At 46.3% G+C, this 144,179-nt stretch overlaps 1 protein-coding gene across 1 annotated transcript; it reads right to left on the reverse strand.

Moving 5' to 3' along the window:
* Positions 1–470: 470 nt before the first annotated feature.
* Positions 471–104,855, reverse strand: PRIMA1 (proline rich membrane anchor 1). Its single transcript, XM_077474760.1, has 5 exons — positions 104,173–104,855; positions 80,648–80,769; positions 65,884–66,031; positions 25,751–25,862; positions 471–2,195 (listed from the first exon to the last, which is right to left on the reverse strand). Exons 2-5 carry the CDS (start codon positions 80,735–80,737, stop codon positions 2,126–2,128), a joined length of 420 nt encoding a protein of 139 aa, XP_077330886.1. The 5' UTR covers positions 80,738–80,769; positions 104,173–104,855; the 3' UTR covers positions 471–2,125.
* Between the last annotated feature and the right edge of the window lie 39,324 nt (positions 104,856–144,179).

Here is a 144,179-nt window from a genome sequence, read left to right on the forward strand (position 1 = left end):
TCTCAGACCTGCATCTACTCTTGGACATAGGTCTCCAGCCTGCATCTACTACTGCAATTAGGTCTTAAACCAAGGGCCCCGGGTCTCAAACCTGTGTCTACTCCTGGACATAGGTCTTTAGCCAAGTGCCCCAGGTCTCAAACCTGCATCTACTACTGGGCCTAGGTCTAAAGCAAAGTGCACCGAGTTTCAGACCTGCGTCTACTCCTGGACATAGGTCTTCAGCCTGCATCTACTACTGCAAATAGGTCTTTAGCCAAGTGCCCCAGGTCTCAAACTTGCATCTACTACTGTACCTAGGTCTTCAGCCATGTACACCGAGTCTAAGACCTGCGTCTACTCCTGCACATAGATCTTTAGCTAAGTTCCTCAGGTCACCAACCTGCTTCTACTGCTGGACATAGGTCTTCAGCCAAGTTCTCCACCCTGCGCCTACTACTGGACATAGGTCTTTAGCCAAGTGCCCCAGGTCTCAAACCTGCATCTACTACTGGGCTTAGCTCTAAAGCCAAGTGCACCGAGTATCAGACCTGCACCTACTCCTGGACATGGGTCTTCAGCCAACTTCCCCAAGTCTCCAACCTGCATCCAATCCTGGACATAAGTCTTAAGCCAAGCGTCCCAGGTCTCAAACTTGCATCTACTTCTGGGCCTAGGTCTACAGCCAAGTGCCCCAGGTCTCAGACCTGCATCTACTACTGAGCCTACATCTTCAGCCAAGTCCCCCAGGTCTCAAACCTGCATCTACTACATGGTCCTAGGTCCTCAGCCATGTGCCCCAGGTCTTCAACATGCATCTACTACCTAGTTGGACTTGGTTTGGGTGGAGTATCTGCAAAGGCAGAATTTGTGCTGCCTCTATTGTTGGTCAGAAATTGTATTGGATGTTTTGGGCCTGGTACTATAGACCAAACAACAGACAGGAAGATTGTCTTTCTACCTGGGGAAGTAATCCATGTGCTGCAACGAGTCTGAAACAGCTGTGCACAGTTTGGAATAAAAGACGCTATAATATTAGGCTGTGTATATAGTTATCCAAAGAACATAAAGAAATGATTTACGTACTATTTTATAATGAGGGTTAGTCCTCATATTTTTGGGATATGCAAATGGCCATATAAATATCTTTTATTCTAAGAAGGTTCTACTGCAGCACACACTGTTTCAGTGGAAACTTTTTGGTTCCTTTTGGCTTATTTCACTAGAAGCTGTTGAGCAATGCCTTCTACCTAGAGCAGTGGTCTTCAAACTGCGGCCCTTTGCTTGACTTTACCCACCCGTTAGAGGAACCCTAACAATGGCCCTTGCTCAGGGTAAATTTGGGGTTTAGTCACCATTGACACTCAGTCTGTACAAAAGATCTCATTGCCTGCTTTGAGATTTGTTCTTGCTTTTGAGGTGCACAAGATCTCATGTGGGCCCGGATGCTGCTGTAAATGCCCTTTGGCATGGCCTCCACTAAGGTTTACGGTTTTGGCCATGCAGAAGAAAGCATGGGCTATATTCTGTGAACCAAGTAGACTTGTTTTTTTTTTTTTTTTTTAATTCGGCAGCTCTGTCTTTTTTGGAAATACATTTTGTAGTTTCTTCCGTAACAGTCAGCCTAGAGGTATTGCATAGTAGTTATACCACTGCTGTGTTTTCTTTGATAAAGTATTAAGTGCATGCAATTCTGTTGGTATTCATGAACAATAAAGGCGCGGTCCCATAGAAAATAACATAGGGTTTGTATCTCGGGTACTAAAACTCTTGCGCATGCGGGCGTTCCTGTCCACGTCCTTCGTCCTTTTTAAATTGCGGGTTTACCACCTTCCTCGTGCCAGCGTCACAGTACTTTTGCGGGCAGTCAATAATGGCCGTAGGCTCATCCGCTGGCCGTTGGGAGCTCTCACTGGCCTTTCCACAAATACAGAGGGAATTCTCCAGCCCAACTGCACGTGTATTCTTTCCAGAATGACGGGTGCATGACCAAGTCTCCAGCCAATGGCCCATGCCATCTACATTGCAAGCCATCTTTTGGGCAGGGCTTGTCTTTTGCCCCCCCAAAGAAAAAGTTCAATGGCTCTTCTACCACGAAGGGTTTTGTGGGGGGGGGCGGCTTGACCATGACACTGGTACCTTGGATTTAGGCTGTTTCAAGGGTCATTGCATATTCAGCTCGGGTGGTGCCGTTTTCTTCCTTGTGGAGTGGTTTCCTGCAAGAATCAAGGAGACAAACCGGTCAGTTTTATACACGGCAAAGAGTCATGTGCTTGTGAAGAAAAGAAAAGTCAATTTTTGCTTTTTTTCTGTACTGCGGTTGCCTTTAAGACTTGGAAGTCCCCGGTCCCCCTTCTAAGGGGGCGTCGTAAAATAACAATGACAATGATTTAGCTGTTCCACTCTTTCCACAGAAAATTCACAATTTATTGGTATCCACACACCCCATCATGAAACACTCACTTTTGGTGCTCCTCCTCCTGCTGCTGCTGCCCTGTGCCTCGATGTGGCCCTACCTGTGTAGCCTTAGCTCCGGGGGGAGGCTCTGTTTCCCTTAGTTCGTCCTCCATTTTGAATTATAGTATACTTTTATGTAATTATAGGTAAGAACGTTGAGTACACTCTTGCCTCTCCTTCCTTTTTGTCCAGCAAATGTTCACTTTGTGACTTTCTACCTTTTTATTATAGATCCTTGTACTTGTTTTCTGCTCCTGATGAGTGGGAGTCCCCACGAAACGCGTAGAGCCTTAGCCTTATGCTACATCTTCAACATCATGTGATCTTGAGACTCTGCAATTAGTGATATTAATTTCATTATCACTTTTTATTATTATTTATTTTTTATTTATTTATTTTTATACTTTATTTACTACTTTCACTGTTTACATGATTGTTGCTTATGAATTAATATAATTACATTATCGTGTACCAACGTTTCTATTACCTATAGACTGATTTTATATTTTACTATTATCAACTAAATCATGTTGTCCATGAATTGTATATTACGATAATTACCATTTTGTATTATTATTTATATTTTTTGCTACGCACAATGTCATTATTATGTATAATTAAATTATTCAGATTCTATTGAACTATACTACTATGTTATTATTATACATTTTTTTGACGTAATGTTTACATGTTTGGAGCCCATGATCACGTGATTTTAACCTTTATCTTCTTAGCTGCGCTTCATATAAAGTCCCAACATTCCTTTTGCCAATGTTGCAAATTCCTTGCATATAACAGGGATGGAGGTAGATGAAGTTACCCATTCGTTAACCTCATATAAAGTCCCACTAACCCCGCCCCTTCTCTTTTTTTTGCCAATGTTTTAGCTGTGACTTCATTTATACACCTTGATAGGAGAGAAAGGCGAAAAAAAAGAGGAGAGGGATGAAAGACGAAATAGAAAGAAGAAAAGGAGAGTGAGAACAAGAGGGAGAGTGTGAGGGTGACCTTCACATTCCGTCACCAACAGGAAGAGGTCTACAAGACAGCCTGGCAGTGCTGGAGAAATTCAGTTTGGCATGGGCACTACATATACAAATCTTAGGATTTCTTTTGATTGATGCAGTACTCACTGGGGCTTATAATTTTTTATTAAATAGTTTTTTCCCTTTTTTTTGATATTTTTTTTTAATTTGTCTTCATATGGTGGTCTCAACTCCATTTCCCCTGATGAAGCCGTTTGTACGACGAAACATGTAGGGAGGATTTTGACCCATCCGCACACCCAGACCTATATCATCTTGGCCCTACCTCATTGGGTGTGCTTTTGTTTATTTATGATTGTACAAATCCTTTTGATACCGTTGTGACTTTTGTATTTTGTTTTGTTATGTATTAAAATTGTTCTTTTTAAATATATTTCTTTGTCTTTGATGAATCTAGGCACCGTAATAATCCCCCTTCCCCTCCAACTACCTTTTTTGTCTCATACAAATCTTACAGTGGTCCAAGGAAATAACACCAATCAAATAAGAGTTCTTCCTTTTTATATGAAGCACCTGCACTCTTGGGGGCGTGTCTGTGGGTGGAGCTGGCTGAAGCTGCTTTCACCTGTTTACAAACCCTTGGTTCACACCTATGCGTTTTTTAGTGCATTTTTGCAGAAACAAACTACAGACCATTTAACATGCTGTCCTATGGATCTAGTAGATATCTGTGCATTTTGAGCCGGTGCGTTTTTTTTTTTTTTTTTGGAAAGTGTCAAGGACTTTTTTCCACAGAAGAATGCGCTTTTTGCGTGTAATAGACATCAATGGACTCGCACCAAAAATGCATGTGTTGCATTTTTTGATGAGTTTTGCATTTTATTTTGGCTAATAGGAAAGTATGATAGTTCTGTTTATGCAATGTGACTTTGCGGCTTTTATACTCTCTGGCACTAAGGTAGCATCAAAGAAGTACAGGAACCTTTATGTGTCCAAATGTGCATGTTAGGGTAAAGGGCTAGGGTTAAGGTTAAATGTTAGGTTTAGAGTTAGGGTTATAGAGTTAGGGCTAGGACTAGGGTTAGGGATAGAGTTGGGGTTACAACTGAGGTTAGGGATAGAGTTATGGTTAGGACTAGAGATAGAGGTAGGGCTAGGACTAGGGTTAGGGATAGAGTTAGGGTTAGGGATAGAGTTAGGGTTAGGGATAGAGTTAGGGTTAGGGTTAGGGATAGGGTTAGCATTAGGACTAGAGTTAGAGATAGAGGTAGGGCTAGGGTTAGGACTAGAGTTAGAGATAGAGGTAGGGCTAGGACTATGGTTAGGACTAGAGTTAGAGATAGAGGTAGGGCTAGGACTATGGTTAGGACTAGAGTTAGAGATAGAGGTAGGGCTAGGACTAGAGTTAGAGATAGAGGTAGGGTTAGGGATAGAGTTAGGGTTAGGACTGAGGTTAGGGATAGAGTTATGGTTAGGACTTGGGTTAGGGATAGAGTTATGGTTAGGACTTGGGTTAGGGATAGAGTTATGGTTAGGACTTGGGTTAGGGATAGAGTTATGGTTAGGACTATGGTTAGGGATAGAGTTAGGACTATGGTTAGGGATAGAGTTAGGACTATGGTTAGGGATATAATTATGGTTAAGACTAGGGTTAAAAATCGAGTTAGAGCTCTGCCTTGGGTTAGGGATAGAATTAGGGTTAGGACTAAGGTTAGGGATAGAATTAGGGTTAGGACTAAGGTTAGGGATAGAGTTAGGGTTAGGACTAAGGTTAGGGATAGAGTTAGGGTTAGGACTAAGGTTAGGGATAGAGTTAAGGTTAGGAGTAGGACCAAGTTTAGGGATAGAGTTAGGGCTAGGACTAGGGTTAGGGATAGAGTTAGGGCTAGGACTAGTGTTAGGGATAGAGTTAGGGCTAGGACTAGGGTTAGGGATAGAGTTAGGGCTAGGACTAGGGTTAGGGATAGTTAGGGCTAGGACTAGGGTTAGGGATAGAGAGAGGTTCCATGCACACTGGCAAAAAAAAAGAAAGGCGTTTGACAAGGTTAGAGGTAGGGTTAGGGTTAAGGATAGAGTTAGGGTTAGGATTAAGGGCTAGGGTTAGGGTTAAATGTTAGCATTAGGGTTAGAGATAGTTAGGGATAGAGATAGAGTTGGGGTTAGGACTAAGGTTAGAGATAGAGTTGGGGTTAGGGATAGTGATAGAGTTAGGGTTTGCGATAGGGTTGGGGTTAGAGTTAAGGTTAGGGATAAGGTTAGGGTTAGGGACAGAGACAGAGTAAGGGTTAAAGATAGGGTTAGTGTTAGAGCTAGAGTTAGGGATAGTGATAGATAGAGTTAGGGTTAGAGATAAAATTGGGGTTAGAGATAGTTAGGGTTAGGGATAGAGTTGGGGTCAGGGATTGAGTTAGGGTTAGGACAAGGGTAAGAGATAGAGTATGGGTTAGGGTTAGAGGTAGGGTTAGGGTTAAAGATAGAGTTAGGGTTAGGATTAAGGACTAGGGTTAGGGTTAAATGTTAGCATTACGGTTAGAGATAGTTAGGGTTAGAGATAGTTTGGGTTAACAGCAAAAAGTGTGCAAAGCAGTTGGTCCTGGCCTCGGAAAGGGAGGAAGGAATGAAAATGGGGATGAAGGAGGGAAGCGTGGAAGGAAAAAAAGGGATGGAGGGAGGAAGGGTGGAAGGGAGGAATGAAGGGAGGAAAAAAGGAAGGAAGCAAGAAAGGAAGGAAAGAGGAATGAAGGGAGGAAAGCGGGAGAAAGGAAGGAAGAAAGGAGGTATGGAGGGAGGAAGAAAGCAATGAAGGAGGGAGGGAGGGAGGAAAAGAGGGATGGAGGAAGGAAGGGAGAGATGAAGGACAGAAGGAAGGAATGAAAGGAGGGAGGCGGGGGGGGGGGGACTGACTAATAAAAGCGGAGAAAGAAAGACCTGCAATGTAATGAGAATATCATTCCATAACTGTCAGTAGAAGACAAAAAGTTTCCGCTCTGACCTGTGACATGACAGCCTCCTCTCCTACTAATGGGCTGATTTGATAATCAGCCGGCTCTTAAGCGCCTCCCGCAGAGAGAGGCAGCAATTAGCGCGGTGTAGTGGCTGTAAACAATCAATTCTGTTCAGCTGCTGTTCTCCGCAATTATATCACTACGGGAGGAATCTGAGGCTTCCAACACACAATCGTGTCTCATCCAGACGTGTTGGGGGGCCTCCGCAGTGAGACACCCGAGGGGCCACATCATTTAGTTGGCCTACAATTGGATGCAGGAAAAACTAAAGACAAACAATGTATTTTACTGCAATTGTAAGAGAAACTTTCCCCCTAATTCAGTCAGGTATCTATATTCCCATATTCCCCCTTAGTCGGGTATCTATATTCCCATATTCCCCCTTAGTCGGGTATCTATATTCCCATATTACCCCTTAGTCAGGTATCTATATTCCCATATTCCCCCTTAGTCGGGTATCTATATTCCCATATTCCCCCTTAGTCGGGTATCTATATTCCCCCATAGTCGGGTATCTATATTCCCATATTCCCCCTTAGTCGGGTATCTATATTCCCCCGTAGTCGGGTATCTATATTTCCATATTCCCCCTTAGTCGGGTATCTATATTTCCATATTCTCCCTTAGTCGGGTATCTATATTCCCATATTCTCCCTTAGTCGGGTATCTATATTCCCATATTCCCCCGTAGTCGGGTATCTATATTCCCATATTCCCCCTTAGTCGGGTATCTATATTCCCATATTCCCCCTTAGTCGGGTATCTATATTCCCAGCAATGGTTTCCATACTAGAACTTCACCGAGTCTTAGTGACTAGCAGTGCTCAGGCAGCTTCTGAATTCCTCTTGAGAGAGGACCAGTCAGGTGGGCTGTATGGGGCCCCGATGATAACAGCAGCCCTGGCGCCTGGCACCCCCACACGTTGGCAAAATGCCTGTTTTCACATGCGCAGCATGCCATATCACCATGCGATTCCATGCAGCGCAATTTTAAAACAGCCTGGGACTTTTTTACCTGCATTTCTGCATGAATTTCTGACATGAATGGGCTGCCCTACCCTCAGAACCAGGGGCGACACGTCCATTAGGGGCGCCCAGGCGATACCCCCTCTCTCCAGGCCACCCCCTATATGTAATGGATATCCGCGGCCCCCCCCCATTTCAGGACACCGGGTGCATGAATTACAGAGGCTGTGGTTTTTTTGAAGCACGAAGCGAGGAGGAGAAGAGCCGCTGGCCAATGCCTGGATGCCCCATCCCAGTCAATGCCCGACCCCACCGCCACTCCTTGGATGCCCGATCCCATTCGATGCCCGATCCCCACCACCACTCCTTGGATACCCATTCCCAGTCGATGCCCGATCTCCACCGCCAATCCTTGGATGCCCGATCCCAGTCAATGCCCGATCCCCACCACCACTCCTTGGATGCCCGATCCCAGTCAATGCCCGATCCCCACCACCACTCCTTGGATGCCCGATCCCAGTCAATGCCCGATCCCCACCGCCACTCCTTGGATGCCCGATCCCAGTCAATGCCCGATTCCCACCGCCACTCCTTGGATGCCCGATCCCAGGCGATGCCTGGATGCTCGATCCCCGCCACTGCTCCTCGGATGCCCGATCCCACCGCCACTCCTCGGATGCCTGATCCCCACCACTGCTCCTCGGATGCCCGCTGTCTAGATGGGGGTAAGTGCCGCTGAACCGACCAGCAGACAGCAAGGGAGATTTGAGTTGCCACGGGGGGCGGGGGTTGGGTTGATTGCCGCCCCCCCAATCAAAAAACCACCAACCGCCACAGCTATAGGTACAAGTATGAACCTAAATGGTGGCGGTTGGTGGTTTTTGTTTGGGGGGGGGGCAAACAACCACTCCCTTCCCCCGTGGCACCTCAAATCCTCACCCCGCTGCCTGCCGGTCCACCGGCACTTACCCCATCAGCGGCGGGGATTGTGGGCACATTAGGGATCGGCAGGCTCAAAGCGGCAGGGATCGGCTGGCAAACCAGGCAGGGGATCAGGTAGCGGCGGGCATCTGGATAGAGGGGGGGTGGCGCCCTTAAAGGACGGGCCTCCCCTGAACCTAACCTATTGCTGGCTGCAATAAACAAGCAATAGATCTTTAGCAGTGATCTGTTGCTGCAAATGAAAGCTGCACAGAGCTACAGCATAACTGTCCCTGGCATCCCTGCCAGTTCCACCTGCTTTCCCATTAAAATCTGACCACACTAAGCAGGAGAGCACACAGTGGTCAGTTCTCTAGCTGTGCTAAGAACTCAGTCTGCTGTCCTCCAATGATCAGACTTGTCCTGACACACCCCTCCTGCACAGCTTTTCATCGGGAAGTTTAGTGCACTGCAGTTGCTTCTCCCCCAGCTCTTATGCAGCTGAGAACAGAGGAAATGTGATCACTTATATAAACGGGGAAAAGGGGTATTTAAAATTGTTTTTTTTTTATTGTTTTTTTTAACTATCTATACACAAATGTTTTGCATTCCATGTCTATTTTACACCGAATGGGTTGTTTTGCAAGGTGAGGGTTTTCAATCACTTTAACAAAAGGGGTGCGATTGGTCCCTGGTCTATGCTGGGTCTGTCAGGGACACTGCACAGGACCAGTTCCTCTGAAGCTGCAAGCTCTTTATTACGCTAATTGCCCCCCTCCCCCCCATCAGCCTCTACTGGAAGGTAAAAGAGAGGGTGGTAATCTTGCAGGCTCTGCTCGTGTATAGTGTTATCACTGCATGAGCAGAGGGAGGAGTATGTGATGTCTGCTGACAGTTCATACCTCATATGCCAGGTCTGACCTAGCAGGGATCTGCAGCAGTTTTCTATATTGAAACCAGCCGCAGTCTCTTTGTTCCCCTCAGAGTGAAATAGAAACTTGCAAGGGGGGTGAAGAGAGCACTGGAAGTCTGCTTAGCTAATGTGGCGCATACCACTCCCGCCAGTTTCCTGTGCCATCATAATGGTAACGCTGGTTCAGCAGATTCCTTGCTCAGCATTACCCCCAGCTTTGCTGATCCCCCGCTCAGGGGAACCCTCCACTGATCCCCCGCTCAGTAGTAATCCCCAGCTCTGCTGATCCCCTGCTTAGTAGAAATCCCCAGCTCTGCTGATCCCTAAAGCTCTGCTGATCCCCTACTCAGTAGTAATCCCCAGCTCTGCTGATCCCCTGCTTAGTAGAAATCCCCAGCTCTGCTGATTCCCAAAGCTCTGCTGATCCCTCACTCAGTAGTAACCCCCAGCTATGCTGATTCCCCTGCTCAGTAGTAATCCCCAGCTCTGCTGATCCCCAAAGCTCTGATTGCCTACCCAGTAGTAACACCCAGCTATGCTGATCCCCCCACTCAGTAGTAACCCCCAGCTCTGCCGATCCCCTGCTTAGTAGTAATGCCCAGCTCTGCTGATCCCCTACTCAGTAGTAACCCCCAGCTATGCTGACCCCCCACTCAGTAGTAACCCCCCGCTCAGTAGTAACCCCCAACTATGCTGATCCCTCACTCAGTAGTAACCCCCAGCTATGCCGATTCCCCAGCTTAGTAGTAATCCCCAGCTCTGTTGATCCCCTACTCAGTAGTAACCCCCATTCAATAGTAATGCCCAGCTCTTCTGATCCCCCGCTCAGTAGCAATCCCCAGCTCTGCTGATCCCCCTACCCAGTAGTAATCCCCAGGTATACCGATTTCCCCGCTCAGTAGTAACCCCCAGCTCTGCTGATCCCCAAAGCTCTGCTGATCCTTCACTCAGTAATAACGCCCAGCTCTTCTGATCCCCCCCGCTCAGTAGTAATCCCCAGCTCTGCTGATCCCCAAAGCTCAACTCATCCCCCACTCAGTAATAACGGCCAGCTCTTCTGATCCCACCCGCTCAGTAGTAATCCCCAGCTCTGCTGATCCCCGGCTCAGTAGTAATCCCCAGCTCTGTTGATCTCCAAAGCTCTGCCTATCCCTCCGTCAGTAGTACCCCCCATAGTATCCTCTGGTTTACTGATCCTCCTCTCTCTCTGGTCCCCACTCAGCTTACACTATAGCATTCCCATTTTGCACACCATGTGTGCCGTCTGCTAGTTGCTCTGCTCCAGTCCAGACCCAGCTCACCTTCCCGCTGCTCCTCGGTGCACCCCAGATGTGACGCCTGCACCAGACACTCCCAGGATATAAACACCTGAACCCGGAAGTGACTGACGTCTTTCTGGTTTGCTTGTTGGTCTCCCAGTGCATCCTGGGATATCTCATACCTGCAGCACCCCCCAAAACAAAGCCAAGCCGACTCTGAATAAAAGCCCTTCAGAAGCTGCAGGTAGCTGTCAGCGAGCGTTGTCACAGACTTCTATGGAGGCTTTGAAGACGCTCTAAATCACCAAGAAAGGGACAAGGGGGTATACGTGTCCAATGCCACATTTTGAAGCAAGTGTGCGTGAGCCCTTAACTGAAAAAATGTATTCCTGACTTTAGAAAGGAACACAATTCTCAATGCTAACAAGCCAAGAAAAAGATTCCCATTTTCCAAAAAAAAAAGTGACAGTTATTTCCAGCCCAGTGCAGTGAGATTCGAGAAATAAAGCCACAAAATACTGAAGGTCGCATAGCGGGAACCCGCGCTCCCACTCGCAATTTTGTGTGGCCGATTTTCACGCATATGGCAGCCCATTCACTTCAATAGACCGCCCCACGCACGTTCGTCACCAGCGGCGGCCCGCCCATTAGGCCCCCCCCTCCTTATATGCAATGGATAGATTCATGCATAGCCCGAATCTATCCACGGCTGCCGTGGCCACCCCCTATTCATGCGTCTGGCCCCTTTCAGGGCGCATAAATTACAGCGACCAAGGTTTTTTTTTTTTAAGCACCTGATTAGAGCCAGAGGCTCTAATAGGCATTAAAATAGGGTGGGGCTCGGGTCACAGAGAATGCCACCGGAGCCCACGCAGGTGTGTTACGACAGTGAATGAACACTGAACACTGATCCTCAATCCGGCCGGTCCGAAGCGGGTGCGAGACCCCTTTTCCAATTGGCCAAAAAAAAAAAGAGAAGACTCCCGATTGGCTGTGGAGGAGGGAGGGAGGAAACGGAAGCCTCCGCCGCTGTCGCTGCGATGACCCGTGGAGAACGGGAGGCCACCGCCGCCACCGAGCAGGGTGTAGCTGCCGGTGATGGGGTAAGTGACGCTGACTGTGGGGGGGGGGGTGTTTATACTGTTTAATATGTCTTTGTGTTTTGTTTATACTGTTTGCCGCCCCCCCCCCAAAAAAAAAAAATTCCACTGGCGAGCGAACGGGTACCATTCGTCGTAAGTGGCACCCCAATCTTTCTGCAATTGTCACGTTTTTTTTCCGCAACACAATAATGCTGCAATCGTGGGAAAACGCGCTTTTAAAAATCATGTGAATTTTGTTGCCCCAAAAAAGGGGGAGGAGCTTCTTTTGGGTGAAAAACTGTGGCGGGCACTGTTTTTCACCCAAAAGAAGCTCCTCCTCCTTTTTTGGGGCAACAAAATTCACATGATTTTTAAAGGCGCGTTTTCCCACGATTGCAGCATTATTGTGTTGCGTAAAAAAAAAATCGTGACAATTGCGGGAAAAATCTGGGTGCCACTTACGCTGAATGGTGCCCGTTCGCTCGCCAGCAGAATATTTTTTTTTTTTTGGGGGGTGGGGCGACAAATAGTATAAACAAAACACAAAAAACATATTAAAACAGCATAAAAATTGGGGTGCTACTTACGCTGAATGATGCCCGTGCACTCGCCACGTGTCTTGCGGCGAATGCCGTTGCAAATTGGAATCGCAGGGAGAATCACAACGTTTTTTTTTTTTTTGCCTGCGATTCTCCATTGCCAAGTGTGAATGGGGCCCAAAGCTTTGCGAATCGAGCCGCGTGTATTTTAACTAAATAAATGTGTCCGGATGCGAGCCTGTAGCTGTTCTTTTAAATCGGCGCTTGTTTACTGACCGCCCCTCGCTGAAAAAAAAAAAAACATCTCTCGACCAAAATTCTCTGGAGGACGTCCATTAAATTTTCCCCACAAATGATGTTTTTCAGATGTGGTTTCTGGACGGCTTCTTCTCATTAGATCCATTATGATGAGGACGGATCGCTTACAATGAGAATCATTTCTGTGTAGTAATATTGTGGGGACAGGCTCAGAAATAATAAAATACAGAATACTTAAGTGCAGGTGCAGCAAAAAAAATACTCAAAAACAATTCCCCGAAATTAATAAAAAATATATAGGAAAATGAATAATAAAAGCTGCACCAAAAAACAGTGATCCCTCACTTGTGCCAATATAAACAAACGATTTAAATTATTAGTGCGCTAATATCAATACTCAATGATACGAATACCATAAAAAATAAATAAATAAATAACAATAAATAATTGTGTAAGTAAATAGATAATAAATAAATATTATTTATTTGTTATCTATTTACTTACATGATTATTTATTAATTGTTATTTATTCATTTATTATTGTTTTTTTATGGTATTTGTATCATTGAGTAACAAACTATTTAAATTATTAGTGCGCTAATATCAATACTCAATAATACGAATACCATAAAAAAAAAAATAACAATAAATAATCGTGTAAGTAAATAGATAACAAATAAATAAATGAATAAATAACAATTAATAAATAATCGTGTAACTAAATAGATAATAAATAAATGAATGAATAAATAACAATGAATAAATAATTGTGTAAGTAAATAGATAACAAATAAATAAATGAATAAATAACAATTAATAAATAATCGTGTAACTAAATAGATAATAAATAAATAAATGAATGAATAAATAACAATGAATAAATAATTGTGTAAGTAAATAGATAACAAATAAATATTATTTATTTGTTATCTATTTACTTACACGATTATTTATTGTTATTTATTCATTTATTATTGTTTTTTTATGGTATTCGTATCATTGAGTAACAAACTATTTAAATTATTAGTGCGCTCTTATATCAATACTCAATGCTCAATGATACGAATACCATAAAAAATAATAAATGAATAAATAACAATTAATAAACGTGTAAGTAAATAGATAACAAATAAATAGATAACAATTAATAAATAATCGTGTAAGTAAATAGATAACAAACAAATAAATAAATATTTATTTATTTGTTATCTATTTACTTACACGATTATTCATTAATTGTTGTTTTTTTTTTTATGGTGTTCGTATCATTGAGTAACAAGCTATTTAAATTATTAGTGCGCTAATATCAATACTCAATGCTCAATGATACGAATACCATAAAAAACAATAATAAATGAATAAATAACAATTAATAAATAATCGTGTAAGTAAATAGATAACAAATAAATAAATAAATAACAATAAATGACCATGTAAGTAAATAGATAACAAATAAATAAATGAATAAATAACAATAAATAATCGTATAAGTTAATAGATAACAAATAAATAAATGAATAAATAACAATTAATAAATAATCGTGTAATTCAATAGATAACAAATAAGTAAATAAATGAATAAATAACAATTAATAAATAATCGTGCAAGTAAATAAATTAATATTTATTTATTTACTTACACGATTATTTATTAATTGTTCATTTATTGTTTTTTATGGTAGTAGTATCATTGAGTATTGATATTTGCACACTAATAAGTTAAATTGTTTATACAGGCTGACAAATACTGCTAAAAAATAACTATGGAGGTCACCAATCCACAAACTGCGCAGACACAAGAACACAACGCTACAAAGAATACTTTCCTATTGTAACAAATGTATCTAAATCCAAAAACAAAAAGGAAATATGTTGCAACTTTAAGTAGAACTTAGAGGCTGTAAATCTTTGTGTTTTTTCACCTTCCCGACCGCCTCACGCCGCTATATGTCAGCAGAAGGACACGTACAGACAGAATCACGTACCTGTACGTTGCCCTTTTAAGAGGCGGCGGGGGCGCGCGCCTACGGGAAGTTACGTGAGTCCGGTCAATTTTTTGGGGGGGCCACGTCGCACAACCGCGCAATTGTCAGTTAAAGCGACGCAGTGCCAAATCACAAAAGGTGCTCTGGTCAGGAAGGGGGTAAATTCTGCTGAGGCTGAAGTGGTTAATGCATCCTATGCGTTAAAGCGGAGTTCCACCCAAAAATCGAACTTCCGCTTTTTGGAATCCCCCCCCCTCCGGTGTCACATTTGGCACCTTTCGGGGGCAGGGGGGAGCGGATACCTGTCTAATCCAGGTATTTGCTCCCACTTCTGGGCATAGAGCATCGCAGGCTCCGCGCCGATCTACGCCATGTCCTACATTCGGCGTCTATGGACTCGGTGCGCGCCAGCAAGGTAACCCCCCCGGGAGAGCGCTTCTCCTAGGGGGTTATACGATGCAGGGAAGAGCTGATATCGCCGCCGGGGGGAACCCCAGAAGAGGAGGATCGGGGCCACTCTGTGCAAAACCAACTGCACAGTGGATTTTTGTTTAGGAGCCTCGTTATGGGGCTTTGGTGAAATATCAAGGGTGTAAATAGACCCCTGATGTCTCACTTCTGAGACAGAGAAAGAAATGGAGGACAGAGATTCCCCCAGTCCCTTTCTCTGCAGCCTGCAGTAAACAGTTTACTATGCTTCAATTAACCACTTCAGCCCCAGAAGATTTGGCTGCTCAATGACCAGGTCATTTTTTTCCATACGGCACTGCGTTGCTTTAACTGACAATTGCGCGGTCATGCAAACAAAATTGACGTCCTTTTTTTCCTCACAAATAGAGCTTTCTTTTGGTGGTATTTTATCATCTCTGCGCTTTTTATTTTTTGCACTATAAACAAAAAAAGAGCGGCAATTTTGAAAAAAAAACCAAAATATTTTGTACTTTTTGTTGTAATAAATATCCCAATTTTTTTTAAGTTAATTTTTTCCTCATTTTAGGCCAATTATATATTCTTCTACATATTTTTATTCTTTATATTTTTATCGCAAAAAAAAGCATATTGATTGGTTTGCGCAAAAGTTATAGCGTCTACAAAATAGGGGATAGATTTATGGCATTTTTTTTTTTTACTAGTAATGGCGGCGATCTGTGATTTTTATCGAGACCGCGACATTATGGAGGACACGTCAGAACATTTTTGACAAATTTTTGGGACCACTGACATCTATACAGCGATCAGTGCTATAAAAATGCACTGATTACTGTAGAAATGTCACTGGCAGGGAAGGGGTTAACACTGGGGGGGATCAAGGGGTTAACTGTGTTCCCTGTGTGTGTTCTAACTGTGGGGGAGGGGATTGACTTTAGGAGATGAGAGATCGTGCTTCCTAGCTATTAGGAACTCACGATCTGTCTCTCCTCAGCTCACAGAACAGGGACGTGTGTGTGTTTACACACACGCGTCCCTGTTCTGCCTCTCGAGCCCGCATTGCTCGTGGCCGGCGGTCATCGCGACCGCCGGTCACGAGCATCGGCACCCCCCGCGGTGCACCTGCTATCACACTTAAAGGGACTGACATACAGCTACGACGGTTCGCGGGATCGTGCCGACCTACCGTGGTATAATGACGGCGGCTGGTCAGCAAGTGGTTGAGAATGAAGACGGGCCGATCGGCACAGATCACTCACTGTGTTCAGTTAGAAAAAGCAAGCCAGTTAATTAAATATTTACCAGCCCCTTCCTTGCTCCTGAGAGGCAGCATTGCAGGGGTGAGACGGGAAGCAGAGGGAATCGGCACCGTATGGGGTGATTAGGGTGTCCCCTATGTGCATGCCTATGCCCGCCGGAGGCAGTGTAATGCTTTGGCCAATTTTCCCCTGGGAAACCTTGGCTCCTGCCATTCATGTGGATGGTACTGCACATGTACCACCTACCTGATCTACCTGGACATTGCTGGTGGCTAAGTCCACCCCTTCACGGAAATGGTATTCCCTAATGGCAGCGACCTCTTTCAGCGGGACAGTGCGCCCTGCCACACTGCAGAAATGGTTTCCCAACTTACAGCGTACCTTCAGAGGTCTAGTGGAGCCCATGCCACCATGGGTCAGGACAAGGTGACCTACTCAATGGGTGGTCATAAAATGATGGACCCTTTACAGAAATGGTATTCCCTAATGGCAGCGACCTCTTTCAGCGGGACAGTGCGCCCTGCCACACTGCAGAAATGGTTTCCCAACTTACAGCGTACCTTCAGAGGTCTAGTGGAGCCCATGCCACCATGGGTCAGGACAAGGTGACCTACTCAATGGGTGGTCATAAAATGATGGACCCTTTACAGAAATGGTATTCCCTAATGGCAGCGACCTCTTTCAGCTGGACAGTGCGCCCTGCCACACTTGCAATGGTTTCCCAACTTACAGCGTACCTTCAGAGGTCTAGTGGAGTCCATGCCACCATGGGTCAGGACAGGGGGACCTACTCAATGGGTGGTCATAAAATGATGGACCCTTTACGGACATGGTATTCCCTAATGGCAGCGACCTCTTTCAGCTGGACAGTGCGCCCTGCCACTGCAAAAATGGTTTCCCAACTTACAGCGTACCTTCAGAGGTCTTAGTGCACTCCATGCCACCATGGGTCAGGACAAGGGGACCTACTCAATGGGTGGTCATAAAATGATGGACCCTTTACAGAAATGGTATTCCCTAATGGCAGCGACCTCTTTCAGCTGGACAGTGCGCCCTGCCACACTTGCAATGGTTTCCCAACTTACAGCGTACCTTCAGAGGTCTAGTGGAGTCCATGCCACCATGGGTCAGGACAGGGGAACCTACTTAATGGGTGGTCATAAAATGATGGACCCTTTACAGAAATGGTATTCCCTAATGGGATTGACCTCTTTCAGCTGGACAGTGCACCCTGCCACTGCAAAAATGGTTTCCCAACTTACAGCGTACCTTCAGAGGTCTTAGTGGACTCCATGCCACCATGGGTCAGGACAGGGGGACCTACTCAATGGGTGGTCATAAAATGATGGCTGTTCCGGTGTATTTGGATGAAAGTGTTTGTGCCCAAAGTTCCGATTGTAATAAAAAGTCGAACTCAGGAGGAAATGCGGCACAGGGGACAGGAGAATGCCCCGAGAACCCCCGGACGTGCGCTCCTCATCCGCGGGCTTGTATCTCCTGCCTCCCGTCATCTCCATTCTTTCCCCTCCCCGCCCGGGAAAGATTTATTATTCATATTTAAGCAAACTTCTGGGCTCCTACCATCTGCCTTGTCATCAATCACAATAAAAGCCGGGGTGCCATCACGGCAATGTTCTTCCCCTTCTCCTCACTCCAATTCCCAGCGCTGCAATAAATGTGAGGATTTAGTGCGCTGGAGCGTGCGGGGCGGGAAAGCCTGTCACACTTTCCAATGAATATTCATAAACCCTTTCAGGGTCGGAGGACACCTTTATGCTCGGAGCGTTATAGCGGTGGAAGAGAAGAGCGCGCAGTTGTTTTTTTTTTTTTTTTTTTAACGGCCGGTTGCCGGAGTTCTAACATGACCTGACAGATGGCGGTGATCACCAGAGAAATCCATCATGGTGGCCACATACCGGGAGATCGTGTCAGATCCGTAAAGTGTATCTAATACCAAAATGGCTCATAATGCTTAACAGTCCTTAGATGAGGCGGCTGCATTTTCTTTTTTTCAAGCTAAGAGCACTTTCACCATGAACAGAAAATACCTGTTGATCCTGCCAGAAATGCAGTGTTCTTTCTTTTCAGCTGAAAGCACCAACGACCTTCTCTTTCTACCAACGAATTCCATCAATCCACTGTGTAACAGACGCATAGAACACTACGCCCCCCAACATGACCCTCCACTGAACACCATCATAATACAATTCTATTACACTCTATACATGGAACACTACACCCCCCAACATGACCCTCCACTGAACACCATCATCATACAATTCTATTACACTCTATACATGGAACACTACACCCCCCAACATGTCCTCCACTGATCACCATTATCATACAATTCTATTACACTCTATACATAGAACACTACACCCCCCAACATGTCCTCCACTGATCACCATCATTATACAATTATATTACACTCTATACATAGAACACTACACCCCCCAACATGTCCTCCACTGATCACCATTATCATACAATTCTATTACACTCTATACATAGAACACTACACCCCCCAACATGTCCCACCACTGATCACCACCATAATACAATTATATTACACTCTATACATAGAACACTACACCCCCCAACATGTCCTCCACCCATCACCATCATCATACAATTCTATTACACTCTATACATAGAACACTACACCCCCCAACATGTCCTCCACCGATCACCATCATCATACAATTCTATTACACTCTATACATAGAACACTACACCCCCCAACATGTCCTCCACCGATCACCATCATCATACAATTCTATTACACTCCATACATAGAACACTACACCTCCCAACATGTCCTCCACTGATCACCATCATCATACAATTCTATTACATTCTATACATAGAACACTACACCTCCCAACATGTCCTCCACCGATCACCATCATCATACAATTCTATTACACTCTATACATAGAACACTACACCCCCCAACATGTCCTCCACTGATCACCATCATCATACAATTCTATTACACTCTATACATAGAACACTACACCCCCCAACATGTCCTCCACCCATCACCATCATCATACAATTCTATTACACTCTATACATAGAACACTACACCCCCCAACATGTCCTCCACTGATCACCATCATCATACAATTCTATTACACTCTATACATAGAACACTACACCCCCCAACATGTCCTCCACCGATCACCATTATCATACAATTCTATTACACTCTATACATAGAACACTACACCCCCCAACATGTCCTCCACCCATCACCATCATCATACAATTCTATTACACTCTATACATAGAACACTACACCCCCCAACATGTCCTCCACCGATCACCATCATAATACAATTCTATTACACTCTATACATAGAACACTACACCCCCCAACATGTCCTCCACCGATCACCATCATCATACAATTATATTACACTCTATACATAGAACACTACACCCCCCAACATGTCCACCACTGATCACCACCATAATACAATTATATTACACTCTATACATAGAACACTACACCCCCCAACATGTCCTCCACTGATCACCATCATAATACAATTCTATTACACTCTATACATAGAACACTACACCCCCCAACATGTCCTCCACCGATCACCATCATAATACAATTCTATTACACTCTATACATAGAACACTACACCTCCCAACATGTCCTCCACTGATCACCACCATAATACAATTATATTACACTCTATACATAGAACACTACACCCACCAACATTACCCACCACTGGTCACCATCATCATACAATTCTATTACACTCTATACATAGTACACTACGCCCCCCAACATGTCCCACCACTGATCACCACCATAATACAATTATATTACACTCTATACATAGAACACTACACCCCCCAACATGTCCTCCACCGATCACCATCATCATACAATTCTATTACACTCTATACATAGAACACTACACCCCCCAACATGACCCTCCACTGGACACCATCATCATACAATTATATTACACTCTATACATAGTACACTACACCCACCAACATTACCCACCACTGATCACCATCATAATACAATTCTATTACACTCTATACATAGAACACTACACCCCCCCAACATGACCTTCCACTGGACACCACCATAATACAATTCTATTACACTCTATACATAGAACACTACACCCAGCAACATGACCCTCCACTGGTCACCATCATAATACAATTCTATTACACTCTATACGTAGAACACTACACCCCCCAACATGACCCACCACTGGTCACCATCATAATACAATTCTATTACACTCTATACATGGAACACTACACCCCCCCAACATGTCCCACCACTGGTCACCATCATCATACAATTCTATTACACTCTATACATAGAACACTACACCCCCCAACATGACCCTCCACTGGACACCATCATAATACAATTATATTACACTCTATACGTAGAACACTACACCCCCCAACATGACCCACCACTGGTCACCATCATCATACAATTCTATTACACTCTATACGTAGAACACTACACCCCCCCAACATGACCCACCACTGGTCACCATTATAATACAATTCTATTACACTCTATACATAGAACACTACACCCCCCAACATGTCCCACCACTGGTCACCATCATCATACAATTCTATTACACTCTATACATAGAACACTACACCCCCCAACATGTCCCACCACTGATCACCATCATCATACAATTCTATTACACTCTATACATAGAACACTACACCCCCCCAACATGACCTTCCACTGGACACCATCATAATACAATTCTATTACACTCTATACATGGAACACTACACCCCCCCAACATGTCCCACCACTGGTCACCATCATCATACAATTCTATTACACTCTATACATAGAACACTACACCCCCCAACATGTCCCACCACTGGTCACCATCATCATACAATTCTATTACACTCTATACATAGAACACTACACCCCCCAACATGTCCCACCACTGATCACCATCATCATACAATTCTATTACACTCTATACATAGAACACTACACCCCCCCAACATGACCTTCCACTGGACACCATCATAATACAATTCTATTACACTCTATACATGGAACACTACACCCCCCCAACATGTCCCACCACTGGTCACCATCATCATACAATTCTATTACACTCTATACATAGAACACTACACCCCCCAACATGACCGACCACCGGACACCATCATAATACAATTCTATTACACTCTATACATGGAACACTACACCCCCCAACATGTCCCACCACTGGTCACCATCATCATACAATTCTATTACACTCTATACATAGAACACTACACCCCCCAACATGACCGACCACCGGACACCATCATAATACAATTCTATTACACTCTATACATAGAACACTACACCCCCCAACATGTCCACCACTGATCACCATCATCATACAATTCTATTACACTCTATACATAGAACACTACACCCCCCAACATGACCCATCACTGGTCACCATCATCATACAATTCTATTACACTCTATACATAGAACACTACACCCCCCAACATGACCCATCACTGGTCACCATCATCATACAATTCTATTACACTCTATACATAGAACACTACACCCCCCAACATGTCCACCACTGATCACCATCATCATACAATTCTATTACACTCTATACATAGAACACTACACCCCCCCAACATGTCCCACCACTGGTCACCATCATCATACAATTCTATTACACTCTATACATAGAACACTACACCCCCCAACATGTCCACCACTGATCACCATCATAATACAATTCTATTACACTCTATACATGGAACACTACACCCCCCCAACATGTCCCACCACTGGTCACCATCATCATACAATTCTATTACACTCTATACATAGAACACTACACCCCCCAACATGTCCCACCACCGATCACCATCATCATACAATTCTATTACACTCCATACATAGAACACTACACCCCCCAACATGACCCACCACTGATCACCATCATCATACAATTCTATTACACTCTATACATAGAACACTACACCCCCCAACATGTCCCACCACTGATCACCATCATCATACAATTCTATTACACTCTATACATAGAACACTACACCCCCCAACATGTCCACCACTGGTCACCACCATAATACAATTATATTACACTCTATACATAGAACACTACACCTCCCAACATGTCCACCACTGATCACCATCATCATACAATTCTATTACACTCCATACATAGAACACTACACCCCCCAACATGTCCACCACTGATCACCATCATTCCACTCTATAAATACTGTAGAAACATCATGACTTTTGCCACGTTGTAGACTTACAACAAAGCAATGTATCGGGATGTCACCTGGAGAGAATAATTGTTTATAGCAGAGATCAGAGAGCTGGGTTTGCCTGACGTCAGCCGGCCCTGTTTGTAATCCATCCTTGAATGTCAGTTTCCTGGATCTGATGCTAAATCTAAATAAACACGGCTTAATTTTCCCATCTGTGATTTTCTCCGGTTTAAAAATATCCTCGGCCATTCGTGAACTTTTCTCACTGCGGAGAGAAGCTGGCTTTTGTTACACGCTGTCAAACTCATTTCTGTGTCACCAAAACAAAACAGGAAATCGCATGAAACGAAGGACAAACTTCAGGCGCTCGGCATGTGAAAGGGGTTTAGAGAACTTCTGCAGCCGTGCTAAAGTCAGAAAGTCCCATCAGTTTACCCGTTTGGCCCAAATGACACCAATGCATTTCACCAGAATGGAGACATTTTTGATGAAAACTTCTCATTTTGGGGAAAATAAAAGCTGTCAAATCAGAGGTATCAACTGGTATTGAATATGGGGGTGCGGCCATCCAGACTTTCAACTATATGCTTCCTGATGCATGCAGGGTGAGCACCAACGGCGGCCTGTCAATTAGGGGCGCCCAAGCGCCACCCCCTCTATCCAGGCCACCCCCTATATGGGGGACACTAGGAATCTTCTCCACTGGAAATCATGTGGGGGGGGGGGTGCACTATGAACCTTCTCCACTGGAAATCATGGGGGAGGGGGGGGGCACTAAGAACCTTCTCCACTGGAAATCACAAGAGGAACTAGGAATCTATTCCACTGGAAATCATGGGGAACCTTAGGAACCTTCTTCACTGGAAATTACAAGGGACCCTAGGAAGCTTCTCTGCAGGAAATCGTGGGGGGACACTAGGAACCTTCTTCACTGGAAATCACAGGGGACACTGGAAACCTTTTTATACTGGAAATCATGGGGGTCACTAGGAGACTTCTTCACTGGAAATCATGGGGGTCACTAGAAACCTTTTCCACTGGACATCATAGGGAATTCTAGTTATCTTCTCTACTGGAAATCACTAGGGGACACTAGGAACCTTACTGCCCCGGAAATCATGGAGGAAACTAGGAACCTTCTCCACTGGAAATACCAAGGAACAGTAGGAACCTTCTCCAGGGGAAATCACAGGGAATACTAGAAACCTTCTCCATGGAAAATCACAGGGAACACTAAACCTTCACCACTGGAAATTTCAAGGAATACTAGGAACCTTCTCCATGGGAAATCACAGGGGACACTAGGAGCCTTCTCCATGGGAAATCACAGGGAACACTAGGAGCCTTCTCCACTGAAAATTACAAGAGAAACTAGGAATCTCTTCCACTGGAAATCATAGGGAACATTAGGAACCTTCTCCACTGGAAATTTACAAGGTACACTAGGAAGCTTCACTGCAGGAAATCATGGGGGGACACTAGGAACCTTCTCCACTGGAAATCACAGGGGACACTGAAAACCTTTTCCACTGGACATCATAGGGAATTCTAGCAATCTACTCTACTGGAAATCACCAGGGGACACTAGGAACCTTCTCCCCTGGAAATCGTGAAGGAAACTAGGAACTTTCTCCACTGGAAATAATGGGGGGCACTGAGAACCTTCTACACTAGAAATCACAAGAGACACTAGGAATCTCTTCCACTGGAAATCTTGGAGGAAACTAGGAACCTTCTCCACTGAAAATCATGGGGACCATTAGGAACCTTCTCCAGTGGAAATTACAAGGGACCTTAGGAAGCTTCTCCACAGAAAATCATGGGGGGACACTAGGAACCTTCTCCACTGGAAATCAAAGGGGACACTGGAAACAATTTTCACTGGAAATCATGGGGGTCACTAGAAACCTTTTCCACTGGACATCATAGGGAATTCTAGCAATCTTCTCTACTGGAAATCACTAGGGGACACTAGGAACCGTCTCCACTGGAAATCATGGAGGAAACTAGGAACCTTCTCCACTGGAAATTCCAAGGAACACTAGGAACCTTCTCCAGGGGAAATCACAGGGAACACTAGAACCTTCTCCACAGGAAATCACAGGGAACACTAGGAACCTTCTCCATGGGAAATCACAGGGAACACTAGAACCTTCTCCACAGGAAATCACAGGGAACACTAGGAACCTTCTCCGTGGGAAATCACAGGGAACACTAGGAACCTTCTCCGTGGGAAATCACAGGGAACACTAGGAACCTTCTCCGTGGGAAATCACAGGGAACACTAGGAACCTTCTCCACAGGAAATAATGGGGGGCACTGAGAACCTTCTACACTAGAAATCACAAGGGACACTAGGAATCTCTTCCACTGGAAATCATGGGAAACGCTAGGAACCTTCTCCACTGTAAATCACAAACTTCTTTGAAGTTCACGGAAACCCAGGGCAGTCCGGCACATCCCTAACAGTTATTGGTGTTTCAACGTTAAAATAAGACCGGAAGATCCATACTAGGGTCTTCGGGTCTGGTGTGAATTTTCAAGGGAACCCCATGCCAAAAAAGTAAAAAAAAAAGGCAGTTCCCACCAAAATCCATACCAGACCCTTATCTGAGCATGCAGCCCAGCAGTTAAGGAAAGGGAGGGGACAAGTAAGTGCCCCACTCCCCCCCCCGAACCATACTAGGCCACATACCCTCAATATGGTGAGGGGGGGGGTGATTTGGGGCAGAGAGAGCTCTGCCACCTCCCCAAAACACCTTGTCTGGTGGTTATGGGGGTCTGCAGGCGGGGGGCTTATTGGAATCTGGAGACCCCCAGATTCCAGTCCCCCCCCTGTGAATGACTATTGGGTACTAATTCACATGGGTGGGGGGGCGGGATCTGGGGGCCCACTTGTTAAAGACCCGAAGATCCAAAGGGCCTGGGTATGGATGGGGGTGGGGGACCCCATGCTGTTTTTTTTTTTCTTTATTTTCTTTTTTTTTTTCACAAGTCGCAGACAAGTCACACGTTTATCATGCAGAAGCAATTTTATGTGACTTTTGAGGGTCAACTTTGAAGTCTATGGCGTCCAAGTTGCATGAAAGTCGGACCAAAGTAGTGCAGGAACTACGTTAGAGCCGCTCCGACTTTTAAGTCGCACAGATTTGACCGGTACTCTTTGGGAAGCGTGGGTTGAGACTTGTCCAAAGTCGCATGACAAGTCACACAAAATGGGAATGGGGTTAAAAATCAGTTTTTTTTTTTTCCATTAAAGTGCCTGTCTTCTATTACCAAGTCTTTGTCATGACTTTGTTTTATTATACATACAGAATTACAAGAATAAAGAATAATAAAAGATACAATAACAATGCAATAAAGAACAATACAAATAATGAAGGCTCCGTTGCGATGATCCAGAAAGCGGACTCACCTTTTTATTGCTTTGTAGCAGAGAATAACCACTATAAAGAGGACTACAGCCGCCAGGACGATGAGCAGGAAATGCCACCACGTCTCCTCTACGCAGCATGCCGGGATTGTAACTGCAAAAAAAAAAAAAAAAAAAAAAATTGACCAATCAGTAAGAGGGCTCTGAGTTGCCCCACCCCCAAGGAATCAGCAGCTAGCATGCATCAGTTCTTCTGACCCCTGATGACTGCGATCTGCATAACCTGGGCATGGAGGAATCGCATACAGATCACCTTGAGCTTTAATCAACCATCCTTTATACGCTTCCTAAAATATATCTCTAGTTTTAAAAAAGGCCCCGTTCATACCACATGGGTGCAACTGAACGCACTTCCTACATGTCACCTGTAGGGTGGCTTATTAATTTCCATAGGGTGCCCTACATGTGAGAAACATGGAAAAGAAGTTGACCCTGATCCAGCCAAAGACGTTTCCAGATACTATAGTGAGGTGGGACCTGGGAACCCTGGATGGATTGCCAGGACCAGGTCTCGTTGGGTGGCTGTAGGACCGGAGTTGTCTTGAGGAGCTGTGACAGGAAGCTCTGGATACCTATCTTGTGTCTGTCATCTCTTCCACGGATAAGATGATTCGGCTGAGATGCCTCCACCAGATGTACTACACACCGGCGAGACTGTTTTGAATGCACAAGAGAGACTCTGCAGTGTGTCACGAATGTATGGGGGGGGAGGAAGGAACTTTTATCCACATGGTATGGGAATGCCCTAGGATACCCCATGCCCCAGTAGATGACTTTGAGGTCGAAACGCGTAGGGCCTGCATTTTTCTGCTCCCCGCATTGCTATTTTTGTTTTTATTTATCACGTGGTTTTTATGGATTATTAATTCCAATTTTTAAATTTGATTATTTTCAATAAACCGTTACTGGTTGTATTTTACCATGCAAGGTGTTTTTTTTAATGCTTTGTCCTCCCCATGGTGAATCCCTACGAGATACCTGGTGTCAACTTCCACAGCTATCCACGGCTCAGAAAGTCCATCTACTTCTTCCAAATTGGAGACTACTAGGAATTCTGAGGGGAACCACCATCCATCCGACTGGTTGCATCTGGGTGTGCCATTGTAGCCCCCCCCCCCACAAGCCCTTATGACACACTACTATAGGGTGGATGTGTCCAACTCATCTGGTAAGAGTATCCACCTTCTTTAAATTGTCTTACAATCCGTTCTCAAGAGGTTTTGAGGTCTGAGGAGGTTGAGTCATTTTTCCAGGAATGCCATCTGACAACTTCAGAAGTCCCAAACACACCACTTTGAAGTCCTTGGAGATTGACTTTGAGATTGTCTATACCCCACTTTTGACTAGGCTTGGTATTATGATGCTATGGACTGGTGGTGGGGCTAGGCTTGGTATTATGATGCTATGGACTGGTGGTGGGACTAGGCTTGGTATTATGATGCTATGGACTGGCGGTGGGACTAGGCTTGGTATTATGATGCTATGGACTGGCGGTGGGACTAGGCTTGGTATTATGATGCTATGGACTGGCGGTGGGACTAGGCTTGGTATTATGATGCTATGGACTGGTGGTGGGACTAGGCTTGGTATTATGATGCTATGGACTGGTGGTGGGACTAGGCTTGGTATTATGATGCTATGGACTCGCGGTGGGACTAGATTTGGTATTATGATGCTATGGACTGGCGGTGGGACTAGGCTTGGTATTATGATGCTATGGACTGGCGGTGGGACTAGGCTTGGTATTATGATGCTATGGACTGGCGGTGGGACTAGGCTTGGTATTATGATGCTATGGACTGGTGGTGGGACTAGGCTTGGTATTATGATGCTATGGACTCGCGGTGGGACTAGATTTGGTATTATGATGCTATGGACTGGTGGTGGGACTAGGCTTGGTATTATGCGGCTATGGACTGGTGGGGTGACTAGGTTTGGTATTATGCTGCTATGGACTGGCGGTGGGACTAGGCTTGGTATTATGATGCTATGGACTGGCGGTGGGACTAGGCTTGGTATTATGATGCTATGGACTGGCGGTGGGACTAGGCTTGGTATTATGATGCTATGGACTGGCGGTGGGACTAGGCTTGGTATTATGATGCTATGGACTGGCGGTGGGACTAGACTTGGTATTATGATTCTATGGACTGGTGGTGGGACTAGGCTTGGTATTATGATGCTATGGACTGGCGGTGGGACTAGGCTTGGTATTATGATGCTATGGACTGGTGGTGGGACTAGGCTTGGTATTATGATGCTATGGACTGGCGGTGGGACTAGGCTTGGTATTATGATGCTATGGACTGGCAGTGGGACTAGGCTTGGTATTATGATGCTATGGACTGGTGGTGGGACTAGGCTTGGTATTATGATGCTATGGACTGGTGGTGGGACTAGATTTGGTATTATGATGCTATGGACTGGCGGTGGGACTAGGCTTGGTATTATGTGGCTATGGACTGGTGGGGTGACTAGGTTTGGTATTATGATTCTATGGACTGGTTATTTACATAGGTGCCTTTAAGCGCTGCACTTATATATGTTCCTTAAACAATGACCAATTTTTGACTCTCAGATAAGTTCCCAGGGACACCACTGATCTTTTTGGCTATCTGTAGGGGGGGAAATTCTTCCCCAAGACCACAGATGTAAGAAGCACTCTTCCACTGACCATCCCACTGATGTATCGTGAGTTGTAGATATAGAAATTTTCAACAGGGGTTCCCTGAGACCGAAAAAGGTTATTTCAAGGGTTCCTCCGTGTTGAAGAGGTTGAGGAAGTCTGGTCTAGGGTAACCGAATTTATATCCAGATAACTTTGACCTTCCTAATATAGACTCTCCCTTACGTTGCCTCCTGGGTGTCTTTGACCAAGAGAAGGTAGACGTATATCTACTAAGTTGTTCCTCAGGATTTTATATTTTGGAGTGCGAAAACGTATAGCTGGTCGATGGATCTGTGCAGAAGAGCTGACAGTGGGGGTAAAGGTAGTGAATGCGGATGGACTTTCATACCGGATGACGTATGAGGCCAGGGGAGTTCCCAAGAAGTTCAGGAACGGTATGGTTTAGGTGGGTTGACTCAAAGAATAGACTGGAGGAAGATGGGGCTCAGCCAACCTTAGGAGCAAGCTCCAGCTGGCGAGGTTTCACCAGAGGGTGAGGGTATGGGTACAATGCACTGACAATGATGAGGATGAAGGGTGCTTTACACTATATCCCATTGCCCATGGTTCAAAGTTACAACGTTGAGTAGCCTGAAGGGGGTCCTGACCCTTATCGGACTTAAGAGGTCCTGTCATGCTTTATTTTTCTATTACAAGGGATATAATATATAATATAAGGATATATACACTTGCAAGGGGAATAAAAGTGAATTTTTTTTAAAAACAGTGTAAAAATAAAATCTAAAAAGGTCAAATTAATAAGTAAAGAAAAAAATATATATTTTTTTTAAAATGCGCATGCTCAGATTCAAAAATTCTAAATTCAAAACTCGCGCATGCTCAGATTCAACTTTGAGACGGAAGCTATTGGCTACTGGGTATTGAACTTGCTTTTTCTAGTCCCGTCGTAGGCGTTGTACGTCATCGCGTGGTCGAAATTTGGTGTGACCGTGTGTAGGCAAGAGGGCTTGAGCGAAATCCCGTCGGAATTCTGTCGGGAAAACCATCAGAGCTTTTTCCGAACCAAAACTCCGCTCGTGTGTACGCGGCATTAGAGTCTGCAAAAGACTTGAGACCGGGGCGGAGGTTCACCTTCCAGCAGGACAACGACCCGAAACATCCAGCCAGAGCTACAATGGAATGGTTTAGATCAAAGCATATTCATGTGTTAGAATGGCCCAGTCACAGTCCAGACCTAAATCCCATTGAGAATCTGTGGCAAGACTTGAAAATTGCTGATCACAGACGCTCTCCATCCAATCTGACAGAGCTTGAGATATTTTACAAAGAAGAAGAATGGGCAGAAATGTCCCTCTCTAGATGGGCAAAGCTGTTAGAGACACCCCCAAAAAGACTTGTAGAGAAAGGGGGTTCTACAAAGTATTGACTCCGGGGGGCGCCATACAAATGCCCCTCCACTTCACAATTATGTGACACTTTGTGTTTGTCCATCACATAAAATCCCAATAGAATACATTTACGTTTTTGGTTGTAACAGGAAAGGATTTTTTTTTAAATTTTTTCCGACAATCCGAGCGCGATCTGGGAAAAGTTGGCGTTTTAGGGTGGGGGAGTCGTAAAGTGGAGATACACTTAGAGTTAGGGTTAAAGTTCATAGGTCAAAGGTTAGTTGGGGTTAGGGTAATGCCACGTACACACGATCAGACAATCCGCCGGACTTTGCAACAGAGGTCCGTCGGACTTTACGAATGAGCGGACTGACTTGCCCACACACGCCCGGACTTTTCCGGCGCCCCGGGGAATGCTGGGAATGTGGCATCATAAGGGGCGGGGTCACCATGTGACATCACCCCTTATGCCTATAGAAGTCACCACGCAACGCGTCCCTGGCATTATGGCCGGAGAGAGCGTCGTGTCAACATCGGAAAAATAAGGAAGAAGAAGGCGGGGGCGACAGCGACAGCAGACCGGGCCACCGCTAGTAGAGCTGGAAGAAGATAGCGGAGGCCCGGCAGAAGAACCATAGAGCGGGACAAGACCCCCGAAGTCTGAAGAAGACCCCCGGATGGAAGCGACGACAATGGAGAAAGCTGGGCTCCTGCGCTAGTAAAAGAGCTGTAAAAGAGCAGAAGATAGCTGAGGAGCCCGGCGAGAAGACCCCCAAAGTCGGAAGAAGACCCCCGGAGCTGTCTAATAAACCACTTTAAGAACCTGTTAACACTTTTTTCCCCAGGTGAATGGCATAGGGGTACCATGTACCCCATACTCATTCACATAGGGTGGGGGGCCGGGATCTGGGGGGGCCCCCTTATTAAAGGGGGCTCCCGGATTCCGATAAGCCCCCCCCCCCGCCCGCAGACCCCGGCAACCAATGGCCAGGGTTGTCGGGAAGAGGCCCTTGTCCTCATCAACATGGGGACAACGTGCTTTGGGGTGGGGGGGAGCCTAAAGAACCCACCCCCCATGTTGAGGGCACGCGGCCTAGAATGGTTCAGGAGGGGCGCTCGCTCGTCCCCACCCCCTTTCCTGACCGGCCGGGCTGCGTGCTCGGATAAGGGTCTGGTATGGACTTCGGGGGGAACCCCAAGTCATTTTGAGGAGTTCCTTGTTTATCCCATGGGGGGGTAGGGGGGAGGTTGGGGGGTCCTGAGTTGTGTTTTATTTTTTATTCTCGCTGATCGTTTTCAGGTGTGCAATCGCTCACAGACCCGCCACCAATCACGGACTTGGCGGTCATGTCTCATTGCTTCTACTACTTGCAGATGTCTAATCCCTTCCAGACCTTCAATAAAATTCTAGTTTAGTGTTATTAACCGCTTCAGCCCCCCCGGGGAAGGATTTTACCCCCCCCTTCCTGACCAGAGCACTTTTTTTCGGCGCTGCTTTGCTGTAACCACTTAAGCCTCTTTTTCAGACTCAGGTTTTTTTTTTTTTTTTTGCTGGAAAATTACTTAGAACCCCCCAAACATTATATATTGTTTTTTTTTTTTTCCCCCTAACACCCTAGAGAATAAAATGGCGGTCGTTGCAATTACTTTTTTTTCACGCCGTATTTGCGCAGCGGTCTTACAAGCGCATTCACTTTTTTTAATTAAAAAAATAAGAAGACAGTAAAATTTAACCCATATTGTGAAAGATAATGTTACGCCAAGTAAATTGATACCCGACACGTCACGCTTCAAAATTGCGCCCCCCCCCCCGCTCGTGGAATGGTGTCAAAGCGTTTACCCTCAAAAAACTCCATAGGCGACGTTTAAAAAAAAAAAGAAATCTACAGGTTGCATGTTTTGCGTTACAGAGGTGGTCTGGGGCTAGAAGTATCGCACTCGCTCCACCGATCGCGGCGATACCTCACATGGGAGGTTTGACCGCCGTTTTCATACGCGGGAAGTGCTCACGTATGCGTTCACTTCTGCGCACGAGCGCGTCGGGACTCACTGTTTTAAAAAAAAAAAAAAACAGTTTTTTTCTTATTTATTTGTACACTGTTTAAAAAATAAAAAATATAGCTTTTTTTTTTTCTTTTCAAAAGACTAAAAATAAAATAAAAAAAAAATTTCTTCTACAAGGGATGTTTACATTCCTCAAGGAATGTAAACATCCCTTGTAGAAGAAAAAAAAATTCTTATTTTATTTTATTTTTACACTGTCTTTTGAAAAGAAAAAAAAAAAAAAAAAGCAATATTTTTTATTTTTTGATATAAAAAATATCCCCCCAAAAATATATAAAAAAAACAAATTTCTTTCCGTTTAGGTCGATATGTATTCTTGTACGTATTTTTTGTTACAAAAATGAATCTCAATAAGCGTACATTGATGATTGGTTTTGCGCAAAAGTTATCGCGTGTACAAAATAGGGGATAGGTTTATGGCGTTTTTATACATTTTTTTTTAATGGCGGCGATTTTTATCGGGACTGCGACATTGCGGCAGACAGATCGGACACTTTTCACACTACAGGGGGTCCCCGGGTTACGAACCCCCCGTTAGGGGCTTTCCTCCTGTTTGTAATCCGGAAATGTTCGCAAGTCGGCCGAGCATGCGCAGAATGGCAATTACGGACATTTACGATGGCGTTTGGCGAATTGCACGGCAAATTACGGACATTTTTCGGCGTTTTCCGAGGCTCCGTTTGGCTACGACAATTACGGACATCGCCGACGTTCCTACGAATGGCGTTTGGTGCATGCGCGGCAAATGAAGGACATTTCCGACATTTTCTGAGGCTGCGTCTTGCCGCGCATGCGCAGAACGACACTTACGGACATTTCCGATGTTCTGTCGAAATGCTGTACAGTGAATTACGGACATTTCCGACACTTTCCGAGGCTTTTTTTTTATTTATTTTTTTGTGATATAAATTTATTAATTAAATTATTAAATTAAAAGTCAGAAATCTTTTTAAAAAAAAAAACAATATTTTTTACTTGTTGCTATAAAACATATCCAATTCAAAAAAAAAAATTCTTTATAAATTTTGTCCAAAATTTATTCTTTGATTAAAAAAAAAAAATCCCTTTTATCCCCCCGAACTGGAAAAACCGGCAACCCCCAACTATTAGTTGCCGACTCCATGAAGTAGAAGAAATCAATAAGATGGAAGCTGATACTTTTTTTATTTTATTTTTTCACCCCCCTCCCCCTCCATTCCATTTTCTTTCTCTTTCTAACTTTTTCTATTCTCTCTTTCACTCTCATTTTCTTTCTACCTTAAAAAAAAAATAGTTGGGAATGGACGGCTCCGGAATTTTCGCTGTAAAGTTTACTTATTCGTCTCGATGCCAAAAGCAAATACTTACTTGATTTTTTTTTTTTTTCCAACACTGAAATTGGCAGTTGTTTTGCCATTCCCTGGCATTAACTAAACAAAATATTTAAAAAATATATATAAAAAATCCCAATAAGTGTATAATGATGTTTTGGATCTGCCATTTCCTGGCATTAAATAAAACAAAATATTTGTAAAAAATAAATAAATAAAACTCCCAATAAGTGTATATTGATGTTTTGGATCTGCCATTCTCTGGCATTAACTAAACAAAATATAGGGATTTTTTTTTTTTTTTTTTTTAGTATTTTGTTTAGTTAATGCCAGAGAATGGCAGATCCAAAACATCAATATACACTTATTGGGATTTTTATGTATTTCTTTTTTACAAATATTTTATTTATTTAATGGCAGGGAATGGCAGATATCCAAAACACCAATATACACTTATAGGGATTTTATTTTATTTTTTTAATAAGTGTATATTGATGTTTTGGATATCTGCCATTCCCTGCCATTAAATAAATAAAATATTTGTAAAAAAGAAATACATAAAAATCCCAATAAGTGTATATTGATGTTTTGGATCTGCCATTCCCTGGCATTAAATAAACAAAATATTTGAAAAAAAAAAATCCCAATAAGTGTATATTGATGTTTTTGGATCTGCCATTCTCTGGCATTAAATAAACAAAATATTTGAAAAAATAAATAAATAAATAAAAATCTCAATAGGTGTATATTGATGTTTTTGGATCTGCCATTCTCTGGCATTAAATAAACAAAATATTTGAAAAAATAAATAAATAAATAAAAATCTCAATAGGTGTATATTGATGTTTTGGATCTGCCATTCCCTGGCGTTAAATAAACCAAATATTTGAAAAAAAAATATCCCAATAAGTGTATATTGTTGTTTTTGGATCTGCCAATCCCTGGCATTAAATGAAAAAAAATGAAAAAAAATAAATAAATAAAAATCTCAATAGGTGTGTATTGATGTTTTGGATCTGCCATTCCCTGGCTTTAAATAAAACATATATTTGAAAAAATCCCGATAAATATATAGTGATGTTTTGGATCTGCCATTCTCTGGCATTAAGTAAACTAAATATTTGAAAAAATAAATAAATAAAAATCCCAATAAGTGTATATTGATGTTTTTGGATCTGCCATTCCCTGGCATTAAATAAACAAAATATTTGAAAAAATCAAAAAAATCACAATAAGTGTCTACTGATGACTTGGACCTGCCTCTCCCTGGCGTTAAACAAAATAAATAAAAACAACCCCTCACCCCCCTTTAGAAAATGGGTAGACTCGATGGACCACTCAGTCTTTTTCTGCCATCACTTCTCTATGTTTCAAATTTTTTTTTTCATACAACTAATAGAGGCAAACAGTGACTAATAAAGGGACTGCAATAGTGCGGTGAGCAATCTGACACTAAGGCTCCATTCACACCTGAGCGTAGCGCAGCGACAGATGCTGCACTGCGTTTTAGTTTTAGCTTTTTTTTGTGTTTTTAAAAAAAAAAAAAAAAATTTGTGGAGCATTTTTGGAGCAGCACCATTCATTATTTGAACGGGCCTCCCTCCGCTCCAAAAAGGCTCCAAAGAAGCTCCTATACCAAACCTTGGCACAGAGCCAAGAGCGTTTGGCATTGCGATTTTTGCCTCGATTTTAGGGGCGTTTTGTCGCTCGACCATCGCGGGGAAAAATTGCCATTAAGTGTCAGTTAGTGTCAGATTTTCAGACGCAATGTCGTAAGACCAGCTTTAAGTCGCTGACCGCCACCATTACTAGTATAAAAAAAAAAAAATGTCAGTTCTATACTTGAATTGTAGTGTAACTGTACTGTCTGCCCTCTTGCTGAGCAAACTTTTGGCGCTATATAAATCCTGTGTAGTAGTAATAATAATAATAATAATAATAATATATGCTGTGACGGGAGTCACTTTGGATGGGGGGGTCCCGTGGAACCCAGAATCCGTTGGAGAGGTTGGGAAACTCTTGTTTCAGCTCCCCATGCACTTCCTATGTCTTAGTTACCCTGTGTCTATTAGGGGCACAGGGTGACCGAGAACCCCAGTCTGTGATCTGTACTGACTCACTGTACAACCGCACTGGAATATGGTGTGTGTGTGTGTGTCTGTGTATATATATGTGTGTGTATGTGTGTATATATATATATATATATATATATATATATATATATATATATATATATATATATATATATATATATATATGTATATGTATGTATGTTTGTTTGTATGTATGTGTGTGTGTATATATATATATATATATATATATATATATATATATATATATATATATATATATATATATATACACATACAGGGCAGGACTTACCATTGGGCTTGACTGGGCTCAAGCCCATGGGCCCCGCCCAATAGGGGGCCCCGCCGAGATACATAGCCGAGTGTACTCCGCTCAGCTCCGCTCACAGTCTCACCCAGTCCCAACCTGACTGTGAGCTGAGCTGAGTACACTACTCTCGGCTCCACTCGGGACTGCGAGAGGACACCAGAGCGCCGGGAGGACCTGAGAGGCGACGAGAGGACCCGAGAGCCGCCGAGAGGATCCGGAGAGCCGCCGAGATACACAGGACTCTGTATCTCGGTGGCGCCATTTTTAAACTTCAAGACTGCAATGACAAGGCTGTAAATGACAAGGCTACATTGACAAGGCTGCAAATGGCACTGCCAGGCTGCATTGATGGGCATTTAAATGTACGTTTTTTTTCCCTTAAAATTCCCTCCTAAACTTGGGGTGCATGTTATACGCCCGCGCGAGTTGTACGTCGATAAATACGATAATGTATAGAAGGTAGGGCCCAAAAGTGACTGAAGCCCAGGGGCCCCCACCACCCTAAGTCCTGCCCTGTATGTGTATATATATATATATATATATATATATATATATATATATATATATATATATATATATATATATTGTATATTGTATATTGCCTTATACTATGGTATGCTCTCTGATGGTTTATTTGGGGTGTGGCTGTATTCCATTGTTCTAGTGTGTCTGTCTGGCTTTTGAGAAAAGTATTATGGGATGTGTATGTGTATTTGCTGTGAGGAGAGAGGGGGGAATTCCTCCAACAGCTCTCCCTGCTGACTGGACAGTCTACTCCGGTCTGAAAGCGAAGGGAGGGAGGTGGGGGGGGGGGGGGTTGTCCTGAGTGTTACCTCCTGTGTACCTGTGTTTCAATAAACCGTTCATGTTCAGCAGCCAAAACGAGTACTGCCTAGTTTGTGGTTGCATGCGGTTGGAAGATCTGATATCTGTATTCACTGGAAGGAAGCCGTATTTGCCGAAAGCACTCACGCGGAGTGTGGGACATTTCGTTACATAAACTATAACCAATCCCTATACGCTTATTGGGATTTTTTTCCCCCCCAAAAAAATATGTTGCAGAATACATATTGGTGTAAATTGATGAAGAAATTAGCTTTTTTACATTTTTTTTTATTGGATGTGTATTATAGCAGAAAGTAAAAATTATTATTTTTTTTCTTTCAAAATTGTCGCTCTTTTTTTGTTTATAGCACAAAATAAAAACCGCAGAGGTGATCAAATAACCAACAAAATAAATCTCTATTAGTGGGAAAAAAAATGACATCAATTTTATTTGGGTACAGCGTCGCATGACCACGCAATTGTCGGTTCAAGTGGCGCAGTGCCGTGTCGCAAAAAATGGCCGGGTCATGAATGGGGGGGCAAGTCTTCCGAAGGTCAAGTGGTTATAATGGGGGAAGAAAAAACCCAACACCCCCGCCACCCCCCCCCCCCACACCAAGATTACACAGCACATTAAAGTCACAATTTTTGACATCCCGATGACAGGGAAAAAATGACAAAGGTGTTTTTTTTTTTCTGTCTTTACTCGGTGGCGGGTGCATAGGAATTTATCAATGGAGTGCAAGGATAAGGGGGGGTGGGGGGTGGGGGGACGGTGACCTCTGTCACATCAGCAGATTTATGACGCTCTGATAGTTGCCGCATTACGGAAGATATCGATCGGGTGTTCTGGGCGAAGACAGATTTCATCATGAGTTCCCCCTGCAGAAAATCCCTTCAGCTGCACTGAATCTAATTATTATAAATCACACAGCTACATGCAACAAGCACGCAGACCGCATGAGCCGAGCCGAAACAGCAGGAACCCTCGGGATCAGACCTGTGAGAATGGCGCTTCCCGCCTCTGATATCAAATTGCCACTTTCATAGTATTCCAGGATATATATATATATATATATATATATATATATATATATATATATATATATATATATATATATATATATATAATTTTTTTTTTTTTTTTTTTTTTTACTTGCGTGTATTCTTAGGCGCACGTCTGATAAAGAAAAAGAATTATTATATGTTTTATTAATGATTAAATAAATAAAGTGCTTATATGCTAATGTCGGGTTCTTTAACCACTTTTCCAGGGCAATTTAAATTTTTTACGCACATGTGAAAATCAGCATTTTTATTTTTTTAAACAAATTGATGGCTGTTGCATCTTTTTGTGTCACGAGATCTGTGCACAGACGTTTACTGACCACTAATTTTCAGTCTCGGGTCTCTAACATCCACCAGCTCTGTGATGTCATCATGGAGGAGGGGAAGAGGACTCCAGTGACAACCTGTGAAGGTCTGGTGACCTCCATGCCCAAGAGGGTTAAAGGCAGTGCTGGAAAATAACGGCGGCCACACAGAATATTGACACTTTGGGCCCAGTTTGGACATTTTCACTTAGGGGTGTACTGACTTTTGTTTCCAGCGGTTTCCACATTAATGGCTGTGTGTTGAGTTTTTTTTTTTTTACACTTTGAAATCTTTTTTTCATTGAACTATCACAATGGGCCCGGGTACCCCCTATCATCATGGATGAGGGCAGAAGGCGGGGCTTCCCTTTTTGGTACTGTAAAAGTGATTGAGTGGCCGTAGAGCCACCCGGATCACTTTAAAGATGAGCTCCTGGCTCCACCAGAAAAAAAAAAGTCAGAAGCTACAAATTGTGTCTGCTGACTTTTAATATTAGGGCACTTACCTGTCTATGAATCCAGTGGTATCTTCACTATTGGCGACCCGTCCATAAGGGTTGCCTGGGCGCCCCCTCTATCCCCTGCACCCCCTATATGAATAATGGATAGATTCTTGCTTGCCATGAATCTATCCATGGCTGCCCCGGCCACCCCCTATTCATATGTCCGGCCCCTTTTGGGACGCAGGGCGCTTGAATTACAGCGGGGAGGGGGCAGGGTTTTTTTTTTGAAGCACCTGATAAGAGCCATAGACTCTAATAAGCTTCAAAATAGGGTGGTCTCGGAGCACAGAGAATTGCGTCATGAGCCCACCCAGGTGTTACAACAGCGAATGAACATTCGCTGTTGTAACACGGATCCTCAATCCGGACAATCAGAAGTGGGTCCGAGACCTGTTTTCCAATTGGTCGAAAAGAGAAGACCCCCGATTGGCCGCCGAGGAGGAGGGAGGAAGCGGAAGTCGCCGATGCCCATGGACAGCAGAGGAAGGGAAAGCTGTCGCCGCCACCAAACAAGGGAAGCCACCGGTGAAGCGCTGCATAAATGGGCTAAGTGCAACAGACCCGCTGGCCGACCGACCGACCAACCGTCACTGGTCTTCACCCAAGCTGATTTTTTTTAATCGCCTCTCGGGTGCTGCCGCCGCCATTTTGGATAATGGAAACAGGCAGTGATGCCTTGCGGATCCACAGGATCCTACTGCGCATGCGCGAAGCGTGCTGCTCCTTGTGAACGGCGCTACAGCAGGGGGGAGGAAGAGAGGGGCAGAACTTCTCTCTGTGTTCACCATGGCAAGCTCAGCCGGAAGTGGGAGCGGGTACCTGTCAAAAGCAGGTACCCACTCCACCCTCCCCCCCGAAAGGTGCCAAATGTGGCAGCGGAGGGGGGGGGGGATAGGAAAACAATTGCTCCTCTTTAACAAGACAGCCGCTTGCCTGCTGTAAAAAAAGAGAAAAAGAAGTTGCACGTTGTAATAACCACTTGCGGACAAGACATATTTATAGGTACAGAGGTCAGCAATTGGTTAAATGATAATAACGGGTTTCTTTGCAGAATTGTGTTATCAGAACAAATATTTTGTTCTCCAGATCCTTCAAAAATCTTGCTGTGGAACATAAAGACAGATAGTCTCCTTGTACTGCGGTGGGGTATTTGGAGGTCTTGAGGTTGGTGAAGCAGATGAGGAAAAAGCAGAAATGAACGTCTCTCGTTATTAATGATGTGTTGCTTGTGCAAATTCTTATTTCGTTTGGAAAATGTTGATAGTTTGGCGGATCCTACATGGGAACAAGAGGTCAGATGCTTGGAAATTGCTGCCATTATTAGCAATCTCTGTCCATGAGCTTGAGTTCAGTCCAAACCCAAGTTCATCTAAAGCCAGAAGTTATCCTTCATTGCTGGGCCAATAAACGGTGGACTGGAGATTCCCCCTTCCCGCAGCTGATGTACACTAATGGGTGGGGAAGCTTTGACATCATTGACTTATTATGGGCACATGGCCATGACCCAATAATCATTGACCTAATATGGGCACATGAACATAATCCAATTATCCCCAACCTAATATGGACAAATGGCCATGATGCAATGTTCACTGACCTAATATGGGCACATGGCCATGACCCAATTATCACTGACCTAATATGGGCACATGGCCATGACCCAATTATCACTGACCTAATATGGACACATGGCCATGACCCAATTATCACTGACCTAATATGGACACCTGGCTATGACCCAGAGATTATTGACCTAATATGGGCACATGGCCATAATCCAAATATCACTGACCTACATGAGCACATGGCCATGACACATTGATCACTGACCTAATATGGGCACATGGCCATGACCCAATGATCACTGATATATTATGGGCACATGGCCACGACCCAATGATCACTGACCTAATATGGGCACATGGCCACGACCCAATGATCACTGATCTAATATTGGCACATGGCCACAACCCAATGATCACTGACCTAATATGGGCACATGGCCACGACCCAATGATCACTGATCTAATATGGGCACATGGCCACAACCCAATGATCACTGACCTAATATGGGCACATGGCCATGACCCAATGATCACTGACCTAATATGGACACCTGGCTATGACCCAGTGATTATTGACCTAATATGGGCACATGGCCATAATCCAAAGATCACTGACCTACATGAGCACATGGCCATGACACAATGATCACTGATATAATATGGGCATGACCCAATGATCACTGACCTAATATGGGTACATGGCCATGGCCATGACCCAATGATCACTGACCTAATATGGGCACATGGCCACGACCCAATGATCACTGACCTAATATGGGCACATGGCCGCGACCCAATGATAACTGACCTAATATGGGCACATGGCCATGGCCATGTCCCAATGATCACTGACCTAATATGGGCACATGGCCACGACCCAATGATCACTGACCTAATATGGACACATGGCCACAACCCAATGATCACTGACCTAATATGGACACATGGCCACAACCCAATGATCACTGACCTAATATGGACACATGGCCATGACCCAATGATCACTGACCTAATATGGACACATGGCCATGACCCAATTATCATTGACCTAATATGGGCACATGGCCATGACCCAATGATCCCTGACCTAATATGGACACCTGGCTATGACCCAGCGACTATTGACCTAATATGGGCACATGGCCATAATCCAAAGATCACTAATTTACATGAGCACATGGCCATGACACAATGATCACTGACCTAATATGGGCGCATGGCCATGACCCAGTGATTATTGACCTAACATAGGCACGACCATAATTCTAAGATCACCAACCTACATGGGCACATGGCCATGACCCAATGATCACTGACCTAATATGGACACCTGGCCATGACCGAGAGATTATTAACCTAATATGGGCATATGACCATAATTCTAAGATCACTGACCTACATGGCCACATGGTCATGACCCAATGATGACTGATATAATATGGGCACATGGCCATGACCCAATGATCACTTACCTAATATGGGCACCCAATGATTACTGACATAGGACCCAATGATCACATGGCCATATTAGGTCAATGCCACTCACATAATATGGCCATGTGGCCATATTAAAAAAGTTATGTGATGAGCATCCTTGCTCTTTGTATAGAGTATATCCAGCTGTGGGGCTTAAATTCTCCTTCTGTACATAGCTTCCCAAAAACATCCCAGCACCCGGCCTCAGCACTCCTCTCAAGAGCCCTCAGCCCTGATGTAAGCAGTGGGCTGGCTCTTGGGAGGAGTTATGTAACATTTAAAATGCCTTGATGGCTACGTGTCATTCTGGAGGGGTGGGTGTTTCTAGGCAGGCTGCATTTGCACGCAGACCACCCTAGGTGATGCCCACAGGTGATTCCCGAGCCTCCATGATTAAAGGAACTGAAATCCAATGAATGAAAGCATGGGGGGAGGGGGGGTGGGTCACACACAGCCAGGATGGGGAGGAAAGGTCTAGATCAGGGGTATGCAACCTGGGGCCCTCCAGCTGTTGTGGAACTACATTTCCCATGAGGCATTGCAAGATTGATAATTACTACCAGAGGCATGATGGGACTAGTAGTTCTGCAACAGCTGGAGGACCCCAGGTTGCCTACCCCTGGTCTAGATGATGCTCTATTTGACTCATTATAGCTCCTACTGCACCTTGTGAGAAGCTCGCAGTGTGCAGTGAAGTCAGAGTAAGAAGTTTCAGTCCAGGAGAGGAGCTGGTACACCTGTGTAAGGAAAGTCCGGAGTTCTGCTTTAAAACAAACGTGAGGGTTTTTTTTTTTTTTTCAGTACAATTTCACTTTAATTTCCACAAGGTTATTGTGGTGTTTATTGTGCTTCGGATTTATCCGCCGAATCTAATACCTGGGCCTCTATGCCCTATGTACACAAGAGATAAAAGAAGCAATCTTCCTTGAAATGAAGTACAGACGTCGCCTGCGGGCAGGAGATAGCGTCTTCGCCGACTTAATTACATCCATATCTAAAGACAATCTCTTGTTACTTTATTTATTCGTTATCTTCCTTATACTATCTATGGCTGTGTCATGCTGCCTTACAGAAAGTTTTTTTTGCGATTGTGAACTGTTTCAAAGATTCGGGGGGCAAATTTAAAAACATTCTCCCTCGGTAGGCCGGGGCACTCGCCCAGAGCGTTTCCGAGAACTTAGAAACATCCAACTGCAAATGTTAAAGGGGATCCTAAAGTTTAGATCCTCAAACCTGGATGTCAGTTGTGCGTTGGTGGTGTGGCAGTCAGCCAATGGAGGCGAGGGCGTGAAATCCTCCACTGGAAGGTCTTTGATAGAGACGGTTATTGGCAAAACCATGGTGAATGGTTGGTGGTACGATAATTTGGCCTCCTAATAAATGTAGATGCTACATGGCGGCTCTGTCATGCCTCCGGGTGTTTTGTAGCTGGAGTCTCACAGGTTGAGTCACCCGCTGGCCACTTTTATCTTTTTTAAACCTGGATAAACATGCAACCTGATTGTGAAATCTCACAGTATGTAAATGCAAGGGTCTGTGTTACCGCAAAGCCCCCTTAAGAGTGATGGGACCTCATTGGAGGCACGAAGTCTAAGCAGCAGCTGGTCTGCGCCAGAGCTTCTGATGGTGGAGATGGGCCAAATTGTTCCTGGAGCTCTAAGATGCAGGTTGGGACCAGATTGTGATGCTTAGGATCACCCCGGCGGTTGACCGAGTATAGGAATGCTACGGTATGGAGCTGGCAAACCAGGGATTGGCAAGAGAATAGACAGGTCCAGGCAGTGGTACAGTCAGGTGGCAAACAAAAGAGTAGTCAGGTCCAGGCAGGGGTCAAGGCAAGTGGCAATTAAAAGAGCATTCAGATCCAGGATGGGGGTCAAGACAGGTGGCAATTAAGAGAGCAGTCAGTCTGTCAAGAAGGTCAGCTTGGTCATCCGACTGCCCCCGGAGGTTCGGGCCGTAAAGCGGGAGCGCGCGCGGGCGCGTGGCGTGACAGCTCTTGGCGCCAAAGGGGTTATTTAAAGGGACCTGTTACCTTGCCTCCTTGCTGTCCGGTCTACAGCGTTCCTGTCTGATTCTCGTTTACTCCTGTGACCCGGCTTACCCTGACGACTACTTGCTTGCTGCCTGCCCACGACCTCGGCTTGTCTGACGATTCTTCTGCCTGCTGATTCGGTACCTATCTGCCTGCCCGTTCCTGACCCAGCCTGTCCACGACTTCGTCCTGCCTGCTGTTCTTCTGCGGTTCCAGCCTTTCAGTATCCTGCTCTACCTGCTTGTGGGCCTGCTGTGAGAGCCGTACTACAGGACACCTTCCCCGCTGCCTCAGCGTGTGCATCTTCCGCAGTTCCCACTTCCTGCTGATCCCTGTTCCTGTCACATCTGCTCCTCTTCAGTACCCGGACCCGGATCAGCCCCGTCACCAGTGTCCTGCTTGGCACTTGTGCCCCTTCCGCGCTCTCGAGCCTCTGTCTCCTCTACCAGGAGTTCCTAAGCCGGAGGAATACGAGTTGGCGCTCCCAGAATCCGTGGGCTCAACCACCAGGTACGTGGCACAGTCCAGGAAGGAGTCAAGGCAGGTGTCAGTCAAGAGAGTAGTCAGTTCAGGGATGGGTTTGAGGTAAGTGACAATTAAATAAGTAGTCAGGTCCCGGCAGCTGGCAATCAAGAGAGCACTCAAGTCCAGGTAGAAGTTAAGGCAGGCAGCAATCAAGGGAGTACTCAGGTTTAGGTAGGCAGCAAACAAGGCAGTAGCCAGGTCCAGGCAGGGGTTGAGCCAGGGGGCCATCAAGAGAGTAATCAGGTCAAGACATAGGTTAAGGCATGTGGCAAATGAAACAGCAGCCAGGTCCAGGGAGGGGTTGAACCAGGTGGCAAAGAAAACGGTAGTCAGGTCCAGCCAGGGGTCAAAGCAGGTGGCAATCAAGGGAGCAGTCAGGCCCAGGCAGAAGTCAAGGCAAGCAGCAATAAAGAAAGTACTCAGGTCCAGGCAAGGGGTTGAGACAAGCAGAAAACAAGGCAGTGGTCAGGTTGAGGCAGGAGTTGAGCCAAGTGGCAATCAAGAGAGTAGTCAGGTCCAGACAGAGGTTTAGGCAGGTGGCAAACAAAACAGTAGTCAGGCCCAGGGAGAGGTTGAACCAGGTGGCAAACAAAAGAGTAGTCAGGTCCAGCCAGGGGTCAAGGCAAGTGGCAAACAAGAAAGCAGTCAGGTCCAGGAAAGGGCTGAACCAGGTCACAAACACAAACGTAGTCAGGTGCAGCCAGGGGTCAAGGCAGGTGGCAATCAAGGTAGTAGTCAATTGGGATGGGCCGAATGGGGGGTCCCCTCAGTCTACCTGTAAAGTGGCAGATCTGTACCATGTCTAGAATCTGCTGCAGCAATAATTGCATTTATAAAGTCAAAACAATGAAATTTTCCCTGCAAAGCTGCCTTTATTTTGCTCAGCAACAGCTGAGGAACCGGTGTGTATGATGAGGCCACAATGTAGTCCACCGGGAACAAGATTCAAGATTTTTTGGATACATTCCGGTGTCACTTTGACTTTGTATAGAAGTAGCGGGTGTGTAAAAATTGGTCTTTGTGTGTCGGTGGAGCCTTCCCACCATAACCCTATAGAGGTAATCTTGATGAAAGCAAGAATTGGCCTTGCTGGAAAAAATTGCAATGATATGCATCTATCAAACAGGTGCAGAAAAATGACTCTTTGGGTGTCGGGGGCGCCGTAACCCTATAGACGTGTTCTTGAAGGCAAAAAATTGCAATGATATGCATATGGTTGGCGTTTTTGCCATGTTTGATGTGCCCGAGACACAGTTTGCAGATAGCGACAGTGCGATCTGCTGCAGATGTGCTGAAAAGGGCCCAGACAGCTGAGCTTTGGGGAGTGGGCCAGGAGATAACAGCTGCAGAATGTGGGGAGGCTGCTCTCTACTCTTTCTTGATGTCGGCCTCCTTGGGGTTGTGCCGCCTCACCTTCAGTTTCCTCCTCTGCTCTATCTGGCACCCAAGTCGCATCAGTGACCTCATCATCATCATCTCCATCTCCTCCATCTTCATCATCACCACTGGAGAAAACCTGGCAATACGCTGCGGCTTGGGGAACATGAATGCCAATTTTGTCTACCAGTGTTCTCCTCTCTCTCTAGGCCCATGTTCCTGTCATCCTCATCCTCGGAACCAACATCTGAATCCAGTAATGGCTGGGCATCATCAAGGAGCAAGTGCCTGATGCTGTGGTCAAATAACTCCTTAATGGCTGACGTTGGGGCTATGGCAGGAATAGATGTAGACAAGGAGGCAGGTTTATCCACTCTGGCAACTGCAGGGGACTGCATACTTGTCTCTGCTTGCGTAACAGAGGATGAGGATGAGGAGGAGGATGAGGAAGGTTTAGTAAGCCAGTCCACCACCTCCTCTGCATGCTGTAGCTGTATAGCATGGGCAAACTCACTAAACAGAGGAAATGATGCCCTGCCTGAGGACTGACCACCACGTCCACATTTGCCTGTGGATAGAACTATATTGCGTTGAACTGGCAGTAACGCACACAAAACAGTATGGTGTTTAACTGGCAGTAATGCACACAGAAGTAAATGGCGTTAAATGGGCAGTAACACACAAAATTATATGGCGTTAAAAACTGTCAGTAAAACACACAGAAGTAAATGGCGTTGAACTGGCAGTAACGCACACACAGAACTATATGACGTTAAACTGAACTCTCACAAAACGATATGGCGTTGAACTGGCAGTAATGCACACAGAAGTAAATGACGTTAAACTGGCAGTAACGGACACAAAACAATATGGTGTTGAACTGGCAGTAACGCACACAGAACTATATGGCGTTAAACTGGCAGTAACACACACAGAACTATATGGTGTTAAACTGTCAGTAATGCACACAAAACGATATGGCGTTAAACTGGCAGTAACTCACACAGAAGTAAATGGCGTTAAACTGGCAGTAACACACACAGAACTATATGACGGTAACCTGGCAGTAACGCACGCAATGCGATATGGCGTTAAACTAGCAGTAACGCAATCCAATAGACGGTGTTCAACCGTCACTACACAGACGCTGTCTGAACTGTCCGTACTCTAGCTATATACTAATGTCAAGATTACTGACAGTCTCACTACACTACAGTGAAACTATCTGAGCTGTCCCTACTCTAGCTGCACACTATGCAAAGCTGAATGATGGTCCTCCTCACTACACTCACACTATTCCTAGACTGACACTAAACTAATATTCTACACTGACAATTGAAGCAAAATAGCACACTATAGCACACTAACTATTAGCACTGAACAGAGCCCCGTTCTATCTCTCTCCATGCCGAAATCACACTGAAAATAGCTGCCATTGAAAGAATACTTTTATACTGTGGGGCGGGAATGAGCCATGATTGGATAAAGTCATGATGACAGTGTCCAATCATGACTCTGACAGTGCTCTGTGCCCTGATTGGCTGAAGCTTTCACTGCTTCAGCCAATCAGGGCATGCAATGCACTGTTCAGCACCGCAATGCATTGTGGTCGGTTCCGGGGGTCGAACAAACGGTCGAACTACCCATTTGTTCGGCTTTTCGCCGAATGTCCAAACAGCGAAAGTTCGGCTTGAACTTATGTTCAGGCCAAACCGTTCGCCCATCCCTAGTAGTCAAGTTCGACAGAGGTTGGGGTTAGGGTTGCCACCTTTTCTTCAAGCCAAACCCGAACACTTAGCCACCTAGCCACCTTAGACATCTTTGGATGCCCCAAGGAGAGTAGTAATACGGTGTGCATAGGGCGCCGCAGAAAAATGTGGGTGTGGCCAAATTGTTCTTGCTGACATCATCACCCTGCACCACAGTGATGCTGAACATGCCCCCAGACAGGCGCCAGCAGTTCCTGGGTGGCAACAGATTTGTTTGTGACTATCTTGCTTACTTGGGGAGCCACAGCTCAGTCTGAATAATGTGTCCGGGTTTCAGTCTGCATGAAACCCGGACACATGATTCAAAACCTGGACTGTCCAGAGGAATTCTGGACAGGTGGCAACCCTAGTCAAGGTAGGTGACAAACAAGTAAGCAGCCAGGCCCAGGGAGGGGGCTGAACCAGGTGGCAAACAAAAGAGTAGTCAGGCCCAGCCAGAGTTCAAGACTGCTGGCAAGCAGGGGAGCAGTCAGGCCCTGCCATAGGTTAAGGCAAGTGGCAGTCAAGGGAGTAGTCAGGGCCAGCCATAGGTTAAGGTAGGTGGCAGTCAAGGGAGTAGTCAGGGCCAGCCATAGGTTAAGGCAGGTGGCAGTCAAGGGAGTAGTCAGGGCCAGCCATAGGTTAAGGCAGGTGGCAGTCAAGGGAGTAGTCAGCGCCAGTCATTGGTTAAGGCAGGTGGCAGTCAAGGGAGTAGTCAGGGCCAGCCATAGGTAAAGGCAGGTGGCAGTTAAAGAGGGATTCCACCTACAAAAAAAATATTAAAAGCCAGCAGCTATAAATAATACAGCTGCTGACTTTTAATAAATGGACACTCACCTGTCCCGGGTTCCAGTGATGCCGGCAGCCAAGGCCGATCGATCGCTCGGCCCTCGGCTGCTGCCGCCACCATTTTAGGTGAGGGAATCAGGAAGTGAAGCGAATCGGCTTCACTTCCCGGTTCCCTACTGCGCATGCGCGAGTCGCGCAGCGCAATAGGAATTGTCCGCGCTGTCTCTGAGACCCGTGTGTGTCCCAGCAGACAGCGCGGCAGGGCAGGAAATGGCGTAGACTCCCACGGGAGTCTATGCCCGGAAGTGGGTGTAAATACCTGTCTTTGACAGGTATCTCCACCCCCCTCCCCCCTGAAAGGTGCCAATTGTGACACCAGAGGGGGGGGAGGGTTCCGATCAGCGGAGGTTCCACTTTAGGGTGGAACCCTGCTTTAAGGGAGTAGTCAGGGCCAGCTATAGATTAAGGCAGGTGGCAGTCAAGGGAGTAGTCAGGTTCAGCCATGGGTTAAGGCAGGTGGCAGTCAAGGGAGTAGTCAGGGCCAGCCATAGGTTAAGGCAGGTGGCAGTCAAGGGAGTAGTCAGGGCCAGCCATAGGTTAAGGCAGGTGGCAGTTAAGGGAGTAGTCAGGGCCAGCTATAGATTAAGGCAGGTGGCAGTCAAGGGAGTAGTCAGGGCCAGCCATGGTTAAGGCAGGTGGCAGTCAAGGGAGTAGTCAGCGCCAGTCATTGGTTAAGGCAGGTGGCAGTCAAGGGAGTAGTCAGGGCCAGCCATAGGTTAAGGCAGGTGGCAGTTAAGGGGAGTAGTCAGGGCCAGCTATAGATTAAGGCAGGTGGCAGTTAAGGGAGTAGTCAGGTCCAGCCATAGGTTAAGGCAGGTGGCAGTCAAGGGAGTAGTCAGGGCCAGCCATAGGTTAAGGCAGGTGGCAGTCAAGGGAGTAGTCAGGGCCAGCCATGGGTTAAGGCAGGTGGCAGTCAAGGGAGTAGTCAGCGCCAGTCATTGGTTAAGGCAGGTGGCAGTCAAGGGAGTAGTCAGGGCCAGCTATAGGTTAAGGCAGGTGGCAGTTAAGGGAGTAGTCAGGGCCAGCCATAGGTTAAGGCAGGTGGCAGTTAAGGGAGTAGTCAGGGCCAGCTATAGATTAAGGCAGGTGGCAGTCAAGGGAGTAGTCAGGTCCAGCCATGGGTTAAGGCAGGTGGCAGTCAAGGGAGTAGTCAGGTTAAGCCCAGGGGCGTAACTAGAAATCACAGGGCCCCATAGCAAAATGTTGTATGGGCCCCCCCCCCCAAAAAAAAAATTAACTAATACCATTGAACAACAGATTACCTACCCATGTGGCACAGTACCCAGGCAACAGCTTATTCATTTCGAACAACAAAGTATGCAGTATACTGTATGCAGCCCTGAAGGACACGCATTGCTGACCTCCATCAGTACAGTGCAGACCCCCCAGCAGTACAGACACCCTCAGTACAGACCCCCCAGCAGTAAAGACACCCTCTTAGTACAGACACCCCCTACCTCAGTGCAGGACCCCCCTTAGTACAGACCCCCCCAGTGCAGACACCCCTTAGTACAGACCCCCCAGTGCAGACACCCCCCTTCAGTGCAGGACCCCCAGCAGTACAGACCCCCCTCAGTAGTACAGACCCCCCAGCAGTGCAGACACCCCCTTAGTACAGTTCCCCCCAAGTACAGACACCCCACTTAGTACAGACACCACCCCATTACAGACCCCCCTCAGTGCAGGACCACCCCAGCAGTACAAATACCTCCCAGTGCAGACACCCCCCCCAGTCCAGACCACCCCTCAGTACAGACCGACCTCAGTGCAGGACCCCCCTCAGTAGTGCAGACTCCCCCCTCAGTAGTGCAGACACCCTCCATTACAGACCCCCACTCAGTGCAGGACCCCCAGCAGTACAGACACCCCCCTTATTACAGACATCCCCCAGCATTGCAGACACTCCCCAGCATTGCAGACACCTCCCCCTAAGTAGTGCAGACCCCCCCGAGTAGTGCAGACGCCCACCCCTCAGTGCAAACACCCCTCAGTAGTGCAGACACCCCCCATTACAGACCCCACTCTGTGCAGACACCCCCCTCAGTGCAGACACCCCCCCAGCGGTGCAGACTCCCCCCTCAGTAGTGCAGACTCCCCCCTCAGTAGTGCAGACTCCCCCCTCAGTAGTGCAGACTCCCCTCAGTAGTGCAGACCTCCCCTCAGTAATGCAGACCCCCCTCAGTAGGCAGCCCCCCTAGTAGTGCAGGCTCCCCCTCAGTAGTGCAGGCTCCCCCTCAGTAGTGCAGACTCCCCCTCAGTAGTGCAGACTCCCCCCTCAGTAGTGCAGACTCCCCTCAGTAGTGCAGACCTCTGCCCCTCAGTAATGCAGACCCCCCTCAGTAGTGCAGCCCCCCTAGTAGTGCAGGCTCCCCCTCAGTAGTGCAGGCTCCCCCTCAGTAGTGCAGGCTCCCCCTCAGTAGTGCAGACTTCCCCTACAGTAGTGCAGGCTCCCCCCACAGTAGTGCAGACCCCCCCACAGTAATGTAGACTCCCCCTCAGTGCAGACCCCTCAGTAGTGTAGACCCCCCTAGTAGTGCAGACCCCGTCAGTGCAGACCCCCCTCAGTGCAGACCCCCGAGTAGTGTAGACCCCCTCAGTGCAGGACCCCCTCAGTAGTGCAGGACCCCCCCTCAGTAGTGCAGACCCCCTCTCAGTACAGACTCCCTCAGTAGTGCAGACCCCCTCCTCAGTAGTGCAGACCCCTCCTCAGTAGTGCAGACCCCTCCTCAGTAGTGCAGACCCCCCCTCAGTAGTGCAGACCCCCCCTCAGTAGTGCAGACCCCCTAGTAGTGCAGGCTCCCCCTCAGTAGTGCAGACTTCCTCTCAGTAGTGCAGGCTCCCCCCACAGTAGTGCAGACCCCCCCCCCCCCCCCCACCAGTAATGTAGACTCCCCCTCAGTGCAGACCCCCTCAGTATTGCAGACCCCCTCAGTAGTGTAGACCCCCCTAGTAGTGCAGGACCCCGTCAGTGCAGACCCCCGAGTAGTGTAGACCCCCCTCAGTAGAGACTCCCCTCAGTAGTGCAGCAGACCCGAACTCAGTGCAGACCCCCCCCCCCCCCCATACCTCAGAACAGCGCTCAGCGCTGATACACAGTGCCGCGTGTGTGTCCCTCCAGCGTAAGCTCCTCCTCCTCTGTGGATGTAAACAGAGAGGAGGGGGAGGCGGCTACGGTCCGTGCTGCTGTGTCCTGCACCCGCACTACAGAGAGCAGTGTTAGTGATGCGGGCGGCTGCCGCTACTCCAGCGTGTCACCCAGAGAGGCAGCACCCCCCCACTAACACCACTCACCAGGCCCCCAACTCGGCTGCGGGCCCCATAGCGCCCGCGTGGGTCGCTATGGCGGTAGTTCCGCCACTGGTTAAGCCATAGGTTAAGGTAGGTGGCAGTCAAGGGAGTAGTCAGGGCAGCCATAGGTTAAGGTAGGTGGCAGTCAAGGGAGTAGTCAGGGCCAGCCATAGTTAAGGTAGGTGGCAGTCAAGGGAGTAGTCAGGGCCAGCCTCAAGGGAGTAGTCAGGGCCAGCCATAGGTTAAGGTAGGTGGCAGTCAAGGGAGTAGTCAGGGCCAGCCATAGGTTAAGGCAGGTGGCAGTCAAGGGAGTAGTCAGGTCCAGACAAAGGTTAAGGCAGATGGCAAACGATACAGTAGTCAGGTCAATCTGGGTCAGCAATGGTCAGACCACCTCAGGGGGTACTAGCAGAGTTCTTTGTAACATGGGATAACTGCTGAGAAGGCTCAGCACCAGTCACTTGCAGTACTGAAGCTCAAATAGCCCTTGAGTTAGAAGATGCGCCCGGCATCGTTTTAGGGAATTCTTTAAGTCCTTGTGGGATTCTTGGAGCACCATTTGAAGTTTTGCAGAGCTTCTGCAATTATCTCTGGAAGTCCTGGCACAGGTCCTAGTAGTCCTAAAGGTAATGTACCAATTTGCCAGATTGAATGAGTAGTTTATGGAGGCCCTCACATGGAAAAAAAAAGATGCCATTAAATCCAAAGGAGATTGTATACAGATTGTGCAATCGGATTGTAACGCTATGATTAACTGCTATGATTTCCAATAATCAATAGGATCAATCAAGTATGTTTGACTGCAGTGCCCATCGATTTAGCAGTAGTTCTAGCGGAAAAACAAGAGCAGCACAGGATCATCTCAAGTCCAGCATGCCTTGCTGATCGCTGGGTAGCCAACGTGTTTCAGGGGTCATCAGACTCCCTTCATCGTGGGCTTACAATGATGGGAAACTATTATGCCAACCGAACCAAAACAGGTACTCTTTCGGGAAAATGAAGAGTTGGTAGACTGGCTACCAAAATTATACCTTCTACTAATATCCATAAAGACACCTTCTCATGTCCAGGGGCAACTCTCCACCAACATTATCGCACGTAAAGTCCAATCAATTTAGATAGCTCCTTTAGAGTTTGACCATCAAGGTGGTCAGGTGATTGATCCTCAAGCGATTGTGATTAGTTGTGAATTAAAATCGATTGATTTTGTGAGCAAAATATGCTCAACAATGCAAGCAGGAGTAGACTTTGGTGGATAACATGAGATCTCTCAAGCTAAACCAACCTATCAATGAAGGTTACGTCTGTAGCACTAACCCCCGAAGGAGCTGCTGGTTTGATTGGGCTTACCGTTACCTTCTTCTCCTCGATTTGTGTCTAGGGGTTTCCCATTGGTAGATACCCAGTAACTCTAGAGACTGACGACAGATCCGCATAAAGGGATTTTTATTGCAAAAACTTAGACAACGAACAGTCTCTTTAAAATAGGATCAGAGGGTTAGGAAAGAAGTTCAGGTACTCTTAGCCCTTGTACACACGGTCGGAGATTCCGACGGAATGTGTCCTATCGGACCGTTTTGTTGGATATTCCGACTGTGTGTGGTCTCCATTGGACTTATTCAGTCGGAGTATCCAACGGACCAAGTTTTCCAACTTGTCCGTAAAATTTTCCGACAAAATGCTCCGATCGGACATACTCCGATCATGTGTAGCCTACTCCGACGGACAAAGTGCCACGCATGCTCAGATCAAATTCCTAGACCAAAGCTATTGGCTACTAGCCTGAACGTAGTCCCGTCCTAACGAAATAACGTCATCACGTTATGTACAATCGGATTTTCTGACAACTTTGTCCGACCGTGTGCATGCAACAGTTTTGGACAAAACCCGTCGGACAAAATCCAACGGATTTGGTTGTCAGAATGTCCGACCCGTGTGTACAAGGGCTAAGTGTCAAAGTCAATAATGAAGGACTTGCTTACTTTGACTAGATCCAGAGAATATCCATTCACAGCTGGAGGGTCACTCAGGTTGGACAGTCCCTCTCTCACAAGGTCTCGCAGCCAACGAGGTGCTTTACTCAGGAACAAGTCTCTGCCACAGACGTTGTTGTAGAACATGTAGGAAACTAGAACTTGTAGAACACTCGTGTGATACCTGGATCTTTCAGCCAGTTTGGCGATACCCACGAGACTGGATTCACTCAGATACTTCAGCCCCACCAGGCTCTTGCTAAGAAGCCAACCCGTAAGTGGCCTTCTTCTGAAGAGTCCTCCCCTGGATAGCTACGAAGTTATTGGGCCTCTCCACAACCAGAGACGGCACCGGACCACCTCAGAATCCTTTCCTTAGTTTCTTGCCTCTGGCAGCTCTGCCACAGACGTTGTTGTAGAACTTCAGGAAACTAGAACTTGTGGAACACTTGTGTGATACCTGGATCTTTCAGCCAGCTTGGCGATACCCACGAGACCGGATTCACTCAGATACTTCAGCCCCACCAGGCTCTTGCTAAGAAGCCAACCCGTAAGTGGCCTTCTTCTGAAGAGTCCTCCCCTGGATAGCTATGAAGTTACTAGGCCTCTCCGACTACCGGAGACGGCACCGGACCACCTTGGAATCCTTCTTTGGTTTCCTTGCCTCGGGCTAGCCAGCCCCGAGAGAACAAATCGGGTGGCCATAGACCAGGACCATGGAGTCAGAACCTACTTCTGGACCGGAAACCCCGAACCACGTGCCGTCCACATCTTAAGTACCAATTTTTCAGGACAAGCTGTTGGGGGGATGTTCTTTTCTTCAAGGTCCAAGCAGTACTCCTTGAAGGATGGGGGACCTTGAAGAAGGGGACACCCTCCCCCCCCCCCCCCCCCCCCCCGAAAGCTCGTCCTGAAAAATTGTATGTTAGTGCAAATAAAAAAAGTAGAGAAATGAAGCAATTTCCGTTCTAGAGGCGATTCAGTTCGCATTGTGCGCTATACAAGAATTTCATTCATTCATTCAGGAGAGGACCCTGTACAACTGTGCAAGACTGAAGGCAAGGCCGGAGTTCCACTTTACATTCGTTTTCTAATTTTTTTGCGATGACAAAAGCGTAGACAGGCTCCCTTTAATCGCAGATGACCGCATCATCTTCCTTTTTTCCTTCGTGATATAATAAGTATCAGCAGACGACTGTTCCTGATCATGTCATATAAAAACAACGCTGATCTGTGCGCCTCCATAATCAGCGCTCTCTCTCGCTCTCTCGCTCTCTCTCTCTCTCGCTCCCATTTTCACACAATTACCAATTATTACGAAGATTAAACGCGGCACAATTTAATAACGAGCGGGGCCTGGCAACGTCTAATGAGCTTTGGAACTGCGCAGGCCGGTGCAGAGAATTAATTACAGCTCCGGCATAATCAGGTTGACTTTTTTTTTGTCACGGCTCAGCATCCATAACGCGGGGACGACGGATTATTTTTATTGAGGAAATGGGACAAACGCGGAATCGTTAAGAAGCGCGCTATTTATAGCCCGGCTTAAAAAACAGTTTCCACTTTATTAAATAAACTGTTTAACGAGGATGATCGTACATCTCCCAGAATAACAACAAGACCCGCTCTCTCTCTCTCTCCGACGACCCGTCTGAGGGACAAGACCGCCCATGGCTGGTTGGCGCGGCGGTAAAAATAGAATCGCGCTATTCTGGATTGTTTGTAGCGTGAGCCATAGGAGACGGCACCAGGGCACATACACTATTGTACAGGATCGGATGAGGATAGACCCCACTGCATCATAGGAAATGAAATGTTTTATTTTTCTTTCTTTCTTTTTGCACCTAGAACACATTGGTCAGTAAAACATGCAGTATATACGAAAATGTAAAAAAATAATAATAATAATATAAGAAAGAATGAATAAAAAAAATAAATAAATAAATATATATATATATATATATATATATATATATATATATATATATATGTGTGTGTGTGTGTGTGTGTGTGTGTGTATATATAATATATATATATATATATATATATATATATATATATATATATATATATGTATAAAAAATAAATAAATAAAAATGCCAGTTCTATACTTGAATTGTATTGTAACTGTACAATATTTTAATATTTAATAATATTTTAATAAAAAAATATTTTGCCCTCGTGTTGTAAAGCGCTGCGCAAACTTTTGGCGCTATATAAATCCTGTATAGTAGTAATAATAATAATAATATACGCTGTGACGGGAGTCACTTTGGGTGGGGGGTCCCGTGGAACTCAGAATCCCTTGGAGAGGTTGGGGAAACTCTTGTTTCAGCTCCCCATGCACTTCCTATGTCTTAGTTAACCTGTGGTCATTAGGGGCACAGGGTGACCGAGAACCCCAGTCTGATCTGTACTGATCGGACTCACTGTAAAACCACACTGGAATGTAGTGTGTTTGTGTGTGTGTGTGTGTATGTGTGTATTTATTCTTATATATATATATATATATTATTTATTCATTCTTTCTTATATTATTATTTTTTTATTTATTCTTTCGTATATGTTTATTTTTTATATTTATATTTATTTATATATATATATATATATATATATATATATATATATATATATATATATATAAGAATAAATAAATACATTTAAAAACATATATTTATCCTTTCATATAATATATATATTTTGTTATTATTTTTTTATTCACTCTTTCTTATATTATAATTTTTTAAATTTATTTATTCTTTCATATATATATATATATATATATATATATATATATATATATATATATATATATATATATATATATATATATATATATATATAAAGAATAAATAAATGCATTTAAAAAATAATAATATAAGAAAGAATGAATAAAAATAAATAAGTATTATATATACATATATATATATTATTATTTTTTTATTCATTCTTTCTTATATTATTTAAAAAAAATATGTATTTATTTATTCTTTTTTATAATATATATATATATACACACACACACACACTATATTATCAAAATTATTGGGACGCCTGCCTTTACACGCACGTGAACTTTAATGGCATCCCAGTCTTAGTCCGTAGGGTTCAATATTGAGTTGGCTCCGCCCTTTGCAGCTATAACAGCTTCAACTGTTCTGGGAAGGCCGTCCACAAGGTTTAGTAGGGTGTCTATGGGAATGTTTGACCATTCTTCCAGAAGTACATTTGTGAGGTCAGGCACTGATGTTGGATGAGAAGGCCTGGCTCGCAGTCTCCACTCTGATTCATCCGTAAGGTGTTCTATCGGGTTGGGGTCAGGACAGCCAAGTTCCTCCACCCCAAACTCACTCATCCCTGTCTTTATGGACCTTGCTTTGTGCATTGGTCCAAATCATTTGGTGGGGGGGGGGGGGGATTATGGTGTGGGGTTGTTTTTCAGGGGTTTGTTTGGCCCCCTTGGTTCAAGTGAAGGGAACAGTTTTGGACAATTTCATGCTCCCAACTTTGTGGGAACAGTTTGGGGACGGCCCCTTCCTGTTCCAACATGACTGCCCACCCAGTGCACAAAGCAAGGTCTAAAAAGACATGGATGAGAAAATAAATAAATAAAAATAAATTTTATATATATATAATTTATTTATTTTTTCTCCTATATATTTTTATTGATTTATTTATAATGTTTGGGGTGGAGGAATTTGACTCTTTTAACTCTTTCCTACTCTCCACAATTGAAAAATAATTGTAATATTTATAAAGCTACAACTTTGTAGGTTTCATGAGTGTAGAGAAGCGTTAGAACCTCTGTGCGGTTTTTAGTTCTGAGACTGAAGGGCCACACCACAGGTTAGTCCAGATACAAATCTATTCCATTGTAAAAGCAGATGGCCGACTCTACAAGGAATCCAATGCATTTTCTCGTCTCGCGTTCTTGCCGCTTCAGTAGGAGATCAATAATAATCATCACAGTGAAGGACTTTAAAGACATTCCTTGCAGAAAAAGACCACCGCCACGGCATAGTAAGATGATATCTCTGCCATCCGATGTACCAGAGACAAGCTTTATGCTGATACAGATGCCATATACTTTGTATCATTGATACATACAGTGCTTTGGAAAAAGTATTCATACCCCTTGAAATTTTCCACATTTTGACGTCAAAAAACATAAATGTATTTTATTGGGATTTTTTTGTGATGGACCCACACAAAGTGTCACATAATTGTGAAGTTTTTTTTGGTTTGTAAAATATCTCAAGCTCTGTCAGATTGGATGGAGAGCGTCTGTGATCAGCAATTTTCAAGTCTTGCCACAGATTCTCAATGGGATTTAGGTCTGGACTGTGACTGGGCCATTCTAACACATGAATATGCTTTGATGTAAACCATTCCATTGTAGCTCTGGCTGGATGTTTTGGGTCGTTGTCCTGCTGGAAGGGGAACCTCCGCCCCGGTCTCAAGTCTTTTGTAGACTCTAACAGGTTTTCTTCTAAGATTGTCCTGTATTTGTCTAAATCCATCTTCCCATCAACTCTGACCAGCTTCCCTGTCCCTGCTGAAGAAAACCATCCCCACCACATGATGCTGCCACCACCATGTCTCACGGTGGGGATGGTGTGTTCGGGGGATGGGCGGTGTTAGTTTCCCCCACACATAGCGTTTTGCTTTTAGGCCATAAAGTTGAATTTTGGTCTCCTCTGACCAGATCACCTTCTTCCACATGTTTGCTGCCCCCTCCCCCACATGGCTTCTCACAAACTACAAACAGGACTTCTTATGACTTTCTTTCTCCAATGTCTTTCTTCTTGTCACTCTTCCATAAAGGGCAGATTTGTGGAGAGACGACTAATAGTTGTCCTGTGGACAGATTCTCCCCCCTGAGCTGTGGATCTCTGCAGCTCCTCCAGAGTTACCATGGACCTCTTGGCTGCTTCTCTGATGAATGCTCTCCTTGCCCGGCCCGGTCAGTTTAGGTGGACGGCCATGTCTTGGTAGGTTTGCAGTTGTGCCATACTCTTTCATTTTCCGATGATGGATTGAACAGAGCTCTGTGAGATGTTCAAAGCTTGGGAGATTTTATTATAACCCAACCCTGCTTTATACTTCTCCACAACTTTATCCCTGACCTGTCTGGTGTGTTCCTTGGCCTTCATCGTGCTCTTTGTTCACTATGGTTCTCTAACCAACCTCTGAGGGCTTCACAGAACAGCTGTATTTATACTGATTCTGCAGAAAAGAAAGGCAGATAATAGAAATTGTGGAGTTGTCTAACATTGGTGGTCAGTGTAGAAGTAACCCTTTGCTTTGGTGGCCAAGGTGAATGGGATATTATTCCACCATTGCTCACTACTCTAGGAACCCAAGGGAACCACATGAGGAACTCTAGGATGCACGGGATCCCTCATTGAGAAAAACTGGTATACATAAGCCCTGATGAAGGGGGTGAGTTTTGGCCCCCAAACGCATTGGATTTCTCATAAGGTCTTCAACCTGATTTTACATTGGAATACATTTTATATCAGACTATCAACTTGTGGTGTAACTCTTCGATCTCCGAGCCTTTTATTTGCATTACAAACCAAGGAAAATGTGGGATTCCTTTGGAGTGTAGAAGCGACCAACCCAGAATTTAGACACTTTGAAAAAAGAAAAAAGTCTGTGGTTGTCCATTCCCAATGGGGCAAACCTGGCCAAGAAAAACAGACAGGGCTTCCAACCCTTCCCAACAAAAAACAAAACAATATAGCAATAAGACACCACAATTTCCACACTACCTATCCATTCCCCCAGGTTTTTATTGACGTCTCACCATATGGTCATATTAAGCCAATGATGTCACACGCATTCTTGACACTTTGTACTGTCCCATTTGTCCAAGAATGACGGCTGGCTTCTGGGTTCGGACCCGGACATGGGTCTAAACAAACACAAGCTCATCCTTAGTTATGGGATATCCAAAATTCTAGAGTTGTCACCAGAAAAGGAGTTCATGGGAAATCTTCCAAAGGGGATACCTGCTCAGATCTTCCAAAGGGGATACCTACTCAGATCTTCCAAAGGGGATACCTGCTCCGGTGACAGCCGTCTGGAATGGGATTTCTCCTTGCTCTCTGTTGTGTCTCTGGTGCAGGTAGTGAAGGTAAATCACCCCATTTGGGCAAATACTGCAAAAAAAAAAAACTGCCAGATCTTCCAACTCTTCCCGTAAAAGAGTAATACCAATAAGATGCTCCATGGTTCCAACACTACCTATACATGCCTCCGGGTTTTTATTGCTGCCTGACCACAAGGCCATATTAGATTGATAAAGTTATGAGCATTAAGGCCCTTCGTAACGTCTTTTGTGTGGCAGGGAATCTCCCACCTGCAGTTTGGACCAAGAATCATTGGACCATTGGTTATGGGGTAAAGAATGATTTAACATGGATCTGAAAAAATGCAAGCTCATCTTTAGTTATGGAAGAACCAAAATTCTACAGTTATCAGCAGAAAAAGAGGCAAAAAAGGGAAATCTTCCCATGGGGATTACCGGTCCAGGTGGCGACTTCCTAGGATTGCATTTCCCTTCATTTTCCATTGTGTCTCTGGGACAGGAAGTGAAGGGAAATCACCCAAATTGGCAGGGCTTTCAACCCTTCCCCCAAAAAACATGAACTCCAATAAGACATACCATGGTTCCAGAGCTACCTATCCATTTCCTGCCTCTCTTTTTTATTGCTGCCTGACTACATGGCCATATTATGTTCCCATATTATGTCAATGATTGTTGGGTCATGTGCCCATATTAGGTCGGTGCTCATTAGGTAATGGCCATGCATCCATATTAGATCAATGATTGTTGGGTAATGACCATGTGTCCATATTAGTTCAGTAATCATTGGGTCATGTGCCCATATAAGGTCAATAATTGTTGGGTCATGACCATGTGCCAATATTAGGTCAATGATTGTTGGGTCATGACCACGTGCCCATATGAGGTCAATGATTGTTGGGTCATATTAGGTCAATATTCATCGGGTCATGGCCATGTGCCCATATTAGGCCAATGATTGTTGGGTCATGGTCATGTGTCCATATTAGGACAGTAATCATTGGGTCATGTGCCCATATTAGGTCAATATTCATTGGGTCATGGCAATGTGCCCATATTAAGCCAATGATTGTTGGGTCATGGCCATGTGTCCATATTAGGTCAGTAATCATTGGGTCATGTGCCCATATTAGGTCAATGATTGTTGGGACATGACCATGTGCCCATATTAGGTTAATTGTTGTGTCATGACCATGTGCCCATATTAGGTCAATATTCATTGGGTCATGGCAATGTGCCCATATTAAGCCAATGATTGTTGGGTCATGGCCATGTGTCCATATTAGGTCAGTAACCATTGGGTCATGTGCCCATATTAGGTCAATGATTGTTGGGTCATGACCATGTGCCCATATTAGGTCAATATTCATTGGGTCATGGCCATGTGCCCATATTAGGCCAATGACTGTTGGGTCATGGTCATGTGTCCATATTAGGTCAGTGATTGTTGGGTCATGGCCATGTGTCCATATTAGGTCAGGGTCATGTGCCCATATTAGGTCAGTGATTGTTGGGTCATGGCCATGTGTCCATATTAGGTCAATATTCATTGGGTCATGGCCATGTGCCAATATTAGGGCAATGATTGTTGGGTCATGGTCATGTGTTCATATTAGGTCAGTGATTGTTGGGTCATGGTCATGTGTCCATATTAGGTCAGGGTCATGTGCCCATATTAGGTCAGTGATTGTTGGGTCATGGTCATGTGTCCATATTAGGTCAGGGTCATGTGCCCATATTAGGTCAATGATTCTTGGGTCATGGCCATGTGTCCATATTAGGTCAATATTCATTGGGTCATGGCCATGTGCCAATATTAGGGCAATGATTGTTGGGTCATGGTCATGTGTTCATATTAGGTCAGTGATTGTTGGGTCATGGTCATGTGTCCATATTAGGTCAGTGATTGTTGGGTCATGGCCATGTGCCCATATTAGGTCAATATTCATTGGGTCATGGCCATGTGCCGATATTAGGCCAATGATTGTTGGGTCATGGTCATGTGCCCATATTAGGTCAATGGTTGCTGGGTCGTGGCCATAGATCAAGGACGTCATGAGCTTCTCAAACCTCTTTGTGACATCAGCTGTGGAGCAGAGAATCCCTGCCTGCAGCTCATTGGACCAGGAATGATATCTAGGCATACAGGTTTTCGAGCCAAACATGGGTCGGAGAAAACGCAAGCCCCACCCTTGTTGTGAATATCATTAATTCTACATCTGTCCCCGGAAAAGGAGACAAGGGGGAATCTTCCAATGGGGACATTCCCCTTTATTTTCTGTTGTGTCTCCAGGACAGGAAGCGAACCCCCCCCCCCCCCATTTGGACCTTCCACCCCTTCCCCAAAAATAGTTTGGGCTGTAGATTGACTTTAAGCAGCTCATGTTCTTGGCAGGAGTTGCAATGTTTTTCGAACGTTCTGAGTTGAGTCGGGTCAGGGAGGCTTTCTTTGGTTTTCTGCTCCGTCTTTCCTCCGGGAACATTCTATTGTTCTGCTCTTGAATTCTTTGATACAAATTAGCGGCTTCTCAGGACTTATCAGGTGTTCCCCGGGGGGGGGGGGGGGGGCGGGGCAACGTTTGCTTTTCACAAGCTGCGCCCTTTTTCCGGAGCTTTAATAGACGGCTCCTGACCTGCGCTGGCAGCGTGCTCACCGGGGAAGGAGGAGAGAGCCTTTTGTTAGCGGTAATCCAAACCACATCTGAAAGCTTTCACAGATATTGGGCTCTCTGCCGGGAAAATTCTCTCCTGCAAACCGATAACCCCCGCAGCTCACCGCCCGGGAACATTTCCCGCGCCCGGACTGAACCCCTCGTGTCAGCTGTCTGGGATCCCGGTGTCAGGGGTCCTGGAAATATGAGGAACTCATAAACCCTAGTCTTATTATTTATGTATGCAGGTCTGGGGGCGGGGGGGGGGGGGTAAATTAGATTTAATGAATGGCCTTTAGTTTGTTAAAGCACCCTGGATCATCAACAACTTATAAATACACCCTAATGTTGCTGATTTCCTGCCAACTCTTTGCAGCCACTTCCTGCACCTGCATTCACTCAAGCAATGGCTGCCTCCCTCGCTTCCATACAATCATATGGCCCCCTATCAGAGCGCTCCAAATAAGCTTTGTGCATGGATCTTCCTCCGCTCAAACCGCAGCAACCCCCCTCCCCCTTCTGATTTTAGCTTTACGTCCCACTGCCCAATTGCTTTTTTAGCGATTTTTGACCAGAAATAATTGGAAATGATTACACTTAGTCCTTATTGACAGCACCTAAGCATTTTGAAATTGCGGGCAGAATCGCGCGTTTTTGGCCTCACGATTCCAGAATCTCGGCAAAACGTGGGATGCATTTGCAATGCCATTATTTCTTATTTATGGCACTCTGAATGAGGAGCGATTTTGCTGCAATTGCAGTGCATCAAAACGCAAAAAAAAACCCCGACCCCAATACTAGGTAACCGGTCCATCAGTTCACATGGAATATGATGTACGTAAAACGATAGGCTTGACCTTTGAACAGCTCCTCGGCAGATAGAAAATATATCTGTTATATTGGTAAAGAGACACAAGAGGGCGCATCTAAGTGCAGCAGATTGATCATTTATTATGAAGAAAGTGGAACCTCCTCTTAACGGAACCCTCCCCCCTCTCTCCGGTGTCACATTTGCCACCTTTTGGGGGGGAGGGGGTGTGCAGATACCTGTATAATACAGGTATTTGCACCCACTTCCGGGTATAGACTCCCGCGGAAGTCACGCCCCTACCCGCCCCCCCCCCCCCACCCCGCCCCCCGCTGCTAGTGGCAACCAGTTAAGACGCGCAGCAGGACTCACGCATGCGCAGTAGGGAACCGGGAAGTGAAGCTGCCTCACCGAGGATGGCTTCGGCTGCCGACATCGCTGGACCCTGGAACAGGTAAGTGTCCATTTATTAAAAGTATTTGTAGCTGCTGATATATATATATTTTTTTAGGTGGACCTCCTCTTTAAGCTTTAAAAAAGAGGCCTCAAAACCTTGAAGGAGAGACAGGGACGATTGTAATTTGGCTTCGAGGACCCTGAGGTCCTTTTCGGTTTCAAGTTTGGTGGCCCTAGCATACTTCATGGCTGAAGAAAGGGCAAGACATCGGCCCCGGATGACCGCCCAATGGAATGACTGCCCAATGGAATGACTGCCCTATGGGATGACCACCTTATGGGATGACCGCCCTATGGGATGACCACCTTATGGGATGACCGCCCTATGGGATGACCACCTTATGGGATGAGCGCCCTATGGGATGAGCGCCCTATGGGATGACCACCTTATGGGATGACCGCCCTATGGGGTGACCGCCCTATGGGATGAGCGCCTTATGGGATGACCGCCCTATGGGATGACCGCCCTATGGGATGACCGCTCTATGGGATGACCGCTCTATGGGATGACCGCTCTATGGGATGACCGCCCTATGGGATCACCACCCTATGGGATGACCGCCCTATGGGATGACCTCCTTATGGGATGACCGCCCTATGGGATGGCCGCCCTATGGGATGACCGCCCTATGGGATGACCGCCTTATGGGATGACCGCCTTATGGGATGACCGCCTTATGGGATGACCGCCCAATGGGATGACCGCCCAATGGGATGACCGCCCAATGGAATGACTGCCCTATGGGATGACCACCTTATGGGATGACCGCCCTATGGGATGACCACCTTATGGGATGAGCGCCCTATGGGATGAGCGCCCTATGGGATGACCACCTTATGGGATGACCGCCCTATGGGGTGACCGCCCTATGGGATGAGCGCCTTATGGGATGACCGCCCTATGGGATGACCGCCCTATGGGATGACCGCTCTATGGGATGACCACCTTATGGGATGACCACCTTATGGGATGACCGCCCTATGGGATCACCGCCCTATGGGATGACCTCCTTATGGGATGACCGCCCTATGGGATGGCCGCCCTATGGGATGACCGCCCTATGGGATGACCGCCCTATGGGATGACCGCCTTATGGGATGACCGCCTTATGGGATGACCGCCCAATGGGATGACCGCCCAATGGGATGACCGCCCAATGGGATGACCGCCCAATGGGATGACCGCCTTATGGGATGACCGCCCTATGGGTTTACTGCCTTATCGGATGACCGCCCAATTGGATGACCGCCTTATGGGATGACCGCCTTATGGGATGACCGCCCTATGGGTTTACTGCCTTATCGGATGACCGCCCAATTGGATGACCACCCAATTGGATGACCGCCTTATGGGATGACCGCCCAATAGGATGACCGCCCAATAGGATGACCGCCCAATGGGATGACCGCCCAATGGGATAACCGCCCAATGGGATGACTGCCCTATGGGATGACCGCCTTATGGCCTGCCCAAAGTGTGGGGATGGAGATATCTGGGGTGTCATTCTCGGCAAAGTAATGTTTATGGGGATTTTCCAGTTCCACTCTGGAGGGGAGGTGCTGCAGGAGAAAGTAGTTCAGCCGTCAGTTGCACGGCCTATGGGAGGGGGTGCCCAGGTCAGGCGTTCGTAGGACGGGAGCATGATTGGACCAGGAGATTGGAAGTACTTGTTGCAGAGCGGAAGTTACAGTGCATTTTGTTATTAATGAAGAAATAGTCTATATGTGAATGGGTATGGTGAGGTCTGATCAATATTCCTATCACACACGTTCCTGGTATGTATGGCTCAAAAAATGGTGGGTGCTGCAGCGATAGCCAGTCGGGTCCTGGAAACCTCAAACAAGCGTAGATATTCGCCAGCACACCATGGATCTGCAAGTTTCGTCCAAAAAGTTTTAATGAAAAAGATCACATCACAAAGGAAGGTGCAAGGTTTCGGAGCCACACAGGATCCCTTTGTCAGGCATGTGACATGCCTGACGAAGGGGTCCTGCGCGGCTCTGAAACGTTGCACCTTCCTTTGTGATGTGATCTTTTTCATTTAAAGCTTTTTGGACAATAATTGCTGATCCATGGTGTGCTGGCGAATATGTACACTTGGGTATGGTGAGGGGCAGAATAAAACTTGCAACTTGGAGAAACCCGCCAGGCGTCAAAAAGAGCATGTCTCCTAGTGAGCTGACGGAAGAGTTCGGAGTCCCTATGGGCTCGGGTCTGTGGAGCCTGGGGATTCGCCACAGGGCGAATCGAAAGTCGCGGCGTGGGACAGGTTAAAATCTCCCCCAATTAGCCCGTGGGGTGACCGAAAGAGACGGGCGAATGCCTTGGAGCTGACAGACATTTGGGGCATAGAGGGGCGCAGAAGGTAACTGTCTGTGTCTGCCACAGGCCTCGTATTTTGACGAAATGTCCCTGCGGGTCTAGGTAGGAGGCAGAGCAGGTGAACGGGGATCCTCTTTTGAAGAGTATAGCGACGCCTGCTCGTTTACGCAGGTTAAGATCGGTCTTTTTTTTTATATCACAACATGTGAGTGACCATTTTGCTTTCTTATTGATAAATTATCAATATGCTGCACTTGGATGCGCCCTCTTGTGTCTCTTTATCAAGCTAGCCTCAAACCTATTGCAGAACCGCAGAAGAAGGATCCAACAACACAGTACAGGCTTTGGTTCCGCAAACCCTTGGCAGGTTAGGATACAGCAGCACCAGCTGCCCCTAATGCTGGCCTGTGAGTGCCAATATGTGCAGATACAAAAGCTGAGAGTTGCAGGGTACTCACTAGGTGCTGGGAGTCTCGGAGGTGGCGGAGGAGGGGGTGGAGGAGGCAATAATGGCGGAGGTCTACACTGGCACACCTGCTGGCATCCGCTGGGCAGATTCTCCACGGTGGACCTGGAACATGTTCTCTGGGGTTCGGCCTGAGCGATCTGGAAGGGAAAGGAAATGGTTACATCCATTCACAATTACATCAATTAGTCCATAAATTTGTACTCTTGGCAAGTGCAAGAAACCTTGAAGGCCCCCCCCCCCCCGGCCCCTGACCGGGGCTCTTCCTACTGATTCTGGGGCCCTTTTCTCCCATTGTGGGACCTTTTATTACGGCCCTGCAGCGGGCCACCTTCCTGCCATCGCGGTGGTGGAATACCAGATGCCCTCTATTTCCCTCCTGCAGCCACTGAATGTCTGTGGGAGGGAGAGGAGGAGAAGCAGGCATTCAGTGGCTACATGGAGGGATTGGTTCCTCTACATGCTGCCTCCTCTGCAGGCATACAGCGGGGTCTGCTTGCAATGGCGACCCCTGCACGCAGGGCCGTCTTTAAGGCTGGGAAAAAGGGGCAGCTGCCCTGGGCCCTGTCATTATTGTGGGGCCCAAAGCAGCTGCCCCATACTTGCCAACTATCCCAGTTGAAATTCCATCGTCTCTTGAGGTTTTAGTCCCGTGCTGTGTCCTGATATCTCAGTGTGAAGTTCTGTTACTAATGCTGCCCAGCTCTGCCCTATTGTTGTGTACAGACGACTCACCCGCAGACCCTGTGTTTACATGTAGATATGTAAATAGCAGGGGCATTCATATGTAAATAGCGGCAGTATTTATATGTAAATCTTCCCCCTGAGATCATATCCACCATCACCTATACCAGTGATGGCGAACCTTGGCACTCCAGATGTTTTGGAACTACATTTCCCATGATGCTCAACTACACTGCAGAGTGCGTGAGCATCATGGGAAATGTAGTTCCAAAACATCTGGAGTGCCGAGGTTCGCCATCACTGACCTATACTGAATGCTGCCCACTGGGGCAAGGGGCATGCTGGAAATTGACCATATCCACCCCCCCCCAGCACTGCCACTGATCCCAGGATTTCTAGGAGTTTTCTGTCTATCCTCAGGCCATGGTGTGCAGGCAGTGAGGAGATGATGTGCAGTAACCTCTAGCAACTAACCAGTAAGCAGTCATAACGTACAGTAATCTCTAGCAACCAATCAGCAAGTATAAATCATGTGCTGTAACCTCTAGCAACTAATTGGTAAGCAGTAATGATGTACAGTAACCTCTAGCACCCAATCAGCAAGCATAAATCATGTGCTGTAACCTCTAGCAACTAATCGGTAAGTAGTAATGATGTGCAGTAACCTCTAGAAAACAATCAGCGAGCAGTATTCATGTACAGTAATCTCTAGCAACCAATCAGCAAGCATAAATCATGTGCTGTAACTTCTAGAAACTAACTAGTGAGCGGTAACAATACACTGTAACCTTAGGGGCAATGTTCAATACAGGCCCGGGGCACAGTATTACCTCAGCCGAAGATGAGGGGCATCATTCAAACAATGTCCAAGACCATACGGAGGTCTCATTTATCAGCCTCACAGTCCCTGAGCCTTATAGGCACGATATCCTTGTGTATACCCCTAGTCCCGTGGTCTCACTGCCATCTGAGACACTTCCAGATGGGATTTCTAGCACAACGGTGGAGGCAGCATCTATCTCAGACAATTCTGGTGACACCAGAAGCAGGAGCTTGCCCTGGTGGATGAATCCAGAGAATCTCTCCCGGCCCCATCATTTGGGTTCCCACTCATGGACCATAATTACATCCGACGCAAGAGGACAAGGGTGCGGTGCCCATTGCAATGCGTTCAGGATTCAGGGAAGATGGTCCTTTCCCACCAGTGGGATAGTATCCAACATCCTAGAAATGAGAGCAGCATTTCTAGCCTTGACCTCGTTATCACCCCAGATCTAGTGGCGGAGGGCGCTTCTGCATCTAGACCAGCCTTTTCTAAACCTTTTCAAGACAGAGGAACCCCTGCTAAAAATGAAAAATCTACAACTCATGATACATTAGTGTGATGGTCAGTGGGAAGAATGGTCCTTACACTTGTGGTCATTGGGAAGAATGGTCCTCACACTTGTGGTCAGTGGGAAGAATGGTCCTCACACTTGTGGTCATTGGGAAGAATGGTCCTCACACTTGTGGTCATTGGGAAGAATGGTCCTCACACTTGTGGTCATTGGGAAGAATGGTCCTTATACTTGTGGTCATTGGGAAGAATGGTCCTTATACTTGTGGTCAGTGGGAAGAATGGTCCTTACGCTTGTGGTCATTGGGAAGAATGGTCCTTACGCTTGTGGTCATTGGGAAGAATGGTCCTTATACTTGTGGTCATTGGGAAGAATGGTCCTTATACTTGTGGTCAGTGGGAAGAATGGTCCTTACGCTTGTGGTCATTGGGAAGAATGGTCCTTACGCTTGTGGTCATTGGGAAGAATGGTCCTTACGCTTGTGGTCATTGGGAAGAATGGTCCTTACGCTTGTGGTCATTGGGAAGAATGGTCCTTACGCTTGTGGTCATTGGGAAGAATGGTCCTTACGCTTGTGGTCATTGGGAAGAATGGTCCTTACGCTTGTGGTCATTGGGAAGAATGGTCCTTACGCTTGTGGTCATTGGGAAGAATGGTCCTTACGCTTGTGGTCATTGGGAAGAATGGTCCTTACGCTTGTGGTCATTGGGAAGAATGGTCCTTACACTTGTGGTCATTGGGAAGAATGACCTCCTTCCAGATAGCTAAAAAGTTCAGTGGTCTCGGTGGGAACTTATCTGAGAGGCAGAAATGGCCCAATGCTGAAGGAACCCCTACAACCTCTGGAGGAACCCTAGGGTTCCACTGAACCCTGGTTGAGAATCACTGCTCTAGACAACAGAGCAGCGGTCTCATATCTACAGAGACAAGGAGTCACCCACAGCAAAGCACTTTTAAGGGAGGTGAAACCTATAATGATCTGGGCCGAAATAAACCTGGTAGATCTCAGAGCGATATATCTCCCAGGCAAAATGAACACGGAAGTAGACATCCTATCGAGGAAGTTTGGGAACAACAACGAGCGGACACTTTGCCCCCATGTGTTCAACCAAATTTCCAAACTATGCCAAACCCCCGCAGGTGGATCTTTTTTCTACCCAGGAGAATACTAAACTCAGGAGATTCTTCTCTCGCCTTCCACATACACAGGCAGAGGGAGTGGAATTGTTGTCATGTCCTTGGAACTTCACGACGGCCTACGCCTTTCCTCCTCACCCACTCATCTCCAAATTTCTCCTCGGGCTGCTGACCAAAGAGACCATGGTTCCTGCTAGCCATGCACCTCAGTGTGAGTCCCCCTATCAGAATTCATCCCTTCCCGCAACTATTGACCCAAGGCATGCCAACTCATCCAGACCCACAAAAGCCGGATCTTCGAATATGGAAGTTGAAAGGAGGAGGTTTGAGTCGTTAGGCTGCTCCCAAGAAGTCATATCCACCTGCTTAAGGCCAGGAAACCAACAACAAACGTAATACATGCGAGGATTTGGGACAAGTTCTTGTCCTATGCTACAGGAAAAGGGTTTGATCCGGTATCTCCTTCTACTTCTGATGTCTTAGGGTTCCTTCAGACCGGTCTCGAGTTGGGGCTCAGCCAGAGCTCCCTTAAGGTGCAAGTTTCAGCAATACAAAATGGGCAGAAGATCCCCTAGTGGTCACGTTTCTCAGAGAGGTACTGAAGATCCGCCCACCTGTCTGGCGCCCCTTTCCTAAGTGAGATCTTCCGTGAATACTAGAAGTCTTATCCAGCCAGTTTGAAAATTCAATCTGGAATCTAACCCTAAAAACAACATTTCTTCTGCCCATCACATCTGGTAGAAGAATCTCAGAACTCCATTCATTGGGCATAGGGGATGAGCGTATCTCTTTTTTTTTTCCAGACAGGGTAGAGCTTCGCCCTCTCCGAGGATTCACACCCAAGGTCACCACGCCAGCACATCTAATGGAGCCATGGGCATTACCAGTTTTTTTCTGACTCCGAATTAGGCTCCTCTCATGAGTTGGCTATATCCAGGGTCCTCATGGCCTGCTTGGAAGCTACGGCAAAATTCAGGAACTCTGAAAGGTTGTTTATCGTCTCGTGTGGCAGAAACAAAGGAGAGGAAGCTTCCAGCAGAGCCTTGGCATCCTGGGTTGTCAAGTTGATACAAAAAGCTTACAGGGTGAAGAACATGGAGCCTCCTTCTGAGGTGAATGCTCATTCCACTAGAGCGGTGTCAGCATCATGGGCAATGAGAACCGTAAAGAAGAATGGACCAAAATGCCTCCTGAGATGTCTGCAAACCTTGGTCACCAACTACCGTGTTTCCCCGAAAATAAGCCCGGGTCTTATATTAATTTTGTCAGCCAAAAACACACTAGGGCTTATTTTCGGGGTAGGGCTTGCCATGCAATGCGCTATCTTCCTAGTGGTTGCAAAATGACAGAATCCCCTGTATCACAGGATGACATAATGCAAAAGGTCTGCAATGCAACAGTGCGAATACCTTCTTCCATAACCTGCCTGAGCTGTCTTCCCCCGCCCCGAGCACTGCAGAGGGAGGGAGGGGGGGGGGAGAGAGCCGAGATCACCCGCTGATACCCGCTTCAATGGCCCGCCTGAGCTGCCTTCCACGTATGGTTAGTGCAGAAGGAGGAGGGCCGAGACGCCCCGCTGACACCCGCTTCAATGGCCTGCCTGAGCTGTCTTCCATGGCTACGATTAGTGCAGAGGGAGGCGGGCCGAGATCCCCCGCGGACACCCAAGAAAAAAAAAGTCCATCTTTGGAGCGTTGAAGGAGCGGTGTGTATACCACCGCTCCTGCCCATTAAAATGAATGGGGCAGCGAGGCTATACCGCCAGCAGCATTTTGCGGTGGATTTAACCCTTTCTCGGTTTCTAGCGGGGGGGGGTAAAAGCACCCGCTAGCGGCCGAATAGCACCGCAAATTTGATGGTAAAGCGCCACTAAAAACAGCAGCGCTTTACTGCTGACGCACCCATCGCCCCGGTGTGAAAGGGGCCTTACTGTTAACTATTGAAAGCACTGATGACTTTTTATATATATTAAGGTCTATTGCCCCATACACTGATTTTTTTTTTCCGGCCGAAACTTGTGTTGCATACACACAGTCAGACAAAGTAGTCGGAAAATCCGATCGTTCGGAACGTGGTGACGTTCGTTGTGCACGACGGGACTACGTAGAAGCCAGTAGCCAATAGCTTTGGTCTCGTTGTGGCACTTTGTCCGTCAGAATTCTCAACAAACGATTCGAAAAAGTCCGATCGGATTTTGTTGTTGGAAAATTTTAGACCCAGCTCTCGAAACTTTTTTCATCGGGATTTCCGACCGTGTGTAAAGGGCATATGAGTGTTAAAATAAAAGTGTGCACACCGAACTAGGTGGGGTGATCAGCGGTTTGATTCGGTGGGACGACCAGTGGGTGCAACCATGCAACCATGTAACTATACTACAATGCAACCATGCAACTATGTGACTATACACCAAATGCAACCATGCAACTATGTAACTATACTACAATGCAACCATGCAACTATGTGACTATACACCAAATGCAACCATGCAACTATGTAACTATACTACAATGCAACCATGCAACTATGTGACTATACTACAATGCAACTATGTGACTATACACCAAATGCAACCATGCAACTATGTAACTATACTACAATGCAACCATGCAACTATGTGACTATACACCAAATGCAACCATGCAACTATGTAACTATACTACAATGCAACCATGCAACTATGTGACTATACACCAAATGCAACCATGCAACTATGTAACTATACACCAAATGCAACCATGCAACTATGTGACTATACTACAATGCAACTATGTGACTATACTACAATGCAACTATGTAACTATACACCAAATGCAACCATGCAACTATGTGACTATACTGCAATGCAACTATGTGACTATACTGCAATGCAACTATGCAACTATGTGACTATACTGCAATGCAACTATGTGACTATACTGCAATGCAACCATGCAACTATGTGACTATACTGCAATGCAACCATGCAACTATGCAACTATGTGAGTATACTGCAATGCAACTATGTGACTATACTGCAATGCAACCATGCAACTATGTGACTATACTGCAATGCAACTATGTGACTATACTGCAATGCAACTATGCAACTATGTGACTATACTGCAATGCAACCATGCAACTATGCAACTATGTGAGTATACTGCAATGCAACCATGCAACTATGCAACTATGTGAGTATACTGCAATGCAACCATGCAACTATGTGACTATACTGCAATGCAACTATGTGACTATACTGCAATGCAACCATGCAACTATGTCACTATACTGCAATGCAACCATGCAACTATGTGACTATACTACAATGCAACCATGCAACTATGTAACTGTACTGCAATGCAACCATGCAACTATGTGACTATACTGCAATGCAACCATGCAACTATGTGACTATACTGCAACACAACCATGTAACTATACTGCAATGCAACCATGCAACTATGTGACTATACTGCAACACAACCATGTAACTATACTGCAATGCAACCATGCAACTATGTGACTATACTGCAACACAACCATGCAACTATGTGACTATACTGCAACGCAACCATGCAACTATGTAACGTTACTGCAATGCAACCATGTAACTATACTGCAATGCAACTATGTGACTATACTACAATGCAACCATGCAACTATGTAACTATACTGCAATGCAACCATGCAACTATGTGACTATACTGCAATGCAACCATGCAACTATGTGACTATACTGCAACACAACCATGTAACTATACTGCAATGCAACCATGCAACTATGTGACTATACTGCAACACAACCATGTAACTATACTGCAATGCAACCATGCAACTATGTTACTATACTGCAACGCAACCATGCAACTATGTAACTATACTGCAATGCAACCATGCAACTATGTGACTATACTGCAACACAACCATGTAACTATACTGCAATGCAACCATGCAACTATGTGACTATACTACAATGCAACCATGCAACTATGTAACTATACTGCAATGCAACCATGCAACTATGTGACTATACTGCAACACAACCATGCAACTATGTGACTATAACCAAGTTGCATTAAATAAGTTGCATTGTAAGTATGTGACCTGAGCAATAGATGCTTAGAAATGCAACATGGTGATGGGAACACTCACCAATACATATCAAGCACCAGCCATATTACTCTTTATAAACTAGTAAAACAGAACACAGACAATAATAACTATAATATAGTAAGATTGGACTGTTCTCTTATTTTCTAGCCCCCCCCGGACACCGGCCTCACTGCTTGTTTTGCAGCAGTTCCAGTATGCAGTTGGCTGCAGCCCTACCCAAATAACTCGTTCCCAAAGCCGAAGCTCGCCCCTCCTAATATAAGACAGCGAACTGTGTTTTTTTTTTTTTTTTGCGAGAAGGCCCGGACCGGTCCGGCCACAGACGTGTCGGCGCTTACAAGCCGATGGCGTAAACTGGATCATAATGAAAAGAATGTTCTATAAAATGAAAGGTCATTAATATTAGATGATAGCGGTGTTTAATGACAATCTATGGGCTGAGCCGCGCTGGGAATCTGTCTGTAACGGGCGCAGGGCTGCGGTGCGGAGCCAATTATCCACACTTAATTGCCGGCGCGGGAATTATACCATTTATGGAGTCGGCGTATAATAATAATAATAATAAAAAAAGAGGACGGAGGATAAAAATAGACGAGTTTTCATTGAAGCCCGTTTTATATACACAGATAAAGATCAAATCTCCTTAGTTAAACATTGACTGCTCAGCGATCGAGCGGCCGGGGAAAGAGCAAACGGTTCTTACCGAAGCAGAAAGAAAAAAACTAGTCTGAATGAGGGAGGAGAGAGAAGTGCCGGGGGCTGGGTGATCCGGCATTGCTGTTCTCACCGACCTCCTTTCTCTTGAAAATGCTGATTGCTTGGCCGCCTCCAATGATTGGCGCACGCTCTTGCTGTTGCTGCTTTTTTTTTTGTTTTTTGTTTTTTGCATTGTGATTTTTGTGCTATTTTGAGTCCTCTAATCGCAAATACGGTAATTCCTCGGATTGCGAGCGCAATTCGTTCCAGAAACACGCTTGTAATCCAAAGCGCTTGCATATTGAAGCAAATTTCCCCATAAGACCCCTTTAACACTGGGGCGTTTTTTTTAGGCGTTTTTCATGCGCTTTAGCGGTAAAAAAAATGTGTCAAAAGTGTCCGATGTGTCCGCCATAATGTCGCAGTCACGATAAATATCGCTGATCGCCGCCATTACTAGTAAAAAAAAAAAAAAAATTATTAATAAAAAATGCCATAAAACTATCCCCTATTTTGCAAACGCTATAACTTTTGCGCAAACCAATCAATAAACGCTTATTGCGATTTTTTTTTTAACAAAAATACGTATCGGCCTAAACAGAGGGTGAAAAAAAGTTTTTTTTTTATATATTTTTGGGGGATATTTATTATAGCAAAAAGTAAAAAAAATAATGCGTTTTTTTTTTTCAAAATTGTCGCTCTACTTTTGTTTATAGCGCAAAAAATCAAAAACCGCAGGGGCGATCAAATACCACCAAAAGAAAGCTCTATTTGTGGGGAAAAAAGGACGCAGATTTTGTTTGGGAGCCACGCCGCACGACCGCGCAATTGTCAGTTAAAGCGACGCAGCGCAGAATCGCAAAAAGGGGGCCTGGTCCTTTAGCTGCAAAATGGTCCGGGAGCTTAAGTGGTTAAGAGCCCCTTTCACACTGCCAGCGCCCCCCGAAAAACGCTCATAAAGCGTGATTTGCTGGCGTTTTTCGAGCGCTAGTGGGGCGCTTTTAACCCCCGCTAGTGGCCAATTAAAGGGTTAAAAGCGCCCACAAAGCGCCGCCGCCAAAAGCGCTTTGCAGGCGTTTCCCATTGATTTAAATGGGAAGGGGCGCTTTAGGAGAGCTGTATTCACCGCTCCAAAAGCGCTGCGAAGAAGCTGCTTGCAGGACTTTTTTTTTAGCGCCCTGCCAGCGCCGCGCCTCAGTGTGAAAGCACTCGGGGCTTTCACATTGGGATTGCAGGTGAGGCTTCTTTCAGGCGTTTTACATGCGCTTTTTTAATGCTAAACCGCCTGAAAAACGCCCCAGTGTGAAAGGGGTCGTAAAGCGCCTGAAAGAAGCCTCAACTGCAATCCCAATGTGAAAGCCCCGAGTGCTTTCACACGGAGGCGCTGCGCTGGCAGGGCGCTAAAAAAAAAGTCCTGCAAGCAGCTTCTTCGCAGCGCTTTTGTAGCGGTGGATACACCACTCCTAACGCGCTCCTTCCCATAGAAATCAATGGGAAGCGCCTGCAAAGCGCTTTTGGCGGCGGCGCTTTGGGGGCGCGTTTAACCCTTTATTTGGCCACTAGCGGGGGTTAAAAGCGCCCCACTAGCGTTCGAAAAACGCTGGTAAAGCGGCGCTAGTTTAAGCGGCGCTTTATGAGCGTTTTTCGTGCGCTTGCAGTGTGAAAGGGGTCTTAAAGCACTCGTTGCTTTCACATTAGGATTGCAGATGAGGCTTCTTTTCAGGCGCTTTTTTTTAACGCTAAAGTGCCTGAAAAACGCCCCAGTGTGAAAGGGGTCGTACAGTAATTCCTTGGATTGTGAGCGCAATTCGTTCCAGAAACACGCTTGTAATCCAAAGCGCTTGTATATCAAAGCGAATTTCCTCATAAGACCCCTTTCACACTGGGGCGATTTTTCGGACACTTTAGCGTTAAAAAAAAGCGCCTGTAAAGCGCCTGAAAGAAGCCTCATCTGCAATCCCAATGTGGAAGCCCCGAGCGCTCTCACACCGAGGTGCGGCGCTGGCAGGGCGCCAAAAAAAGTCCTGCAAGCAGCTTCTTCGCAGCGTTTTTGGAGCAGTGAATACACGGCGCCTAAAGCGCCCCTTCCCATTCAAATCAATGGGAAACGCCTTCAAAGCGATTTTGGCAGCGGCGTTTTGTGGACGCTTTTAACCCTTTATTTGGCCCACTAGCGCTCGAAAAACGCTGGTAAAGCGCAGCTAGTTTAAGCGGCGCTTTATGAGCATTTTTCGGGCGCCTGCAGTGTGAAAGGGGCTCTTAAAGCACTCGGGGCTTTCACGTTGGGACTGCAGTTGAGGCTTCTTTCAAGCGCTTTACAGGCGCTTTTTTTAAACGCTAAAGCGCCTAAAAAAAACGGCAGAAAAACGCCCCAGTGTGAAAGGGGTCGTAAAGCGCCCGAAAGAAGCCTCATCTGCAATCCCAATGTGGAAGCCCCGAGCGCTTTCACACTGAGGCGCTGCGCTGGCAGGGCGCCAAAAAAGTCCTGCTTCTTCGCAGCGCTTTTGGAGCGCTGGATACACCTCTCCTAAAGCGCCCCTTCCCATTGAAATCAATGGGAAGCACCTGCAAAACGCCTGCAAAGCGCTTTTGGCGGTGGCGCTTTGTGGGCGCTTTTAACTCTTTAATTGGCCACTAGCGGGGGTTCAAAGCACCCTACTAGCGCTCCAAAAACGCTGGTAAAGCGCAGCTAGTATAAGTGGCGCTTTACGAGCGTTTTTCAGGGCGCTGCCAGTGTGAAAGGGGCTCTTAAAGCACTCGGGGCTTTCAATTGGGATTGCAGGCGAGGCTTCTTTCAAGCGCTTTACAGGCGCTTTTTTTTTTTTTTTTTTAACGCTTAGGCTGTTTTCACACTGAGGCACTTTGCAGGCGCTAAAGTGCTAAAAATATCGCCTGCAAAGCGCCCTGAGAGAGCCGCCGCTGCGTCTCCAGTGTGAAAGCCCCCGTGCGCTTGCAGGGCGGTCAAAAAAAGTCCCGCAAGCCGCATCTTTGGGGCGCTGTACGAGCCGTGTATTTACCGCTCCTAAAGCGCCCCCTTCCCATTGAAAACAATAGGGGAGCGCTGCAACACCCCGCCTGCAAAGTGATGCTGTAGAGGTTTTAACCCTTTTTCGGCCACTAACGGGGGGGGGGGGGTTAAAACTGCCCCGGTAGCGGCCGCGTAGCGCCGCTAAATATAGCGCCGCTTTACCGCCAGCGCACGCAACGCCCCAGTGTGAAAGTAGCCTAAAGCGCCTGAAAAACGCCTGAAAAATGCCCCAGTGTGAAAGGGGCCATGGAAACTCAAATGATTCGTTCTACAGCCATTTATTCGTAAAGCCTTCAGTTTATGGTCCATATAAAAAAAGATTCTAGCGATGTGATTGGTTGTGTAACCATAAAATGTCCGTCTACAAATGGAAGCCTCCGCAAGGGGGGGATCAGAAGCAAAATCCAGCAGGAGCTCCAGAGTATAAAAGAGAAGAGAGGAGGGCGCCTCTAAGTGTAGCGATGTGTTTCTAAATGTAAATTCATTAAATGTAACAATATTGCTACACTTAGAGGCGCCCTCCTCTCTTCTCTTTTATACTCAGTTGTGACGCTGCTTGTATATCGAGTCAAAATGTATTTAAAAAATGTTGCTTGTCTTGCAAAACTGAGGATTTCCTGTCTGAGCCCTGAAGGGGGAGGAGGAGGAGGAGGAGATCCGTCTTCCCAGAGAAACGCGTCGGGGCTGTTTTATATCGTCTTGAAAGAAAATCGCCAACAAAAGATTTTGGCCTCTCAGGTCTTTGGTCGGGGGCTTTTTATAGATATATTGGGGAAGGAGCTCCGCCTTCCGGCCTCTGGAAACGGCTGCAGGGAACTGTAGGGAGTGTTTTGCCCCAGCAGCCCCCCCCCCCCCCGACAGGGGTGACACCATTACTACAGCCCTCTCCCCTCACTTCCCGGACCCCCCCCCCCCCCATACATTCTGAAGGGGAAGTCGGCCGCTCGGGATTGGTGCCGTTCAGAGAACGCTTTGTGTTTCCTGGACAAAGGATTCTCTGATTGGAGGAGGTGGAGAGGTGAGGCGGTGATGTCGCGCTTTTCACCTTTGCAAAATGATTTACAAATGAAATCAAATCTCTGCAGATAGGAGATCATCCCTCAATCTGCAGATCCACAAAACAAAATAGATACAAAAGTAACAATATTACTTTGTATCTCTTTATCTCCCATCTGATCAACGTTTATAAACAATGTTACTTTGTATCTCTTTATCTCTCATCTGATCAACGTTTATAAACAATGTTACTTTGTATTGTTCTACTTCCTGTATGATCAATGTTTATAAACCCTGTTAATTTGTATCGCTTTATCTCCTGTCTGATCAATGTTTATAAACAATGTTACTTTGTATTGTTCTACCTCCTGTAAGTCAATGTTTATAAATACTATTATTTTGTATCTTTCTATCTCCCATCTGAACAATATTTATCAACAAGGTTACTTTGTTCAGATGGGAGATAGAGAGATACAATGTTTATAAACAAGGTTACTTTGTATATCTCTATCTCCTGTCTGATCAATGTTTATAAACACTGTTACTTTGTATCTCTCTATCTCCCATCTGATCGATGTTTATAAACACTGTTATTTTGTATGTTTCAATGTTTATAAAGACTGTTATTTTGTATCTTTCTATCTCCTATCTGAACAATGTTTATAAACAAGGTTACTTTGTTCAGATGGGAGATAGAGAGATACAATGTTTATAAACAAGGTTACTTTTTATCTCCCATTTGATCAATGTTTATAAACAATGTTACTTTGTATTGTTCTACCTTCTCTATGATCAATGTTTATAAACACTGTTACTATTTATCTATCTCCCGTCTGATCAGTGTTTATAAATACTGTTATTTTGTATCTTTCTATCTCCCGTCTGAACATCGTTTATAAACAAGGTTACTTTGTTCAGATGGGAGATAGAGAGATACAATGTTTATAAACAAGGTTACTTTGTATATCTCTATCTCTTGTCTGATCAATGTTTATAAACACTCTTACTTTGCATCTCTCTATCTCCCATCTGATCAATGTTTATAAACAATGTTACTTTGTATTGTTCTACCTTCTGTATGATCAATGTTTATAAACACTGTTACTATGTATCTATCTCCCGTCTGAACAATGTTTATAAAGAATGTTACTTTGTTCAGATGGGAGATAAAAATATAGAAAGTAACCTTGTTTATAAACATTGTATCTCTCTATCTCCTGTCTGATCAACGTTTATAAACAATGTTACTTTGTATCTCTTTATCTCTCCTCCGATCAATATTTATAAACAGTGTGACTTTGTATCTCTCTACCGCTTGTCTGATCAATGTTCATAAATACTGATACTTTACTTTGTATTGCTTTATCTCCTGCCTGATCAATGTTTATAAACAATGCTACTTTGTATCTCTCATCTCCTGTCTGATCATTGTTTATAAACACTGTTATTTGTATCTCTCTCACTGTTATTTTCTATCTTTCTATGTTTATAAAGACTTATTTTGTATCTTTCTATCTTCCGTATAAACAATGTTATAAACAAGGTTACTTTGTTCAGATGGGAGATAGCGAGATTCAATGTTTATAAACAAGGTTACTTTGTATATCTCTATCTCTTGTCTGATCAATGTTTATAAACACTGTTACTTTGCATCTCTCTATCTCCCATCTGATCAATGTTTATAAACAATGTTACTTTGTATTGTTCTACCTTCTGTATGATCAATGTTTATAAACACTGTTACTATGTATCTATCTCCCGTCTGATCAATGTTTATAAATACTGTTATTTTGTATCTTTCTATCTCCCGTCTGAACAATGTTTATAAACAAGGTTACTTTGTTCAGATGGGAGATAGAGAGATTCAATGTTTATAAACAAGGTTACTTTGTATATCTCTATCTCCTGTCTGATCAATGTTTATAAACAAGGTTACTTTGTATATCTCTATCTCTTGTCTGATCAATGTTTATAAACAAGGTTACTTTGTATCTCTCTATCTCTTGTCTGATCAATGTTTATAAACAAGGTTACTTTGTATCTCTCTATCTCTTGTCTGATCAATGTTTATAAACAAGGTTACTTTGTATCTCTCTATCTCTTGTATGATCAATGTTTATAAACAAGGTTACTTTGTATCTCTCTATCTCTTGTATGATCAATGTTTATAAACAAGGTTACTTTGTATCTCTCTATCTCTTGTCTGATCAATGTTTATAAACAATGTTACTTTGTATTGTTCTACCTTCTGTATGATCAATGTTTATAAACACTGTTACTATATATCTATCTCCCGTCTGATCAGTGTTTATAAATACTGTTATTTTGTATCTTTCTATCTCCCGTCTGAACAATGTTTATAAACAAGGTTACTTTGTTCAGATGGGAGATAGAAATATAGAAAGTAACCTTGTTTATAAAAATTGTATCTCTCTATCTCCTGTCTGATCAATGTTTATAAACACTGGTACTTTGTACCTCTCTATCTCTCATCTGATCAATGTTTATAAACACTGTTATTTTGTATCTTTCTATCTCCCGTCTGAACAATGTTTATAAACAAGGTTACTTTGTTCAGGCAGGAGATAGATGCCATGTTTTTAAACACTGTTACTTTGTATCCCTCTACCTCCCTGTCTGATCAATGTTTACAAACAATGTTGAGTCCCTCAGCTGTGACGGGACGATTGTGAAATACAATAAAACGATCTTTGTCTCTGAGTCTGAGGACCAGCCGGCTGTCTGTCGGTCGTTATAGAGAGGCGGGGGGGAGGAAGAGCACTTACCTGGATGACTCCAGCCAGAGGAAGTGTCAGCCATCGAATGAGGAGAGAGGAAGAGAAGGGGCAGTACAGCCGGAGCCTCCCGTTCTGCATCCCGCCCGCCGTGCCGCTCACAGTCCGCAGAGCTACACACAGGAAGACAACAGAGCAGCATTACATCTCCGCCAGCACTTTACATTCCAATATATATATATATGACATCAAGAAGCTCCCGCCAGTGACTTTGCCTAGGCTGAGATGAGGTCATCAGAAAGCGCCTGCCTCCTGTCTGGGCTGAAGGACGTCCGGCATCATCTAGCCCCTTTCCCCCTCCCAGCCTAAACACCTCTGGCCCGCCCCTTTCATTCATCTTAGTTCCTTCAATCAGGAAGACTCCGCCTCACATCGTAGGCGTTATATCGTCCCTGCCTAGGACCGCCCACCCCTCCAGACCGACACCCACCTATCAAGGTGATTTGATACTTGCAGAACTCCTCCCAAGTGGCCGGCCCACCGCTCCGCCAAGTCTAGGTTCACGTCTATGCGGCTGCGTGCGCGGGAGCGCGTTTTTTCCGGGCGCGTTTTTTCAGTGCGTTTTGCATTTTTAAAGCGGCGTTTTTTTTATGCGTTTTTTTGCATGCAGTTTTCACGCATTTTGCTTTTTAAGGATTTTTTTTTCTCTTTTAAACGCACTGCAAAACGCACTGTATATAGCTGGTTGCTAAGGAGGGGGCTGGGAAGCTGACCGCCGCGTCCTTAGCAACCGATGAGTCACCAGGCTTCCCCGCCCAAAGTGAAAAAAAAATAAAAAAATTTGGGGTGCCGGAAAGTTATTAACCCGAAAACCACCGGGAACCGGATTTCTCCATTGACTTGCGTGGGGGACCCTTTGGTGAGAACCAAAAACGCCCAAATTTCCCACGACCCTAAATCTGCCGGCAAAGAAAATTCGCAAAAAAAAATGGCGTGGCCCCCCCCCCCAGGTCCATACTAGACCCCTCAGGTTTAAAAAAAAATGGCGTGGCCCCCCCCCCCAGGTCCGTACTAGACCCTTCAGGTTTAAAAAAATGGCGTGCCCCCCCCCCAGGTCCATACTAGACCCTTCAGGTTTAAAAAAAAATGGCGTGGCCCCCCCAGGTCCATACTAGGCCCTTCAGGTTTAAAAAAATGGTGTGCCCCCCCCCCCCCCCCGGTTCATTCTAGACCCCTCAGGTTTAAAAAAAAATGGCGTGGCCCCCCCAGGTCCGTACTAGGCCCTTCAGGTTTAAAAAAAAATGGTGTGCCCCCCCCAGGTTCATACTAGGCCCCTCAGGTTTAAAAAAAATGGCGTGGCCCCCCCAGGTCCGTACTAGGCCCTTCAGGTTAAAAAAAAAATGGCGTGGCCCCCCCAGGTCCATACCAGGCCCCCCAGGTTTAAAAAAATGGTGTACCCCCCCCCCCAGGTTCATACTAGACCCCTCAGGTTTAAAAAAAATGGCGTGGCCCCCCCCCCCAGGTCCATACTAGACCCTTCAGGTTTAAAAAAATGGCGTGGCCCCCCCAGGTCCATACTAGACCCTTCAGGTTTAAAAAAAAATGGCGTGGCCCCCCCAGGTCCATACTAGGCCCTTCAGGTTTAAAAAAATGGTGTGCCCCCCCCCAGGTCCGTACTAGACCCTTCAGGTTTAAAAAAAAATGGCGTGGCCCCCCCAGGTCCGTACTAGGCCCCTCAGGTTTAAAAAAATGGTGTGCCCCCCCCCCCCCCCCGGTTCATTCTAGACCCCTCAGGTTTAAAAAAAATGGCGTGGCCCCCCCAGGTCCGTACTAGGCCCTTCAGGTTTAAAAAAAAATGGCGTGGCCCCCCCAGGTCCATACTAGACCCTTCAGGTTTAAAAAAAAATGGCGTGCCCCCCCCCCAGGTCCATACTAGGCCCTTCAGGTTTAAAAAAATGGCGTGGCCCCCCCCAGGTTCATACTAGGCCCCTCAGGTTTAAAAAAAAATGGCGTGGGCCCCCCCAGGTCCGTACTAGGCCCTTCAGGTTTAAAAAAAATGACGTGCCCCCCCCCCAGGTCCGTACTAGGCCCCTCAGGTTTAAAAAAAATGGCGTGGCCCCCCCAGGTCCGTACTAGGCCCTTCAGGTTAAAAAAAAAATGGCGTGGCCCCCCCAGGTCCATACCAGGCCCCTCAGGTTTAAAAAAAATGGCGTGGCCCCCCCAGGTCCATACTAGACCCCTCAGGTTTAAAAAAAATGGCGTTGCCCCCCCCCAGGTCCGTACTAGACCCTTATCCAAATGTGCCGCCCGGCAGGTCAGGAAAGGGAGGAGATGAGCGAGCCCCCCCCCCCACCTGAACCATACCAGACAGCATGCCCTCAACATGGGGGGGTAGGGGGGGATGGGTACTTTGCCCCCCCATGTTGATGGGGACAAGGGCCTCTTCCCGACAACCCTAGCAGGTGGTTGTCAGGGGCTGCGGGTGGGGGGTCTTATCGGAATCTAGAAGCCCCTCTTTAAGAAGGGGGCCCCCAGATCCCCCCCCCCTATGTGGGTATCGGGGTACATCGGACCCCTACCCATTCACCAAAAAAGCAGTGAAATGTAATAAAAACACAGGAGCCGGTTTTTCTGCGGTTTTTCTGCGGTTTTTCTGCGGTTTTTGCCCAGTTCAGCTTCACTGAAGTCTGTTAGCTGCAAATCACGCGCAGGGGGTGGGGGCTAAAAAAAGTCCCTGCCCCTTTCCAAAAACGCATCGGCCGCAGAACGCATAGATGCGAACCAGTACCATAGGAAACCATGTTAAATGGACTGCAGTGCGTTTCTGCAAACTGCGAAAATGCACTAAAAAAAAACGTAGGGTAAGGCAGGGAGGGCGCTGGGATGTCTCCAAGGCCTGTAGAGCACCCCGCCCCCCCCCCCCCCCCCAACAAAGCCACGATCTGACTGCACTGCATAGAGAAACACAGAGGCCCGGTGATGATGTCATTGTCTTCTCGGAGGAGAAAGAATATTTCAAGGAAATCAACCAAAACTTTGCCCCCCGAACTGCTTTCAGGGGTACTTTTTTTTTTCCCTGAAAACTTTAATCTGCTGCTCAGCGCCCCCCCCCCCCCCACCCCCCCATGACTGGAAGGCGATGATTGCGAGTACTCCTTTCCACGCACCATCAACAGCGGAGTATGAAAAGCGAACAGACGAGAGATTCAGCCTTCAATAGACACAGCAGAGCCATTGTCATCGGCGGCCGTGGTACCGCCTGATACCAGGATTTCCCGCACCGCGGCAACAAAATCCTGCACAACGTGCCGCATCGGCACTACAAGCCACCCGCCATATTCTTCCAACCGCTTCCCTCAATTTCTTTCCACCTCATTTTTTTTTTTTTTATATCTAATTTTAGAGACAGCAAAAAAATGTAACCTATTTGCAGCTTACTACAAAGTTACAATGTTGCAGTGCGATCCCTGCCGGGGAGAGGAGACCGAGGAAATGCTTCCCCCTGCCTGCAGCAGACTGATGACATCATCACAACCCAGGTACAGTCACTGGACTTGGAGCTTAAACTATACATTTTATTACAGCATTATTAAAATAAAAAAAAATAAAAACATAAAAAAAACATACATAACCAACATACAAACAACACGCGGTATGGACACAGTTACCCAATGAGGCAGTTGCAGAGGGCTGGATATAAGGTACAGAAAATGATGTCATAATGTGTCAAAGTAGGAGGGAAAAAAAAAAATTCTGATCCACGAATGCCTCCAAAAACCTGCTGCTCGACGCGTTTCGCTAACAATATTAGCTTCATCAGGACAAAAAAATGGGTAGGTGCTCATATGCAACGGTCATGTAGAAGTATTTTAGAATATAAATCACACACACACAGCGGTAAATAGTCGCAGATTCCCGCTATAGGTGTATTCAATACGGTATCAGTAGTACTGAGAAGTGGCCCGTGGGTACAGAGCCACTATTTCCAATGGATGGGTGCCCAACCCCGATAGAACGTGTGAATGTGTAAATACTGCACTTATCCCGTAGGGGGAGACCTTTTCTTGGCCGGGTCTCCACCCCCTCCTGTAGTTTCCTGTGGTGGGTGGAGCCTGCTGGGACCCCTCCCACAGCTCTGCTCTCTGGTGGCGGCCCGTCCATTAAGGGTGCATGGGCGCCGCCCCCCCTCTGCCACGCCCTTCCACTATATGTATAATAGATAGATTCATGCATTGTATCGATGGCCGCCACGGCCACCCCCTATTCGTGAGTCGGGCCCCTTTTAGGATGCAGGGTTCCTTAATTACAGCGGCGGGGGTGTTTTTTTTTTTTTTTTTTGGAAGCACCTGATTAGAGCCATAGGCTTTGATAGGCTTCAAAATAGAGTGGACTCAGAGCACTGTGCTGTGAACACACCCAGGTGTGTTAGAAAAGCAAATGAATATTCGCTTTTCCAACACTGAACCACCTCTCCGCCAATCAGGAAACACGGGTCTAATACCCGTCACCCGATTGGCTGAAAGGACAGGCGCTCCTATCGGACACCTAGCAGGAAGAAAGAAGAGACGCGTGGAGGACACAGCTCACCGCTGCCTGACCCACTGCCCGTCCCACAGCTCGCCGCCATCACCCGCTGCCTGACCTGCCACAAAGATGGGGTAGGTGCTGGTCAGGCAGCGAGCAGGTGGGCGGGCAGTGGGGTGATGGTGGCTCCATTTGATGGGCACAGTGGCTGCAATTGATGGGCACAGTGGCTGCAATTGATGGACACAGTGGCTGCAATTGATGGACACAGTGGCTGCAATTGATGGACACAGTGGCTGCAATTGATGGGCACAGTGGCTGCAATTGATGGGCGCAGTGGCTGCAATTGATGGGCACAGTGGCTGCAATTGATGGGCACAGTGGCTGCAATTGATGGACACAGTGGCTGCAATTGATGGGCACAGTGGCTGCAATTGATGGACACAGTGGCTGCAATTGATGGGCACAGTGGCTGCAATTGATGGACACAGTGGCTGCAATTGATGGGCACAGTGGCTGCAATTGATGGACACAGTGGCTGCAATTGATGGGCGCAGTGGCTGCAATTGATGGGCGCAGTGGCTGCAATTGATGGACACAGTGGCTGCAATTGATGGGCACAGTGGCTGCAATTGATGGACACAGTGGCTGCAATTGATGGACACAGTGGCTGCAATTGATGGGCACAGTGGCTGCAATTGATGGACACAGTGGCTGCAATTGATGGACACAGTGGCTGCAATTGATGGGCACAGTGGCTGCAATTGATGGGCACAGTGGCTGCAATTGATGGGCACAGTGGCTGCAATTGATGGGCGCAGTGGCTACAATTGATGGGCGCAGTGGCTGCATTAGATGGGCCCACAGCTCACCGCCACCATCCGCTGTCTGACCTGCCACAAAGATAGGGTAAGTACTGGTCAGGCAGTGAGCATGTGGGTGGGTGATGGTGGCTCCATTTGATGGGCACTGTGGCTGCATTTATTGGCACAGTGGCTGCAATTGATGGGCACAGTGGCTAAAATTGATGGGCACAGTGGCTGCATTAAATGGCACAGTGGCTGAAATTGATGGGCACAATGGCTGCAATTGATGGGCACAGTGGCTGAATTTTATGGGCCCACAGCTCGCCGCTATCACCCGCTGCCTGACCTGCCACAAAGATAGGGTAAGTGCTGGTCAGACAGCGAGCAGGGGGTGTGGGGGGTTACTGTGGCTGCATTTAATGGCACAGTGGCTGTAATTGATGGGCACAGTGGCTGAAATTGATAGGCACAGTGGCTTTGTTTCATGGGCACAATGGCGGAGTATGATGGCAAAGTGGCTGCATTTGATGGGCACAGCGGCTGCATTTGATGGGCACAGCGGCTGCATTTGATGGGCACAGCGGCTGCATTTGATGGGCACAGCGGTTGCATCCAAATGAGTGAAAGACTCTTTTGAGGAATGAATACGAAAACAAATTTTCAGAAAGAACGAAAATCCAAAACAGCAAAAAAAAATAATTAGATTACATTCGGATAATTTTTAGTTTTTTTTTGTATTTTCTATTATAATTAAATTAACTATTATTATACTTTTTATTATTATTATTATAATTAAAAATTCATTTTTTTATTTATTATTATAAACTATTTAAATTATAGGTATTGGAACTTCATTTCAAAGTTGGCTAAAGTACCTGTTATGCCGCGTACACACGATCGGAAATTTTAGTCGGAAAAATGCCTACAAACGGTCACACCAAATTCCGACCGCCGAGAACGCCGTGACGTACAACACGTTACGCCGGGACTAGAAAAGGGACATTCAATAGCCAGTAGCCAATAGCTCCCGTCTCGTAGTTGAACCTGAGCATGCGTGATTTTTTGCGCGTCGGAATTGCGTACACACGCGATCGGAATCTCCGATAGGAAGTTTTTTTCCGCCTGAAAAATTGAGAACATGCTCTCAAATTTTTGCTGGCAGGAATTCGGCCGGCTAAATTCCAGTGGAGCGTACACACGATCGCAATTTTTCCGATGAAAAGCTCTCATCGGTCTCTTGCTGGCCCGAAAATTCCGATCGTGTGTACGCGGGCATTAGGGAACGTAATGAATGCAGATGTATCGGAAATGACGAATTATCAGAAGTAACGAATGCCGCATCTAAACGAATGAGATGTAAGGAATACGAATGCATCCGAAGTTCCGCATAATCCTGAAGTAACGAATGCCGATCATAACGAGTGATCGGATAAAGAAAAAAATATATATAAAAAAAAGAAGCAAATGAAACGAAAAGGAAAATAAACACATTTTTCGGCAGTGCACATAGTTTGTCTAGTTTGTGGGCGGAGTCGGAGAATGGTGGATGGTGTCCGATGTCTTTGAGGCCAGCTGTGGGCTGTGGTTCTATCTATGTCTAGTGGTTGGAGGATAGAATACAGGACTCAGAAGATACTAAGCCAGCCTTTCTCAACCTTTTCAACACAGAGGAACCCTTGAAATAGTTCTCCGGTCTCGGGGAACCCCCTGATAAAAATTAGAAATCTACAACTCATGATACATTAGTGTGATGGTCATTGGGAAGAATGGTCCTTCCACTTGTGGACATTGGGAAGAATGGTCCTTACACTCGTGATCATTGGGAAGAATGGTCCTCACACTTGTGGTCATTGGGAAGAATGGTCCTTACACTCGTGATCATTGGGAAGAATGGTCCTCACACTTGTGGTCATTGGGAAGAATGGTCCTTACACTTGTGGTCAGTGGGAAGAATGGTCTATACACTCGTGGTCAGTGGGAAGAATGGTCCTCACACTTGTGGTCAGTGGGAAGAATGGTCTATACACTCGTGGTCAGTGGGAAGAATGGTCCTCACACTTGTGGTCATTGGGAATAATGGTCCTTACACTTGTGGTCATTGGGAATAATGGTCCTTACACTTGTGGTCATTGGGAAGAATGGTCCTCACACTTGTGGTCATTGGGAAGAATGGTCCTTACACTTGTGGACATTGGGAAGAATGGTCCTTACACTTGTGGTCATTGGGAAGAATGGTCCTTACACTTGTGGTCATTGGGAAGAATGGTCCTTACACTTGTGGCCATTGGGAAGAATGGTCCTTCCACTTGTGGTCAGTGGGAAGAATGGTCCTTACACTTGTGGTCATTGGGAAGAATGGTCCTTACACTTGTGGCCATTGGGAAGAATGGTCCTTCCACTTGTGGTCAGTGGGAAGAATGGTCCTCACACTTGTGGTCAGTGGGAAGAATGGTCCTTACACTCGTGATCATTGGGAAGAATGGTCCTCACACTTGTGGTCATTGGGAAGAATGGTCCTTACACTTGTGGTCAGTGGGAAGAATGGTCTATACACTCGTGGTCAGTGGGAAGAATGGTCCTCACACTTGTGGTCAGTGGGAAGAATGGTCTATACACTCGTGGTCAGTGGGAAGAATGGTCCTCACACTTGTGGTCATTGGGAATAATGGTCCTTACACTTGTGGTCATTGGGAATAATGGTCCTTACACTTGTGGTCATTGGGAAGAATGGTCCTTACACTTGTGGACATTGGGAAGAATGGTCCTTACACTTGTGGTCATTGGGAAGAATGGTCCTTACACTTGTGGTCATTGGGAAGAATGGTCCTTACACTTGTGGCCATTGGGAAGAATGGTCCTTCCACTTGTGGTCAGTGGGAAGAATGGTCCTTACACTCGTGATCATTGGGAAGAATGGTCCTCACACTTGTGGTCAGTGGGAAGAATGGTCTATACACTCGTGGTCAGTGGGAAGAATGGTCCTTACACTTGTGGTCATTGGGAAGAATGGTCCTTACACTTGTGGTCAGTGGGAAGAATGGTCCTTCCACTTGTGGTCAGTGGGAAGAATGGTCCTTACACTCGTGATCATTGGGAAGAATGGTCCTCACACTTGTGGTCAGTGGGAAGAATGGTCTATACACTCGTGGTCAGTGGGAAGAATGGTCCTTACACTTGTGGTCATTGGGAAGAATGGTCCTCACACTTGTGGTCATTGGGAAGAATGGTCCTTACACTTGTGGTCATTGGGAATAATGGTCCTTACACTTGTGGTCATTGGGAAGAATGGTCCTTACACTTGTGGACATTGGGAAGAATGGTCCTTACACTTGTGGTCATTGGGAAGAACGGTCCTTACACTTGTGGTCATTGGGAAGAATGGTCCTTACACTTGTGGTCATTGGGAAGAATGGTCCTTACACTTGTGGCCATTGGGAAGAATGGTCCTTCCACTTGTGGTCAGTGGGAAGAATGGTCCTTACACTCGTGATCATTGGGAAGAATGGTCCTCACACTTGTGGTCAGTGGGAAGAATGGTCCTTACACTTGTGGTCAGTGGGAAGAATGGTCCTTACACTTGTGGTCAGTGGGAAGAATGGTCCTTACACTTGTGGTCATTGGGAATAATGGTCCTTACACTTGTGGTCATTGGGAAGAATGGTCCTTACACTTGTGGACATTGGGAAGAATGGTCCTTACACTTGTGGTCATTGGGAAGAATGGTCCTTACACTTGTGGTCATTGGGAAGAATGGTCCTTACACTTGTGGCCATTGGGAAGAATGGTCCTTCCACTTGTGGTCAGTGGGAAGAATGGTCCTTACACTCGTGATCATTGGGAAGAATGGTCCTCACACTTGTGGTCAGTGGGAAGAATGGTCTATACACTCATGGTCAGTGGGAAGAATGGTCCTTACACTTGTGGTCATTGGGAAGAATGGTCCTCACACTTGTGGCCATTGGGAAGAATGGTCCTTCCACTTGTGATCATTGGGAAGAATGGTCCTTACACTTGTGGTCATTGGGAAGAATGAACCTTACACTTGTGGTCAGTGGGAAGAATGGTCCTCACACTTGTGGTCAGTGGGAAGAATGGTCCTTACACTTGTGGTCATTGGTAAGAATGGTCCTCACACTTGTGGTCAGTGGGAAGAATGGTCCTTACACTTGTGGTCAGTGGGAAGAATGGTCCTTACACTTGTGGTCATTGGGAAGAATGGTCCTTACACTTGTGGTCAGTGGGAAGAATGGTCCTTACACTTGTGGTCATTGGGAAGAATGGTCCTCACACTTGTGGCCATTGGGAAGAATGGTCCTTCCACTTGTGGTCAGTGGGAAGAATGGTCCTTACACTTGTGGTCATTGGGAAGAATGGTCCTCACACTTGTGGCCATTGGGAAGAATGGTCCTTCCACTTGTGATCATTGGGAAGAATGGTCCTTACACTTGTGGTCAGTGGGAAGAATGGTCCTCACACTTGTGGTCATTGGGAAGAATGGACCTTACACTTGTGATCAGTGGGAAGAATGGTCCTTACACTTGTGGTCATTGGGAAGAATGGTCCTCACACTTGTGGCCATTGGGAAGAATGGTCCTTCCACTTGTGATCATTGGGAAGAATGGTCCTTACACTTGTGGTCATTGGGAAGAATGGACCTTACACTTGTGGTCAGTGGGAAGAATGGTCCTCACACTTGTGGTCAGTGGGAAGAATGGTCCTTACACTTGTGGTCATTGGTAAGAATGGTCCTCACACTTGTGGTCAGTGGGAAGAATGGTCCTTACACTTGTGGTCAGTGGGAAGAATGGTCCTTACACTTGTGGTCATTGGGAAGAATGGTCCTTACACTTGTGGTCAGTGGGAAGAATGGTCCTTACACTTGTGGTCATTGGGAAGAATGGTCCTCACACTTGTGGCCATTGGGAAGAATGGTCCTTCCACTTGTGGTCAGTGGGAAGAATGGTCCTTACACTTGTGGTCATTGGGAAGAATGGTCCTCACACTTGTGGCCATTGGGAAGAATGGTCCTCCCACTTGTGATCATTGGGAAGAATGGTCCTTACACTTGTGGTCAGTGGGAAGAATGGTCCTCACACTTGTGGTCATTGGGAAGAATGGACCTTACACTTGTGATCAGTGGGAAGAATGGTCCTTACACTTGTGGTCATTGGGAAGAATGGTCCTCACACTTGTGGCCATTGGGAAGAATGGTCCTTCCACTTGTGATCATTGGGAAGAATGGTCCTTACACTTGTGGTCATTGGGAAGAATGGACCTTACACTTGTGGTCAGTGGGAAGAATGGTCCTCACACTTGTGGTCAGTGGGAAGAATGGTCCTTACACTTGTGGTCATTGGTAAGAATGGTCCTCACACTTGTGGTCAGTGGGAAGAATGGTCCTTACACTTGTGGTCAGTGGGAAGAATGGTCCTTACACTTGTGGTCATTGGGAAGAATGGTCCTTACACTTGTGGTCAGTGGGAAGAATGGTCCTTACACTTGTGGTCATTGGGAAGAATGGTCCTCACACTTGTGGCCATTGGGAAGAATGGTCCTTCCACTTGTGGTCAGTGGGAAGAATGGTCCTTACACTTGTGGTCATTGGGAAGAATGGTCCTCACACTTGTGGCCATTGGGAAGAATGGTCCTCCCACTTGTGATCATTGGGAAGAATGGTCCTTACACTTGTGGTCAGTGGGAAGAATGGTCCTCACACTTGTGGTCATTGGGAAGAATGGACCTTACACTTGTGGTCAGTGGGAAGAATGGTCCTCACACTTGTGGTCAGTGGGAAGAATGGTCCTTACACTTGTGGTCATTGGGAAGAATGGTCCTCACACTTGTGGTCAGTGGGAAGAATGGTCCTCACACTTGTGGTCAGTGGGAAGAATGGTCCTCACACTTGTGGTCATTGGGAAGAATGGTCCTTACACTTGTGGTCAGTGGGAAGAATGGTCCTCACACTTGTGGTCATTGGGAAGAATGGTCCTTACACTTGTGGTCATTGGGAAGAATGGTCCTTACACTTGTGGTCATTGGGAAGAATGGTCCTTACACTTGTGGTCATTCGGAAGAATGGTCCTTACACTTGTGGTCATTGGGAAGAATGGTCCTCACACTTGTGGTCATTGGGAAGAATGGTCCTCACACTTGTGGTCATTGGGAAGAATGGTCCTAACACTTGTGGTCATTGGGGAGAATGGTACTTATACTTGTGGTCATTGGGAAGAATGGTCCTTACACTAGTGGTCATTGGGAAGAATGGTCCTCACACTTGTGGTCAGTGGGAAGAATGGTCCTCACACTTGTGGTCAGTGGGAAGAATGGTCCTTACACTTGTGGTCATTGGTAAGAATGGTCCTCACACTTGTGGTCAGTGGGAAGAATGGTCCTTACACTTGTGGTCAGTGGGAAGAATGGTCCTTACACTTGTGGTCATTGGGAAGAATGGTCCTTACACTTGTGGTCAGTGGGAAGAATGGTCCTTACACTTGTGGTCATTGGGAAGAATGGTCCTCACACTTGTGGCCATTGGGAAGAATGGTCCTTCCACTTGTGGTCAGTGGGAAGAATGGTCCTTACACTTGTGGTCATTGGGAAGAATGGTCCTCACACTTGTGGCCATTGGGAAGAATGGTCCTCCCACTTGTGATCATTGGGAAGAATGGTCCTTACACTTGTGGTCAGTGGGAAGAATGGTCCTCACACTTGTGGTCATTGGGAAGAATGGACCTTACACTTGTGGTCAGTGGGAAGAATGGTCCTCACACTTGTGGTCAGTGGGAAGAATGGTCCTTACACTTGTGGTCATTGGGAAGAATGGTCCTCACACTTGTGGTCAGTGGGAAGAATGGTCCTCACACTTGTGGTCAGTGGGAAGAATGGTCCTCACACTTGTGGTCATTGGGAAGAATGGTCCTTACACTTGTGGTCAGTGGGAAGAATGGTCCTCACACTTGTGGTCATTGGGAAGAATGGTCCTTACACTTGTGGTCATTGGGAAGAATGGTCCTTACACTTGTGGTCATTGGGAAGAATGGTCCTTACACTTGTGGTCATTCGGAAGAATGGTCCTTACACTTGTGGTCATTGGGAAGAATGGTCCTCACACTTGTGGTCATTGGGAAGAATGGTCCTCACACTTGTGGTCATTGGGAAGAATGGTCCTAACACTTGTGGTCATTGGGGAGAATGGTACTTATACTTGTGGTCATTGGGAAGAATGGTCCTTACACTAGTGGTCATTGGGAAGAATGGTCCTCACACTTGTGGTCATTGGGAAGAATGGTCCTCACACTTGTGGCCATTGGGAAGAATGGTCCTCATACTTGTGGTCATTGGGAAGAATGGTCCTTACACTTGTGGTCATTGGGAAGAATGGTCCTTACACTTGTGGTCATTCGGAAGAATGGTCCTTACACTTGTGGTCATTGGGAAGAATGGTCCTCACACTTGTGGTCATTGGGAAGAATGGTCCTCACACTTGTGGTCATTGGGAAGAATGGTCCTTACACTTGTGGTCATTGGGAAGAATGGTCCTTACACTTGTGGTCATTGAGAAGAATGGTCCTTACACTTGTGGTCAGTGGGAAGAATGGTCCTAACACTTGTGGTCATTGGGAAGAATGGTCCTAACACTTGTGGTCATTGGGAAGAATGGTCCTAATACTTGTGGTCATTGGGAAGAATGGTCCTTACACTTGTGGTCATTGAGAAGAATGGTCCTAACACTTGTGGTCATTGGGAAGAATGGTCCTTACACTTGTGGTCATTGGGAAGAATTACCTCCTTAGAGATAGCTAAAAAGATCAATGGTGTGGGGGGAACTTATCTGAGAGGCAGAAATTGCCCAATGCTGAAGGAACCCCTAGCAACGTCTGGAGGAACCCTGGTTGAGAATCACTGGACTAAGGGGTTGGAGCATGGACCCATTGTACAGTGGCCGGGCACATCGGAATCTGACAATTTCTGAAGTGTTAGATGTTTTTGTGTCCAGCCACGGGCAGTGGTTCTCTCTTCCAAGCCTTAGGACTCATAAGTGAGAGGTTGAAGAATGGAACCATGGCATGTTGGAGAGGGACATCGGAACCCAACACTTCCAGAAGTGTCAGATTTTTCTTTGTATCCAACCATAGTTCTATTTTCAAACCCCTATCTCATGAAAGGACTTGGCAGCGACAAAGAGGTCGGGGAATGGAATAATAGCATGGTGGAGGGGGGCATCAGGATCTGACACTGCCGGAGGTGTCAGAAGTCTTTGTGTCCAACTGTGGGCTTATCCTCCACAACCTCTACAGCAGATGTGTTTTTTGCATCCACCCGTTGTTCTATTTTCAAACCCCTACATCATGAAAGGACTCGGCAGTGACAAAGGGGTAGGAGAATGAAATTGTGGCATGATGGAGGGGGACACCGGGATCTGACACTCCCGGAAGTGTCAGAAGTCCTTGTGTCCAACCATGGTTCTATCTTACAACCCCTACATCATGAAAGGACTGGGCAGTGACTAAGGGGTTGCAGGATGGAATCATGGCATGGTGGGGGCGGGGGGGGGGAAGCACCAGAATCCAACACTCCCAGAAGTGTCAGATTTTTTTTTCTATCCAACCATGATTCTATCTTCAACCCTCTATGTCATGAAAATACTAAGCAGTGACAAAGGGGTTCAGAGAATGGAATTATAGCACGGTGGAGGGGGACACTGGGATCTGACACTGCCGGAAGTGTCAGAAGTCTTTGTGTCCAACCATGGTCCTATCCTCCACAACCTCTATGTCACTACAGGGCTCAGCAGTGACAAAGGGGCCAGAGAATGGAATGATGGCACGGTGGAGGGGGACACAGGGATCTGACACTCCTGGAATAGTCAGAAGATTTTGTGTCCAACCATGGTCCTATCCTCCACAACATCTATGTCACTACAGGGCTCAACAGTGACAAAGGGGTTGGAGAATTGAATCATGGCATGGTGGAGGGGGACACCGGGATCTGACACTCCCAAAAGTGTCAGATTTGTTTTTGTATCCAACCATGGTTCTATCTTCCACCCTCTATGTCATGAAAGGACTCAGCAGTGATAAAGGGGTCGGAGAATGGAATCATGGCATGACGGAGGGGGACACCGGGATCTGACATTACCGGGAGTGTCAGAAGTCTTTGTGTCCAACCATGGTCCTATCTTCAACCCAAATCCCTTATGTCACTAAAGGGGTCGGAGAATTGAATCATGGCATGGGGGAGGGGGACACTGGGATCCGACACTCCTGGAAATATCAGAAGTCTTTGTGTCCAACCGTGGTCCTATCCTCCACAACCTCTATCTCACTACAGGGCTCAACAGTGACAAAGGGGTCTGAAAATTGAATCATGGCATGGTGGAGGAGGACACCGGGATCTGACACTCCTGGAAGTGTCAGAAGTCTTTGTGTCCAACCATGGTCCTATCTTCCCCAAAACCCTTATGTCACTAAAGGGGTTGGAGAATTGAATCATGGCATGGTGGAGGGGGACACCGGGATCCGACACTCCCAGAAATGTCAGATTTGTTTTTGTATCAACCATGGTTCTATCTTCCACCCTCTATGTCATGAAAGGACTCAGCAGTAACAAAGGGGTCAGAGAATGGAATCATGGCATGACGGAAGGTGACACCGGGGTCCGACACTCCCGGAAGTGTCAGATTTTTTTTTGGATCTAACCATGGTTCTATCTTCCAACCCCTATGTCATGAAAAGACTGAGCAGGGACAAAGGGGTCGGAGAATGGAATGATGGCACGGTGGAGGGGGACACAGGGATCTGACACTCCCGGAAGTGTCCGATTTTTTTTTTCTCTATCCAACCATGGTTCTATCTTCCAACCTCTATGTCATGAAAAGACTCAGCAGGGACAAAGGGGTCGGAGAATGGAATCATGGCATGACGGAGGGTGACACCGGGATCTGACACTCCCGGGAGTGTCAGAAGTCTTTGTGTCCAACCATGGTCCTATCTTCCACAACCTCCTATGTCACTACAGGGCTCAACAGTGACAGAGGGGTCTGAGAATTGAATCATGGCATGGGGGAGGGGGACACCAGGATCTGACACTCCCGGAAGTGTCAGAAGTCTTTGTGTCCAACCATGGTCCTATCTTCCCCAAAACCCTTAAGTCACTAAAGGGGTCTGAGAATGGAATCATGGCATGGGGGAGGGGGACACCGGGATCCGACACTCCCTGAAGTGTCAGAAGTCTTTGTGTCCAACCATGGTCCTATCCTCCACAACCTCTATGTCACTACAGGGCTCAGCAGTGACCAAGGGGTTGGAGAATGGAATCATGGCACGGTGGAGGGGGACTCCAGGACCTGACACTCCCGGAAGTGTTGAATGCCAAACAGACTGATGGGGGCTGCAGAAACCCATGGATAAACCAAACCTGAGGGATGAAAATGAAGCCCCGGCCTGTCTGTAAAGTGGTGGAAAGTCGGCTTGCAATCTCCATCCAGCAGTTTTAGGCAGAACATCTTCCCTGCTCTGCAGCAGAGAGGTTTTGCTGCTCTTACACTTCTTCAATCTCTCTGGGGATAAGTGGCTTTCTATCATCACACTAGGGAGCTAATAGCTTAGCTGCCCCGGGCAATCTGCTTTGCACAAATGCAATGACACTGAATAAAGTTCCGTAATCCAAATTGTACCGTCGCTGCACCACCGCCGTCCTGCAAAAAAATGTCAGGGCTACGTCGAGTATTTACTAGAAGAATTCTGCTTTGCATTTTCATCCATCATCCCCCCCCCCCACCCCACCCCGCTGTAACAGTATACAGAAGAGAAGGCTGAATCGCTCTTGGGAGAGCTTGTGCCAAATATTAACTTACTCCCTCCACCTGGGAGACAGCTTAGTGCTGAGGCTGCAGATGTGCACTGTTTACATTGCATTGCCTCCGCTGGGATTTCATAACCCCTTTCTACATGCAGCAGCTCATGGCATTTCAGTGCAAAACTTATACAGATGAATGAAATGTAATAATAATCATTTATAATATAAATAATAAATACTATAATAAATATATATAATCTATTATTATATTAATATAGAATATAATAATATAATAAAGACATTCTGTTGGTGTGATATCACAACTCTCCAGCTAATGGGCTCATTCAGCATCCTCTATAGCAGTGATGGTGAACCTTGGCAGCCCAGATGTTTTGGAACTACATTTCCCATGATGCTTATCCACTCTACAGTGTAGTAGAGCATCATGGGAAATGTAGTTCCAAAACATCTGGGGTGCCAAGGTTCGCCATCACTGCTCTATAGACTTCCCTGCACTGTAAATAGGGGGCGCTGATGATCCAAGGGTCATAACGCCATAGCAGGCTCCTGCCTAGGGCCGCTCTGGTTGGGGGTGGAGAGGGGAACGAAAGTTGCAATTGAAATGTATTTAATTTTTTTTGAATTTTTTTTGTGTGCTTAGGATTCCAAAAATCACCTATAGTGTTATATATTTCAGTGCTGCTACTACATAATAAATCAAAAAAAAAAAAAACAAAAAAAAAAAACAAATGATGACATTAATATTATCGTACCAACCAATAATCAATTCCACAGTAGAATAGTTATTTCAAGGAAAAGATTTTAGGCCTGTGCTTGTCTTAAATATATACATATATGTTTATTATATAATTTTATAGATATATATATATATATATATATATACATATATATACATATATATATATATATATATATATATATATATATATATATATATATATATATATATATATACATATACATATATATATATATATATATATATATACATATATATACATATATATATATATATATATATATATATATATATATATATATATATATATAAAAAAATATATGTGTTTATACATGTGTGTATATATATATATATATAATGTATATATAGCTGTCGTTTATTTATATATATATTTATATATATATATATATATATATATATATATAAAACGACTGCTATCTATAAACACACACATATAGTACACACATTTTTTTTTTGTTTATGAAATGATTTTAGGCCTGTGCTTGTCTTATTAAATATATACATATATGTATAATATACAATTTTATATAAAAAGAAGTGTATATATATATATATATATATATATATATATATATATATATATATATATATATATATATATTATGCAATATATTGTGTGTGTGTATACATGTGTGTATATATATATATATATATATATATATATATATATACACACCCATATATATTTTTTATATATTATATACACATATATATATAAATATATATATATATATATATAAATAAACGACTGCTATATATACATACATATATACACACCTGTGTAAACACACACACATATATTATAGCATATATAAACAACACACACACATGTATATAAAATTTCAAGTCCAATTCTGGTTTCAAACACCAAGTGCCAATTTTCTTCCTTTTTTTTTTCTTTTCTAAAATATATTGCGTTGAAAGAAAAGGGATGAAAGAAATGATTCCAATAAAATAAAGAATTACAGATCTTTGCACATCTATCATTACTGGAGCCCAGACTTGTATCGCTCTCTAATAGACCTGTAGAGGGAGATTTACTAAAACTGGAGCACACAGACTCTGGTGCGGCGCCACATAGTAACCAATCAGCGTCTAACTTTAGCTTTGACAATAAAACCTGGAAGCCGATTGGTTACTATGCACAGCTCCAACAGTTTTAGTAAATAGTAAATCCCCCATATTGTGTATAAACATGTATTTTTCTTTGTTGTTTTTTTTTTTTTTGTTTTTTTTTTTTCTTCAATGGCCGTTTATAGAATATTTAAAGATGAATTTCAAACATTTTATTTTTTTCCCCCTCCCGCCCCAGAAATTCTCTTGCCCCTGTATTTAGGACTCCGGAGGCTTTTTTAGGAGTTAAAAGTTGTTTGTTGTTGATCTCTAAGGCGGGGGTTCACACTGTCATGAATTGGACATGGGTTTTCCCCCCTCCGCATGCGATTCGCAGTAGCAGGAGAGCGTGACCTGCTCTCTATACGGAGCCGAGTTCACATATCTCCGGTGCGGCTCCGTGTGTGAATTTGAACCGGAGCCTTGTGCGTCTTTTGGTCCGTTTTCAGCCCAAAAAAATTTGGGGCTGAAATCGGACCTGAAACTGTGAATGGGGGGGGGGGGGAGGAGCCGCGAATGCGAAGATCGTGTGCGAGCCCAGCTTTAGGGCTCATCCACGCTGCAGCTGAAGAAAAAAAAAAAAAAAGCTGCTTTTACAGGCATTGGAGCTTTTAATATTGCTTGAAGAAGCTTGTGCTATTTTTTGTGCTCGTTTTTATTGAGCTCCTTCATGCTTCTTCAAGCTCCTTTGAGCTTTTTTGAGCATAAGGCCTCATGCACACGGACGTTTTTACAGCCGCTTTTTTGAGCGTTTTTTGCAGCTTAAAAGGGCCTGTTCATGTTAGTCTATGGTTTCATGCCCACCTAGGCGTTTTTGAGCTGCAAATGGCATAGGCGTTTTTAAGCTGTAAAAAAAAACCCAGGACCAGTGCGTTCTCTGGCGTGGAGCTAGAGCTGTAAAAACGCGAATCGCGGGAAAACGCGCACACAAACGCGCAACATATTTTCTTTGTTTTCTGAGTGCTATAGCCAAGAGATGTGTTTCTTTAAAAACGCTACTTAACGCTAACGCTAAAAAAACGTGCAAAAACGGCAATGAAAAACGCAGTAAAAATCGCGTTTTTAACGCAGATTTTTCCAGGCGTCGGAGCTAGCTTTGCAGCCAGTTTTTTAAAAACGTCCGTGTGCATGAGCACTTAGCGTTTATTTTTTTTCCCACAAACCCAGATAGCTATTTACTTAACCACTGTATAGAGAAAACAAAAAGCCGGAACAAACATTTTCACACGTTTTTGTGCTTCTTTGAGCTTTTTTTGAGCGCTTTTGGAGTACTAGCTCCTCTCAAAAATATGTTTGGTAGGGGATTGGGGGGGGGGGGGGGTGTGGGGGTGTTCTGCCTGTAGGAGCCTATGCCTGAAAATGCCTGAAAAAGCCATAGGGCAGTGATGGGGAACCTTGGCACTCCAGATGTTTTGGAACTACATTTCCCATGATGCTCTGGCACTCTGCAGTGTAGTTGAGCATCATGGGAAATGTAGTTCCAAAACATCTGGGGTGCCAAGGTTCTCCATCACTGCCATAGGGGGTTATATATATGAAAGACAAATCCACTTTACAATGCAAGTGCACTTGTAAGTGCAGTCGTCCTAAATCTAAGGGGTAGATCTGAAATGAGGGGAAGCTCTGCTGATTTTATCATCCAATCATATGCAAGCTAAGATGCTGTTTTTTTTTTTTTTTTCCTTGCATGTCCCCCCCTCGGATCTACAGCGACTGCACTTCCAAGTGCACTTGTGTATTTGCCTTTAGTAAATAACCCCCCCCCCCCCCCCCATTGGCTAACATGGAGGTGAGTTTCCAGGAAGGAAAAAAAAAATAGGAGCTCAAGAGCCTGTAGGAGCCGCTCCTTCGAGCCCCCCGAGGCTCCAGGCACACCGGCTTAAAAATCGCGGCTTCTTACGGGAGTTTTGCGTTTTTGCCAGTAGCGGCTCAATGTTATCCTAGGTGTCCACGCATATTAGGAAGATTAAAGGCATATTTAAGCTGAACGTTTAGAGGCAGGGAAAAAAAAAAAAGACCTTCTGCTTCGTGTTTCTGATTGGAGCTTTCTGGCAGAAAAAAAATGCTCAGCTCTCTAAACTGTGTACAAAAAAAAAAAAAAAAAACGCTCTATATGAGCGTTTTTTTTTTTTTTTTTTTTTATGTCAAGGTAACTGCCATTTTTTTTTTTTTTTAAGCCCGGTGTGCATGAAGCCATAGAAAGCAGTTTTGTACATAGCGGTTGATTTCCTTAAGGCACATAGACCGGGCAATTTGCAAAGTGCAATTGCTCCAGTGTTTAGTAAATGAGGTAAAGGCTTCACTTTACAAAGCGTACCCAATCACGTGCCAGGGAAAAAAAAAAAAAAAAAAAACAGCCTTTTTGCTTGCATATGATTGGATGATGGAATTTAGCAGAACTTTTCCTCATTTACTAAGTTCTGGAGCAACTGAACTTTACAAGTCTTTAGTAAATCAACCCCATAGTTTTAGACGACTTTAGAAAAGTTCAGCTTTTTTTTTTTTAATGCCAGAAAGCTCCAATCAAAAACGCAAACCGGAAGTTTTTTTTGTTTGTTTTGTTTTTTTCTCTCTGCCTCTAAACGTTGAGCTTTAAGTACGCCTGTAATCTAATCTGCATGGACGCAATGGGGTTGATTTACTAAAGTCAAATCCACTGTTCGCTACAAGTGCACTTGGGAGTGCAGACGTTGTAGATCTGGGTGGGTAGATCTGAAACGAGGGGAAGCTCTGCTGATTTCTATCATCCAATCATGCGCAAGTAAAAATGCTGTTTTTTTATTTTATTTTCCTTGCAAGCCCCCCCTCGGATCTACAGTGACTGCACTTCCAAGTGCACTTTCAGTTGCAAAGTGGATTTGCCTTTAGTAAATCTCCCCCCCCCCCCATAGAGTAGCAGTGGTGGTTATTTGCGAAAGGCAACACCACTTTGCACTACAGGTGCAAAGTGCACTTGCAATTGCACTGAAATCGCACTTGGAAGCGCAGCCGCTGTAGATCCGAGGGGGACATGCAAGAATTTTTTTTAAAAAACAGCATTTTACCTTGCACATGATTGGATGATAAAATCAGCAGAGCTTCCCCTCATTTCAGATCTTCCCCTCAGATCTACAGCGACTGCACTTCCAAGTGTACTTTCAGTGCCGTTTCAAGTGCACTTTGCACTTGTAGTTTGCACTCGCAGTGCAAAGTGGATTTGCCTTTCGGAAATAACCCCCATTGAGCTGCTTCTACAGGCGAAACCCAAAACTCCTGCAGGAGCCGCGATTTTTTAAGCCGGTGTGCGTGGAGCCCCCGAGGACGTAACGCGTAGCGGAGAGTGGCGCGTGTATTAATGTAGCCGAACTACAGCTGCACACCTAACAAGCAACTGCTACAAATGTAACAAATAAGGTCAGAGTATCGCTGCACACCTCACAAATATCAAACAACTGAAACATATGTAGCAATGGGGGTTATTTACTAAAAGCAAATCCACTTTCCACTACAAGTGCAGTGCGAGTGCAGTTGCTGTAGATCTGAGGGGAAGATCTGAAACGAGGGGAAGCTCTGCTGATTTTATCATCCAATCATGTGCAAGCTAAAATGCTGTTTTTTACATTTTTCTTGCTCCTGCTCCTGCAGGAGCCGCGATTTTTAAGCCAGTGTGCGTGGAGCCCCGAGGACGTAACGCGTGCGGAGAGTGGCGCGTGTATTAATGTAGCCGAACTACAGCTGCACACCTAACAAGCAACTGCTACAAATGTAAAATGCTGTTTTTTACATTTTTCTTGCGTGTCCCCCTCGGATCTACAGCGCCTGCGCTTCCAAGTGCGATTTCAGTGCAATTGCAAGTGCACTTTGCACCTGTAGTGCAAAGTGGTGTTGCCTTTCGCAAATAACCCCCACTGCTACTCTATGGGGGGGGGGAGATTTACTAAAGGCAAATCCACTTTGCACTGAAAGCGCACTTGGAAGTGCAGTCGCTGGAGATCCGAGGGGGGCTTGCAAGGAAAATATTTTCCTTGCATGTCGTCGCACCCCCCCCCACACGCATATACAGCGACTGCACTTCCAAGTGCACTTGTAGTGTAAAGTGGATTTGTCTTTAGTAAATCTCCCCCCCATAGAGTAACATTGAGCTGCTTCTACAGGCAAAACCCAAAACTCCTGCAGGAGCCGCGATTTTTAAGCCAGTGTGCGTGGAGCCCCCGAGGACGTAACGCGTGCGGAGAGTGGCGCGTGTATTAATGTAGCCGAACTACAGCTGCACACCTAACAAGCAACTGCTACAAATGTAACAAATATGGTCAGACTACAGCTGCACACCTAACAAATATCAAACGACGGCTAAATAGGATTGTTAGAGCGGAACTGCACATGTGACACATATTTGCAGGCTACAGCCGCACATATAACGGTTATTATCAAGCAAGAGCAGCAACTGTAACAAATATTGTGAAACAACTGCTACATATGTCACAAATATTGTCAGAGTACAGCTGCGCATGTGACACATATTTTCAGGCTACAGCCGCACATATAACAGTTTGTTACAATTGCTGCTCTTGCTTGATAATAAACTGTTATATGTGCGGCTGTAGCCTGAAAATATGTGTCACATGTGCAGCTGTAGCCTGAAAATATGTGTCACATGCGCAGCTGTACTCTGACAATATTTGTGACATGTGTAGCAGTCGTTTCACAATATTTGTTACAATTGCTGCTCTTGCTTGATAATAAATATTGTGAAACAACTGCTACACATGTCACAAATATTGTCAGATTACAGCTGCACATGTGACACATATTTTCAGGCTACAGCTGCACATGTGACACTTATTTTCAGGCTACAGCTGCACATGTGACACGTATTTTCAGGCTACAGCCGCACATATAATAGTTTATTATCAAGCAAGAGCAGCAATTGTAACAAATTGTGTGAAACAACTGCTACATATGTCACAAATATTATGAAACAACTGCTACATATGTCACAAATATTGTCAGAGTACAGCTGCGCATGTGACACTTATTTTCAGGCTACAGCTGCACATGTGACACATATTTTTAGGCTACAGCCACACATATAACAGTTTATTATCAAGCAAGAGCAGCAATTGTAACAAATATTGTGAAACAACTGCTACATATTTAAAAAATATTGTGAAACAACTGCTACACATGTCACAAATATTGTCAGAGTACAGCTGCACATGTGACACTTATTTTCAGGCTACAGCTGCACATGTGACACATATTTTTAGGCTACAGCCGCACATATAACAGTTTATTATCAAGCAAGAGCAGCAATTGTAACAAATATTGTGAAACAACTGCTACATATTTAAAAAATATTGTGAAACAACTGCTACACATGTCACAAATATTGTCAGAGTACAGCTGCACATGTGACACATATTTTCAGGCTACAGCTGCACATGTGACACATATTTTCAGGCTACAGCCGCACATGTGACACATATTTTCAGACTACAACCCCACATGTAACAATTTACAAAGAAGTAAGCCTTGGTGCAGCTCTAGCAGCTGCAGGGGAGACTGGCAGCACTCACCTTTGGGTTGCTTGCGCCTGGTGGGCCCTCCGCCTGTCCAGCCCTGCGGCCAGTCTTCAAGGGAAAGTTGTCAGCTTGTGGGGAGTCTCTGCAGGAGCCCCCAGGACCAGATCCTCTTGTGATAGTGGTTAAATCTCCCATGTCTCAGCCTCCTTAGGCTGCATCTTCCCTCCAGTTTCAGGACAGTCAGCCCCCCTTCTTTTTCTTCTTCTTTTTTTTTTTTCTCTTCCCCCCTCCAGCCACCAGGTCTATGTGGTTCTGAAAGAACCCAAGCCTTCAATGCAGCCAAAGTGTTGGAGACACCAAATCAGAGACTTTGAGATCTTCCTCCCTGCAGGGTGACATCTTCCATCCCTCCAAACTGTCCCTGCACAGCACAAACTACAAGTCACATCCTCAGCAGCAGCAGCAGCAGCAGCAGAGGATGCACAACTCTAGGCAGGCTGACTGCAATGTGTCCTTCTAAGCCTGCTGCAGTCATTCCTCATCCACATCTAGTGAGTCCATTGTGTGTTTGGCACTCAGTGATATTTGATTGTTCCTTTTCTCCAGAGCCACATGATCCTGGATAGGTGGAGGGAGGGAAGGAGGGGGAGAGAGGGGGAGGCTTGCCTCATAGTCACTGGAGGGAAGGGGGGAAGCCCAAGCTACCTGGCAGGGAGGTGAGAGCTGATGTGGTGGATTCCAGGGGGCTGGAGGGAAAGGAGGGAGGGGGATCCTGATCTGGATTTATTCCAAGAGTTCTCATTTCTGCTTCACGATGTGATTTTCTCCAGCGAAGCTTCGCCGCCAACTAAGGACCAGACAGCCAGACAGGCGCGTTCGCCCTCCGACCGACCGTGCGCTTACGCCCCGGCTACAAGTTGACCCCCTGAAAGTGGACCTAGTATCAGACATATATAATATATATATTTGTATCCATGCTAAGTCATGTAATATTGTATCCCTTCCAGGTATTTATTACCTGGTACAGAGATCATAGGACTCGACCCCTAATAATGACTTCATCTGCTCTTCTGTCCAGAAGGAGGGCACCATCTTTGTTCAGGCATCACCCAGGGTCAACATCTATTTTCTGGACCTGGATGCCAGCTTAGAGATGACACGATTATGTAAACGCTGGTCCCTGTGCAGTTCTTGGCTGTGTTCACGTCTCTAACGCCGATCAGCCGCTGCTGCAGCTTCTCACCTTGTGACTACAAGGTTACAATGAATATTGCGCCGATGGACAAATGTCCCGCCGTATAAATCGACCTGTGTGAGCATGCATACTCATTATATTATGCTATTGTTTGCTATAAAAAATATTTTTGTACTGTTTTTATAATATATATATATGTTGGTTTTCTGGGTCCTGAAGAAGCAAAAACATTTGGCGAAACATGTTGACCTTACAGGCAATGGAAGAGTCTACTCCATCTATATAGGTCTATGTAGGTCCATCTATATAGGTCTTCTATGATCTTAATCTGTATATATGGTTCATCAGCTTTCAGAGCTATTTAGATATACATACAGAGGGCATTGATTGCCCAATATTTATGGGGAACATATTGATGTTTTTATCTTTTTTTACTATTGTACAAAAACAATCATCTTTCATTAATTGTTATTGGTCTCCTGTGCTGTGCATTTGTTAGGATATTGGGGGATATATTTATTTTCAGTTGTTACCTTTGTTTTATTTTTTTTCTTACACCGTTACAATGTTGCAGTTTGATCACTGGGGGGAGGGGTGAGATAAGTGATTGAGAACTGAAGAGCCGCACCATGATATTCAGGACCAAACACAAGCTTATGCCAACGATAAGATGTTTGTAGTCTAATTACTGTGGAAAAGGAGACTGAAGAAATGCTTTTATGTTAGCGGGCACTCAGATGGGCACATTTTATGTTAGCAGGCCACTCTGATGGGCACATTTTATGTTAAGGGCCACTCTGATGGGCACATTTTATGTTAAGGGCCACTCTGATGGGCACATTTTATGTTAGCGGGCCACTCTGATGGGCACATTTTATGTTAAGGGCCACTCTGATGGGCACATTTTATGTTAGCGGGCCACTCTGATGGGCACATTTTATGTTAGCGGGCACTCTGATGGGCACATTTTATGTTAATAAGGGCCACTCTGATGGGCACATTTTATGTTAATAAGGACCACTCTGATGGGCACATTTTATGTTAAGGGCTACTCTAATGGGCACACCGAAAAGTGGCCCTTAAGAAAATATGCCCATCAGTGTGCACATTAAAAATATACCCATCTGCGTGTCCCTTCCAAAAAAAATAATTGTCCATCAGCGTGCCCCTTAACATTAAAAAAGGTGCCCATCAGCGTGACCTTTAACAAAATATGCCTAGCAATGTGCACAATAAAAATATGCCCATTAGTGATCACTGGTTAACACGTGACCCACATACCTTGAATGCAGGAGGGCACAACTGAAATACCAAAAGGGGCGGAGATATGGAGAGCCAGGACCCGTGAGTAGCAGGGGGGCGAGGCGTGGGGCGTGCACATGACGCCACGCCCCTACTCAAGGCCCGTGAGTGCGAGCTGGTCATCTGTCAACTCCGAGACCTGCGGTGAGGAGCAGGGGGCGGGCACACGCACGCAGTGTCACTGGTTGCTGGGGAAACCCGCGGTCCCAGCAAACTAGTGACGGCTGTTTTAGAAGGACACTTCACTGCGCCCCCCCCCACCCCCAATCAAATGTACCGCCCAGGGCATCCGCCCCTTCCACCCTCCCTCCCCCTTGTACCGGCTCTGCCTCCCGGGTCTCTCTCCTTCTTTCCTCACGGCTTCTAGCACTGGGCTGACAGAAGTAGTGATGCCGCTGGCACTACTCCTGTCAGCCTTATAGTAGAAGGAACTTGCGGCACTCCCATGCCTACAATATATACAGTACACACTGTGTTCAGGGCAGCCCTTATGCCCATCCCTTGCCCTGGCCCTGCCTGTCCCATTGTCAGGGATGGCCAGATCTGCATGGCTGCACTTATGAAACTGACTGCAAACATAAAGATATAGGTAACCCAATAACAAAATACCACAACCTAAGAAAGTAACAGAAAGCCTAACAAACAAATGAACTAACTATATACAATAGGTGCAAAAATGAGGAACACACAGTGGCGGCCGGTCATGCAGGGTGCAGGGGTACCACCCCCCTAATCCATGTGTCTGGCCCCTAATCTAAATGCAGGGAGCTGGACGCATGGATTCCAAGGGTTTTTTTTTTTCGGAAGCACGTGATTCAGAGCACCACGCCCGGAGCCCACCCAATTGCATCACATTAGCGAATTAATATTCGCTAATGTCTTCCTATTTCTCCTCCTGTCTAATCAGGAAGCGGGTCCTGAGACCTGATTGGCCGGGAATCCTAAGACCTGATTGGCCGTGGGTACTAAGTTCCCTGATTGGGAAGATAAGTGACTGCCAGGACTCGGGAGGAGATGTGGGGTGGGGGGAAACCGTGACCTGGATGAGGTAAAGGCAGGAGCTGGTGGGGGGCCTGGAGGGTGACAGGCGAGCAATGCTGCAGTCAAGCAACAGGGGGGAATCGGCTATTGAGCACCAGGGGTGGAGAGTGGTTGGTTGGCTGGCTGGGGGGGTGTCTGAGTAGTTGGGGGGGGTGACGGGCCGCCCACCCACCAAGAATATTGAGCACCAGCTGCCACTGGGAACACAGATAGACGGGGTAATACTGGAGATGCAAGGAGGAGGGGGGAACCGGACTGGGATCAGGAACAAGGGCGGCAGATATAAGAAAGCAGGGCGCAGGATGCAAGGCAAGATCAGGAGCCGGATAAATGGCAAGCAGTATCTGGCTATCAAAGCAAAACACTGAAGCGAGAGGCACTAGTATAGGAGGAACTAAATACCCTCCCAGCAGCCAGCACCAGGTAGGATCTGCTTGCTGTAAGGAGACACCCGCCGGTGGACACTGGAATTACAATTCTCCGCCCAGGGAAACACAGTGCTACCAGCAGGTGATGACACCTATGGAGCACTGGGTCCTCTTCCTCTTCAGAGGTGGGTGGTGCTGGATCAATTTCAACAGCACCCTTCTGCCTCATTACACTGTGAATGCAGAGTGCCAGGGTGATGCCACCTTATAGGGCGGGTCCATGACACCCTGTACTAACAGGATATCCCCAGTCTTCCAGGTTAATGTATGCCATTCAACCTGAAGACTGAGGACATCCAATTGTTGAAAAGAGTGTGTGGGGGGGGGGGGGGGGGGAGAAAAGGAGATGAATATTGCAGCCCTAGCTACCTTTTTAACTTTCATTCCTCCTGGGGAACATAAAAATCCATTTTAACCCAGAGTTGGACTTTAAATACCTTCCTGATGAAATGTGGTCCACATGAAAAGGATCTGCTAATTGAAATGGCTCATATAGATGATTTCTATTCCGTGTGTTCTATTATCTGTACCTCTATGCGTTTCCCTTTATGACGCAGGAACGGCACTTAGGCATCTCCCAGAGATATTACTTGAGATACCCCCCCCCCCCCCACTATGTGGACTATTTTACCTTGTAGTAATATCTAATGCACATCTCAAACCTATGTATGTTATTAGCACTAATGTCCGGCACTCTGAGCAACGCCGCACATGGTCAGTAATATAGATTTACTTGGCTGTGGTTTTGTTCTTTAGAATAGGAAGTCATGTATTTGTGTGAGGAATTTGCAGCAATTCCCTTGTAATTGCGGGAAGAAGGAGATTTAAGGATAATGGTGGGATAGGAGACATCGTGGCTCCCCGTGTGCCGTGTCTATCGCTGCGTTCTCAATTCCAATAAGATCTCAGAAGAAGAAATCAGAACGTTTTTCGCTTTGGAATTGCTGATATTCCGCGCCGTGGAAACTTATGGCACCGAAGCCTAAAACTATGAAAACCAAATTGTTGGCGCCAACGTAGAATGGGCAGAATTTTTAGTGGTAAGACGCCTGGAAATGTCCGCATCTGAATAGCACGATACACATAACGTGGAGTTTGGGAACTCTCTTGGACTGAGGTCATACAGCTCCAACGGATAGAGACTTATTATGGTATTTCAGAACTGAAACTGGTTTAGTCTTGGCTGTCCTGTCTGGTTCCCATCCTCTAGAGCAGTGGTCTCCAAACTGTGGCTCGGGGGCCGGATGTGGCCCTTTGCTTGCTTTTATATGGCCCTTGGCCATATGTCACCAATGAAGGGGCGCGGTTCCTCCTAATAACATCGATCATGAGGCACAATTCCTATCAGTGACACCAACGATGGGACAAATTTCCTCCAAATGACACAAACGATATGGCCCAATGCCACCAATGATGGGGCATAGTTCCTCCCAATAACACCAACAATGAGGCCCAAATGACACCAAGGATGGGGCACAATTCCTCCCAATGACACCAAGGATAGGGCCCAATGCCACCAATGATGGGGCATAGTTCCTCCCAATGAGACCAACAATGAGGCCCAAATGACACCAAGGATGGGGCACAATTCCTCCCAATGACACCAACGATGGGGCATAGTTTCTCCCAATGAGACCAACAATGAGGCCCAAATGACACCAAGGATTGGGCACAATTCCTCCCAATGAGACCAACAATGAGGCCCAAATGACACCAAGGATTGGGCACAATTCCTCCCATTGACACCAACAATGAGGCCCAAATGACACCAAGGATGGGGCACAATTCCTCCCAATGACGCCAACGATAGGGCCCAATGCCACCAATGATGGGACATAGTTCCTCCCAATGACACCAACAATGAGGCCCAAATGACACCAAGGATGGGGTACAATTCCTCCCAATGACACCAACGATAGGGCCCAATGCCACCAACGATGGGGCATAGTTCCTCCCAATGACCCCAACAATGAGGCCCAAATGACACCAAGGATTGGGCACAATTCCTCCCAATGAGACCAACAATGAGGCCCAAATGACACCAAGGATTGGGCACAATTCCTCCCATTGACACCAACAATGAGGCCCAAATGACACCAAGGATGGGGCACAATTCCTCCCAATGACGCCAACGATAGGGCCCAATGCCACCAATGATGGGACATAGTTCCTCCCAATGACACCAACAATGAGGCCCAAATGACACCAAGGATGGGGTACAATTCCTCCCAATGACACCAATGATAGGGCCCAATGCCACCAACGATGGGGCATAGTTCCTCCCAATGACCCCAACAATGAGGCCCAAATGACACCAAGGATGGGGCACAATTCTTCCCAATGACACCAACGATAGGGCCCAATGCCACCAATGATGGGGCATAGTTCCTCCCAATGACCCCAACAATGAGGCCCAAATGTCACCAATGATGGGGCATAGTTCCTCCCAATGACACCAACAATGAGGCCCAAATGACACCAAGGATGGGGCACAATTCCTCCCAATGACACCAACAATAGAGCCCAATGCCACCAATGATGGGGCATAGTTCCTCCCAATGACACCAAAAATGAGGCCCAAATGACACCAAGGATGGGGCATAATTCCTCCCAATTACACCAACGATAGGGCCCAATGCCACCAACGATGGGGCATAGTTCCTCACAATGACACCAACAATGAGGCCCAAATAACACCAACGATAGGCCCAAATGACACCAAGGATGGGGTACAATTCCTTCCAATAAAACCAACAATTCTTCTCACTGACAACAATGATGGGGCATTGTTTACTCCAGCTGATGCTGGGACATTTTCTACTCCCAATGGCCACAGTCCGGCCCCTCTAAAACCTGAAGGACAGTAAACTGGCCCTTTGCTTAGAAAGTTTGGAGAACCCTGCTGGCCATTGGGAGTAAATAAAGGTCCCGACGCCAGTGAGAAAAAACAATGTTGTATCCTTTGTGTCACTGGGAGGAATAGTGTCTCATCGTTGGTGTCACTGGGTCCAATTGTTAGTGTTATTGGTAGAGATTGTGCCCCATCTTTGGCATCATTTGGCACAATTGTTGGTGTCATTGGGAGGAATTGTGCTCCCCCATTGGTGTCATTGAAATGAATTGTGCCTTTTCATTGGGCCCAGTTGTTGAAGTCTTTGGGAGGAATAGTGCCCCATCATTGGTGTCATTGGGATGAATTGTGCCCCTTCATTGGGCCCAATTGTTGGTGTTATTGAGAGGAATTGTGCCCCATCGTTGGTGTCATATGGCACAATTGTTGGTGTCATTGGGAGGAATTGTAACCCACCATTGGTGTCATTGGGATGAATTGTGCCCCTTCATTGGGCCCAGTTGTTGGTGTCATTGGGGGAATTGTTCCCCGTCATTAGTGCCGTTTGGCCCAATTATTGGTGTTGTTGGGAGGAATTGTGCCAAATCATTGGTGTCATTGGGACTAATCGTTGGCATCATTGGAAGGAATTATGGCCCATCATTGGTGTGATTGGGCACAATTGTTGGTGTCATTGGGGGGAGCTATATAGGTATCTTTAATAAATAAACAAACAATAAAGCTGGCCTCAATCATACATTATTCTATAAGAACCAGTCCAGCTTAGTTGAAAGGGACTGGTTCTTATAGAATAATGGGGTGCTTTATAAGGACTGGTTCTTATAGAATAATGAGGTTCTTTATAAGGACTGGTTCTTATAGAATAATGGGGTGCTTTATAAGGACTGGTTCATATAGAATAATGGGGTGCTTCATGAGGACTGATTCTTATAGAATAATGGGGTGCTTTATAAGAACTGGTTCATATAGAATAATGGGGTGCTTCATAAGGACTGGTTCTTATAGAATAATGAGGTTCTTTATAAGGACTGGTTCTTATAAAATAATGAGGTGCTTTATAAGGACTGATTCTTATAGAATAATGGGGTGCTTCATAAGGACTGGTTCTTATAGAATAATGGGGTGTTTTATAAGGACTGGTTCTTATAGAATAATGAGGTTCTTTATAAGGACTGGTTCTTATAGAATAACGGGGTTCTTCACAAGGACTGGTTTTTATAGAATAATGAGGTGCTTCATGAGGACTGATTCTTATAGAATAATGGGGTGTTTCACGAGGACTGGTTCTTATAGAATAATGGGGTGCTTTATAAGGACTGGTTCTTATAGAATAATGGGGTGCTTTATATGGACTGGTTTTATAGAATAATTGGGTGCTTCATAAGGACTGGTTCTTATAGAATAATGGGGTGCTTTATAAGGACTGCTTCTTATAGAATAATGAGGTGCTTCATGAGGACTGATTCTTATAGAATAATGGGGTGCTTCATGAGGACTGGTTCTTATAGGATAATGGGGTGCTTTATAAGGACTGGTTCTTATAGAATAATTGGGTGCTTCATAAGGACTGGTTCTTATAGAATAACTGAGTGCTTTATAAGGACTGGTTCTTATAGAATAATGGGGTGCTTTATAAGGACTGGTTCTTATAGAATAATGGGGTGCTTTATAAGGACTGGTTCTTATAGAATAATGGGATGCTTTATAAGGACTGGTTCTTATAGAATAATGGGGTGCTTTATAAGGACTGGTTCTTACAGAATAATGGGGTGCTTTATAAGGACTGGTTCTTATAGAATAATGGGGTGCTTTATAAGGAATGGTTCTTATAGAATAATGGGGTGCTTTATAGGGACTGGTTCTTATAGAATAATGGGATGCTTTATAAGGACTGGTTCTTATAGAATAATGGGGTGCTTCATAAGGACTGGTTCTTATAGAATAATGGGGTGCTTCATAAGGACTGGTTCTTATAGAATAATGGGGTGCTTTATAAGGACTGTTTCTTATAGAATAATGGGATGCTTCATAAGGACTGGTTCTTATAGAATAATGGGGTGCTTTATAAGGACTGGTTCTTATAGAATAATGGGGTGCTTTATAAGGACTGTTTCTTATAGAATAATGGGGTGCTTTAAAGCCAGTTGCTCCCTTAAAACCATCAAGACCACATTTCTAAGTAATAACACCAAACATTGTTCATCCAGAGAATATCTGATTGTCTTCGGGAATCAGAAAGGATTTTTTCCACGGCTGGAACAAGCTGAGCCATTCTTCAAAATATATTTTTTTCCTTCCTCTGGATGAACAATGCTCTGTACATGGAGATATTTTTTTATTATTGTTTGACTACTGGTTGTGTCTTTGTGCTGCTTCTATCTCTCCCAGTCTGAGTTCTGCTGCATAAGGGATTGCAAGAGTCTGATACCCGGTCACATTCATTATTAAAGCTGAAGTTTAATCTGTTTATATTTTCCCTTCCCTGCCAATCACCACGCCAACACACGCGCCTCGTTACCATTCTGATCAAATAAAAACAATTCAGCTTTCTGAAAGTCCCTTTATTAAAATCCAGTGACATCATCAGCAGCTTCCCCCCAGCCCCCTCCCCCCCTACATTTACGTAATTCCGATCTCAATCCAGCGCTGTGCCCACGCTGTCTCCCTCTTCCCTGGAGATTGAGGCGACAGTAAGAGCCATTGGCTCCTGATGCTGTCAATCACAGCCAGTGAGGAGAGAGCAGGGGTGAGGCTGAGCCGCGCTGTGTGTGTCAATGAACACACAGAGCATGGCTCGGGAGCGCGCCTGAACGAGTGCCCCAAGTTACTTGCTATAGGTGCTCTCAGGGAATGGGGAGCCAGGATCACTGGCGTGGGGACCCCTGAAGAAAAGGATTGGAGCTGCTCTGTGCACATGAAGGGAAGGCTGGAGATCAGATTTAACCGGTTCCCGACCGGCGCATGCCGATGTACGCTGGCAGAATGGCACGGACAGGCAAATGGGCGTACCTGGACTTCCCTTAAAATGTTTCCGCTGTGCCATCGCATGCGCGGTGGCACACGTGCACGCTGGCCGGCACCTCCGTGAGTCGAGTCGCGGGTCCCGCAGACTCGATCGCCGTGGGGATACCCGCGATCGTCGAACGGGGAGATGCTAATGTAAACAAGCATTTCCCGGTTCTGCCTAGTGACAGGACACTGATCATAGTTTGCTGTGATTGGGAGCAGAGATCAATGACATGTCACATGTAGCCACGCCCCCCCACAGCTCGAAACACTCCCCAGGACACACTTAACCCCTACACTGCCCCCTAGTGGTTAACCCCTTCACTGCCGGTGTCATTTACACAGGAATCACTGCTTTTGTATAGCACTGATTGCTGTATAAATGACAATGGCCCCAAAAATGTGTCAAAAATGTCCGATGTGTCCGCCACAATGTCGCAGTCACAATAAAAATCGCAGATTGCCGCCATTACTAGTAAAAAAAAAAATTATTAATAAAAATGCCATAAAACTATCCCCTATTTTGTAAACGCTATAACTTTTGCGCAAACCAATCAATAATCTCTTATTGCGATTTTTTTTTTTTTTACCAAAAATACGTAGAAGAATACGTATTGCTCTAAACTGAGGAGAAAAAAAGTTTTTTTTTATATATTTTTGGGGGATATTTATTATAGCAAAATGTAAAAACGAATGCATTTTTTTCAAAATTGTCATTCTTTCTTTTTTTTTTTGTTTATAGCGCAAAAAATAAAACTCGCAGAGGTGATCAAATACCACCAAAAGAAATCTCTATTTGTGGGAAAAAAAGGACGTCAATTTTGTTTGGGTGCCACGTCGCACGACCGCGCAATTGTCAGTTAAAGCGACGCAGTGCCGAATCACAAAAAGTGCTCTGGTCAGGAAGGGGGGTAAATCCTTCCGGGGGTGAAGCGGTTAAATAATTACAGAGATACACTCTATTGCCAAAATTATTGGGATGCCTGCCTTTACACCCTCCTAAACCTTGTGGACAGCCCAGAAGAGGTGAAGCTGTTATAGCCGCAAAGGGCGGAGCCAACTCAATATTGAACCCTCCGGACTAAGACTGGGATGTCATTAAAGTTCACGTGCCTGTAAAGGCAGGTGTCCCAATACTTTTGGCCATATATTGTACATTAATTTTAGTTTTTTTATATTTGCCAGGAGTTTAAATAAAAGCCGAGACCTGAGCAGCTGAATATATATTATCTTCTTGCTGACCAGTTATAGTTGGCACTGCTGGGCGTCGGCCGCTTTAAGAGATATAGGGGGCACGCTGGTGCGCGTGGCCGGCGGCTGCGACCTCCGCTGGCAACCCGCGATCGCTCCTAAGAGAGCCAGAAAACATGTCACTGGCAGGGAAGGGGTTAACACTTGGGGGGGGGGCGATCAAGGGGTTAAGTGTTCCAAAGGGAGGTGTTTCTAATGGTGGGATGAGGGGACTGACCGGAGGAGGAGAGAGATTGCTGTTCCTGATCAACTAGGAACAGCAGATTTCTCGCTACTTCCCTGACAGAACGAGGATCTGTCTGTTTACATTGACAGATCCCCATTCTGTCAGGGAAGTAGCGAGAAATCTGCTGTTCCTAGTTGATCAGGAACAGCGATCTCTCTCCTCCTCCAGTTAGTCCCCTCCCCCCACCATTAGAAACACCTCTCTTTGGAACACTTAACCCCTTGATCGCCCCCCCCCCCCCCAGTGTTAACCCCTTCCCTGCCAGTGACATGTATACAGTAATCAGTAGCTATTTTTAGCTGTATAAATGTCACTGGTTCCGATAAAAAAAAAGCGTCAAAAGTGTCCGATCTGTCCGCCGCGATGTTGCAGTCCCGCTAACAATTGCACGTCCCCGCCATTACTAGTAAAAAAAAAAAAAATATATAAAAAAAAATGCTATAAATATATTCCCCTATTTTGAAAACGTTGCGCAAACCAATCGCTTATTGCGATTTTTTTATCAAACATATGTAGAATATATATTAGCCTAAACTGATGAAGAAATGTGTTTTTTTTTGGGGGGGGGGGGATATTTATTATGGCAAAAAGTAAAAAATATATATTTTTTTCAAAATCGTCGCTCTTTTTTTTGTTTATAGCGCAAAGGTCAAAAAACGCAGAGACGATCAAATACCAGCAAAAGAAAGCTCTATTTGTGGGAAAAAAAAAAAAAAGGATGTTGATTTTGTTTGGGTACAGCGCCGCAGCACCGCACAATCGTCAGTTAAAGCAACGCAGCGCCGTATCACAGAAAATGGCCCCGGTCATTAAGGGGGCTGAAGTGGTGATTTAGTAGCTAACATATATTATTAACACGTGTATTACGGTGGAGATGCGGTTTCACTTATCCTTTACCCTTAAAATAGTGGATGGTAACATTATAAGTATCTAAATGTAACAACTTCAATCCGGCACCACTCAGAGAGTCACTATAATACATCCATAACTTCCTCTGCTACAATGATGCGAAGACACTTCCGGAATCTTCTCCCCAAAGCCGACCGCACAGAACTACACAGCATTAAATGTGATGAAATAATAATCAGCACCATTATCTCTATCACATATATATATATATATATATATATATATATATAGAGGGAAGCAAAATGGCGTATGAATGGCGGAAACGGGATGCACCGCAATGAATTATAATTAGAAGATTAAGGTAGAAAACCCTCCGGGCTGGACGTTGGAAAATACATTTAGGATTTCACATGCATTCATCTTCATCATCATCATCATCATCATCAATGCACTAGACATGTGCGATTAGTTTCGTACGAAAATGGAAATTCGCATAAATTTCCAGAAATTCGTACGAATCCAAAGTACGAATTTTTATGCATATGAATTACGTACGAAATACGAAATTTCGTTTTCGAATTTCGGATCCAAATTCATAACGAACATTCGCAATTAACGAAAAGTTACCGAGCCTAAAAGTTAAAAACCCAGGAAGTCAGCACAGGGATGGTGGGAGCCCCTCATAATGGGCACAGCGGGTGTAAAGACCCGGGAACTCAGCACAGGGATGGTGGGAGCCCCTCATAATGGGCACAGCAGGTGTACAGACCCGGGAACTCAGTACAGGGATGGTGGGAACCCCTCATAATGGGCACAGCGGGTGTACAGACCCGGGAACTCAGCACAGGGATGGTGGTAACCCCTTATAATGGGCACAGCGGGTGTACAGACCCGGGAACTCAGCACAGGGATGGTGGGAGCCCCTCATAATGGGCACAGCAGGTGTACAGACCCGGGAACTCAGCACAGGGATGGTGGGAGCCCCTCATAATGGGCACAGCGGGCGTACAGACCCGGGAACTCAGCACAGGGATGGTGGGAGCCCCTCATAATGGGCACAGCAGGTGTACAGACCCGGGAACTCAGTACAGGGATGGTGGGAACCCCTCATAATGGGCACAGCGGGTGTACAGACCCGGGAACTCAGCACAGGGATGGTGGTAACCCCTTATAATGGGCACAGCGGGTGTACAGACCCGGGAACTCAGCACAGGGATGGTGGGAGCCCCTCATAATGGGCACAGCAGGTGTACAGACCCGGGAACTCAGCACAGGGATGGTGGGAGCCCCTCATAATGGGCACAGCGGGCGTACAGACCCGGGAACTCAGCACAGGGATGGTGGGAGCCCCTCATAATGGGCACAGCAGGTGTACAGACCCAGGAACTCAGCACAGGGATGGTGGAAACTCCTCATAATGATAAATTCATCATAACGAAAATTCGCAATTGTTGCGAAAAGTTAACGAACCTAAAAGTTAAAAAGTCAGCACAAGGATGGTGGGAACCCTATGGGGGATTTCTATGCTTACGAATTTCATACGAATTTTCGTCAAAGAATTTCGGAAATTTCGGATCCAAATTAACAGAAACATGACTGGTGATTTGTCCACCAATCAGAGGAAGTCAGCACAGCACAGGGATGGTGGGAACCCCTCATAATGACATACATTTATCATAACGAACTTTCATTATTTCATTATTTTAACGAAACGTTTACGAATTGAACGAAAGTTCGTATTTCATACGAATCCGAATTGAATTTTGTACACGAATTGCATTTTTTTTTTTCGTACGGATCGAAAATTCGCACGAATTTCCAGAAATGTATACATTCGTACGAATCTGAAATACGAATTTTTATGCATACGAATTACGTACAAAATACGAAATTCGGTTTTCGAAATTTCGGATCCAAATTCATAACGAAAATTCGTAATTAACGAAAAGTTAACGAGCCCAAAAGTTAAAAACCCAGGAAGTCAGCACAGCGCAGGGATGGTGGGAGCCCCTATGGGGAATTTCTATGCTTACGAATTTCATACGAAATTTCATTAAATAATTTCAGAAATTTCAGATCCAAATTAACAGAAACATGACTGGTGTTTTGTCCCCCCCACCCGTAAAGGAAATCAGCGGCGGATTCTCTTCAGAGGCGTTTCATAGGAAATATAGTGCCTTGAAAAAGTATTCATACCCCTTGAAATTTTCCACATTTTCTCATGTTACAACCAAAAACTTAATTGTATTTTATTGGGATTTTATGTGATGGACCAACACAAAGTGTCACATAATTGTGAAGTGAAAGGAAAATGATACAAATAAATATGTGAAAAGTGTAGGAATAGTGTCCCCTCTTTGGTGTCAGTGGGGGGAATAGTGTCCCATCATTGGTGTCAGTGGGAGGAATAGTGCCCCATCATTGGTGTCACTGGGAGGAATAGTGCCCCATCATTGGTGTCACTGGGAGGAATAGTGCCCCATCATTGGTGTCACTAGGAGGAATAGTGCCCCATCATTGGTGTCAGTGGGAAGAATAGTGCTCCATCATTGGTATCAGTGGGAGGAATAGTGCCCCATCATTGGTATCAGTGGGAGGAATAGTGCCCCATCATTGGTGTCAGTGGGAGGAATAGTGCCCCATCATTGGTGTCACTGGGAGGAATAGTGCCCCATCATTGGTGTCACTGGGAGGAATAGTGCCCCATCATTGGTGTCAGTGGGAAGAATAGTGCCCCATCATTGGTATCAGTGGGAGGAATAGTGCCCCATCATTGGTGTCAGAGGGAGGAATAGTGCCCCATCATTGGTGTCACTGGGAGGAATAGTGCCCCATCATTGGTGTCACTGGGAGGAATAGTGCCCCATCATTGGTGTCACTGGGAGGAATAGTGCCCCATCATTGGTGTCAGTGGGAAGAATAGTGCCCCATCATTGGTGTCAGTGGGAGGAATAGTGCCCCATCATTGGGGTCAGTGGGGGGAATAGTGCCCCATCATTGGAGTCAGTGGGAGGAATAGTGCCCCATCATTGGGATCAGTGGGGAGAATAGTGCCCCATCATTGGTGTCAGTGGTAGGAATAGTGCCCCATCATTGGTATCAGTGGGAGGAATAGTGCCCCATCATTGGTATCAGTGGGAGGAATAGTGCCCCATCATTGGTATCAGTGGGAGGAATAGTGCCCCATCATTGGTATCAGTGGGAGGAATAGTGCCCCATCATTGGTATCAGTGGGAGGAATAGTGCCCTGTTGTCGGTGTCAGGAACTGCCCCAAGGGCTGGGTAAAATCTAGCGAAGACCCTTGGGCCACAGTTTGGAGACATCTAAAGGGATGATTCTGGCCATCAGACACCAAATGAGGACATCATGTGGTAGAAGAGAGTACTGCGGTGGACTCTCTGGAATGAATGTGACTATTGTAGCAAAAGCTGGTTTTGATATGTTATTTTAATTGACTATTCAGTTTCATCTTGTTTACTTTTTGCCTGTCTTGTTTAAACCTGAAAATAAAAATAATACATTTTCTGATAATTTTTTTGTCTTTTTTTCACCCGTTATTTCTTCAAATAACACAGTTCCTGTAACATAAAGTCTACGCTCACTCCTCCGCTGTGTCCATGGAGGGATCCACGTCTGTCCCCCTCAGGACAGACGCCTTCCTTCATCTCTGATGAACAGATTCCTGCAGTTCACATAAGAAAGATAACATTGCTTTTTTTTTTTTGTTTCTAGTTCAGTTCACAGGAAGTGACAGAGACATCTAGTGGCAGAACAGAGTACTGCGGTGAATATCGCAGCACAAGCTGGTTTTAGATGATCTTTTTAATGGGCTTTTCTTTTCACCTTGTTATTTTTTTTTTTTTGGGCTGGAGTTCTTCTTTAATGATCAGAACTGAATGGCTTTTATTTGGAGTCCTGCATTGATTACAACTAATGGGGGAGGGGGGGGGGGTCCTAAACTGTGTTGAATTAGAATGGCGTCTTTTAGGCGATTGAATACTTTGTTCCTTTTTTTTCACGTCCCGGTTAATCTGTAGCGGGTCATCCATCTGTGGTTTGTATTTTCAGGGTCTTCCTATACAATGAGGTTATTTAGTGACGCGAGTCCAGAGTCTCGGACCCCCCCCCCCCCCCTTCGTATCTCCAGGAATTTCTCCATTAATGTATCTTGATGGTTCGGCTTCTATAGTCCTTCAGCGAGGGGACGGCCCCCCTCCGCGTCCCGGAGCTATTTCAGCACTTCACTCCAACACCGGACCATAATAGGCCGTGCCATCTACATACATGGCTGCAGATGAAAGTACATGGCCTGGGGGGGGTGAGGGGGGGGGGCGCTCGGCATGCTGGGAGATGGAAGCCACTTGTTCGGGGACACAATGGCTTCATATCAAAGGGTCTGCACTTACCCCGGGTGTCATTAGCCTCATCAATATGCGGAATGTGCGCCAGACAACTGGGACGCTTCTCCGAGTTATTAAATCATAGAAGTAATTATTTCCTGACATAAAATCCTCAGATTAACGTCCTCCGGCTTCCAGTTCCCTCGCGGCTGCCTTTTGTTTAAAGGGGGGGGGGGGCAGCGAGCCGAAAACCGCAAGCTGCTTTATACAGTATCTAACAAAAAGTAAGTACACCCCCTCACTCACATTTCTTCTCTCTTTTCATGTGACAACACTGAAGAAATGACACTTGTCTACAATGTAAAGTAGTGAGTGTACAGCTTGTATAACAGTGTAAATTTCCTGTCCCCTCAAAATAACTCAACACACAGCCATTAATGTCTAAACCGCTGGCAACAAAAGTCAGTACACCCCTAAGGGGAAAATGTCCAAATTGGGTCCCAAAGTGTCAATATTTTGTGTGGCCGCCATTATTTTCCAGCACTGCCTTCACCCTCTTGGGCATGGAGGTCAGCAGAGCTTCACAGGTCACCACTGGAGTCCTCTTCCCCTCCTCCATGATGACATCACGGAGCTGGTGGATTTTGGAGACCTTCCCCTCCCCCCCCCTTCCGTCTGAGGATCCCCCACAGATGATCAATAGGGTTTAGGTCTGGAGACATGCTTGGCCAGTCCATCACCTTTACCCTCAGCTTCTTTAGCAAGGCAGTGGTGGTGTTGGAGGTGTGTTTGGGGTGGTTATCATGTTGGAATACTGCCCTGCGGCCCAGTTTTTGTGATGTCACAGTACATGTTGGCATTCATGGTCCCCTCAATGATCTGTAGCCCCCCAGTGCCGGCAGCACTCATGCAGCCCCAGACCATGACACCCCCACCACCATGCCTGACTGTAGACAAGACACACTTGTCTTTGTCCTCCTCACCTGGTTGCCCCCACACACGCCTGACACCATCTGACACCAAATACATTTATCTTGGTCTCATCAGACCACAGGACATGGTTCCAGTAATCCATCTCCTTAGTCTGCTTGTCTTCAGCAAACTGTTTGGAAAAAAAAAGAAAATTGGGGCAGCTGGCCTGTAATCTCAGGGTGGCAATACCTGAAGCAAACCACACCTCCTCCAGTGCCGGTGTTCTGGTGAGAACTGTCCCCCCCCATCGGATAGTGTCTGCCCCGTACCGCGCCTGCCAAGGAGATGCCGAAAGTCTCAGAAGATGAACGACGCCTGCGTACGTGATAGTACCTTCTGCCCTGAGTCCAGGTTCAAGCCCCACCATGCAAGTGGACATACGGTAGATTATTTAAAACAGCACCGAGTAACAGGGCCCCTCGCGGGAACGGCCTCACTCGCCACCCTTCAGGCATGGTCCCGCCTCGCTCGCCACGCTTCGGCCATGGGCCGCCTTGCTCGCCACGCTTCGGGCACCGCCTTGCTCGCTACGCTTCGGGCACGGCCCCGCCTCGCTCGCCACCCTTCGGGCACGGCCCCGCCTCGCTCGCCACCCTTCGGGCACGGCCTCGCCTCGCTCGCCACGCTTCGGCCACGAGCCGCCTCGCTCGCCACGCTTCGGGAACGGCCTCGCTCGCCACCCTTCGGGCACGGCCCCGCCTCGCTCACCACCCTTCGGGCACAGCCTCGCCCCGCTCACTGCCCTTCGGGCACGGCCCCGCCTCGCTCGCCACCCTTCGGGCACAGCCTCGCCTCACTCACCGCCCTTCGGGCACAGCCCCGCCTCGCTCGCCACGCTTCGGGCACGGCCCGCCTCGCTCGCCGCCCTTTACATCAGAACTGTCCGGGTAAATACCAGTGGCGACCCTACTTGGAGACTTTCCCTAATTGTGTAGATTAGCAGGTTCCAGGGCAAAGGTCAGCGCATCTCCTGGAGGTCCTCCCGTCACACAGTCACTCCGAATGGCATGAACTTTACCAAATTTATCGGGAACCTGCGGATTTGTTCCGTCGCTCATTGTTCCGGGGGGCCGTTTTCTAAAAACACTTTCCTTTTTTCAAAGGACGCCGCCGGAAGCCTAAAGCGGATTTTTTTTTAACCTCACGTCCGACCCGTGAGCTCGACCGCCAGCGGTATTCACACACGTCTGTCAATTACCGCAAATAAAGAGTAATTCGATTAGTTTCATGTCCGGGCCGCAATCACAATTTGTCACACTTGTTCAGGAGCCTTCCCGGAGTCGCCTTTCCCCCGGAAATTAATAATCCGGTTACTATTTTAAAAAAAAATCAATACTGAGACGGGATATATTTCCAGCGTTATAATTCAAACAAATGACAAGATATTAATAGAACGCCCTGCCGATCGATAAGGTGGAGGGCTGCCGGAGAATAGAATTGGAAGGAAAACGCCGTTGTAGAACGGGATTTTAAAAGGGGAGGATTGCAAGGATTCCATCCACAGTGCTGCAAACTGGTGACTGCGTATGAGCTCAACGATCGATCCCAACACAGGAACCTCCTGCTGGAGAGATTTTCCAAATGCTGGACTTTTTTGTGTGACGGATGTCATATATATATATATATATATATATATATAGTAGCAGGTTTTCTACCAATGCTATACATGACATCTTCCTGTCAACAGTTGTTAAGCAAGCAGTGGGTGCCCGTAGGTTTATTAGTTATTATTTCAAATTTTCGTTCATTCGAATTTTCGGATTTTCTTTCTTATTTTCAGATTTTCTCATTTCTGAATTTTCAAATGTACGAATTTTCTAATTTCTGAATTTCTGAATTTTTTCAAATTTCCAAATTTACGAATATCCTGATTTTCCAATTTTCAGATTTTCTAAATTATGAATTTTACAAATTTACAAATTTTTTCATTTCTGAATTTACTATTTTTTTCGCATTTGCAAAGTTCTGAATTTACGGATTTTCCAATTTTCTAAATTATGAATTTTAAAAAATTTACAAATTTACGAATTTTTCTCATTTCTGAATTTACGATTTTTTTCGCATTTGCAATGTTCCGAATTACCTGATTTTCCAGTTTTCAGGTTTTCTAAATTATGAATTTTACAAATTTTGCAAATTTACTAATTTTCTAATTTCTGAATTTACAAATTTTTTAGAATTTGCAAAGTTCCGAATTTCCGGATTTTCCAATTTTCAGGTTTTCTAAATAATGAATTTTACAAATTTTACAAATTTACGAATTTTCTCATTTCTGAATTTACGAATTTTTTCGCATTTGCAAAGTTCAGAATTTCCGGATTTTCCGATTTTCGAAATTATGAATTTTACAAATTTTACAAATTGACGAATTTTCGAATTTCTTATTTTACAAATTTTTTCACATTTTCATAGTTACGAATTTCATGATTTTCCAATTTTCAGATTTTCTAAATTATGAATTTTACAAAATTTCTGTTTTCATTACATACCTTATTTTACCCCTCCTGTCCTGCTGCCCCCTTCCTGTCACACTGCCCCACTCCTGCTGTGGGAGGAGATGGGACTGGAGGAGGAATGAGATGGAAGTGATGGGAATGGAGGAGGAATGGGATGGAAGTGATGGGAATGGAGGAGGAATGAGATGGAAGTGATGGGAATGGAGGAGGAATGGGATGGAAGTGATGGGAATGGAGGAGGAATGAGGTGGAAGTGATGGGAATGGAGGAGGAATGAGATGGAAGTGATGGGAATGGAGGAGGAATGAGATGGAAGTGATGGGACTGGAGGAGGAATGAGATGGAAGTGATGGGAATGGAGGAGGAATGAGATGGAAGTGATGGGAATGGAGGAGGAATGGGATGGAAGTGATGGGAATGGAGGAGGAATGGGATGGAAGTGATGGGAATGGAGGAGGAATGGGATGGAAGTGATGGGAATGGAGGAGGAATGACATGGAAGTGATGGGAATGGAGGAGGAATGGGATGGAAGTGATGGGAATGGAGGAGGAATGAGGTGGAAGTGATGGGAATGGAGGAGGAATGGGATGGAAGTGATGGGAATGGAGGAGGAATGACATGGAAGTGATGCGACTGGAGGAGGAATGACATGGAAGTGATGGGAATGGAGGAGGAATGAGATGGAAGTGATGGGAATGGAGGAGGAATGGGATGGAAGTGATGGGAATGGTGGAGGAATGAGATGGAAGTGATGGGACTGGAGGAGGAATGGGATGGAAGTGATGGGAATGGAGGAGGAATGGGATGGAAGTGATGGGAATGGAGGAGGAATGACATGGAAGTGATGCGACTGGAGGAGGAATGACATGGAAGTGATGGGAATGGAGGAGGAAGGAGATGGAAGTGATGGGAATGGAGGAGGAATGAGATGGAAGTGATGGGAATGGAGGAGGAATGGGATGGAAGTGATGGGAATGGTGGAGGAATGAGATGGAAGTGATGGGACTGGAGGAGGAATGGGATGGAAGTGATGGGACTGGAGGAGGAATGAGATGGAAGTGATGGGAATGGAGGAGGAATGGGATGGAAGTGATGGGAATGGAGGAGGAATGAGATGGAAGTGATGGGACTGGAGGAGGAATGCGATGGAAGTGATGGGAATGGAGGAGGAATGACATGGAAGTGATGGGAATGGAGGAGGAAGGAGATGGAAGTGATGGGAATGTAGGAGGAATGAGATGGAAGTGATGGGACTGGAGGAGGAATGAGATGGAAGTGATGGGAATGGAGGAGGAATGAGATGGAAGTGATGCGACTGGAGGAGGAATGAGATGGAAGTGATGGGAATGGAGGAGGAATGAGATGGAAGTGATGGGACTGGAGGAGGAATGAGATGGAAGTGATGCGACTGGAGGAGGAATGAGATGGAAGTGATGGGAATGGAGGAGGAATGACATGGAAGTGATGGGAATGGAGGAGGAATGGGATGGAAGTGATGGGAATGGAGGAGGAATGAGATGGAAGTGATGGGACTGGAGGAGGAATGAGATGGAAGTGATGGGAATGGAGGAGGAATGAGATGGAAGTGATGCGACTGGAGGAGGAATGGGATGGAAGTGATGGGAATGGAGGAGGAATGAGATGGAAGTGATGCGACTGGAGGAGGAATGAGATGGAAGTGATGGGAATGGAGGAGGAATGACATGGAAGTGATGGGAATGGAGGAGGAATGAGATGGAAGTGATGGGAATGGAGGAGGAATGAGATGGAAGTGATGGGACTGGAGGAGGAATGAGATGGAAGTGATGGGACTGGAGGAGGAATGAGATGGAAGTGATGGGAATGGAGGAGGAATGAGATGGAAGCGATGGGACTGGAGGAGGAATGAGATGGAAGTGATGCGACTGGAGGAGGAATGAGATGGAAGTGATGGGAATGGAGGAGGAATGACATGGAAGTGATGGGAATGGAGGAGGAATGAGATGGAAGTGATGGGAATGGAGGAGGAATGAGATGGAAGTGATGGGACTGGAGGAGGAATGAGATGGAAGCGATGGGACTGGAGGAGGAATGAGATGGAAGTGATGGGAATGGAGGAGGAATGAGATGGAAGCGATGGGACTGGAGGAGGAATGAGATGGAAGTGATGCGACTGGAGGAGGAATGAGATGGAAGTGATGGGAATGGAGGAGGAATGACATGGAAGTGATGGGAATGGAGGAGGAATGACATGGAAGTGATGGGAATGGAGGAGGAATGGGATGGAAGTGATGGGACTGGAGGAGGAATGAGATGGAAGCGATGGGACTGGAGGAGGAATGGGATGGAAGTGATGGGACTGGAGGAGGAATGGGATGGAAGTGATGGGAATGGAGGAGGAATGAGGTGGAGGATATCTGACTGAAAGAGGAGGACATGGGATGGAGGAGGGGGAGGACATGGGAGGGAGGAGGAGGAAGACATGGGATGGAGGAGATGGAACTGGAGGAAGAGGACATGGGATGGAGGAGCATGACATGGGATGGGGGAGACTGGAGGAGGAAGGCATGGGATAGAGGACATGGAACTGAAGGAGGAAGAGGACATGGGATGGAGGAGGAAGAAGACATGGGATGGGGAGATGAAGCTGGACGAGGAGGACAAGGGATGGAGGAGGAGGACATGGGATGGAGGAGATGGAAATGGAGGAGGAAGAGGACATGGGATGTAGGAGGAAGAGGACGGGGAGATGAGACTGGACAAGGAGGACAAGGGATGGCAGAGGAGGAGGACATGGGATGGAGTAAATGGAACTTGAGGAGGAAGAGGACATGGGATGGAGGAGGAGGAATACATGGGATGGAGGAGATAGAACTGGAGGAGAAAGAGGACATGGGATGGAGGAGGAGAATGACATGGGCTGGGGGAGATGAGACTTGGCAAGGAAGTCATGGGGTGGAGGAGGAGGAGGAGGACATGGGATGGAGGAGATGAGACTGGACAAGGAAGACATGGATGGGATGGAGGAGGAAGAGGACATGGGCTGGGGGAGATGAGACTGGACAAGGAAGTCATGGGGTGGAGGAGGAGGAGGAGGACATGGGATGGAGGAGATGGAACTGGATGAGGAAGAGGACATGGGATGGAGGAGGAGAATGACATGGGATGGGGGAGATGAGACTGAATGAGGAGGACATGGGATGGAGGAGATGGAACTGGAGGAAGAAGAGGACATGGGATGCAGGAGGAAGAAGACATGGGATGAGGAGGAGGAGGACATGGGATGAGGGAGATGAGACTGGACGAGGAAGACATGGGATTACGAGGAGGAGATGGGATGGAGGAGATGGGACTGGAGGAGGAAGAGGACATGGGATGGAGGACGAGGAGGACATAGGATGGGGGAGATGAGACTGGACGAGGAGGACATTGGATGAAGAACATGGGATGGAGAAGGAGGAGGACATGGGATGGAGAAGGAGGAGGACATGGGATGGAGGAGGAGGAGGACATAGGATGGGGGAGATGAGACTGGATGAGGAGGACATAGGATGGGGGAGATGAGACTGGACGAGGAGGACATTGGATGAAGAACATGGGATGGAGAAGGAGGAGGACATGGGATGAGGGAGATGAGACTGGACGAGGAAGACATGGGATTACGAGGAGGAGATGGGATGGAGGAGATGGGACTGGAGGAGGAAGAGGACATGGGATGGAGGACGAGGAGGACATAGGATGGGGGAGATGAGACTGGACGAGGAGGACATTGGATGAAGAACATGGGATGGAGAAGGAGGAGGACATGGGATGGAGAAGGAGGAGGACATGGGATGGAGGAGGAGGAGGACATAGGATGGGGGAGATGAGACTGGATGAGGAGGACATAGGATGGGGGAGATGAGACTGGACGAGGAGGACATTGGATGAAGAACATGGGATGGAGAAGGAGGAGGACATGGGATGGAGAAGGAGGAGGACATGGGATGGGCCTTTGGTGGGACAGGCAGTGGACGGGCCCTGTGAAATGGGGGGGGTCCCAAGCCTCAAGCTGTGTAGGGGGCCCCAAAATTTCTGATGGCTGCCCTGCGAACCTGCATTAAAAGAACTAAAAATCCAATCCATAAAAGGGACAGGTCAGGCTGTAGAGGAGGGGGCTAGATGCCACTGGACGTCCTCCAGCCAGGAAATGAGGGCGGGGCTCTGACTTGCTGCAGCTTCTAATGCACATGGTGAGAAGCTCACAGTGTGCAGTGAAATCAGAGCAAGCCACTTCAGTCCAGGAGAGGAGCCGCTACACTTCCACAAGACTGTTTGACAAATGATGCCCTTTATTGCAAAATATCAGAATGCCGGCACTCGTATCGTCTCCTGGGGGGGGAAGCAGCGGTCTCTCTGCAGAGGTCTGACACTCGTTCCTATAGGAAAGGAATGGAGTTCAGATTTGGGGCTGTGATGATGATTACATGAAATAATATTTGTCTTTTGTATCTGTCCGGAGTTCAGCTTTGGATTCCCTTGAAATATTTCCGGAAATGTCGCGGTGGCGGCGGATTAGGCGCTTTATCTGTATTTGGCTTAAAGCGGTTTAAGAAGTTTGAAGGTCACAATTTTCTGGTAATTCCCTCGTTCAGATAATACTCGGTGACACCGATGTAAATCTCATTGCCGTACGGCGCTCATCTCTCCTGGGGGGGGCTTACGCCCTGACGGCGCTCGTCAATCGCTCGGTTCTGATGAAGGGGAATTTTGCTGTCAGCCGTCCAATCAGCGGGACTTAGAGGAGATCCGGCCGGCGCCTTCCGCTGCCAAACAAACCCGCGGCTTATGTCTGGTTTATCGCCGGCTTCGCTCTTCTGGAAATCTCTGAGTCGTGCGCCGCCATAAACCTTCATTGGTAATCCCTCGCCGCCGCCGACGTGCCAATCCGGTGCGGGAAATATGACCGGGGGGGATTACCGCGCCGGAGCCGAGGATGAGCGCCGCCAAATTCATTCTGCAAAGCAAATATCCTCAAATCCCCCCCCCCAGCAGAGATTCCCGGGGGACGCCGAGGAGGGAGACGCAACATGGCAGGCAGCAGACTGAAACAATGCATCATCCACCATGGAGCTGATACACACATTAAAATCAGCCCCCCCCCAAAAAAAACACCCCTCCTAACACAAATCCTCTCCCCTCCCCAAATCCCCCCTCCTAGGACAAATCCTCTCCCCTCCTAACACAAATCCTCCCCCTCCCCAAATCCCCCCTCCCCAAATCCCCCCTCCTAGCACAAATCATCCCCCCTCCTAACACAAATCCTCCCCCTCCTAACACAAATCCTCCCCCTCCTAGCACAAATCCTATCCCCACTTATCTCCCCTCCTAACACAAATCCTCTCCCCTCCCCAAATCCCCCCTCCTAGCACAAATCCTCTCCCCTCCCCAAATCCCCCCAGCACAAATCCTCTCCCTTCCCCAAATCGTCTCCTAACACAAACTCTCTCCCCTCCCTGAATCCCCCCTCCTCGCACAAATCCTCCCCCTTCCCCAAATCGTCTCCTAACACAAACTCTCTCCCTTCCCCAAATCCCCCCTCCTAACACAAATCCTCTCCCCTCCCCAAATCCTCTCCTAACACAAATCCTCTCCCCTCCCCAAATCCCCCCTCCTAACACAAATCCTCTCCCCTCCCCAAATCCTCTCCTAACACAAATCCTCTCCCCTCCCCAAATCCTCTCCTAACACAAATCCTCTCCCCTCCCCAAATCCTCTCCTAACACAAATCCTCTCCCTTCCCCAAATCCCCCCTCCCCCAGAACAAATCCTCTCCCTTCCCCAAATCCCCCCTCCTAGCACAAATCCTCTCCCCTCCCCAAATCCCCCCTTCTAACACAAATCCTCTCCCCTCTCCAAATCCCCCCTCCTAGCACAAATCCACCCCCAATCCCCCTCTTAACACAAATCCTCTCCCCTCCCCAAACCCCCCCTCCTAGCACAAATCCTCTCCTTTCCCCAAATCCTCGCTCCTAGCACAAATCTTCTCCCCTCCCCAAATCCCCCCTCCTAGCACAAATCCTCTCCCCTCCCCAAATCCCCCCTCCTATCACAAATCCTCTCCCCTCCCCAAATCCCCCCTCCTAGCACAAATCCGCTCCCCTCCCCAAATACCCCCTCCTAGCACAAATCATTTCCCCTCCCCAAATCTCCCCTCCTAGCAAAATCCTACCCCCAAAAAGAAAACCAATCCTAGCACACATCTTTCTACTGAAAAACACCCCTCCTAGCACAAATTCTATCTCCCCCAAATCCCCCTGTCCTAGCACAACCCCCCCCCCCCCAAAAAAAGAAAACCCATCCTAGCACAGGTTTTATCCCCTCCCCAAACCCCCCTCCTAACACAAATCCCCCCACCTAGCACAAATCCTTCCCCATCAAAAAACACCCCTCCTAACACAAATCCTCTCCCCTCCCCAAATCCCCCCTCCCAGTACAAATCCCCCCCAAAAAAATACAACCCATCCTAGCACACATTCTTTCCCTGCCCAAATCCCCCTACTAGCATAAATCCTTCCCCATCAAAAAACACTCTTCCCAGCAAAAACTCTATACCCTCCCCCAGCCCCCTCTTAGCACAAATCCTTCCCCTTTAAAAACATCCCTCCTAACACAAATCCTCTCCCCTCCCCAAATCCCCCCTCCTAGCAACCCCCCCCCCCCCCCACAAAAAATAAAACCCATCCTAGCACAAACTCTATCCCCTCCCAAAATTTCCCCTCCTAGCAAAAAATCTTTCCCCGTCAAAAAACACCCTTCCTAACACACATCCTCTTCCCTCCTAGCACAAATCCTTCCCCTTCAAAAACACCCCTCCTAACACAAATTGTTTCCCCTCCCCAAATAACCTCCTTCCCAGCACAAATCCCCCCCACAAAAAAAACATCCTAGCCCACATTCTTTCCCCTGCCCAAATCCCCCCTCCTAGCACAAATCCTTCCCCTTCAAAACCACCCCTCCTAACACAAATCCTCTCCCCTCCCCAAATTACCCATCCTGATCCTAGCACACCCCGCCCCCCCCAATAAAAAAAACCCATCCTAGCACAAATTCTATCCCCTCCCTAAATTTCCCCCCCAAAAAGAATACCCATCCTAGCACAAACTCTATCCTCCCTTCAAATCCCCCCTCCTAGCACAAATCCCCCCCCCCCCCCCCACAAAAAGAACACCCATCCTGCAGAGGTCCAATACACCTCCTGTTGAGTCAGAGCCAGAGCTCTCCAATCGACATGTGGGATTGCAGAGCTGTGGGTCTGATTAAGTAAGACCTCTGCAGAGAGACCACTGCTTCCCCAAAGAGCAAGGGTCCACTCTGCAGCTGTGGCTGATTTAGAAAAAGAGTAAACATTTCGATATTGAACACCTTTTTGATTTGATGCACCCGGAATATTCAGCTGAGTTCTATTGGGCTTAACATTTTTTTATGCAGTCGGTGATGTGAGTACCTGAGCAGGATTTGATATCCTCCTCTTGCAGTCCCTGTACAGCAGAGCTCCAACTGGGGAAGCAGCAAAAAGATCCAATCAGGTGTGCTACAAGGAACACACAAGGGGTGACTAGACATGTGCAATTCATTTCAAATTATTTTTTTTACGAATTTCGACAAATTCGTTGATTCGGAAATATCCGAATTTAACGAAAACCCGTTTAACAAATTTTTCCAAATATTTGTAAAATAGAGTAATTTCAAAATTTTGTAAATTCTAAATTCTAAAATCCATAAATTAGAAAATCTTTAAATTCGAAAACTTGAAAATTCATGAATTCAAAAATTCAAAAATTCATAAATTCGAAAATTCGTAAAAAATTCTAAAGTTAGTAAATTCGAAATTTGAAAATTCATAAATTCGAAAATCTGTAAATTTGAGAATTTGTAAATTCAAAAACTCAAAAATCCATAAATTTGAAAATTCATAAAATTCGAAATTCGAAAATCCGTAAATTCGAAAATCCATAAATTCAAAAATCCGTAAATTCTAAAATATGTAAATTCAAGAATTTGTAAATGTGAAAACTCGAAAATCCATAAATTCAAAAATTCGTAAAATTCTAAATTTTGTAAATTCGAAAACTCGAAAATCCGTAAATTAGAGAATTTGTAAATTCGAAAATCCATAAATTCGAAAATCTGTAAATTCGAGAATTTGTGAATTTAAAAACTCAAAAATCCATAAATTCAAAAAATAAATCGTAAAAGTCAAAATATAGTAAATTCGAAAATCCATAAATTGGAAAATCCGTAAATTGGAAAATCTGTAAATTCGAGAATATGTGAATTCGAAAATTCAAAAATCCATAAATTCGAAAATTCGTAAAATGATAAATTTTGTAAATCCGTAAATTTGAAAATCCATAAATTTGAAAATCCATCAATTAAAAAATCTGTAAATTTGAGAATTTGTAAATTCGAAAACTCGAAAATCCATAAATTCTAAAAGAAATTGTAGAATTCTAAATGTAATAAACTCGAAATTCAAAAATCCGTAAATTCTACAATCCGTAAATTCGAAAATCTGTAAATTCGAGAATTTGTGAATTTAAACACTCAAAAATCCATAAATTCGAAAAATAAATCGTAAAAGTCAAAATATAGTAAATTCGAAAATCCTTAAATTGGAAAATCCGTAAATTGGAAAATCTGTAAATTCGAGAATATGTAAATCCATAAATTTGAAAATCCATAAATTTGAAAATCCATCAATTCGAAAATCTGTAAATTTGAGAATTTGTAAATTCGAAAACTCGAAAATCCATAAATTCTAAAAGAAATTGTAGAATTCTAAATTTAGTAAATTTGAAATTCATAAATCCGTAAATTCGAAAATCCGTAAATTCGAATATCCATAAATTTGAAAATCTGTAAATTCGAGAATTTGTAAATTCAAAAACTCGAAAATGTATAAAACCAAAAAAAATCCATAAATTCGAAAATCTGTAAATTCAAAAACTGGAAAATCCATAAATTCAAAAAAAAATTCATAAAATTCTAAATTTCGAAAATTTGGAAATTCGAATTCCCGGATTTTAGAATTTTCCAGGTTTTTGAATTCTCTAATTTACACATTTTCGAAATTCAAGCATAACGAACGACCCGAAAGTGAAAAAAAATTCAAAAAACGAATGAAACTAATTTTTTCAGCAGTGCACATGTCTAGGAGTGACAGAGAGGAGAGCGTGCGCTGCTTCTCTTTTCACCGTCCAGTCACAAGGTGGTGGTTGGGAAGAGGACTACAAGTGAAAGTGAAACTGCAGCAGAGAAAAATCTGTTTTTTTTTAATTCCCCCCCCCCCCCGCCAGACAGGGCTTTGCTGTGTGGCAGAGCTGTGTAAAAATCTCAGGATCTGGATGGACAGGAAAACACATCCTTTTGGAAGATGAAGCAGACCCCCGTATACTGTGTATATTTTATTTTGTTGTGCGATTGAAAGAAATATAAAAAAATGTCGATCATCATTTTTTTTTGGCCTCAGCTTTGCCATGGCGCAGGTCACATGACCCAACAAGCACAAGGATGCCGATGTCGGCATCGAACGTTTTGCTGGACAGGAGGCGCAGGGGGCGTGTCCTAGTTTTTCATATCTGCTTTTTTGCAGCTCACAGACCCCCCCTCCACCCCCACCAATCCCCATCTATCCCCTCCCCCCCCCCTCCAGAGCTGCAGGTACTCATTAGGAAGGGCTCCCAGGCTCCTGAATTTTAATTGGATGTTATTAATTGACTTTTATTAATTATTAAGAACTCTCATCAATGATTCAGCTGTTTCCTGCGATTCTTTAAAGTGTCACCGATGATCGCACTGAAGGCCCCGCCCCCCCCCCCCCCCCCGGCGCCTGTAATCACCGGACCCCTGTATGGATTTTATTCATTCACAGATGGGGGAGGAGAGGGGGGGGGATGCAGCCGGTTTACATAGAAGACTTTTTGTCAATAATATTTTGCCGTCATTCTACCAACGTGAGAAGATTATCGGACAGCGAACGTAACCGCTGGCCGACCGGCCGCCATCATTGTACTGCAGCAGGTTGGCGCGGCGGCACCAAGAAGAAAGATCTATTTGTGGGGAAAAAAAGGAAGTCAGTTTTGTTTGGGTACAGCGCCGCAGGACCGCACAATTGTCAGTTAAAGCGACACAGTGCCGTATCGCAAAAAAAAAAAAAAAAGGTCTGGGCATTAAGGGGGTAAATCTTTCCGGGGCCGAAGTGGTTATTTAGTAGCTAACATATATTATTAACACGTGTATTACGGTGGAGATGTGGTTTCACTTATCCTTTACCCTTAAAATAGTAGATGGTAACATTATAAGTATCTAAATGTAACAATGCGGCACCACTCAGAGAGTCACTATAGTACATTGATAACTTCCTCTGCTACAAAAAATGGCCTGGGCATTAAGGGGGGGGGTAAATACTTCCGGGGCTGAATTGGTTAAAGAGTAACTCCACTTTTGTTGAAAAGAAACCCCTCCCCCCCCCTCTAGGTGATCGATGTACATTACAGGGCAGTAGCAGCCAGTCCATAAGGGGGCTGTTTGTTTCCAAAGTGAATGTGAATGGGAGTGACTTTATAATTATCAATCAGCTGCTGCACCTTCAGGGCTCTGAGGAAAGCAGCAGGGTCTGCATCCCTTTAGAAGTGATTGGAAGTACCGTATGTCGCCAAAAATGACATTTGTGTTGCAGGGGATGCCCAAAACGAAAGTGACTTGAAGGCTTGGTTCACATCAGTGCTCACCCGGGCACTCAGGGCAAAGATGCCAAACTGCACCCCGCCCCTTCCCTTAGGGTTGGTGTCAGGGAGCCCCCACCCCCTGCAATAAACCATTGCGCCCAGGGCAGCTGCCTCTCCTGCCCAACCCCTTGTCCCGGCCCATGGTTCACACTAATGCAATGCAGTTTTCACACGATTTCCCGTGCGACTGTATAGTGCGACTCACATGCGACTTTGATCTGACTTCATCAGCATTTGATAAGAAGGACCAGGGCAATAAGTGTAGGAACTCCCCCCCTTTTTAAGCCACCCTTGTCTCCACACCTTACCCACCTCCCAGTACCTTCCCTTGTCTCCACCCCCTACCCACCTCCGAGTATCTTCCCTTGTCTCCTCCCCCTACCCACCTCCGAGTACCTTCCCTTGTCTCCACCCCCTACCCACCTCCGAGTATCTTCCCTTGTCTCCTCCCCCTACCCACCTCCGAGTACCTTCCCTTGTCTCCTCCCCCTACCCACCTCCAAGTACCTTCCCTTGGTTCCACCCCCTACCCACCTCCAAGTACCTTCCCTTGCCTCCGCCCCCTACCTACCTCTGAATACCTTCCCTTGTCTCCACCCCCTACCCACCGCCGAGTACCTTCCTTTGTCTCCACTCACTACCCACCTCTGAGTACCTTCCCTTGGTTCCACCCCCTACCCACCTCCAAGTACCTTCCCTTGTCTCCACCCCCTACCCACCTCCGAGTACCGTCCCTTGTCTCCACCTCCTACCCACCTCCAAGTACCTTCCCTTGTCTCCACCCCCTACCCACCTCTGAGTACCGTCCCTTGTCTCCACTCCCTACCCACCTCCGAGTACCTTCCCTTGTCTCCTCCCCCTACCCACCTCCAAGTACCTTCCCTTGGTTCCACCCCCTACCCACCTCCAAGTACCTTCCCTTGCCTCCGCCCCCTACCTACCTCTGAATACCTTCCCTTGTCTCCACCCCCTACCCACCGCCGAGTACCTTCCTTTGTCTCCACTCACTACCCACCTCTGAGTACCTTCCCTTGGTTCCACCCCCTACCCACCTCCGAGTACCTTCCTTTGTCTCCACCCCCTACCCACCTCCCAGTACCTTCCCTTGTCTCCACTCCCTGCCTACCTCAGAGTACCTTCCCTTGTCTCCACCCCCTACCCACCTCCAAGTACCTTCCCATGCCTCCGACCCCTACCCACCTACGAGTACCTTCCTTTGTCTCCACCCCCTACTGACCTCCAAGTACCTTACCTTGTCTCCACCCCCTACTCACCTCCGAGTACCTTCCCTTGTCTCCACACCTTACCCACCTCCGAGTACCTTCCCTTGTCTCACCTCCTACCCACCTCCGAGTACCGTCCCTTGTCTCCACTCCCTACCCACCTCCGAGTACCTTCCCTTGTCTCCACGCACTACCCACCTCCAAGTACCTTCCCTTGGTTCCACCCCCTACCCACCTCCAAGTACCTTCCCTTGCCTCCGCCCCCTACCTACCTCTGAATACCTTCCCTTGTCTCCACCCCCTACCCACCGCCGAGTACCTTCCTTTGTCTCCACTCACTACCCACCTCTGAGTACCTTCCCTTGGTTCCACCCCCTACCCACCTCCAAGTACCTTCCCTTGTCTCCACCCCCTACCCACCTCCGAGTACCTTCCCTTGTCTCCACCCCCTACCCACCTCCCAGTGCCTTCCCTTGTCTCCACCCCCTGCCTACCTCAGAGTACTGCCACTTTTAGAGAATACAGAACCAAGTATTATTTTGTGGTGCTAAGTAATGAGTAAATAAGTAAAATAGATCCCCTAAAGCCCACAACAAAGACCACACCCCAGAAACAATAGCTCCCCCCAGCAACAATAGACTCCCATTCCAGGCACATAGATCTCCCCCCCCCCCCGCCCAGTGAAAGCAAATCCACCCAGCAACAATAAATCTCCCCCCTCGGACAATAGACTCCACCCCAGAACACAATAGATCCCCCTAGCAACAAAAGACCCCAACCCAGCAATAATATATCCCACCAGCAACAATAGATCCCTCACACAACATTGTACCCCCAGCAGCAACAACATATCTTCTTTTTTTTAACCCTCACCTCTCCTCCCAGCTCATCCTCCTGCGTTCCCACGTGCGTTTTTTTTTTTTTTTTAGTTTTTCACATGTACTGTAAACTCACATTACACATTGGGCAGCCCGTTCACTTGAATGGGGTGACCTATGTGCTTCAAACGCCCCAAAAGTAGCTCTTTTGATGCATTTGTAGCGCATTTTGCGGCAGAACGCACGTCATTAACCACGAGGCTGCATTCACATCGGCGCAATTTCCGAACGTGCGGCAAACCGACACAGAAAATGCACGCTTTTTTCCACGCGTCTCTGAAACGCGTTACAAACGCAAATCCCCGACTGCATCACAAGCGCGATGTGCGGTTTGCAGCGCATTTTTTTTTTTGCGCGTTAGAAAATGCGCCGATGTGAATGAAGCCTAATTGTTAACGGCGCCCCAATCGCGGGTTAGCAGACGCCTGTTTAGCCGCGCTATTTGGCGCAACAGAAAATGCGCACCCTTGCCATGCATTTTGGAAACGTGCCTTGCCATTTCCTTGCCGCGCATTCACATCTATGCGTTTTCCAAACCTGCACAGAAAACGGAAACGCTTTGCCGCAAGTCATGAAAAAAAATACTGCAGATGCAAAATCGCGCTTTCGCCGCTGTACTGGCGTGCTGATCGCAATTGGAGTGTCATTAACAATTAGGGTTGATTCACATTGGCGCATCTTCTAATGACACTCCGATCGCGAACAGCGCGCCGGTACAGTGACGAATTTCGCGCCTGCAGCATGTTTTTCAAGACTTGCGGCAAAGCCTTTGCGTTTTCTGTGCGTTTGGAAAAGCGAACCGAGGTGAATGCGCGGCAAGGAAATGGCAAGGCGCGCTTCCAAAAATGCATGGCAAGGGTGCGCATTTTCTGTTGCTCCAAATAGCGTGGCTAAACAGGTGTCTGCTAACCGCGATTGGGGCGTCGTTAACAATTTGGCTACGTTCACATCTACATGTTTCTGAACTGCATGGCAACTCGGCACAGATAATGCGCGCTCGCTGCGCGGAGTCGGCGCGCGTTCGGCGAGCCGCATCATAGGAAATGCAAGCTTCGCCGCACGTTTCGTAAAAAGTGCTGTGATTGGTGCTTGTGGAACTGCACGTTCACACCTGCATGTTTTTCAAGACTTGCGGAAAAGCGTTTGCGTTTTCTGCGCGAGTTGTTGCGCTTTTGGAAAACGCACCGATGTGAATGCGCGGCAAGGAAATGGCAAGGCAAGCTTCTAAAAATGCATTGCAAGGGTGCACATTTTCTGTTGCGCCAAGTAGCGCGGCAAAGCAGGCGTCTGATAGCCGCGATTGGGGTGTCGTTAACAATTTGGCTACATTCACATCTAGATTTTCCTGAACTCATGGCAACTCGGCACAGAAAATGCACGCTCACTGCGCGGAGTTGGCACGCGTTCAGCGCGTCACCTCACGGGAAACACAAGCTTCGTCGCGCGTTTCGTAAAACGTGCTGCGATCGGTGCTTGTGGAACTGTGCGTTCACACCTGCCTGTTTAAACGCGCGGCGACCCGCACACAGAGAACGTGCGCTTTCTGTGCGAAGTTGCCGCACGTTCGCCCGCTGTGCTTTGCTGTGCGTTCCGTGACTTGTAGATTTGCTGAAAATGTTGACTTAGGGTGCGCTCTCCGTATCGCCACATCAGCGGATTGCGCTCTCTGCTCTGCCAGGACGGTTGAGCGATCGATGTGCCGTCTGCTGATCGGAGCTGTACTGGAGCTGCACCGCATATATCATCATTAGGTATAACGGGGTATTCCCTCATCCTCCAACGCTTCGCACAGATTGGCTGTCGCTGTGATGAATAACGGCAAATAAAAGCGAGTTTGGAGCGTCTGTTTCTGCAGAGAGACGCCGTTTTTACGTGTGTTCGCATCGCCCTCGCCACACGTCCCGGCTCCTCCTCCTGCTGATGGCATTTGGCTTAATCAGGTTTGCTGGTTTCCTGCTCTCGGAGGGTGGTGCAGCTCATTAGTGCGGAGTAATTAGAGCGCAGCGCGGCTCCTCTGCGATGAAATGACTTGCGCCGTACGAAGGGCCCCAGGGCCATGGCGGGAGAACTTTCCTCGTTCCAGACTTCTGACACCTTTTCTGCAGAGTTTATATCAGTGTTGGCAGAGGAGCTTACAGTCTGTGCTGCAGACGGGCACCCGCCGGGCAGAGGAGCTTACAGTCCATGCTGCAGACGGGCACCCGCCGGGCAGAGGAGCTTACAGTCCATGCTGCAGACGGGCACCCGCCGGGCAGAGGAGCTTACAGTCCATGCTGCAGACGGGCACCCGCCGGGCAGAGGAGCTTACAGTCTGTGCCGCAGACGGACACCCGCCGGGCAGAGGCAGAATTTTATTGGGCCCCCCCCAGGAGCTCCTGCCATAAAGTGCATGAAGCATGATGGCAAGCTCTCCTCTCCTTCTGTACCTCTCCCTCCAGAACAGGTAGAGAAAGAGACAGAAGAAGAGATGAGGATGGAGGGAGAGGTACATCCCCCACGTCTCTCTCTCAATTCAATTCAAATAAGTTTTATTGGAAGGACCAAATACATGATAGCATTGCCAAAGCAGTTGAGTTTCTATAATAAAAAGTCTTTCATGTATCTCTCAGTCAGTGACACCCTGTCACATATTGGGGAGCTACTTTCACCTTTCTCCCCCTCTCTCTCCCCCTCCCCCTTCTCTCTCCCCCTCCCCCCTCTCTCTCCCCTCCCCCTCTCTCTCCCCTTCCCCCTCTCACTCACTCTCCCCCCTCTCTCTCTCTCCCCCTCTCCCTCCCCTCTCTCTCCCCCCTCTCTCTCCTCACCCCCTCCCCCTCTCTCACTCTCCTCTCTCCCCCCTCACTCACTCTCTTCTCTCTCCCCCTCTCTCCTCCCCTCTCACTCACTCTCCTCTCTCTCCCCCTCTCACTCACTCTCCTCTCTCTCCCCCCCATCTCTCTCCCCCGGTCTCTCCTCACCCCCTCTCACTTTCCTCTCTCCCCCCCCTCTCTCTCTCCCTCTCTCTCTCCTCCCCTCTCACTCTCCTCTCCCCCCCCCCCCTCTCACTCACTCTCCTCTCTCTCCCCTCTCTCTCCTCAACCCATCCTTGTCTCTCTTCCCCCTCTCTCACTCACTCTCCTCTCTCCCCCTCTCTCCCCCTCTTTCACTCACTCTCCTCTCTCCCCCCCTCTCACTCACTCTCCTCTCCCTCCCTCTCTCTCTCTCACTGACTCTCCCCCTCTCCTCCTCCTCTCTCTCTCTCCTTTTCTATATCTCCCTATTTTCCCTCTAAAGTAAATTGCTCATTGATTAAATATCAGGCCTGGATGATGGGTAAACACTCCGGATAATTTATATGTACATTGCCGACATCCAGCCGGGCTTTCTGTTTGAACAAACTCTGCGCTTATCGAAATGGAGAAAATTCTAGTTTATGATGTTACAGTCTCATGGAACGAATCTTGGTGAACCCCCCCATTCACCCCCTCATAACCGCCCCTCATATCCCCCCCATCCCCCCTCATATCCCCTCATACCCCCATATCCCCCATTCACCCTCATATCCCCCCATACCCCCTCATATCCCCCCCGATTCCCCCCTCATATCCCCCCATTCCCCCTCATAACCGCCCCTCATATCCCCCCCATATCCCCCATCCCCCCTCATATCCCCTCATACCCCCATTCACCCTCATATCCCCCATCCCCCCTCATATCCCCTCATACCCCCATTCACCCTAATATCCCCCATCCCCCCTCATACCCCCATTCACCCTCATATCCCCCATTCCTTCTCATATTCCCCATAATCCCCATTCCCCCTCATATCCCCCTCATACCCTCCCATTCCCCCTCATACCCCCCCATAGCACCCCATTCCCCCTCATATCCCCCCCATATCACCCCATTCCCCCTCATATCCCCCCCATATCACCCCATTCCCCCTCATATCCCCCCATTCCCCCTCATATCCCCCATATCACCCCATTCCCCCTCATATCCCCCATATCACCCCATTCCCCCTCATATCCCCCATATCACCCCATTCCCCCTCATATCCCCCCACTATAATTCACATTCCCCCCTCATATCCCCCATGTTGTATTGCGGTGCCTGGCTGGCCTTGTAGATAGAATACAATGACAATGTCACACAGAGACGTTCCTGATGCTTCTGACCAAAGCCGAGCGCCGGTCTCCAAAGTTGTTCTAAATGTTTAAGTGTAATGCACTGGCGTGTAATGCATTGGCATGCGGTCAGATGGCACCGCACGGGGAGGGGGGGGGGGGGGATTACCGAGTGAAATAAGCTGTATGTAGTGTCTGAGCAGGAATTTCCCGAACCCCTAGAGCCCCTGTCATGTGTTTTAATGACGCATTGAGCTCATTCACACCAGTCCTGTTGGGCTGCATCACTTAAGACAGAGATGAGGCAAACAGGGGCAGATTTACTAAAGGCAAATAGACGGCGCCCTCTGCAAAGTGCAGTTGCTCCAGAGTTTAGTAAACGAGGTAAAGCGTCACTTTGTGAAGAATACCCAATCACGGACACCTAAATGGATTTTTCAGGTCCTACATAGTGGTTGGTTAATCTACAGAAAGCTATACAATGACGGATTGTTAGCTCTGTGGCCCATATTATAATATGAAATAAAAAAAAAAAAAATATCCTCAGTTTTTGCTCAGCTGTCTCCAGATTATTGGATTTTTAACTAAACTGCTGCGCCCCCTAGTGTTCAGCTGCTGCAGTCACCTGTGTCTATACAAATTCTATTGGGCCGGTTTCAAATGGATCTGTCCAGATCCTTACAAGGCTGTATGAAGAAATCCCTGACATTTCCCAAAATACAGAAACAGGGTCATTGTTCAGAACACTTTTATCATTAAAAATCCATCCCTGAGCTCCAGTTAGTGACTTTGCCTAGGCTGAGAGGATGTCATCGGTCTGCTGCAAGCAAGAGGAAAAATGTCCTCAGTCTCCCCAGAGACACTGAAAGAGACCAGGGAGACCAGGCGGGCACAGGGTGGAGAGTATGGTGCACAGAGTGACCAGGCGGGCACAGGGTGGAGAGTGCAGTACACTGGGTGGGTAGGCAGGCACAGGGTAGATGGTGCAGTACACAGAGTGACCAGGTGAAAACACAGGGTAAACGGCGCAGTGCATGGGGTGACCAGGTGGGCACAGGGTAGACGGCGCAGTACCTGGGGTGACCAGGTGGGCACAGGGTAGAAGGCGCAGTACATGGGGTGACCAGGCGGGCACAGGGTAGATGGTGCAGTACATGGGGTGACCAGGCGGGCACAGGGTAGATGGTGCAGTACATGGGGTGACCAGGTGGGCGCAGGGTGGAAAGTGCAGTACACTTTGCGAGGAGGCAGGCACAGGGTAGATGGTGCAGTACACAGAGTGACCAGGTGAAAACACAGGGTAGATGGAGCAGTACATGGGGTGACCAGGCGGGAACAGGGTAGATGGCGCAGTACATGGGGTGACCAGGTGGGCACAGGGTAGAAGGCGCAGTACATGGGGTAACCAGGCGGGCACAGGGTAGACGGTGCAGTACATTGGGTGACCAGGTGGGCACAGGATGGAGAGTGTAGTACCATGGGTGAGTAATCAGGTGCAAAGTACAGAGTGCAGTACATGGGGTGACCAGGTGGGCACAGGGTAGAGCGGTGCAATACACAGGGTGACCACATGGGCACATGGTAGATGGCGCGGTACACAAGATGACCAGGTGGGCACAGGGTAGAAGGCACAGTACACAGGGTGACCAGGCAGGCACAGGGTGGAGAGTACAGTACACAGGGTGACCAGGTGGGCACAGGGTGGAGAGTGTGGTAGCCTGGGTGAGTAAGCAGGTGCATAGTACAGAGTGCAGAACATGGGGTGACCAGGTGGGCACAGGGTAGAAGGCGCAGTACACAAGGTGGAGAGTACAGTACATGGGGTGACCAGGCAGGCACAGTGTGGAGAGTACAGTACATGGGGTGACCAGGCAGGCACAGTGTGGAGAGTACAGTACACATTGTGGCCAGGTGGGCACAGGGTAGAGCGGTGCAGTACATGGGGTGACCAGGAGGGCACAGAGTAGAAGGCACAGTACATAGGTTGAACAGGGGGGCAAAGGGTAGAGTACAGTACACGGGGTGACCAGGTGGGCACAGGGTAGATGGCACAGTACACAGGGTGACCAGGCGGGCACAGAGTGGAGAGTACAAGTACATTGGGTGGCCATGTGGGCACAGGGTAGAGTACAGTACACAGGGTGACCAGATGGGCACTGGGTGGAGAGTGTAGTACCCTAGGTGAGTAAGCAGGTACAAGGTACAGAGTGCAGAACACGGGGTGACCAGGCATGGCAAAGGGTGGAGAGTACAGTACATGGGGCGGCCAGATGAGCACATGGTAGATGGCACAGTACACAGGGGGACCAGGTGGGCACAGCATGGAGAGTACAGTACACGGGGGTGACCAGCTGGGCACAGGGTGGAGAGTGTAGTACCCTGGGTGAGTAAGCAAGTGCAAGATGCAGAGTGCAGAACATGGGGTGACCAGGTGGGCACAGGGTAGGCAGTGTAGTACACGGGGTGACCAGGTGGGCACAGGGTAGACAGTCTAGTACACTGGGTGACCAGGCAGACACAGGGTAGGCAGTGTAGTACACGGGGTGACCAGGTGGGCACAGGGTAGACAGTGTAGTACACTGGGTGACAAGCCGAAGCATCAGAGAGAATGCCCGTCTAGGAATCAGGTCAGACAGCCCAATCCCTCAGGCGAGGATAATCAGAAGGCTTACAGCCAAATACAGATATTCCAAGAAACACCCAACCAGAAGGCTAATACCTAATTTTGGGGATCGCAGGAGACAAGCGGCTCAGAGAGCTGAGCATAGAAATGCGATAGAATTACACAATGAACTGGCAGTGCCAGGGCGGGGGAGGGGGGGCACACGAACATAACAATCCACTATTGATTAATTAGAGCATATATAAACCAAAATCAGTAAAATATCAGATTGTCTGTAACATGTAAGATTCCCTCTCCGCGTTCCCCTTGGGTGCGTTTTTTTGGGGAAAACTGCGAATTTTAAAATAGCAACTAGAAGTAAAAAAAACTTTAATTCATTTTAAAAATAAAATAAAATAAAAATAATCTTTTCTTTTTCGCCCGGCTTCCAGAGTCGGATATTTTGGATAAGAAGCCGGGAAGATATGGAGGGGATTAAACGTTGGTACAGAAGAGAGATCGATCTTTGTCGTCGGTTGTTTATACACATCAGAAGGGTTATATGAAGGTCAGCCAATGAGAGGA

The sequence above is a fragment of the Lithobates pipiens genome, unplaced genomic scaffold, assembly GCF_037356315.1.
Source record: "Lithobates pipiens isolate NorthernLeopardFrog02 unplaced genomic scaffold, aLitPip1_a1.2 Scaffold_127, whole genome shotgun sequence".
In the NCBI taxonomy this organism is placed as follows: domain Eukaryota; kingdom Metazoa; phylum Chordata; class Amphibia; order Anura; family Ranidae; genus Lithobates; species Lithobates pipiens.

Excerpts from the sequence above, each read along its gene's own strand:
- PRIMA1 (XM_077474760.1), bottom strand. The coding sequence starts at position 80,737 with ATGCAGAACGGGAGGCTCCGGCTGTACTGCCCCTTCTCTTCCTCTCTC. Across the intron at positions 25,863-65,883 it reads TCCGAGACTCCCAGCACCTA|TTACAATCCCGGCATGCTGC; the intron begins GTGAGTACCCTG and ends TTTTTTTTGCAG. Across the intron at positions 2,196-25,750 it reads TGCTACAAAGCAATAAAAAG|GAAACCACTCCACAAGGAAG; the intron begins GTGAGTCCGCTT and ends TGATTCTTGCAG.